A 144,179-nucleotide genomic window follows, 5' to 3' on the forward strand; every position below is an offset into this window, starting at 1 on the left:
ACGTCTCTCTCTCTCTCACACACACACACACACACACACACACACACACACACACACACACACACACACACACACACACACACACACACACACACACACACACACATTGCACTTTACCCCTGCAGTCAGTAAAACCTTATTTGATCAAAATATACTTTATCTCAGTCCATCTTCACATCAATCACAACTTGAATCATTTATCAAGCCCAGATACTTTTTAAATCATTGTATAAACTCCTCCCACTGACGTTCAGAATCACAGACACACCATCTGCAAAACATTCCACAGGTGAAGAAAGCCACACAGAAACCCTGCCGACTGTGCACTTTAACAGCTAAAGCATGAACCTTTCACCAAGTCATCTGCACACGCAGAGCTCCGATTTCACATGTGGAGCAATTCTGCACCTGACCTCAAGTGACCTTCAGTGGTCACTGACCTCAACATCATTAGTCTGTCCATTATTCCACCAACAGTCATCCTGATGATTCCCCCCCACTAAGACTGCATTTCTTCATGAAGTTAGCCCCAGAACAAAATCTATCATTGTAACACGGAAGCTACAAGAAAGACCAGGATCAGAATTTTCATCTGTATTGCACAACGTTTTTTGATTTATTAAAATCCATGAAATCTGAAAGAAAGAAAAAAGAATCGCCCTTTCCATTTTTTTTAACCACAGTGGATTGGGGGGGGGGCATATTGACTAGAGTGCCTTAATTGAGAGCATGGCAACATGAGTCAAAAAAAAAAAAAATGGTCACATGACTCATGGTGCCATCTTGGGTTCAAAATACCGTTTGCTGTTAATGTGTCTACATGTAAATCCAGCTATTTTATTGTTGGGTTGTTGTGCATTTGGATGCACAAATAGCCACAACAAGGGCTTCAAGATGTTCAGATTCCCTTCAGATCCGAACAGAAGAAACATTTAGGAAAATAAAATCAGCTGTGTGGGACAGAAGCGACTTCATCATCAAAGCTTTGAGAAGTAAGTTTATTGTTCAGTCCCATGTAACGTAAAACTCACCTAAACCGTCGTATAAACCAGATATTCACAGTCACCGGACAAAAAAAGTCCCAAAGTTTTTGTGTTGTTTTCCAAGTAATAAACGCCATATATAACGGACTTTGTACAACAGATTTTTCGCTGACATCTGATAAAATGTCCCATCCAATCGCAATGTATTTCCATTAAATCCCACGTATGTGGGACCAGAGTCATTTCCATGATTAAAAGTCCAACGTTTATTTTTTCACACCGTGCTCAGACTCAGAGCCGCAGCCTGGCGTGCACCTGTTAAATCAGACACAAAAGGCTATAATTTGACACTTTTCTGTTTTCACTACTTTGCCATCATAATAGTTTTACAGTGCGCACGCTGATTACAAATGGATCAGAAAAGTCTGCACATTTACAACACGGAGTCAGAAAAAGATGAAATTGTTCAGTTTACCTTTGATTCGGAAGTGATGACTGCAGAAAGAAAAGCTTGTAGAGGGTCAAATTAGTCCAGAATAAACCATAATCAGGAGATGGAGAACTTTAAAACTGTCACGCATGTCATTGTATGACACGGAGTTACAGAGCTGCAGCTGCATAAATCAGGCTTTAAATTAATTAAATAAATCATCATAAATTGTAAATGTGTGTAAATTTGATAGCTTAACTATTTTTATATTTATTTTGTAGTACCTGTACCTGGATGTGTTGCTGTATGTGGTTAAATGATTAAAAAAAAAAAATGTTGAAAACATTAAAGGTTCATTCAGTAGTTCAGCACAGTTGAACCCAAAATGGCGCCATGTTTTGAGTTGACGCCACTCTCTCGATTAAGGCATTCTACTCTGGACAAAGGTGTCCTTCCTTCAATAGCACAAGATATATTTTCTAAACAAAGGAGAAAAAAACAAATTTTTCACTGCAAATAAATTAAGTGGGCAGATGCGGAACCTTGGACTCTTTCCAAACTGTATTTGATTCGCTCATTCAGGTGTCTGTTAGTTCCTGATTGGCTGCACAGCTGAATGAGCTAATCAGCATGTGGCGGAGCGTGGAGAGATGGAGAACCTATTGGTTAGGTGGTACTTGAGGACCGGTATGAGAACCAATTAGTACAAATGAGCACAAGCCAAATCAGGCGGAATGTACAAACAAACAACTCGTGCCATATCTGTGAGGGAATAAGAATTGCAGAGGATAGCCATCCAAATACCCAGACTGCACTCCGACTGATTCGTCCACACTTATGTAGCGGGTGCGTGTGTGGCGGGCACGTGCATAAACCCCGTTCCAGTGTGAACCGATGTCACAGCCCAAATGGTCCCTCCCAAAAATTGGTCCGCCCTGCCTTCACTGCGCATGCGTCATTTGGGACCATTCTAGTATGACGGGGGTATAATGCACCAACACCTACTCCAAGCAGCTCTAATTGTGACCACCTGCTGAGTATTGTGTATATCCCCCTACTGCCAGTAAACCAGCTCTGACCCATAGAGGTATGGACTCCACAAGAGCGCTGAAGGTGTTCTGTGGTATCTGGTGCCAAGAGGTCAACAGCATTGTTTGGCAGCGATAGGGAATGTGAGTGATCACTCAAAAACGTCAGTCACTTTTCTGCTGTCGCTCACAAACCTTCCACCCATTTGACCAAACTCGGATTGACTTGTGATGTTTAAACTATAGTGTGAACCAAACTGTGACCTCTGTGTACTGTTCCACCCCTAATACACGGTACTTCTACGCCTGAAATGAAACGTACCAGTGCGAAGATTACATGGTGAACGTTTCATGCTTTTGTCATAAAATGCACAGTTACTTTGCCTATCTGCTCCACCTTCAATGTCTTTGGTGAAAAATACTTTTTTCATCATTTGAGCTTTCCCCTGGATTACATTTTTAGTACTGACATACCATTTTTCTCTCAACTTTCATTTGATCCCAGGTAAGGTGCCATCTCTGAAGTGTAATACAAAAACAGAGGCAAACAATCATTTGCAATACCCAATACCAGCGTACTGTATTCACAGTTCAAAGCGGCTGTAGACTTTCCTCTCTTTCCGCATGCTCTGGATCTTCTCCAGTATGATCTCACGCTCCTCCGCAGTCTTGAGTTGTCTGCTAAGTGGTGTGATGCCTCTGTCGATCTCCCTCTTGGCTTTCTTGTCAGCTTCATCTTCTTTCTCATCATCAGTGACAGCAGGGACAGACTCTTTGCTGAGCTCATTTCGGCTTTGGCTATTTGCAGAAATTTGCTCTAGAAGTAGTTTGGTATCATCTCTGAGGTTGCTGCTTGAGATGACATTAGCCGTTGATGAGTGATAGCGTGACTGACTTGACTTTTGTTGTTTCAACTGTGATGACTGAGGACATACTTTATCTTCAGTGACCTCTGCTGTGTCCTTTTGACTGACTTGGACATTTGCTTTAGCACTGCTGACACACTCTTTATTTCCTTGACTCACACCATTTTTGGCATCAGCATCTCCAGGTCTTCTCTCACTTGGGTCAAGCAACTCAGACTCTTTGACAGCATCACTCTGAAGCACAGGGGGCTCCGATGGGAAGCTTTCAGAGGTAACAGCTTTGGGTGCACTGTGTGGCAGACTGGACTGTGTCTGGTCTGCTGGGGTACCTAAGGTAGTCTCAGTTGGGACAGACGTACAGTCTGTTGACGTCTCTGTGGGTGATTCACTTAAGTCTGCTTGAGGCATTTGTGGAGGGGAATGTGTATCTGAATCGCCAGGTAAAGGAAACATGTTGGTTTCATCTTTTTTAGCTTTAGGGGATCCATCTGAGCCAGGAGAAGTAGAGCATGATACTGATTCATCAGCAGTGGGAGCACCAGAATCTTTAAGGTTAAGCTCAGGGGGAGTTGTTGCATGTGTTGGTGCATCTTCAGGAGATGCAACTGCCACAGATGGGGAACCACTGGGATGTAAATCAGACTGACTATTTGGACTGAGAACAGGACTACTTGTTGACTGAGAATGCCCAGCAGAAACTGTTGGGGAGAGTGGAGACTTATCTTGGTCAGATCCGGACTTTAAATTTGTCACACCAGTTACACCTGTTAAACATGACTCAGTTGAAGGAGAGCCAAAGTTCTGAGATGCGCTCTCAGCTTCAATTTCTTTTGGTGATGCAGGAGTAACACTGGAAGACACCTGAGATTCTTCTGCTACAGACTTCGAGACAGAGCTGTGTTCTGATTCAGGAGACTCTTTCTCTGAAACACAGCTTGTACCTTCTGTGGGGTCTAAATCTGCTTGTGTGACAGAAGAAGCTGAAGGGTTTTGTGATGTTTTCTCTTGGAAGGATGGAAGAGTTTTGTCTTGTAACGATTCTGATAAAGAAACGTCAACAGATTTTTGTGGCTCTGTTTCCTCTGAATTTGGGAACAATACGACAGAGGTAGTAGGAGATGGGCTGGAATGTTCTGAAATGGTGTGTGAAAGCACAGTCTCTCCTAAAGAAGAAGAACGAAGAGCAGAGTCAGACACTGAGGGGCTTGGACTGGTCTGAGAAGAAGAATCTGGACAGATGCGACCAGAGGAAGAGTTTGGCTCTGATGGGTCAGAACTTTCATCTGATCCTGTGTGAGGAGCACCTGGGTTTGATTCAGATGGCAACAATAACGACCCACAGCTTTGGACATTAGACTTCAATGTGGAAAGTACAGACGGTGGTGGCACTGTTGTGGGAGTGAGTGAAGTAGACATCTCTGAGGCAGAACCGGGTGTTGGAGTTCCACTTTTATCAGCAACTGGTGCCACAGAGTCTATTAGAGAAGGTTCATTAACATGTGTAGCCTCTGTGGTTGTGAGAGGATGATAGGTGGAGGACTCTTTCACTTGTGTAGTAAGATCAGACAGCTGTGGTTCTTCTGGTTGGCTTTGAGGAGATTCTCCATCTTTGAGCCCTCCTGCAGACTCGGGCAGAGATTCTGCTGACTGATTGTCCTTCAGCTCCGTATTCTCCACTTCACTCGGGACTGATGCCTGTTCCTCCTCGTGGATTTTAGTCATACTTGGATCATCTTTGACATGAGTGTCTTGCTTATTTGTCTTGTTGCTGGTGTCAGGTTTTAGTGAGACACATGGTTCTGTGAAGACTATTTTCTGCCCATCTTGTGTGGGAGTGTGATTCTCTAATAAAGCCGTGGATGGTGAGATTGACTCTTTCACAGAGCTCACACTGACTGCTTCTGCTTCAACTACAGGTTCTTCCTTTTGAATGGTGTCATTTTGTAATTCAGATGATGGATTTGCTGCCAAGTTCTCCATTCTCTGCTCAGGTGCAGCTTGAGCAGGTGTTTGTTTTTCTGCCAACTCACTCACATTTTCGTGGGACGGTTTGCTAAGCAGAGCTTTGTATTGTTGTACTGATGAGCTACTTTTGGGCAGTTCGGCTGCAAGAGGCTTAGGTTGAGGCACTGATGGTACAACCTCATCTTCTGTAGAGGCAGATTCTGTTTGCACAGTGGAGGAAGCTGTAGAGTGCTGTGCAGGTTTGTCCCGAGAGGACTGGAGACTTTTGTCTTTGGAAGACTCTAATGGAGAAGGGGTAACAGATTTCAGTGTTTCTGTTTTCTCTGCATTTGGGGATAAAACATTGGACATACAGGTAGAAGAGCTTTCTGGGATGACATGAGAAGCAACCGTCTCCACTGGAGTAGAAAGGAGAGCAGAGTCAGAGTCAGATGCACTCTGTCTGTTCTGAGTAGTAGAACATGGAAGCATTTCACTAACAGTGCTTGTGCTCAATTCAGATGACTGCAAAGAAGAAGTAACATTGGATTCTGTGTGCTGTGACTCAGAACTCTGGATGTTAGAGGTCTCTGCTGTGGGGGTTAGAGGAGCAGGCTTCTCTGAGGTAGAATCAGTGTTTTGGGTTTCAGAGTCTACTGGATGAGGACTGCCTGCAGGTGGATGACAGGGACGTGACTCGACTCCAACAGGATCTGACAGCCTTGTATCTTCTTGTGGTTGCTGTTGAAGAGGTGACCCGTCTGTCCCTACGTTTACAGGTTCAGGCAGAGAGGCTGCTGATTGGCTGTCCTCCAGTTCTGCATTTCCCGGTACAATTTGGACTGTGGCCTGTTCCTCCTCACAGCTTTCAGTACTATTTGCATCATTTATGACATGCCCATCCTGCTTGACTGCTTTATCACCATCATCAGCGCTGACAGCTACAGTTTTTTGTTCATTTTTGACAGTAGTAGTTTTTCCTAATAAATACACAGATTGTGTGATTGGCTTTTTGACAGCAGCATCACTCCCACTCTTTGATGCTTCTTCAGGTGTTGCTTCTCCCTTTTTAGCAGTGCTGTTATTTTCTAAATCAGAATGTGGAATTATTGAAGCTGCAACCTCAGCTGCTTTTCTTTTAGCTGCCAACTCTTTGAAAAACATGAATCTCTGTTGGGTATCACTCAGGTCAAAGGGCGGTGGCTCGCTGAGCAAAGGCTCTGATTGCTGGTGATCAGTTTTGGGGAGCTCCACTGCGGCAGGCTTGTGTCGGGGCATGAAGGGCGAGAACATAACTTGTGTAGTGTCCAAATTTGTTTGCATGGCAGATGAAATTGCAGATTTTCCAGAGGTTTTGTCTCTGGAGGACTCTGATGGAAAAGGGCTGAGAGATTTCTGTGGCTCTATTTTCTCTGAATTTGGGGATAATGCATTGGATGTAGAGGTTGAGCTGGAGTTTTCTGTGCTGACATTAGAAGGAGCAGTCTCGTCTGGATTAGTATAGTGTATAATGCGTGGAGGCTCGTCCACAAGTGGAGCATTTGTAGCAGGATGAGAGGGGCTTGACTTTATTACAACAGGCTCTGACAGCTTAGTTTCTTCTTGTGGTTGGTTTTGTAGAGGTGACCCATCTTTCCTGATGTCGGCAGACTCAGGCAGAGAGCCTCCTGACTGGCTCTCCTCCAGCTCTATATTTCCTGGTACAGATGGGACAGTTGTGTTTGTTTCTGTGATTGGCTTTGTGACAGAAACAACAGCCACATTCTCTGGTGCTCCTTCAGGTACACCTTCTCCCTTTTTAACACTGGAGTTCTTTTGTGAATCTGAATGTGGAATGACTGAAGCTTTCTGTGGGCTATTATCTGCTGCAACCTGAGCTGCTTTTCTTTTGGCTGCCAACTCTTTGAAAAACATGAATCTCTGTTGGGGATCACTCATGTCTACAAAGGGCGGTAGCTCGTTGAGCAAAGGCTTCGATTGCTGTTGATCAGTTTTGGGCAGCTCCACTGTGGCAGGCTTGGACATGAAGGGAGAGACCATAACTTGTGTAGTGCCCAAATTTGTTTGCATGGCAGATGAAATTGCAGATTTTCCAGAGGTTTTGTCTCTGGAGGACTCTGATGGAAAAGAACTTAGAGATTTTTGTGGCTCCATTTTCTCTGAATTTGGGGATAATGCATTGGATGTAGAGGTTGATCTGGAGTTTTCTGAGCTGACATTAGAAGGAGCAGTCTCATCTGGGTTAGTATAGTTTGTAACGTGTGGAGGCTCGTCCACAGGTGGAGCATTTGTAGCAGGACGAGAGGGGCTTGACTTTATTACAACAGGCTCTGACAGCTTAGTTTCTTCTTGTGGTTGGTTTTGTAGAGGTGACTCGTCTTTCCTGATGTCTGCGGACTCAGGCAGAGAGCCTCCTGACTGGCTCTCCTCCAGCTCTACATTTCCTGGTACAGATGGGACAGTTGCATTTTTTTCTGTGACTGGCTTTGTGACAGAAACAGTCACATTCTCTGGTGCTCCTTCAGGTACACCTTCTCCCTTTTTAACACTGGAGTTCTTTTGTGAATCTGAATGTGGAATGACTGAAGCTTTCTGTGGGCTTTTATCTGCTGCAACCTGAGCTGCTTTTCTTTTGGCTGCCAACTCTTTGAAAAATATGAATCTCTGTTGGGGATCATTCATGTCTACAAAGGATGGGTGGCTGAGCAGAGGCTTTGACTGCTGTTGTTCAGTCTCGGGCAGGTCCACTGCAGCAGGCATATGCAGGGACATTAAAGGAGAGAACGCAGCTAGTGTACTATCAAATTTTGTTTGTATGACAGAAGTAGATTCTTCTGACATTTTATTCTGGGAAGACTCTGATGGAGAAGGGTGAAGAGACACCTGTTCCTCAGGAATTATGTTTAATACAAAGGCGCCAGGGGATGACCTGGCATTTTCTGAGCTTAAACGAGAAGATATGGTTTGCTGAGCAGAGGTTGAGGGTGATGGACTGTTCTGAGAACTAGAATCAGGACGGCACTGATCAGAGGAAGAGCTCTGTGCTGATGGATGAGAAGAACTGACTTTCACTCCTGCTTGAGTAATACCTGTGCCAGATTCAGACAGCTGTGGAGCAGCAGAAACATTTGATTCTATCTGCTGTGCATCAGGATTTTGGATGTTAGACTTCTCTGAGGTAGCATTGAGGGGTTTAAGTTCAATCTTTTCAGTTAGTTGCGAGGAAGACTTTGTTGGAGCTGGACCACTGTCAGCCAGAATATGAGAGCTTGTATGTGTATGAGTCTGGACAGACACTTTTACCTTTGTAGTAGAATCTGGCAGCTTTGCTTCTTCTGTTTGGGTGTGAGGAGAAGCGCCGTCGCTGCCCTCTCCTACAGACATAGAACATGACTCTGCTGATTGACTATCCTTTACCTCTGTTTTTTCCAATTTAGATGGGACTACTTGCTTTTCTTCCTTGCAGCTATTATCTGAGACATCTTTGATCTGACTGTCTTGTGGGACATCAGGTCTTACACGTGTTTCTGTGGAGACTGCTTTCTGTCCATCCTCTGGAGCCGTGTATTTTTCAAATAAATCCTTTGATGGTTTGATTGGCTTTTTCTCTGGCAAAGCCACATTCACTACTGTTTCTTCCTGTACCTTTTGAACAATGGTGTTATTTTGTAAATCAGACACTGGATTTGTTGGCGATTTCTGCATTTTCTTTTCAACTGCAGCCTGAGCAGCTTTTCGTTTTGCTGCCAAATCCTTGAAAAACATGAACCTCTTGTCAGGATCGCTCATATCTATGTAGGATGGGTTGCTGGGTATAGTTTTGGGTTGTTGTTCATGTTGATCAGTTTTGGAGAGCTGTACGTCAGAGGGTGAAGACTTTGTTGGCTCTGTATCTGGTGATTTAGATGAAAGAGCTTCTGTGGTTTTCTCTTGGCTTTCTGAAGGATCCTTTGACATTTTTTCCTTTGAGGAATCTTTATCATATAGTTTATTACTTACATCATCTGATTTAGACGTTTCTGTGGCCGTGGTATCGAGACTGGTTGACTTTATATAACGGCTCCATTCAAAAGGTTCTCTTACAAGTCTCTTTTGTCCCAAAACCTGAGAGATAAAAGGTAATTTTGTCTGTTCATCCTCATTTTTGTCATCGTCCTCATCTTGTTGCCCTGGAGCTGTTTTGGATTCTTGATAAACATGCGGATCCAGTTGGGAGCTGAATATTAGAGAGGATCTTAACCTGGAGCTTGTTTGTACTGCTGCATTGTACTTTCTGCGGAATGATTCATCCCTTCGGAGCACAGAGGTTTTTGGTTCCTTTTGTTCTACCTCCTCAGTTTTATCACCTTCTGTTGCTGATGATGAATCTGAAGGAGTTGGTGTTATTTTGGTTTCTGGTACAATGGCAGTACAGTCTTCTGGGATTTTCTTTTCTGGCTCTTGTGTAATGGCTGCAGTGGGTGTAGTGGATCTGATATAACTTGGCAGCTGACTTACTCTCGGCACAAGAGGAACCTTGACCTCTCTGATATCAGGAATTTTAGGAAGTGATAAATCTGTGCCAAATGCCATTTGTTGAATGGTGTTTGAGGGCTCATCAAATGTGTCTACATTAGTTGGTGTCATCCGTAAGTCTTCGTCCTCCCCATTATCAAATGCACTGAGGAACGAGTTAATCCTCCACGTCCTCAGCCCCCGTTTGACTGCTGGGTCCTTACGGTCTGTGTTAGGCTCTTCAAAAAACTGACTGTCAGGCATATGTGAGGATGGTGGAGATGTCTGACAGGCATATATCTGGCCTGCACTTGATCTTCTAGGACGAGCTGAAGTAAAAGGAACACCTAACAATTTCTCTGAGCCCTGGTATACATCAGTAGCAAATGGCACGTAATTAAGCATTTGGTTATAGCTTTCTGGTGGTTCCATTTCTTGTTGGAAGACAGGTTCAGAATACTGATTCGATGAAAGATAGGCATGGCTCCAAAATTTTTCATAACCACCATAATCCACTTCAGATCGCATCTTTTGGTATGGTAGCTGGCCTCTCTGAAACTGCCTTCCCTGTGTCTCAAAGTCTGATATTCCTTGTTCCTGTGGGAAAGGGTAAGGTGAGTGTCTGCCAAGAGATCCTTCAGCAAAACTGTGTCGTTTGAATGCTGGATTTTCCATCATGGGCATCCTGGAAGAGCCCAGATCAAAAGCGGGCTCAATCTGTATTTGTTGGGGTGGAAACCTACTGTACATATCCATAGGACCTTGGTCTACTGATCTGTGCATCACGGCTTGCCTTTTATGCGGCATCACTTTCCATTTCATGTCCATGCGTTCATCAGCAGGAGGTCTTGACCATTCTTCTCGGCCATAGGCATCTATTGGGACAAATTTCCTTGGATCTCTGGACAGCAGATGTGGTTCACTTGAGTATTGCTTATTCAGTGACAACGCAAAATCCTCCATTGGTGCAAACAAATTTTCAGTCAGTGGTTGGGACTGAGCATAAAGAATCCGGAACTCTTCATCAAAAGTAGATACTAGCTGTCCAAGGTAGAGGTGTGCCATGCAACGATGCAACTTCTCAAATGACCACATGAAGCTGGACACAAAACACAACACAATGCAAAAGAATTACATCAGTAATGGGTGGTGCCACTCTAATCCTTGTGACCGTATTCAGTGTGGAAGTATAATGCTGTGCAAGACTTGAAATAATCTCACCTGTAGTTTCCCCCCAGCACAGCCCTGCAGTCTGTCAACAAGAAGCGATCCATCATCCGGCCTTTAATCGATTTTCCAGAGCGGCAGCGATACGTGACGCCGCACACTGTTCTCACACGTAAAAACTGCAAGACAGGAGTCAGATCATCCACTTACACTAAACAGAAGCTGACAAAGTACACAATTCCTGACCATCTTTATGTCCTTATTAACTGCAGTGCAAGCTAGGTGGCAGTATTGTACTGCAGTAGTAACGCATGGATTTATTAAAAAGTACTAAAATGTTGGAATAGTTATCAATTAGACATATTTAAATGTGTCTAAATATTTCTGTGGCAGGTTTGCATGTTCTACCCATGTTTGCAGTACTCCGGCTTCCTTCCACGTCCAAAGACATGGATAAAAAAGCTTTTTATCCTACCATCCCTGGTTCTCAAGACCAGGCACCTAAGTGGCTCTACTCTACTCTTTTCTACTCTCCTATTTTACTCTTCCTTTTTAGATATACCTTTGTATACTGGCATAGTTCCACCTTAGAACTGGAATATACACTCAACAAAAATATAAACGCAACACTTTTGGTTTTGCTCCCATTTTGTATGAGATGAACTCAAAGATCTAAAACGTTTTCCACATACACAATATCACCATTTCCCTCAAATATTGTTCACAAACCAGTCAATCTGTGATAGTGAGCACTTCTCCTTTGCTGAGATAATCCATCCCACCTCACAGGTGTGCCATATCAAGATGCTGATTAGACACCATGATTAGTGCACAGGTGTGCCTTAGACTGCCCACAATAAAAGGCCACTCTGAAAGGTGCAGTTTTATCACACAGCACAATGCCACAGATGTCGCAAGATTTGAGGGAGCGTGCAATTGGCATGCTGACAGCAGGAATGTCAACCAGAGCTGTTGCTCGTGTATTGAATGTTCATTTCTCTACCATAAGCCGTCTCCAAAGGCGATTCAGAGAATTTGGCAGCACATCCAACCAGCCTCACAACCGCAGACCACGTGTAACCACACCAGCCCAGGACCTCCACATCCAGCATGTTCACCTCCAAGATCGTCTGAGACCAGCCACTCGGACAGCTGCTGAAACAATCGGTTTGCATAACCAAAGAATTTCTGAAAAAACTGTCAGAAACTGTCTCAGGGAAGCTCATCTGCATGCTCGTCGTCCTCATCGGGGTCTCGACCTGACTCCAGTTTGTCCTCGTAACTGACTTGAGTGGGCAAATGCTCACATTCGCTGGTGTTTGGCACGTTGGAGAGGTGTTCTCTTCACGGATGAATCCCGGTTCACACTGTTCAGGGCAGATGGCAGACAGCGTGTGTGGCGTTGTGTGGGTGAGCGGTTTTCTGATGTCAATGTTGTGGATCGAGTGGCCCATGGTGGCGGTGGGGTTATGGTATGGGCAGGCGTCTGTTATGGACGAAGAACACAGATGCATTTTATTGATGGCATTTTGAATGCACAGAGATACTGTGACGAGATCCTGAGGCCCATTGTTGTGCCATACATCCAAGAACATCACCTCATGTTGCAGCAGGATAATGCACGGCCCCATGTTGCAAGGATCTGTACACAATTCTTGGAAGCTGAAAATGTCCCAGTTCTTGCATGGTCGGCATACTCACCGGACATGTCACCCATTGAGCATGTTTGGGATGCTCTGGACCGGCGTATACGACAGCGTGTACCAGTTCCTACCAATATCCAGCAACTTCACACAGCCATTGAAGAGGAGTGGACCAACATTCCACAGGCCACAATTGACAACCTGATCAACTCTATGCGAAGGAGATGTGTTGCACTGCATGAGGCAAATGGTGGTCACACCAGATACTGACTGGTATCCCCCCCCCAATAAAACAAAACTGCACCTTTCAGAGTGCCCTTTTATTGTGGACAGTCTAAGGCACACCTGTGCACTAATCATGGTGTCTAATCAGCATCTTGGTATGGCACACCTGTGAGGTGGGATGGATTATCGCAGCAAAGGAGAAGTGCTCACTATCACAGATTTCGACTGGTTTGTGAACAATATTTGAGGGAAATGGTGATATTGTGTTTGTGGAAAAAGTTTTAGATCTTTGAGTTCATCTCATTCAAAATGGGAGCAAAACCAAAAGTGTTGCGTTTATATTTTTGTTGAGTGTAATATATAAGATATACCTTACTGAATTTTCATGCAGATCAGGTGACTGGAAATTTTAAATTGTTCATAGGTGTGAGTATGAATGTGTTTGTCTATATGTGGCCCTGTGATGGACTGGTAGCCTGTCCAGGGGGTCCCACACCTCTCACCCTATGACTGCTGGGATATAGGCTCCAGCTCCCCGTGACCCTTGACTGGAGTAAGTGGGTATAGAAAATGAATGCTTAATATTTCAAATTTTATTTTCTGTTTACTCACTGTACACACACGACTGTGCAAAGGCTTTTAGTCACCTTAGAATTTTGATATCAGTGGTGTTTTCTCTCTCTCTCTCTGTGTGTGTGTGTGTGTGTGTGTGTGTGTGTGTGTGTGTGTGTGTGTGTGTGTGTGTGTGTGTGTGTGTGTGTGGAGATGCACCCAAAACCACTATTAGTAATGGAAAAACAAAAAGAGAGAACAAAATTTGCATCTACTACTACATGGGATCGAACAGTTAAAACATGCAAACTAACGCACAGCCTTGACCCTGACTTTTGAGACACCTACAAAAACATTTATTTCCACCTAACATACCAAGAGATGAATTATTCAATCTGGATCATTTTATACAGATTGGACAATAATCAGGGAAGGTTTCCCCTTTTAAAATTTTAGGTTTGAGCATTTTACTGAAGCTAGAAATCTCCAAAGTTCACCTCTGAAATAGTCAAGTGGCTGATGCTGGCAGAGGGCTGACCCACACTGACCTATTGCTCTTTATTGTCACTATACACAGGGTTCTCCCCAGACAATGGAACAACAGTGCCACGCCGTCATACTGCCATCTAGCACCGCTATAGTGTAGTGTCATCTCACGATGTTTTAGCGGCAGACTTGATGGGAATCTAACAGCACGCAAACCCGCTTTTACGGGAAATTTCACATGAACAACTTCAGCTCTAGTTTATCCTGTTTACATCCAGATGACACAAACCATGACAAAACAAGCCTTACACGAAGCCAGATCTCTGCATTTTTTGTTTCGTCTTGGCGGGGACGCAGTGATCGCCGGGCTGTCTGTGGAGGAGGCACGCCGGCGCCGAGCGTCATGGAGGCAGGTACACAGCTGACTCGATCAACGCTGTCTGCTGTGGGATCGATCAGATCAGAGGCTAAGAACGATGCTGCAGCCTCTGTGACAGTGAACAGGGAGGCTTTTATGAAGAAAACGGCAGAACAGAATTCTAAATTATTCAGGTACTGAGACACACAGATTTTGGTGTTGGACAGCTGTGTGCATTATTCCCATTCTTCTATCTTTTAAATGACACGTCGCACTGAAATCAGAACATTTCTCAGTGTTTCTGACTGCGTTTCTTAGAGGAAACCGTCTCAGCGCGCCCTTGAATGGTGCTAACATTAAAAACGGAACCGCAGATTAATTACAAAGTTTATATACGTGTGCTGTGATGTTATGGTGACTCGTTTTTAAGTGATAACTGTTAATTTTGATGCAGTCAATGTAAAAGGAGCCGCCTTCCACTGTGCAAAAACAGTGCGTGTGCACATTGCATGAGTGCGATGCGCGCTGCTCCATTACAGAACAGTCTCACATTAAGACAGACACTCAAAGTAAAATAAAAATAAACCCTACCAGCTCCACTGAGAAGAAAAAATAAAAACCTGTACAGTCATCCACTTGTGATTTCCAAAGTCCGCTCCACGCATGGATTGCGCGCGATCGCCAGCCGGTTTTGCGGAGCTCCTCAAAGTTCTCTCACGTTAGATAGAAAGTCCATTATTTCCTGAAAATAATGTATTCCAACTTTTTCCCAATGTAAAATAAATCCATCTGCGTGTCCAGCCGATACAAAACAGCATCATAGACCCATTCTGCGCGCACGCTCACGGTGGGACTAAAATAGTGTCTAGCGACACAAACAGCAGCGTCACCACACATTAGAATCCAAAATCCGACAGACTCTGAAAATATTAAGAGTTTTGGGGTGAAGTGTGTCGCCTCCTGTCTCTCTGTAGAGCCTCTGAAAAATCCAACCCTTTACTTTCGAATGAAAGCTCACAAGCTTCGTTATTGGATGAAGCAGTGTTTGTTTCTTCACTGTGTCAGCCCGATGTTTCTGCTTTTCCAAAAATGTTCATCACACACTGAGAAATGCCGACAAATGCAGCGTAAAATGCAGAGTAATAAGACGTTTTCCAGAAATGCACCTGCTGACTCAGGGAGGAACGTTGGACCTTTTGTTTTCCATTTTTTCACAGTATAGAGGGGCGTCAAAATCTGAATCACAAGGACAAGGCGAGATTTTCACACTTTGAAATGAATGCCCGCAGCCTGGTGATATTGTGACTTGGAAATTCAAACTTTTCAAATTGAAAACTATGCAGGGGAAATGTGTAAAAAACTCTGGAATCTCCCACATTTTAAACTGTCTTTCTGTACATTATTTTTTTCTTTCAAACAAATTTATTGCACATTTGTTACATACAGTGTGTCAACAAAACACAAACATTTTAGATTAACCCTCTAGGATCCAAGGGCATTTTTTTGGACAGTTCACCTGCTTGGCATAAATGTTTTATTATTGCTGTTAACAGCTCTCCCTGCATCCCACAATCAAGTTTTATGTCTTTTTTTCAGGACAACCTGGGCTTTCAGCATATATATGTTTTTGTTGTGTTTTATAAGTGTAATAAAGGTTTACAAACAAAAATAGGCATGGAAAAAATAAAGCGAAAAATAATTTTCCACACACATTTATTCAAAACACAGCAAACTATAATAAACAACTGTTTTGACACTTTATAAAGGTAATTTGAGGTCTTGTGTGAAAAACTGAACAACAAAAAGGTTCAAACAATCAACACAAATGCACATTTTGAATAATATATACAAAACGGTCGATGCGTTTTGTTGTCCATTGATATGGTAAACTGCTTTACGCAGAGTTTCTGTATAGGCTCTCAGTTGTCCAGGTGGTTTCCATAGTAGAGAAGCTTGAATCTTCGACTGGACTGGGTTGCTTGACGCGAGGACGTTTCGCTTCAAATCACAGAAGCTTCCTCAGCTAAAATTCTTGCTCTGGTAGTCTGACTTCTGTCTTGACTCTTGCAGAGAAGAATAAACCAGAAGCCAACAAAAGCTGGAGTTTTTTAACCTAACCAGACCCCTCCTACCGAGAGGCCGACTGCTATAGGCTAGTGACTAAATAATAGCTCTAATTAGCACCTATTGTGCTCTAGTTAGCACTCTCCTAATGATGGGATGGAAGCCTCCCCTGATGGCTCCCTTGACGACTCTCCTGATGACGTGAATGACTCATTACCATGAACAAAAGACTGAAACTGCTTAGACCTGAGTACCCCATTGTAAACAGGGGACAAAGCGTGTCTGAGACCCGTCCCCCGGTTAAGGCTGGGTTTCAAATGTTTTACAAAAAACGCTTCCTTGACACCTCTCTCAAACCATTTCTTCTCTCTGGCTAAGATTTTAACTTCCTTGTCCTCAAACGTGTGGTTAGTGTCTTTAAGGTGGAGATGAACTGCAGACTGAGGTCCACTGGCACCCTCTCTGCGGTGCTGGTATAGGCTCTTGTATAAAGGTTGCTTAGTCTCACCTATGTAGTGTTCATTACAGTTTTCCTGACATCTGATATAATACACTACATTGCTCTGTTTGTAACTAGGGATCCTGTCCTTAGGGTGAACTAATTTCTGTCTCAAGGTGTTAACCGGTTTAAAGTAAACTGGGATTTTGTGCTGTCTGAAGATTCTCTGTAGTTTTTCCCCTACTCCTGCTACATAAGGGAGAGACACTCTTCTTCTTGTCTCCGTCTCCTGTCTATCTGGTCTCTTTGTTTTCTGGGACTTCTGCACTTTGTCCAGGGACCATCATGGGTACCCACATACTGTGAGGGCTTTCCGTACAAGTTGTTGTTCTTTAGCCCCTCCCTCTGCAGTTGTGGGCACCTGTAGGGCTCTGTGCTGAAGAGTCCTGATCACCCCGAGCTTGTGTTCAAGGAGGTGGTTTGAGCCAAAGAGCAGATATTGGTCAGTGTGAGTGGGTTTTCTGTAAACCCCTGTCTGGAGCTGCCTGTTCTCTCCAATCGTACCATCACAGTCCAAGAAGGGTAAATGGTTGTTTCTGGCATCCTCACGTGTGAACTTGATATTTGAATCCACTGAATTGATGTGTTCTGTAAAGTCCTCGACCTCCTGTTGCTTGATTTTAACCCATATGTCATCAACATATCTGAACCAGTGACTGGGAGAGATGCCCGTGAATGACGTCAAGGCTGTCTTCTCCACTCGCTCCATGTACAGATTGGCCACAATGGGGGATACCGGAGACCCCATCGCACAACCATGGATCTGCCTGTAGTAATTCCCCCTAAACAGGAAATACGTGGTGTTAAGACAGATCTCCAAGAGTTGGCAGATGTGGTCTGGTGTGAGTTTGGTCCTTTCAGGTAGAAACACATCCTCCAGCAGTCTCTGCCTCACAGCTGAGATGGCCTCAGTGGTGGGGATGCAGGTGAACAACGAAGTCACATCAAATGACACCATAGTTTCATCTGCCTCCAGCTGCAGGTCCTTGATCTTGTTCACAAAATCTTGTGTGTTTTCCACATGGTGGTCTGAGTTACCCACTAGAGGAACCAAAATCCACTTGAGGTGCTTGGCCAAATTGTATGTGATGGAATCTGTGCTACTTACAATAGGCCTGAGTGGCACGTCCTGTTTGTGGATTTTGGGCAGTCCATAGATGCATGGAGTGGTGTCCCCCGGGTACAGTCTGTAGTATGTCTGCCTGTCGATGAGTCCCTCTTTCTCCAGGTTTTGGAGGTAGCTAATGATTTTCTTCTTATAGCCACTTGTGGGGTCTCTCTTCAGACGTTCATATGTACTGGAGTCACTGAGCAAGTTGTTGATCTTGGCCTCATAGTCCGATGTGTTCAGGACCACCGTGCATCTGCCTTTATCTGCTGGCAGGATAAGGATGCTTTGGTCCTTTTGCAGTGCTAACAAAGCTTTCTGTTCTTCTCCTGTGATGTTGGACGGAGGAGGCTTAGCACTGTTAAGCACTGCTGTGACTCTTAGTTGGAGGTCCCCAGCTTCTGACTCTGACAAACAGTTATGTTTAATGGCTGACTCTACTGCAGTGATGTAATCTACTGTCGGTATATGTTTAGGGGTCACTGAGAAATTTAGTCCTTTGGTGAGCACATCCTTTTCTGTCTGTGTAAGAACCCCGTCGGACAGATTCTTTACCCAATTTTCCCTGTTGTCACTAATTTGTCTGGGTGTATCTTTAAAACTACTCCCACTGAAAGTACGCCTTTTCTGCACTAAAAGGTTGTGAAACTTCCTGATTTGCCACTCCTTACTTTTTAAATGCTCAGCCATTTGAGTTTTAACTATGAACTTTGTGATCTTATTATGGGCCTCATCCCCCACTAAGGTTTCTAAACTTTTGTAAAGACTATCAAGATTATTTTGGAGGTCTAATATTTTAAAATGAAGCCTTCCAATTCTAAGACCCAAAATCCTCCTAAGGTAACTGTGCTGGATCTTTTCTGCTGACCTGCTTCTAGTGCCTTTTGCTTCATGCATTTGGTAATAACATTGTTTTGTTTGCATCTTAGGTTAAATCTTAAGTGGTTTCTAAAGTTAGCTATCTTTTTAGCAGTCCTTTCCAGCTTACGTACCAGTGCCAGGGCATCATGCCCACAGTTGGTTGCAATGTTTCTGTGTAGGCTCTCAGTTGTCCAGGTGGTTTCCATAGTAGAGAAGCTTGAATCTTCGACGAGCAAGAATTTTAGCTGAGGAAGCTTCTGTGATTTGAAGCGAAACGTCCTCACGTCAAGCAAGCCAGTCCAGTAGAAGATTCAAGCAATGTGTCTCAAAAATCGAAAATGCACAACAAAACAAATGAGGAACGAATGGGAGGAAACTGGAGCCAACGTCTGTGACCAAACTGTAAGAAACCGCCTAAAAGGACATGGGATTTACATACAGAAAAGCTAAACGAAAGCCTTCATTAACACCTAAACAGAAAAAAAACAAGGTTACAATGGGCTAAGGAAAAGCAATTGTGGACTGTGGATGACTGGATGAAAGTCATATTCAGTGGTGAATCTCGAATCTGCATTGGGCAAGGTGATGATGCTGGAACTTTTGTTTGGTGCCGTTCCAATGAGATTTATAAAGATAACTGCCTGAAGAGAACATGTAAATTTCCACAGTCATTGATGATATGGGGCTGCATGTCAGGTAAAGGCACTGGGGAGATGGCTGTCATTACATCATCAATAAATGCACAAGTTTACGTTGATATTTTGGACACTTTTCTTATCCCATCAATTGAAAGGATGTTTGGGGATGATGAAATCATTTTTCAAGATGATAACGCATCTTGCCATAGAGCAAAAACTGTGAAAACATTCCTTGCAAAAAGACACATAGGGTCAATGTCATGGCCTGCAAATAGTCCGGATCTTAATCCAATTGAAAATCTTTGGTGGAAGTTGAAGAAAATGGTCCATGACAAGGCTCCAACCTGCAAAGCTGATCTGGCAACAGCAATCAGAGAAAGTTGGAGCCAGATTGATGAAGAGTACTGTTTGTCACTCATTAAGTCCATGCCTCAGAGACTGCAAGCTGTTATAAAAGCCAGAGGTGGTGCAACAAAATACTAGTGATGTGTTGGAGCGTTCTTTTGTTTTTCATGATTCTATAATTTTTTCCTCAGAATTGAGTGATTACATATTTTTTTCCCTCTGCTTGGTCTAAAAAAGTAACTGTTACTGACTGCCACAATTTTTTTTCCTGATTTCTTATAGTGTTTCTTAAAGCCAGAAAGTTGCCATTTGAAATGACTTTAGTTTTGTGTCATGTCTGTGATCTGCTTTTTTTCTACAAAATTAAACAACTGAATGAACATCCTCCGAGGCCGGTGATTCCATAATTTTTGCCAGGGGTTGTACTTCACTACTGTACTTAAGTACGTTTTAGGAGACTTTGTACTTTACTTGAGTTTTTTTTAAATTCAGCTTACTTTCACTTTTACTTCACTACATTTCTGACCTTAATTGCATAATTCTACTCCGATACATTTTTTATGCGCCATGCCGTTATTCATTACAAACAAACAAACACACAAAAACAGACATGTCAACCTATACGGATTGTCTGTAAATTATACGGATTTTTCCAAGTTTCAGAGTGATACGGACGTACAAATAAAGTCTTACGGATATTCAGGGTTTGGTCTGCAGCGGGTCTGTGATCAAGCGTTTCTGCAGTGCGACTCCACTTTGAAGAGTGAGTCATTGAAGCAATGCTTCGATCCACAAATTCGTTGGTTCTTTGATTCGCTGCTCTTCAGAAACGGCAAGTCGCTTCTTAACTCCTCTCAAAGCCATTAAAATACTGTGAGTCACTTTTGTGTGGATTAAAGTCACTAACTGGGACTCATCTTGTTGCAGTCAAGAAATGAGAATCATCCTCCGTTCTGTGCGTTTGGAGCCGCACAGCTGCGCAGCTCTGAGACAGAGTCCAGTCGGAATTAATAACTTCAAATTGCTGCTTTAAATAAAATGACACCTCTTTCCAAACGCTGTAATACAGAAAATAAACTACAATCGACTAAAACTTTTTTTTTTCTTCCCAATATGAGACGTGCTGTGTTCTTTATGAATTAAACTGATGCTGACGTGAAGCACAGTCAGCTGTAAGAGCTCAGCTCAGATATATGGAAAGACATTCATGCCAAAAATGTCTGAAAGGAAATGCTTTTGACAAAACTACAGATTTTGTTTATTTATGCCCAGAGATCAAGGATCCACCATGTAGAGTTTATGTCCAAAATTTAAGGATCCGGTGTCCAATTTCATATTTATTTACTTTAAGACTCAATAAAATGTTGTTCAATTTCAATTTAATGGGCTTATAAAGCGCCAAATCACAACAAAAGCCATCTCAAGGCACCTCACATAGAACAGTTTTTTCAATTTTCAATTTATTTTCATTTATATAGCGCCAAATCACAACAGAGTTGCCGCTTCACACAGGTAAGGTCTAATCTTACCAACCCCCAGAGCAACAGTGGTAAAGAAAAACTCCCTCTGAGGAAGAAACCTCAAGCAGACCAGACTCAAAGGGGTGACCCTCTGCTTGGGCCATGCTACAAACATAAATTACAGAAATAATTCACAGAACAATTCACAGATGAATATACAAGAATTGCTGTTGGTGCACAGGACAGGGAGGTCGCCAACACAAACACAACTCCCATCTCTGGATGGAGCTGCACCTTAAACAGAGAAAAAACAGAATCAGGCATCAGAAAGACAAAACTGTATAATTTGACAGCATTAAACAACAAGAAAAACAGAAGAAATACTAAGGTGATCGCCGGCAACTAGCCCGAAACTTCACTAAAAGACCCAGAATTTAGGTAAAGTTGAGGCCGCAGCCCACTCCAATTACTATTAAATGAATTAAAAGAGTAAAAAGCATAAAACAAAACTGTACCAGTATGCTAGCCATATGAAAGGGAAAATAAGTGCGTCTTAAGTCTGGACTTGAAAGTCTCCACAGAATCTGATTGTTTTATTGACACAGGGAGATCATTCCACAGAACAGTTCAACATAAAATAATTAAAATAAACAAATAAAAAAATTAAAATACATAATTAAAAACAGAAGTAAAAGATTAAAACAGATAAAAAATAAATAAAATCTAGTCATAAGAAAGAGAATAAAAATGGGCTTTAAGGCTTGACTTAAAAATGACCACAGACTCCAACTGCCTCACGGTCGCAGGAAGACCGTTCCACAGAGCAGGTACACAATAAGAAAAAGCTCTTTGACCTGCAGACACAGAAAACCTGTAAAGCCTATTTTTAGTACACACATACACACACACACACACACACACACAAAAAAAAAAAAAAAAAAAAAAATCACAAGAGGTATAGATAAGGGAATTGATAAGGAATCCTAACGATAAGCAGAATCGATAATGGTATCTATCGATAAAATCTTATCGATACCCATCCCTAATAAACACAGGGGCGAAGTCGAGGATCATCGACATGCCAGTCTGCAACATCCGCACTGGCGAGGTGATTTTCGATACACTTGAAGTTCTTAGGTATGTTTTATTTTCTTCATTATATTCGATTTATTTTTCATGATTTTATTAATGTATTTCCATTGGTGATACGCAGTTCTTGTTTCTGTAAAAAATAATTAAGTTTGACACATTCAGTTCTATAAAATTCAGCTTGACACATGAATACTAGATCTCTATTGTTTGAAATTCAACTGTAGAGGAAATACTAATGATCCTGACTTTAATGTCATTGTGGCAACTCATATGTGGACAAAAACCCAGTTATGTGATACCGCTATGCAGTTGTGTGTACTGTAATAAAACTGATTTTGGTGTGATTTGGAGGTTATAAGGATTTTGTGTTGATTTTATGGATTTTCTCACTTGGTTATACAGGTGGACCCTCAGTAGACATGTATGCAAAAAAAGTTGTGTTTTCACCCAGAGACACCACTGATTACGAGTGACTGCAACTAAGTCAGGCCTATTTGTCATGAGCAGTGATGCCGGTAACGCGTTATTTAGTAACGCGTTACTCTAATCTGACCACTTTTTTTTAGTAACGAGTAATCTAACGCGTTAATCTTTCCAAATCAGTAATCAGATTAAAGTTACTTCTCCATGTCACTGTGCGTTACTATTATTTTTCATTGTGGGTCGATAACAGCATTAAACTTGGTCCGTGGGCAGGAGGTCGGGGTTCGACTGAACTGCCCACTTTAAGCGAGCTGTGAGCTTTTAATCCGCGGTTTTTTGCAGATGCTCGACTCGTCCTCACCTCTTAAAGTGCGGTGATCAGCACACCTGCACTGAACTTTACAAAGACATTTTTATACTTTTTTTCCTCCTTTATTTAGAATTCTGAGCTGAGCCGCTCCGTATCGTCTCGTTAAAAACAGCTGATCCTCCGCGACGCGTCAACAACTAACACTATTTTCCACTCAAATGCACCTAAACTCTCTTTCTGAGGACCACATGATGTGAAAATGCAATAAAACTTTCTTACCTGTAAATCTGGTCCTGTTTTCTGCATAAATAAATGTTATCCATTCTTTGTGCTCAAACGCCAAAGCAGGGGCGAATCTAGATGGAATGGGGGTGTGGGGCAGGGATGTGCCCCCTCCCCCACAACACCCCTAGATTAAAGGTGCAATTTTGAAGCCGTTTTTTACTACAACTAATATTGCTTAAAATAATAATAATTTCGACAAGTAAAATGTTTAGAGAGAATTTAAATGTTAGAAAAATGTTAGAATTTAATAGTTACCTTTATAAACAATGTAGGCTCGAAATTGCAAGTTTTACTGTTACAGTGCTGTCAACAGTTAAATATGAGGTCAAGAAAGACGTCTTTATTTTACTTTTTATAAAACAAATTTATTTTCATTGAAGTCAAGAAAGGGTGACTATAAAGTGAGTTTTGGCAAAACAGGTATCATTGTCATGTTGAGGTGGCAGAGGGTTGTTGTCGGCAGCTGGGAAAAGTAACTAAAAAAGTAACTAGTAATCTAACTTAGTTACTTTTACAATTGAGTAATCAGTAAAGTAACTAAGTTACTTTTACAATTGAGTAATCAGTAAAGTAACTAAGTTACTTTTTCAAAGTAACTGTGGCAACACTGGTCATGAGGCATGTCCGATAGGCTTTTTTGCAGTTGCGCACTTGGGGGGTGTTTGTCAGGAAAATGATCATTTCTCTACATTGATTACAGACCTGCAGCGGGTCTGTAATCAACTTTTCTGCAACACGGCTTTGCTTTGAACATTAAACCAATCGAAGCAGTGATTCGCAGATCGAAGCAGTGCTTTGATCTACGATTCATGGAGTCATTGTTTTTCCCCACTAAAACCCTGAAGAGCATATGTCTGTGAGTAATATTTAATATTTTTATGTTAAACTGACCTGTTATGGTCTTCTGAAACAGTTGATAGATGTATTTTATAACTTAAAACGGGACCGATGTTAACGCATTAGCATGTCTATGGCGTTTTCAGGCTTGGGGAGTAATGGAATACATGTAACGGCGTTACGTAATTAGGATACAAAAAAAGGTAACTGCATTCCGCTACAGTTACAGAAAAAAAAGACGTATTCAGATTACAGGTATACAAGGTCTGTTAGAAAAGTAACGGACCTTTGTTTTTTTCAAAAACTATATGGATTTGATTCATATGTTTTTACGTCAGCCAAGCTTGAACCTTCGTGCGCATGCGTGAGTTTTTCCACGCCTGTCGGTTGCGTCATTCGCCTGTGGGCAGGCTTTGAGTGAGCACTGCTCCACCCCTCTCATCGTTTCATTGCGAGGAAATGGCAGAATGATTTGGGCTTTTTTTTTCCATCAGAATTTTTTCAGAAACTGTTAGAGACTGGCAGCTGAAAACCATTCGAAAAATTTATCTGGCTTTCGGTGAAAATTTTACGGGCTTCACAGAGAATAAGGAGTGTTACTACAGCTTTAAGGACGGCCCACAATGGCGCACGGCGTGCCGTGCTCCGAGCCGCCATCGAGAGGCAGAAACCACCACATCATTTCTGAACGGATCGCTGTGTGGAGCCGGGACCGTCGTGTGCAATTTCTCTGGTTATCACAAGAACTGGACATCAGCCATTTTCCGGCAGATTTCACTTTTAACAAGAGATTTTGTCATGGAAAGCCGCGCGGAGGCTTCGCGCATCACAACCGATTCGCTGATGAAGCGAGACAAAGGAACACCTCCATTTCGGAGTGTCAGAGGACAAGTTGGGACATGTCTATCTCGGCTTTCAGTGCTTACCAGCCCAGTGAGTATAAGAGAAATTGTGGAGAGCTGGACATGTCCCAACTTGTCCTCTAACACTCCGAAACGGAGGTGTTCTTTGTCTCGCTTCATCAGCGCAAATCCTCCACGCGGCTTTCCATGACAAAATCTTTTGTTAAAAGTGAAATCTGCCGGAAAATGGCTGATGTCCAGTTCTTGTGATAACCAGAGAAATTGCACACGACGGTCCCGGCTCCACAAGCGATCCGTTTAGAAATTATGTGGTCTTTTCTGCCTCTCGATGGCGGCTCGGAGCGGGGCGCGCCGTGTCAGGAAAGTATTAAACATACTTGGACACACACACATTCCCAAATATTAGTGTTGAAAGTTACATGGATCTGCGCTGTTCCAGCTGCCGAGCTGAGGCGTCCTGCTGCAGCTGCTGTTCAGCGCAGCTCCTAAAACCATTACAATACACACACATTATATATATATATATATATATATATATTATATTTTTACTCAATTATCCTTTATTGACCGACTTTCATTCATGAAGTCGGTGGTGTGGGTACACATCTCTATGTGTGGGTGTGATTGTGAGCGGCACAGCGCGGGTCATAATCTCATTTTAAGGTGCAAATTTAAAAAAATCCCAGTCTTGTCCAACAATTTTAATGACTAACGACAAGTATTTTAATGAGACATTGGTCTAGCAGTGGAAAATATCAACTAGACATAAGTGAAGAGTTAATGGTCCATGTCATCGGGCGACACAGGTACGGCAGGAGACATACAGCTGTTTATCATCCAAACATCATGGACAAAGTGACAAGAAGAACCAAAACCACTTACTTATGGAAGGAAATATTGTCTCCCTTGTTCCTCCGTTTGTGGCTTTGCCAGCATGCGCAGCTTTCCGGCATATTCCACCTGTTTCTTGAACTTGTATGCGCATAAATCACTAACTTGCTGGGAATTAAAATGGTGACCACGCCTCCTTACTGACAGTATTTACTTAATGGTTTTCATTATGCTTTTGTTCTTATTTTGAAAGTTCAATAAGTGGACTGATATGTTAAAACATGGTGCGAATTTACTGAACAAGTAGTAGACTTTTTTTTGTTTTGTATATTGTTCTGCAAGCCACTTTTAATTGCAAATTCATCCGCACACACCTGAGTTTTCATTATCCTTCATTTGTTTGGCATTTTTTGTTGAAAATTTAGCAGGTGAACACTGGGTGTGTTTAAAACAATATTGTGGCGCTCTTAATTCATAATGTGAAGTAAAACAGAGCATACCATGTAAAAGAAACAGTTTTATTTTTGCTTAATAAACTATACTATGTAGTCAAGACTATTTATAGTTTCTTTTGTCTGTATTAACATATTTGATATTGGAGTAATCCAGAAGTAATTGAAAGTAATCAAATTACATTACTTTAATATTATGGTACTTGGATTACGTTACTGATTACATTTTTCAACAGGTAACTAGATAACTGTATCGGAATACATTTTTAAAGTAACCCTCCCAACCCTGGGCGTTTTCAATGTTAAAGCTAGCATTAAGCTGTTTGTATCAGCACGTTTGTGTAGATTTGTTTTCTGTATAATTAATGGCTAAATTAATTTTTTTAATTTATTTTATTCATATATTAATAATAATAATAGCAAAAACAATAAGTCTACATAATAGACAATAGTCAATAATAATAGACCAATAATGTTACAATACAATTTTAGAGAAAGAGACAAAAAGAACCTAATGAAACAAAACACAACAGAAAAGATAAAACAATGTAACAATGAAAATAACTATAAATGTTTCGTGTGAACACCTAGTGAGTAGCCTACTCTCGTTTAGGTTTTGAAACCTTGTTTCTGAAGTGTTTTTTGTGTGATGTGCACAATTTTCAGGATTCTGACTAATACTACCAGTCATTTACGAGCCTAAATTTTGTAATATTAAAAAATCAGTCCGTTTTTGATTATTAACATTTACTTGTACTTTTACGAGTACATTTAGTTGTACATTACTTGTCATACTTAAGTACAATAAATACTAGATACTTTAAGACTTTTACTTGAGTAGCATTTCAATCGGTGACTTAAACTTCTACCAAAGTAATTTTTTTAATGGGTATCTGTACTTTTACTTAAGTATGATTTTCTGGTACTTTATACAACACTGGTTTTGGCCTTCAGCCGTCTCAGGTCGAATAGTCGGCCATCACATCTGTATCGAACAGTGATTCCTGCATTGGTTTTGGAGAGTGCAGAAAACAGCATAGTAGCCAACTTGAGGCTGAACAGGGTTGGTGCCAAGACGCATCCTTGCTTCACACCGTTGGACACTGGGAAGGGGTCTGACACAGAGCCATGTTCCACTACATGGGCCATCATGCCATCATGGAAGGATCTGATGATGCTGACGAACTTCGGTGGACATCCAAGCTTGGACAGTATGGACCACAGACCGTGATGACTGACGGTATCAAAAGCCTTCGTCAGGTCAACGAACAGGATGTGTTAAGTATAAGTATAAAATGGTTATAAGAAAGTATAGGTACTAAATATACACACAAGATAAAAGCCTTCAGGACAGTGCAACTGAAAATCTCTATGTACAATATAAAATGAGAAGAAAGGATAATAATATAATAATATATGTATACATATACATATAATACATATATACATACATACATATAATATATGTATGTATGTATATATACACACACACACACACATGTACGTATGGGAATGTTTGCACAGGATATAGAAATATATTGCACTACTTTATGGAAAAGAAATTCCACTTCAGTTGCTTTTGGAGTTGTGCAAACAGTCACACAGACAAACACATTCAGAAGAGCAAATAAATGTTTAGAATATATCGTTATAAATGTAACTCCTCCTTAAGTGGTTGGTGGTTTTCAAGTTTTCTTTTTTCAAAACATCATTTGCCAACGAAAAGTGGTGGTTAATGAATTTGTTAATTTAGGGATTTTGTCACAAATGATTCACTACCACCAATATATACACAAGCAGTCGGGGGGGGGGGGGGGGGGGGGGGTACTGATGTTGTGACTTTGCTTCAAAAGCTAAAGTTTATAATCTGTGCAACTGTTTGGTCACATCCTTGCCCTTTCCTTCAGATATCAATAAAAGTCTGATATTTTCTGGAGTACAAGTCACGCTTTTCTTTTTTTATTTGTATTTTTGAGTTGAAACATTTTGACCATTTTCGATTTTAAACTGTGTTTCAAAGCAACATATGTAAAATATTCTGGTGTGATATAGTGCACAAATACATTAAGGCCAGTTTCCTATTGCTGATTTTTGTCCCTGATTGATCTCCGGATTCCAAATACAAGGTAAGTGGGTCTATCGCCAGATCACTGCTGATTACAAGCAGCAGTGAATGCAGCACTATGTTCTCAGTGTGCATATGCGCTAATGTCTGTGGTATGACAACACGCGACAAGTAAAAATGTATGTGTTAACATGTGAAAATCACCACGTGTCCCACTGAGCCATGCTAATGTCCCACTGCCACGGTGCACAGCAACTGCACACGATTACTTTCCACTCAGGTCAATGAAAACAGAAAACAACCTACATCAGGGGTGTCCAAGCTTTTTTCCACTGAGGGCCACAAACAGAAAAATATATGAAGGGTTGAGCCACTAACTCAAGGTGACATGTGTCTGTATCAGTGGTGGGGACACTTCCGATAATCCGATAACAGATAATTATCGAAGATAATGTTTTCATTATTGGATTATTTTAGTAGATAACTTTAAAAACCATTATCGGACTAATTATCTTCCGATAAATTGTCGTCCGATAACTTTTAGACCGTTAACGTAGTAAACCAAGCTGAACAGCGGCAAGCATTTTTAAAATTTAAAATCAGCAGGCAAAGGAGAACGGGTACAAAAAAAAAAAAAAAAAATCATTTATTTTAACACTATACTGATACGCTGGCAATATCACCCAAGTCATCCATTTTTAACTTATGGTTCAAATTTTAACCAAACTAATTTTGGACAAGTTATTTAAAATTACTGTCATGTCTGAAATTTTATAAAGTGAAAATATCAGATATATGTTTTAGTTTTAAAGTAATGTGCTAATTTTTAAGGTTTTGTGAGCACATGCTGCGCCCAGCAGTGCATTATGGGTAGGATAGGGTAATCTCAGTACGTTCAAGACAGGACAAATGCATTTCAGACACTCTGTTCAGGCTCCACAGACAACAGTATTAAACTCTAGTGCCTAAAACTCTCGTGAATATATTCTCTGGGTTTATAGACGTTATTGTATTTGCATTTGTTAAATTCCATGCATCTTAAAGTAGCAGACACGGATTATTCGCAGTAGCAGTATTCGCCCTAAGTACTAAGCGTCTGGGCACCAGAAGATGGCAGTGTTCTATTTATTTTAACCCCGGTTATATCAGATGGTTGTCAAATCAACTTTTTGGCTTTGCAAATGGCTTTTTTTTTGTAGCTCTTCAGCAGCAGAATACCCTCACGACGGCAGACCAGAATCATATCAAACAGGTTTGATTTTCATTCGACCATACGATTGGCGATCAGGAGGTGGTCGTGAGATGTTAAATGTAGCTTGTTACTCCATGTACACTACATGATGCAGGACGCGCAATTAACCTGAAACTCAGTCCAAAAAATTCTCGAACGAATGAAAAATCATCTGAAAAAGGGCCAAAACTCGCACAGTGTAAAGCCAACATTTATATGTCAAGACAATATTGAGTGCACGTTTTACAACATCATAAAACGTGCGCACGGCACTAATAAAACCTGCGCACATTCTCTCCACATGCAAAACATTTTGCGATGACACTTCCAGGGCTATGTAAAAACGCCTGTTTTTTTACAAATAAAAAATGAAATATTTTACAAAAGCACATTTATCTGTAAACACCAACACACGACACACGTAACATTAATGTGTTGGTTTACATAATGAATGACTGAACCAATCAGTGTTTAGCAGAGGCACTTTTACCCAGAATCCTTTGCGATCTGTCTGTTTGTTACAAAACCTCAGAATTATCAATCAATCAATCAACTTTTTTCTTGTATAGCGCCAAATCACAACAAACAGTTGCCCCAAGGCGCTCCACATTGCAAGGCAAGGCCATACAATAATTATGAAACACAGTCTATGTCTAAAGCAACATAACCAAGGGATGGTCCAGGGTCACCCGATCCAGCCCTAACTATAAGCCTTAGCGAAAAGGAAAGTTTTAAGCCTAATCTTAAAAGTAGAGAGGGTATCTGTCTCCCTGATCTGAATTGGGAGCTGGTTCCACAGGAGAGGAGCCTGAAAGCTGAAGGCTCTGCCTCCCATTCTACTCTTACAAACCCTAGGAACTACAAGTAAGCCCGCAGTCTGAGAGCGAAGCGCTCTAATGGGGTAATATGGTACTATGAGGTCCCTAAGATAAGATGGGACCTGATTATTCAAAACCTTATAAGTAAGAAGAAGAATTTTAAATTCTATTCTAATTCTATTCTAATTAGTGCATTATTCACCATTAAAAGATATATGTTATATTTTAACTTTGTACAAATGACAGAATTGACATTAATGGAGTTATTCTATCAGTATTCACACAAAACCATAAGTCAGCATTACTTTATTTTTCAAGACCTCTGCCTGACCGGAGTGTTGTGATTGGTAGAGAGCTGGCTTTGTGGCTGCTCTCAGGGTGCGTCTGTGCTGTAGCCATGTAGCTTCCAGCAGGGGCAGCATGTTCAAACACAAGTGCTGGCTCATTGTTTGGGTATTTTGTCACTTTTGATGCTTCCAAAAGCAATCGTGGTGTTAAAACTCAAATTCAGCTTGTTAGTAGTTGCAAATGTACCAGAGACAATACTGGAATTTATCGGTTATCTGTAACTTCCGATACATTTTTTTGGGTGGTTTATCGGTTTATCTTATATATACACACACACACACACACACACACAGTGAGGCAAATAACTATTTTATCCATATAGCATATCAAAACATGCTTTGGCTAAATCACTGCACCCTGCTGTGGAGGTGGGTGTTAAAAATGAGGTGACATCTAGATTTACAGAATTTGATACTATTTCACTAGACGCGCTAGCAAAGCTCGTGACGTCTACAAAAAGCACAACCTGCCTATTTGATCCTATACCAACAAAACTGTTTAAGGACTTGTTGCCCATTCTTGGGCCGACTGTGCTGGAAATTGTTAATCTTTCATTAAGCTCTGGTTCTGTGCCTGGGTGTTTTAAATCTGCAGTGATTAAACCACTGCTTAAGAAATCCGGTCTTGACCCTGGTGTATTGAGTAATTACAGGCCGATATCAAATCTGTCATTCTGTTCGAAAATTCTGGAAAAAGTGGTCTCACGGCAGCTTGTAGACCATCTTACTGAGAATGATCTTTTTGAGCCACTTCAGTCTGCTTCACTCCACAGAGACAGCGCTTACCAGAGTGGTGAATGACTTTCTGTGTGCAATGGATTCAGACACCACAATGGTTTTAGTGCTCTTGGATCTTAGTGCTGCGTTTGATACTGTGGATCATCGTGTTTTACTTGATAGGCTGGAAAATTACTTTGTGATTACTGGAAGTGTTCTTGCTTGGTTGATGTCATACTTGTCCAGTCGTTCTTATTGTGTTGTGTTTAATAACACTACTTCTGGCCTTGGTAAAATTAATTTTGGGGTTCCACAGGGGTCTGTGTTAGGCCCCTTGCTTTTCTCACTTTATATAGCGCCACTTGGGCAAATTCTGCGGCATTACGGGATTGCCTTTCATTGTTATGCTGATGATACTCAATTGTACATGCCGATAACTGCTGGCAATCTTGCCCATTTAAAAGCCTTGGAAGATTGCCTTATATCTGTGAGAAGTTGGTTGTCTAGTAATTTCCTACTCTTGAATTCTGATAAGACTGAAATGATGGTTCTTGGTCCAGCCAGACATCGGCATCATTTTGATCAGTTGGCGCTTAATTTTGGTTCGTGTGTTATACATCATACGGATAAAGTGAGGAATCTTGGAGTACTTTTCGATCCTACATTGTCTTTTGGTCCCCACATTAAAGACATTACGAGGACTGCCTTCTTTCATCTGTGAAATGTGGCGAGGATTCGTCCCATCCTGTCTATGGCTGATGCTGAGACTTTGATACATGCATTTATTTCTTCCAGACTGGATTATTGTAATGCTTTATTTTCTGGCCTGCCACAGTCTAGCATTCGAGGACTTCAGTTGGTACAGAATGCTGCTGCCTTGACACAAAGTAGAAGGTTTGGCCACATTACTCCCATTCTGGCATCCCTTCATTGGCTACCGGTTTCTGCCAGATCAGATTTTAAAATTTTATTGTTGGTTTATAAAATTGTTCATGGACTGGCACCTTCCTACCTGGCAGACTTGGTTAAGCCCTACGTACCTGCAAGGCCCTTGCGTTCGCAGGGCGCAGGGCTTCTGTGTGTTCCGAGGATGAACAAAAAGTCTGTGGGGTATAGAGCCTTCTCCTACCGTGGTCCGGCTGTTTGGAACGATCTACCTGCTGTTATTCGGCAGTCTGACACGGTGGAGACTTTTAAATCAAGACTGAAGACCCACTTTTTTAGACTGTCTTATCACTAATTTAATCTGTTTGTGTTTGGTTTGTAATTTCTTTTTATTCTACTGTGTTTTACCTTTTTATTGTGCTTTTCTTACTTTTAATTTTGATTTTAGATTAATTTGTGTTGTTGTGAATTGTGTGAAGCGCCTTGGGGCGACTTTGTCGTGAGTTGGCGCTATATAAATTAATAAATTGATTGAAATTGACTGATTGATCCACTGTCAATTTTGCAAGTTTTCCCTCCTACAAAGAAAAAAGGTTGTGCTGGTTGATCACCTACCAACCAGCAAAAATTCTGTCTCTCACAGACCTGTTAGTTTTTCTTTAAGATGTCCTCCTATTCTGTACACTTTACCTGTATTAACTGCACCTGTTTGAACTTGTTACGTGTATAAAAGACACCTATTCACACACTCAATCAATCACACTCCAACCTGTCCACCATAGCCAAGACCAAAGAGCTGTCTGAGAACACCAGGGACAAAACTGTAGACCTGCACAAGGCTGGGATGGACTACAGGACAACAGGCAAGCAGCTTGGTGAGAAGACGACAACTGTTGGTGTAATTATTAGAAAATGGAAGAAACAAGATGGTGGTCAATCTTCCTCGGTCTGGAGCTCGATGTAAGATCTCACCTCATGGGGTAAGGATGATTCTGAGAAAACCCAGAACTACACGGAAGAACCTTGCCAATGACCTGAAGAGAGCTGGGACCACAGTCACAAAGATTCAAATTTCAAAATTCAAATGTATTAATTTATATAGCACCAATTCACGATGAAATTGTTTCAAGGCGCTTCACACAACATAATAAAAAACTGAATTAAAAATTTAAAACACAATAAAAAGATGACCATAAAATAATACAAGAATAAAAACACATCATAACACTAATGATAAAACAGGGAAAACAAATGAGTGTTTAAACGTGACTTAAAAGTCTCCACAGTATCCGACCGCCGAATGTGTGCCGGGAGATCGTTCCACAGAGCTGGGGGCACGGTAGGAGAAAGCTCTGTGACCGGCAGACTTTTTATTCACTCTGGGAACACACAGAAGTCCTGCACCCTGAGAACGCAGGGCCCGAGCTGGTACATAGGGGCTTACCAGGTCAGCCAGATAGAGAGGTGCAAGTCCATGAACAATTTTATAAACTAATAACAGTACTTTAAAATCAGATCTTGCAGAAACATGAAGCCAGTGCAGGGACACCAAAACGGGCGTAATGTGGTCAAACTTTCTGCTTTGTGTCAAAAGTCTGGCAGCAGCGTTTTGAATCAGTTGAAGACCCCTAACCCTGGACTGCGGTAAGCCAGAAAATAGAGCATTACAATAGTCCAATCTAGAAGAGACAAATGCATGAATCAAAGTCTCAGCATCAGCCATAGACAGGATGGGACGAATCTTCGCAATATTTCGCAAATGGAAGAAAGCAGTCCTCGTAATGTCTCTAATGTGGAGATCAAAGGACAACGTAGGATCATAAATTACTCCAAGGTTCCTCACGTTATCCGTATGACGTATAACACACGAACCTAAGCTAAGTGCTAGCTGATCAAATTGATGCCGATACCTCGCTGGACCAAGAACCATAACTTCAGTCTTATCAGAATTTAAAAGTAGGAAGTTACTAGACATCCAACTTCTTACTGATGCAAGGCAATCTTTCTAAGATTTTATGTGAATGAGATTACCAGCAGTTATTGGCATGTACTTAACTATTAGAGAAAAAATTACTCATAACCATCCCAAAGACGTATCGTTATCTTTGGCTGCTTTCAGTGATGCCAGTATTTGGTTAGACTCTTTCTCTCCGATTGTTCTGTCTGAGTTATTTTCATTAGTTACTTCATCCAAACCATCAACATGTTTATTAGACCCCATTCCTACCAGGCTGCTCAAGGAAGCCCTACCATTATTTAATGCTTCGATCTTAAATATGATCAATCTATCTTTGTTAGTTGGCTATGTACCACAGGCTTTTAAGGTGGCAGTAATTAAACCATTACTTAAAAAGCCATCACTTGACCCAGCTATCTTAGCTAATTATAGGCCAATCTCCAACCTTCCTTTTCTCTCAAAAATTCTTGAAAGGGTAGTTGTAAAACAGCTAACTGATCATCTGCAGAGGAATGGTCTATTTGAAGAGTTTCAGTCAGGTTTTAGAATTCATCATAGTACAGAAACAGCATTAGTGAAGGTTACAAATGATCTTCTTATGGCTTCGGACAGTGGACTCATCTCTGTGCTTGTTCTGTTAGACCTCAGTGCTGCTTTTGATACTGTTGACCATAACATTTTATTACAGAGATTAGAGCATGCCATAGGTATTAAAGGCACTGCGCTGCGGTGGTTTGAATCATATTTGTCTAATAGATTACAATTTGTTCATGTAAATGGGGAATCTTCTTCACAGACTAAAGTTAATTATGGAGTTCCACAAGGTTCTGTGCTAGGACCAATTTTATTCACTTTATACATGCTTCCCTTAGGCAGTATTATTAGACGGTACTGCTTAAATTTTCATTGTTACGCAGATGATACCCAGCTTTATCTATCCATGAAGCCAGAGGACACACACCAATTAGCTAAACTGCAGGATTGTCTTACAGACATAAAGACATGGATGACCTCTAATTTCCTGCTTTTAAACTCAGATAAAACTGAAGTTATTGTACTTGGCCCCACAAATCTTAGAAACATGGTGTCTAACCAGATCCTTACTCTGGATGGCATTACCCTGACCTCTAGTAATACTGTGAGAAATCTTGGAGTCATTTTTGATCAGGATATGTCATTTACGCAATATCTCTAAAATCAGGAAGGTCTTGTCTCAGAGTGATGCTGAAAAACTAATTCATGCATTTATTTCCTCTAGGCTGGACTATTGTAATTCATTATTATCAGGTTGTCCTAAAAGTTCCCTAAAAAGCCTTCAGTTAATTCAAAATGCTGCAGCAAGAGTACTAACGGGGACTAGAAGGAGAGAGCATATCTCACCCATATTGGCCTCTCTTCATTGGCTTCCTGTTAATTCTAGAATAGAATTTAAAATTCTTCTTCTTACTTATAAGGTTTTGAATAATCAGGTCCCATCTTATCTTAGGGACCTCGTAGTACCATATCACCCCAATAGAGCGCTTCGCTCTCAGACTGCAGGCTTACTTGTAGTTCCTAGGGTTTGTAAGAGTAGAATGGGAGGCAGAGCCTTCAGCTTTCAGGCTCCTCTCCTGTGGAACCAGCTCCCAATTCAGATCAGGGAGACAGACACCCTCTCTACTTTTAAGATTAGGCTTAAAACTTTCCTTTTTGCTAAAGCTTATAGTTAGGGCTTAGTTATGCTGCTATAGACGTAGACTGCTGGGGGGTTCCCATGATGCACTGTTTCTTTCTCTTTTTGCTCTGTATGCACCACTCTGCATTTAATCATTAGTGATCGATCTCTGCTCCCCTCCACAGCATGTCTTTTTCCTGGTTCTCTCCCTCAGCCCCAACCAGTCCCAGCAGAAGACTGCCCCTCCCTGAGCCTGGTTCTGCTGGAGGTTTCTTCCTGTTAAAAGGGAGTTTTTCCTTCCCACTGTAGCCACGTGCTTGCTCACAGGGGGCCGTTTTGACCGTTGGGGTTTTACATAATTATTGTATGGCCTTGCCTTACAATATAAAGCGCCTTGGGGCAACTGTTTGTTGTGATTTGGCGCTATATAAAAAATTGATTGATTGATTGATTGATGTACAATTGAGTGTCATCAGCATAGCAATGAAAGGGAATCCCAAAGCACCACAGTATATTCCCAAGGGGTGCTCCATAAAGGGAAAAAAGCAGGGGGCCGAAAACGGATCCCTGCGGAACCCCAAACTTCATGTACCTATGATCAGAGGAGACGCCATTACACAATACACAGTAAGAATGACTGGACAGGTATGACGTCAACCATGCAAGAGCAGTTCCAGTAATCCAAAAGTGATTCTCCAACCTACTGAGTAAAATATGATGATCCACAGTATCAAATGCAGCACTAAGATCCAGCAGCACCAAGACTGTAGTGGTATCTGACTCCACTGCTCGCAAAAGGTCATTCACTACTTTAGTAAGTGCTGTCTCTGTGGAGTGATAGTTTCTAAAAGCAGACTGCAGTGGCTCAAAAACATTATTCTCAGTGAGGTAGTCCACGAGCTGTCGCGAAACCACTTTTTCCAGGATTTTAGAACAAAATGATAGATTTGATATCGGTCTATAATTCTTCAATACACTCGGGTCGAGACTGAATTTCTTAAGATTTATCATTTCCAGCACAGTCGGTCCAAGAATGGGCCACAGGTCCTTAAACAGTTTTGTTGGTATAGGATCAAGTAAACAGGTTGTGCTTTTAGTAGACCTCATGAGCTTCGTCAGCGCGCCTCGCAAGATACCATCAAAATCTGTAAATCTGGGTAACACCTCAGTGGGCGCATCCACCTCCATAGCAGTATGCAATGATTAGACCAAAACCTGCTGAGATATGCTCAACCTAATATCCTCAATTTTCTTCTCGAAATAGTCCAAGAAGTCCTGAGTTGAAAAGGGAGAGTGAATAACAGGTGGCTGTCCATGAATGAGAAATGCTACAGTTTCAAACAAAAACTTTGAGTTATGCTTGTTTTTATTGATCAAATCAGAATAATAGGCACGCTTTGTAGCCAGGAGTGCATGCTTATAATCTAAGACAGCATCACCCCATGCAAGGTGGAACACCTCTAATTTAGAACTACGCCATTTCCGTTCCAAACCTCGAGCCTTCTGCCTAAGGTCACGCAAGTAACCATTGAACCAAGGCGACTGCGCCTTGGGAAGGCGTGGCCTTAAAAGAGGACGCACAACCTTAGCCAGTGTAGCCTTGAGCACTGAATTCAAGCCATCCGCAAGTCTATCCACTGACTGAACATTCTCCAAACCTGAAGACAAAATTTTAGGCAGTCTGGCTTCGAGTTCAGTCATAGTTGAGGGATTAATGCGTCGCCGGAGAGACAGACAAGGCTTTCGGTCCACTAAACGCGGCAACATAAATGCACACCTAATAAATGAGTGGCCAGAGACAAAATGTCCATGTTCGTGACAGCAAGGCCATGTGTGAGAATCGAATCAAGGGTATTTCCACTAATGTGCATTGAATCCTGAATGCACTGCTGGAATCCCAACGCATCCACAAGTTCCATAAATTACTTGCAAAGGGGATCAGAGGGCTTATTTATATGAATGTTAAAGTCACCAATAATCAAAATGTTGTCCGCACTAGCTGACAGGCTAGAGATGAACACACCAAATTCATCTAAGAAATCAGAATATGGGCTAGGAGGCCTATAAACAGTGACAAAATAACATGACTGATTTCCATACTTCTGACCCTGACAATATGTAGCATCATGAGCAGAGCTGAGAGTCAGATGCTCAAACGAATTATATTTATGACCCCCAACAGTCAAGAAGGTAAACCTGGATTTATAAATAAAAGTAACACCCCCGCCTTGCTTTGCACCACGAGACATGTGACCAAATGTGTACCCTGGTGGGCAGGCCTCATTTAGAGGAAGAACAGCTGTGGGTTTGAGCCAGGTTTCACATAACCCAATCATATCCAAGTGACGATCCATAATTAGATCGTTGATCAACAGGGATTTTGAGGACAGTGATCTGATGTTAATGAGACCCAAACTGAAGACTTCTGTCGGTTTGACAGACTGACATCTTTGAATAGGCCTGAGTAGCTTAAAATCCACTCCACGTTTTCCATCCAGCGCCCGGAGAGTGTCAGAAACCGATGTCGTCACATCAGGACTACAAGTCCCAGAAGCTGCAGCGCTCTGATGACGTGGGCGCCGAGCGCCAATGCGCTCAGCTGACCAGATAACCGGCACAGACGACCCAGTCCGATGGAATTCAAACTTTCTCCAGGAGCCTCTGTGGACGCAGCGAGGTCGGCGGAACAAACCAAGCTCTCTGATAGCGAGAATGTCCCGATGGACACTGTTGTTGTTCAGGCTCCGTAGCTCAGCTGCAGAGTAGCTTAGCATCGTGCTAGCCGAGGGAGTGACGTGCGGCGTCATACAGTGCAAAAAGGCACTAAATCAAAAATGGTTAAAAATGCACACTGAAGGACCAAGAACCATGTCAAGTACATACCCAAAGATAAAACAAAAAATAAACACACAAGCCACTAAAAAGTTACAAACGAGAAAACTGGAGAAAAAGATTACATTAGTAACACATGACGCCATCATGGTTGAAAATCCTGCAGGGCAGCAAGGTCCCCCTGCTCACACCAGCACATGTCCAGGACTGTTTGAAGTTCACCAGTGACCATCTGGATGATCCAGCGGAGGCATGGGAGAAGATCATGTAGTCAAATGAGACAAAAATAGAGCTTTTTCGTATCAACTCCACTCATCGTGTTTAGAGGATGAGAACAACCCCAAGAACATCGTCCCAACCATGAAGCATGGGGATGGAAACGTCATTTTTGGGGGTGCTTTTCCCAAAACGTGAAAGATCTGGAGAAGATCTGTATGGAGGAGTGGAACAAAGTCCCTACTGCAGTGTGCAAACTTGGTCAACAACTACAGGAAACGTCTGACCTCTGCAATTACAAACAGAGGTTTCTGTACCAAATATTAAGATCTGTTTTTCTACTGTAGTGGTTTTCAAACTGTGAGGATGCCTCCCCCCCTCCGCTGGGGGGCGTCAGAGTTCTTAAGGGGGGGGGGGGGGGGCACAAGGGATAAGTATCATGAACCAGTTCTTTTCAAGAATCATTAAGAATTGATTCGATCCACTGACATGAATAGCCTTTTTGCTTAACGATTCCCTTATCCGTCCATCAGAGCGGCCGTAGTCACTAACTGGGACTCTTGTCTTGTTGCAGTGAAGAAACAAGAATCGTCCTCCGTTCTGTTCGCACAGCTCTAAACGCTGCGCGGTTCTCTGCGAGTCAAGTTAGAGTCCGGCTGGAATTAATGACTTCAAAGTGAATCACTGTTTAAAATCAAATGGTACCTCTTTCCAAACGCTGTAACACAGACAACAGATTAAAATGTTTTTTCCTTCCAAAATGAGATGTACTGCGTTCTTTATGAATTACATCCTGATGTGCAGCGCAGCCGGCTGAGCGCTCAGAGGTATGGAAAGACATTCATGTCAATGTCTGAAAGGAAATGCTTCTGACAAAAACTACAGATCTTGTTTATTTTTATTTCTGTCCAGATATCAAGGATCCAGTGACCAATTTCATATTTATTTACTTTAAGACTCAATAAAATGTTGTTGACATAGAAAACCTGCAAAGCCTACTTTTAGTACACAGAAAATTCACAGGAGGTATCGATAAGGGAATCAATAAGGAATTGGACTGATAAGCGGAATCGATAATGGGATAGATAGATCAAATCTTATCAATACCCATTCCTGTAAAGTTGAATTAATATTATTTATGTTAAAATGTCTCACTGTCGCCGCCCACCTGGCTGTCGACTGATCACCACCTGGTGGCGCGTTGGATCCGCTGGGAGGGTAGGAAGCTGGTCAGACCTGGCAGGCCCAAACGTATTGTGAGGGTCTGCTGGCGAACGACTGGCGGAACCCTCTGTCAGCGAGGTCTTCAACTCCCACCTCCGGGAGAGCTTCTCCCAGATCCCGGGGGAGGTTGGAGACATGGAGTCCGAGTGGACCATGTTCTCCACCTCCACTGTTGATGCGGCAGCTCGTAGCTGTGGTCGCAAAGTCTCTGGTGCCTCTCACGGCGGCAATCCCCGAACCCGGTGGTGGACACCGGAAGTAAGGGATGACGTCAAGCTGAAGAAGGAGTCCTACTTATCTTTGTTGGTAGGTGGGACACCAGAGGCAGCTGACAGGTACCGGCAGGCCAAGCGTTCCGCAGCCCGTGCGGTCGCAGAGGCAAAAACTCGGGTCTGGGAGGAGTTCGGGGAGGCTATGGAGGAGAACCATCGGTCAGCCTCGAAGAGATTCTGGCAAACCGTCCAACGCCTCAGGAGGCGGAAGCAGCTCTCCACCAGCACTGTTTACGGTGCGGGTGGGGAGCTGTTGACCCTGACTGGGGATGTTGTCGGGCGGTGGAAGGAGTACTTCGAGGATCTCCTCAATCCCATCGTCACATCTTCCGAAGAGGAAGCAGAGACTGGGGACTCAGAGGTGGACTCATCCATTACCCAGGCCGAAGTCACCGAGGTGGTTAGAAAGCTCCTCGGTGGCAAGGCTCCTGGGATGGATGAAATCCGTCCTGAGTACCTTAAGTCTCTGGATGTTCTGGGGCTGTCTTGGCTGACACGCCTCTGCAACATCGCGTGGCGATCGGGGACAGTGCCTCTGGATTGGCAGACCGGGGTGGTGGTCCCTCTGTTTAAGAAGGGGGACCGGAGGGTGTGTTCCAACTATAGAGGAATCACACTCCTCAGCCTCCCCGATAAGGTCTATTCCAGAGTACTGGAGAGGAGAATTCGACCGATGGTCGAACCTCGGATTCAGGAGGAGCAGTGTGGTTTTCGTCCTGGTCGCGGCACACTGGACCAGCTCTACACGCTCCATCGGGTGCTCGAGGGTTCATGGGAGTTTGCCCAACCAGTCCACATGTGTTTTGTGGATCTGGAGAAGGCGTTCGACCGCGTCCCTCGGGGCACCCTGTTGGGAGTGCTCCGGGAGTACGGGGTCTGGGGTCCTTTGTTAAGGGCTATCCGGTCCCTGTACGACTGCAGCAGGAGCTTGATTCGCATTGCCGGTAGTAAGTCAAACCTGTTTCCAGTGCATGTTGGCCTCCGCCAGGGCTGCCCTTTGTCACCGTTTCTGTTAATTATTTTTATGGACAGAATTTCTAGGCGCAGCCAGGGTGTAGAGGGGGTCTGGTTTGGGAACCACAGAATCTCGTCTCTGCTGTTTGCGGACGATGTGGTTCTGTTGGCTTCGTCAAATCAGGACCTTCAGCGTGAACTGGGGCGGTTTGCAGCCGAGTGTGAAGCGTCCGGGATGAAAATCAGCACCTCCAAATCCGAGGCCATGGTTCTCGACCGGAAAAAGGTGCTTTGCCCTCTTCAGGTCGGTGGAGTGTCCTTGCCTCAAGTGGAGGAGTTTCTATGTCTTGTTCACGAGTTAGGGACGGATGAAGCGTGAGAGCGATAGACGGATCGGTGCAGCATCTGCAGTGATGCGGTCGCTGCATCGGACCATCGTGGTGAAGAGAGAGCTGAATAGGGGGGCAAAGCTCTCGATTTACCGATCGATCTACGTTCCGATCCTCACCTATGGTCATGAGATTTGGCTCATGACCGAAAGAACGAGATCGCGAGTACAAGCTGGGCGCTCCCTTAGAGATAGGGTGAGGAGCTCGGTCACTCGGGAGGAGCTCGGAGTCGAGCCGCTGCTCCTCCACGTCGAAAGGAGTCAGTTGAGGTGGCTCGGGCATCTTTTCCGGATGCCCCCTGGACGCCTCGCTGGAGAGGTGTTCCGGGAACGTCCAACTGGGAGGAAGCCCCAGGGAAGACCCAGGACACGCTGGAGGGACTACATCTCTCGGCTGGCTTGGGAACGCCTTGGGGTTCCCCCAGAGGAGCTGGGGGAGGTGTGTGTGGATCGGGAGGTCTGGGCGGCTTTGCTTGAGCTGCTGCCCCTGCGACCCGACTCCGGATAAAGCGGAAGAAAATGGATGAATGGATGGATGGATGTTAAAATGTGTTTGTTATGCCAAAGACATTTAAAAACAGAGATTTTTAAATGTTTTTAAAAAAAAGGCTTAAATAAAATATGACAAAAGATAAAAACATGTTTAAAATGTTTACAAAGGCTGTAAAATGTGTTTAAGATGTGTAAAAGAATAAAAAGAAACACACAAAGATGTTGAAATTGTGTGTATGTGTGTCGGTGGAAGGGGGGTGGTGCAGCTATTCATTTGTTCTTTGAGGGGGGCTTACTCTCCCACACTTTGAAAACCCCTGTTCTTTTGTCTCAAATACTTCTTGCAATAAAATGCTAATTCTTCTGTGTCTTTCGGCTGTTCCCGTTAGGGGTCACCACAGCAGATCAACTGTTTCGATCTTACCCTGTCCTCTGTATCTTCCTCTGTCACACACCCACCTGTATGTCCTCCCTCAGCACATCCATAAACCTCCTCTTTGGCCTCCTTCTTCTCCTCCTGCCTGGTGGCTCCATCCTCAGCATCCTTCTCCCTATATACCCTGGGTCCCTCCTCTGCACATGTCCAAACCATCTCAATCTCGCCTCTCTGACTTTGTCTCCAAACCGTCCCACCTGAGCTGTCCTTCTGATATGTTCATTCCTAATCTTCCATTCTTGTCACTCCCAAAGAGAATCTCAACATCTTCAGCTCTGCCTCCTGTCTTTTTGTTAGTGCCAGCGTCTCCAAACCGTACAATATAGCTGGTCTCACTACTGTCTTGTAAACTCTCTTCTTCACTGTTGCTGATATTCTTCGGTCATAAATCACTCCTGCCACCTTTCTCCACCCACTCCACCCTGCCTGCACTCTCTTCTTCACCTCTCTACCACACTCTCCATTACTTTGAACAGTTGACCCCAAATATTTAAACTCATCTACTTTCACCACTTCTACTCCTTGTAACTGCACTATTCCACTGGGCTCCCTCCCATTCACACACATGGACTCAGTCTTGCTGCTACTGACTTTCATTCCCCTTCTCTCCAAAGCATATCTCCACCTCTCCAGATTAGACTCAACTTGCTCTCTACTCTCACTATATATCACAATGTCATCTGCAAACATCATAGTCCATGGGGACTCCTGTCTGATCTCATCCGTCAACCTGTCCATCACCAATGCAAACAAGAAAGGACTCAGAGCCGATCCTTGGTGTAATCCCACCTCCACCTTGAATGAGTCTGTGATTCCGACTGCGCATCTCACCGCTGTCACACTATCCTTGTACATGTCCTGCACTACCCTAACATACTTCTCTGCCACTCCAGACTTCCTCATACAATACCACAGCTCTTCTCTTGGCACCCTATCATAAGCTTTTTCTAAGTCCACAAACACACAATGCAACTCTTTTTGGCCTTCTCTGTACTTCTCCAACAGTATTCTCAGAGCAAACACTGCATCTGTAGTGCTCTTTCTCGGCAGGAAACCACATTGCTGCTCACAGATCTTCACCTGTTTTCTAAGCCTAGCTTCTACTACTCTTTCCCATAACTTCATGCTGTGGCTGATCAACTTTATGCCTCTTTAGTTAATGCAGCTCTGCACATCACCCTTGTTCTTGAAAATAGGAACCAGCACACTTCGTCTCCACTCCTCAGACATCCTCTCACTTTCCAAGACTTTATTAAACAATCTGGTTAGAAACTCTACTGCCATCTCTCCTAGACATTTCCATGCCTCCACTGGAATGTCATCAGGACCAACTGCCTTTCCACTCGTCATCCTCTTCATAGCAGCCCTCACTTCTTCCTTACTAATCTCTTGTACTTCCTGATTTACTCTTACCACATCATCCAGCCTTTTCTCTCACTCATTTTATTCATCAGTAGGGTTGGGTATCAAGAACCGGTTCCTTTTGGGTATCGTTAAGAAATGATTCGATCCTCCGACATCAATAACCTTTTTACTTAACGATTCCCTTATCGGTCCTTCAGAGTGGCCGTTGTTTTTGGGGATGTTTGTCAGGAAATTTATAATTTCTCTACATTGATTACAGACCCTGCAGTGGGTCTGTAATCAACTTTTCTGCAGCGCGGCTGTGCTTTGAACCTTGAACTAATTGAAGCAGTGATTCGCAGATCATTGATTAATTTTTTTCTTTCGCTTTCCCCCACTAAAACCCTAAAGAGCATATGGCTGTGACTATTATTTACCTGTTTTATGTTAAACTGACCTGTTATGGTCTTCTGAAACAGTTGATAGATGTATTTTATAACTTAAAAACGGGACCGATGCTAACACGTTAGTATGTCTATGGCATTTTCAATGTTAAAGTTAGCATTAAGCAGTTGCAGCTGTCAAGCGTTCAACTAACAATGAACATACATAAATAAATATGTACATACATAAATAAGTGTTTCCTGTGAACACCTAGTGACTCTTACACCTCCACTTTATCCCTGTCTTATTTAAGTTTAATGACAGTTTTTTCTTCGGTCAAACCATATTTTCAATGTGTTAATTTCTTCAGTGATTTCCTCCAGAACTATCTGCCAAACTAGAAAACTGCTGCATCCTAGTAAGAGCAGAATACTACTGGAATGAATTTGAATAAGGAAAGTTGTTTTGTTTTTTCCCCTCACTAAATGGATGCTGCACTCACTGCAGTTTATTGTCTGGAATAGTACCAGATTGCATTTCAGAGCTTCTAGAATTCAAACATTTTCGTGCGGGTGGTGTTGGGGGGGTAATTTTGGGTTTCAGCTTTTTTTGTTTTTCACCACTTTCATCCCTGAATATGTCAATCGTGAGTCACTTTTGTGCGGATTAAAGCTACTAACTGGGACTCCTGTCTTGTTGCGAGAAAGAAACGAGAATCGTCCTCCGTTCTGTTCACACAGCTCCAAACGCTGTGAGGCTCTCTGCTAAGTCAGGTTAGAACGATAGAGTCCAGTTGGAATTAATAACTTCAAAGCGAAACACCATTTTGTTTATTTTTATTTATGTCCAGAGATCAAGGATACAGTGACCAATTTCATATTTATTTACTTTAAGACTCAATGAAATACATAGAAAACCTGTAAAGCCTACTTTTAGTACAAAATTCACAAGATGTATTGATAAGGGAATCGATAAGGAATTGGATCGATAAGCAGAATCGATAATGGCATCGATATTGATAAAATCTTATCAATACCCATCCCTAGTCATCAGCTCCTCAAAATAGTCCCGCCACCTTCTCAGCACACACTCACTTATCAGCACATTACCATGTGCATCTTTTACCACTCTAACCTGCTGCACATCCTTTCCAGCTCTGTCCCTTTGTCTGGTCAAATCGGTACAAGTCCTTTTCTCCTTCCTTACTATTCAACTTCTTGTACAGCTCGCAATATGCCTTTTCCTTCACTTTTGCCACTTGTCTTTTCGCCTTACGCTGCATCAGGCTCCTCTCCTGTGGAACCAGCTCCCAATTCAGATCAGGGAGACAGACACCCTCTCTACTTTTAAGATTAGGCTTAAAACTTTCCTTTTTGCTAAAGCTTATAGTTAGGGCTGGATCAGGTGACCCTGAACCATCCCTTAGTTATGCTGCTATAGACGTAGACTGCTGGGGGGTTCCCATGATGCACTGTTTCTTTCTCTTTTTGCTCTGTATGCACCACTCTGCATTTAATCATTAGTGATCGATCTCTGCTCCCCTCCACAGCATGTCTTTTTCCTGGTTCTCTCCCTCAGCCCCAACCAGTCCCAGCAGAAGACTGCCCCTCCCTGAGCCTGGTTCTGCTGGAGGTTTCTTCCTGTTAAAAGGGAGTTTTTCCTTCCCACTGTAGCCAAGTGCTTGCTCACAGGGGGTCGTTTTGACCGTTGGGGTTTTACATAATTATTGTATGGCCTTGCCTTACAATATAAAGCGCCTTGGGGCAACTGTTTGTTGTGATTTGGCGCTATATAAAAAAATTGATTGATTGAAAATTGATTGATTGATCTCCTTGTACTGCTGTCTACTTTATTCATCTCTCCGACTATCCCAAAACTTTTTTGCCAACCTCTTTCTCCTTATGCTTTCCTGGAGCTCTTCATTCCACCACCAAGTCTCCTTGTCTTCCTTCCACTGTCTAGATGTCATACCCAGTACTGTCCTAGCTGTCTCCCTCACCACATCTGCAGTACTTTTCCAGTTGTCCAAAATTGCTTTCCCTCCAACCAGTGCTTCTCTCACCTGCTTGCTAAATTTCACACAACAGTCTTCCTCCTTCAGCTTGCACCATCTGATCCTTTGTTGAGCTCTCACTCTCTTCTTCTTTACCTCTAAAGTCATCCTACAAACAACCATCCTATGCTGTCTAACGACACTCTCTCCTGCGACCACCTTACAGTCTGATTTCTAGCTTGCATCTCCTATAAAAAATGTGGTCCACCTGTGTGCACCTTCCTCCACTCATATGTTACCCTGTGCTCCTCCCTTTTCTTAAAGTAGGTATTCACCATCCTTTACCATTTCCATCCTTTTTGCAAAATCAACTACCATCTGTCCTTCCCCATTCCTATCCTTGACACCATATCTACCCATTACTTCCTCATCACCTCTGTTCCCTTCACCAACATGCCCACTGAAGTCCGCTCCTATCACCACTCTTTCATGCTTGGGCACACTCTTCACCACCTCATCTAGCACACTCCAGAAATCTTCTTTCTCCTTCATCTCAAAACCTACCTGTGGGGCATATGCACTGGTGATATTCATCATCGCCCCTTCAATTTAGAACTTCACACTCATCACCCTGGCAGACACTCACGTAACCTCCAACACACTTTTAACATACTCTTCCTTTAAAATGACCCCAACACCATTTCTCTTCCTGTCCTCACCATGGTACAACAACTTGTACCCACCGCCGATGCTCCTGCTCTTACTTCCTTTCCACTTGGTCTCTTGCACACACAATATGTCTACCTTTCTCCTCTTCATCATATCAGCCAGCTCTCTCCCTTTACCAGTCATACTACCAACATTCAAAGTCCCCACTCTCATTTCCACCCTTCTAGTTTTCTTCTTCTCACGCTGTTTGTGATAACGTTCTCCTCCTCTTCTTCGTCATCTTCGCTCTGCAGTAGCCCAATTTCCACCGGCACCCTGTTGGGCAACAGCACCGGCGGCAGATGTTGTTAACCCGGGCCGCGACCAATCCAGTATGGAAATTCGATTCTTAGTCTGCATAGTTGGGTTGGCTTGTTTTATGCCGGATGCCCTTCCTGATGCAACCTTCCTCATTTATCCGGGCTTGGGACCGGCACTGTGGCTGAGTTGCAATAAAATGCAAATTATATATATTAAACAAAAAAAAAACTCATACAATGTGATTTTATATACAGTAGTGTTCAGAATAATAGTAGTGCTATGTGACAAAAAAGATTAATCCAGGTTTTGAGTATATTTCTTATTGTTACATGGGAAACAAGGTACCAGTAGATTCTCACAAATCCAACATGACCAAGCATTCATGATATGCACACTCTTAAGGCTATGAAATTGGGCTATTATTAAAAAAAAAAAAAAAAAAAGCAGAAACGGGGGTGTTCACAATAATAGTAGCATCTGCTGTTGACGCTACAAACTCAAAACTATTATGTTAAAACTGCTTTTTTAGCAATCCTATGAATCACTAAACTAGTATTTAGTTGTATAACCACAGTTTTTCATAATTTCTTCACATCTGCAAGGCATTAATTTTGTTGGTTTGGAACCAAGATTTTGCTGGTTTACTAGTGTGCTTGGGGTCATTTTCTTGTTGAAACACCCATTTCAAGAGCATGTCCTCTTCAGCATAAGGCAACATGACCTCTTCAAGTATTCTGACATATCCAAACTGATCCATGATACCTGGTATGCGATATATAGGCCCAACACCATAGTAGGAGAAACATGCCCATATCATGATGCTTGCATCACCATGCTTCACTGTCTTCACTGTGAACTGTGGCTTGAATTCAGAGTTTGGGGGTCGTCTTACAAACTGTCTGCGGCCCTTGGATCCAAAAAGAACAATTTTACTCTCACCAGTCCACAAAATATTCCTCCATTTCTCTTTAGGCCAGCTGATGTGTTCTTTGGCAAATTGTAACCCCTTCTGCATGTCTTTTATTTAACAGAGGGACTTGGCGGGGGATTCTTGCAAATAAATTAGCGTCACACAGGCGTCTTCTAACTGTCACAGCACTTACAGGTAACTCCAGACTGTCTTTGATCATCCTGGAGCTGATCAATGGGTGAGCCTTTGCCATTCTGGTTATTCTTCTATCCATTTTGATAGTTGTTTTCCGTTTTCTTCTACGTGTCTGTTTTTTTTTTGTCCATTTTAAAGCATTGGAGACCATTGTAGATGAACAGCCTATAATTTTTTGGAGCTGCGTATAAGTTTTCCCCTCTCCAATCAACTTTTTAATCAAACTACGCTGTTCTTCTGAACAATGTCTTGAACGTCCCATTTTCCTCAGGCTTTCAAAGAGAAAAGCATGTTCAACAGGTGCTGACTTCATCCTTAAATAGGGGACACCTGATTCACACCTGTTTGTTCCACAAAATTGACGAACTCACTGACTGAATTCCACACTACTATTATTGTGAACACCCCCTTTTCTACTTTTTTTTTTTACTAATAGCCCAGTTTCATAGCCTTAAGAGTGTGCATATCATGAATACTTGGTCTTGTTGGATTTGTGAGAATCTACTGAATCTACTGGTACCTTGTTTCCCATGTAACAAGAAATATACTCAAAACCTGGATTAATGTTTTTAGTTACATAGCACTACTATATATATATATATATATATATATATATATATATAAATAAAACAGCGTACCAGTTATGTGCACCCCTGCTTATTAACATATTGAAAAAAATACTGTTGACCTTGCAGGATAGCTGCCATTTGCTTCACTTTCTGTTCTCACTCAGCACCATCGTAGGTGGTGTAGGTCTGATGTTTGGTTTCATAGTGTCATCATGTATTATATACTTTTTCATCACTGCAACACTTCCCCTTGACATCTATGAAGAAATGTTCATTTTCTCACCGTGTCTGAAATTTTCTGCACTCATTTGCTATCTTGCATTTCTTTGGTTCTGCCATGTTTGGTCGCCCATGGCAAATTCTTCTTCCTCTTTAATGGCGGTTGGCTACTCTTTTACTGGTGCATTACTGCCACCTGTAACAATTTTTTATTTTTTTTCCCCCCCCAATGGAACCAATGGAAGCCATTTCCTGCAAGTGGGCTGTATGTGGTGCTGTAACACTCCCATGAAAAACAGAGAAGACCTGGAACCTGCATAAGCGCTGTTAGAAGCTAATCAATGTAGCGGCAGAAGCTGCAACTTTGCAAAGCAGCTCACTGAGTAAAATAAAGCCTTTTAAGACAAAGAGGATCCATGCTAATCATCTGAAATAGTCTTGTATTTAAAGCGAAACAGTGAGTTCAGTAAATGAGCTGATTCAGTGAATCAGTAGCTATATCTGCAAACCTACATATATATTTGCAGCAGTTATGGCATATTTTTATTCAAAAACAAAATACTAATTTATAAGAGGATTTCTAAATTAGTGTTTTGTTTTTGTATACATTAAGAGTAAAACTAAGCGGCAAGTGAAGTCAGTTTTTTCCTATCAAAAATAAATTTTGTGGATGTCAGTGTCTTTGTATTTATTTCTCACAACAGAGGAAATATGGCCCTCAAAAATTGTTATTAGTTAGAAGACTACCCCATCAAACTGATAAGTATGTGTTATGTCTTCTCCAGACTATAAGCTAGTTGATAACATGACTCATGTGTGTCACATGCACCCGGGGCACAGTGAATCAGTCTAGAAAGTGATTTACTAAGCACCATTATCAAGTGGATGACAAATATTACCTGTTGTAGCTTATACATTTATTTTTCCATGAATTATTTCTATAATTTGTGTATATAAACAGCTGTTTTCACGTTTGAACAGAAGTGATGACAGTTGCATTTATAATAGTTTCTAAAGGACTTATATCACTATATAAGACACTCACACATCACGTAGCTGGTTTGCTCGATTATAGTTTGTATATGCATCAGCATATATTTAATAATTTTGAAGAAATCTTTATAATCATGTGTTTTTTCATTATATACAAAGTTAACCCACTGTGCCCCGGCTTCCCCTATACTACAGTCTGTCGTGCCATTATTAACACAGATTACTCACTATAGCATGTCCCTATTGGGTGTTCAAAGGGCATTTTCATCCACACAACTGCTCCTTACTGGATATCTTCTCTTTTTCAGCCCATTCTCTGTAAACCCTAGAGATGGTTGAGTGTGAAAATCCCAATTGATCAGCAGTTTCTGAAATACTCAGACCAGCCTGTCTAGCACCAACAACCATTCCACCTTCAAAGTCACTTAAATCTCCTGTCTTCTCCATTCTGATGCTTGGTTTGAACTTCAGCAAGTTGTCTTCACCATGTCTGGATGCCTAAATGCATTGGGTTGCTGCCATGTGATTGGCTGATTAGCTATTTGTATTAACAAGCAATTGAACAGGTGTACCTAATAAAGTGGCCGGTAAGTAGAATATCAAAATGATGTTCACAGAATTTACATTGATTCTTTCAGTTCTTCAGCATTTCTCCAACTGTTCCTCAAGGATCACCTATCTTGCTAATCAGCTTGTAGCAGAGCAGGGACAGATGGAAAACCTGCAAGTTATGATGTCCTTGAGGACCAGTTTGAGGACCACTGCAGTGACTGTAACAGATCTAACAGACTCTGTCATGGACAATCTTATGGATCTGTTCTTTTAGTAAATTTTTTTCCCCTCAAAACAGAGTTGCCCAAATTCTCTGCACAGTACTGCAATGACAATAAAATCTGCTGCGCTGTGTGGACACGTAACGTGCATTTAAGTCTTCTGAAATAAAAGACAGACTCACTTGGATGCTCTGTAGATTTACTCGGCAGTTAGACGCCATGTTGAGAAAAAGACGCACATTCTGCTCATCCAGGAGGACATAGACTGCAACGTTCCGCATAGCAGCTTGAAGAATATCCGCAAATATGTCAACATCAGTAAACACGTCCATCACAACAGCAATGACCTGGTAAGAAAGACCGACATGAAAACAAAACTGATGGGTGCATTTTTAAGATCTTAAAGATAATTTGCATAAATGCTGGCTGATTTTTCAGTGGCGTGCTGTTAAACCAAGACAAGCCTGAAGTGACAGGTACCTGCTGAGCATTCTTAATGAGTCGCCGGGCCTGCTCCTTGATACTCGGCATGTCAGGCTCCGGGGGGTTAACCAGGGTGGTAACCTCTGTGGGTCCAATAAACCGATGTAACGGAGGCCAGCCAAGGTCCAGACCCGGGGCATCCAGATCAGAGTGTATGGGCCAGTAGGTATCAGAGGAGCCATCACCCTCAGACTCCAGAAAAGGCTGTTCAGGAAAGTTCTGCTGAGGGAGTTGAATGGAACACTGAATGTACTCAATCTCTGGAGGGGAAAGGAAATCCACAACATCCGCTCTTTGCAGGAACTGATAATATCCTTCCAGCTCCTCCTCAACAAGAGCATCAACAGCCAACCGGTACTCCTCCCGATAGTGTGGATGGAGGTAGTTGGGGTCCAGAGGATTATCCCCAGCTAAGGAACACTGAGAGCGACGAGCCATGTTGTTACCTATGGACAAATTTACATGCATGTCATGAAGGTTTCACCCCCCACCCCCACACACACTTGTTAAAATGTAACCAAACGGGCATCAAATGTGCAAACAACTATAATGTTTCCAGCCCAAACAGTTAAACGTACCAATATCTGCTCTGTAATGCATAAGAATGGAACAATGAACAACTGACTTATTTTATGTACGGCAGGCGCCATTCCAAATCATAGCGTACGGTTACATTCCCAAAACAGAACTGCTTTTGTGTACTACCAGGTCCGTAAATGGGCAGTGATACAGTATCTATATTTTTCCCCTCAGTACACCACCACAATGGAGATGAAATGACACAAACACAACATGACTGAGGAGTAGACTGCTAGTTATGACTCGCCAATCACCCGCCCCAGGGCGGGTTTGGTTTAGAGACTGAAACGAAAACTTCACTGTTACCAACAAAGCCATGACCTCTCACCTAGCCCGAATTACAGACAACTGTTAAGGTGAAACTAAAACTGCCTCAAGAAGAGACAGCTGCTGTTACTTTGACTACTACTTGCAAAAATGAAGAGGTAAAAAGTTCAAAAGACCATAAAAATATGACACCAACCTTTTAGCACATCTGCGATGCGGCACAAAATAGTCTTCCCCCTTAACAACAACTACAACTACGTACTATAGTGAAGCAGATAAGTATGATTTCTGGCCAGAATTGTTCACTTGCTGATGCAAGCATCAGATTTGACATGAATATTCTTCATAAATCAGTGTTTGAGAAAAAAGTGCTGGCCACTTGAAAATCCAATATGTCGGCTAGGTGGGGGTCAATGAAGAATTACACAGGGGTCAAAATCTAAAAATGCTCCAATCATATTGAAAAGTATAACACATTATTTGTCTGATCATAAATATTCCAAAAAGGTATAGTTTGGATTATCTATGTCTGACTGTTATGGAGTTATGGGGTAAAAACAGCAAGAATGGTGATGACGGTCAGTTTCAGTTTGTACAGGGGTCAAATATAAAGTTGCAACAATTTTTGCAAAATGTGATGCAAATTATTGGTTGAGTTAATAGGGTTTTTAAAAAGGAATAGTTTGCACCGTGTGTCATGCTCAGTTGTCACGTTACAGGGTAACATCTGTCACATGTCATAGAATCCAGTGGACGTCGACATTGTTTGACATTTACCTTGCAGACCAAGCATTATACCAATAATTATACCAATAATTTGCACCACGTTTTACCAAAATTGGGGCAACTTTAACTTTTGACCCCTGTACAAACTGAAATTGACCTTTGTCACCATTCTTGCTGTTTTTATCCCATAACTCCAGAACATTCAGTCATAGATCATCCAAACTATACCTTTTTACAATCTTTGTGACCAGACACATAATGTGGTATAGCTTTCAATATGATTAGAGCATTTTTAGATTTTGACCCCTGTGCAATTCTTCACTGACCCCTACCTGACCGCCATATTGGATTTTCAAGTGACCAGCACTTTTTCCTCAATCACTGATTTATGAAGAACATTCATGTCAAATTGTATGCTTGCATCACCAAGTGAAGGATTGTTTCAGTTATCTGCTGCACTACTACTACTGAAGTGCTCAATAGCCTATGTCACTATGTGTGCGCCAAGTTTGGCTCAATTCTGAGGTGCTGTTTGGACAGGAGAGGGACATAAACACACATACAGTTGTCTCACAGTGTTTAGATTTGGAATGGTTAAAAATACTGCACTAAGTTCAGGATTTTTTCCTACACAGTCTGCACCCCACCAACACCTATTTTCTTAAGCCATAAGTAAGTGAACTAACTAGCTAATTAATTATCCAACAGCATTCTACATGTAAGGAATAAATTTTCACTTTTTCAGCCAGTTCTCTTCAGATGAGTCAGGAGATGGACACATGAAGACTTACAAGTCACTGAATAGGTCTTGGAGCTAATTTACAATAGTCATTAAGAAATACAAACTATATAGTAAACAAGTCTAAAGTAGGCACTTCTCAAAAACTGAGTGACTGTGTAAGAAGTAAACTAGTGAGGGTAGCCACCAAGACATCAGTGTCAACTCTAAAGGAATTCCAGACTTCTGTGTCTGTGACTGGAGAAACTGGATGGAGTGCAACTTCTGTCTGTTTCATTACCAGTTATGCAGCTTGAATATTTGGTTTGTCCAATTATTTATGGCCTTTGAAAATGGAGGGAGTGTGTACACAAAAGGCTGTAATTTCTGAATGATAAGTGTGTTATTTTTGTTTAAACCTCTTGAAATAAAGCTAAAGTTTTACACAAGTACACCTTGGGTCTTTCATTTCAGCTTCACTGTGGTGGCCTACAGAGGCAAACACACACACACACACACAAAAATGGTGACAGAGTCCAACGACTTATGAACCCTATTGTAAAAATCAAAATTTCCACTTTTCTGAATGCAACATGAAGGAACATCTGCAAGCATTTGAGTTTGTGATGTAACATGTGGATAGTCTGCACTAACCCACGGCGCCCTGGGCAAACGTTGATAAGCTCACCAATGACAAGTGACACTTTTCTGCAGAAGACCTTTACAAAGTACAGTTCAGTGACTATGACCTTTGACCTTATAACTCCAAAATGAATATGCTTCTTGGGATCCCCATGCCAAACGCACATACCATACTTAGTGACAATTAGACCACTAGGAAAGACGTTGCACTCACATGATTTTTACAACATGCTTCAGTGACCTTTAACCCTACAGCCAATAGGTTACTTGGGCTCACCATACTTAACACATACAGTTGAACCCCGTTCGCGCAAGTTGGGGTCCACAAAATCGGCCCGTGAGTTGTCTGAAACTGTGAGTTAATGAGGCTGACCACTAAAACTTAATATCACTGAGAGTAGTTTAAATGTTCGCGGTCCATAATTTTGGCCCCGATCCGATTCCGAGTCATCTGAATTGCCGATATCGAGTACCGATCCGATACTTTAAAAAACTGAATGAACAATGAACAAATACTAAATATATAATATTTTCATTTTAATCACCTTATTTTATTATTCATCACTTAAACAGTGCACTTCTCCTTGAGGTACCTTGAACAATCAAGTAATACTCTACCAGACTTAAAAAATGTACAAATTTCCATGTTATTTCATTTGTCTAAAAATAAATGTCCAAGGTTCCGTATGTTAAACAAGAAATGATCTAATCTCAAATAACAGGTGGTTTTAATTTATAGATGAAAGGTTTCTAAAGAACCATTTATTGATTTAGCTATTTTAATTGCAAGTGTTCTAAACTTTTTTAAACAGTAATCAGAAATTTTGAGGTAACAAACAACAACAATGAAAAACATTTCCAAGGATTTTTCTTCAGACACGTGGTTTCTGCACTGATCTGTGGTTCAAATCCCCGTCTGACTGGAAAATCACTAAGGGCCCTTGGGCAAGGTCTTTAATCCCCTATTGCTCCCGGTGTGTCGTGAGTGCCTTATATGGCAGCAACCTGACATTAAGGTGAATGTGAGGCATAATTGTAAAGCGCTTTGAGCGTATGATGCAGATAGAAAAGCGCTATATAAATGCAGTCCATTTACCATTTGTACAGATCAGTGGTTTCTGCCACTAGTCTTCCGTGTTTTGGTCCGACGCGTCGTTCCTATTGGACAGCGCGAAGCTACGTCACAGCTCAGAGCGCCGAAAGTTCAAAAGTCAACTTGAAAAGTAAAAGGAAAAAAAAAAAACAACTTACATTTGTGTCCTGACAGTCCTCAGTGTCCCTCTGATGCTTTATCGGTGTTCAACAAGTTCAGAGCAGCGCAGTGAACGTGAATGAAGACGGAAGCTCTTTAAGACGTGCTCCTAATTGTGATGAGTGCGCACGTCGCTCGTGCACACACCATCTCTCGCTCTGTTTTGCAGACAAACGATCACAGGACAATTTGTTTTTTTGTTTTGTTAATCAGATGACAGATCGTCGTCCTGAGGACTTGGTCAGCACCGGGTCCTGCTGCGCACAGAAGGATGACTGAGCAAGAGTTTCGGTGGGAAAGTGTCCATCATCCTCTTGTCATCCATCGAGGCGTCAGGCTGAGCGCGTAAACACACAAACAGCAGTTCTGCGAAAGAAACTTTGCTCGCGTAACTCCCCCCACCTCTGTCCGGGCTACAATTCCATCTCTTCTTCCCAAATTCACGGCGCTACACTTGTTCCCTTTTCTCCTCTGGAATTGGTTTCAGCCGGACGCGTTGAACTGATTGAACTTATGTTTTTTCTTTTGTTCAATTAAAAAAATAAAATAAAATAAAAGATTGCGTTGAACTTTGACTGCGTCAGCCTGCCAACAAGCGGCAATGCGCGCTCCCATCAGAACCGTCGCGTCGCATTCTGGGGATAAAAGAAAAACAACTTTTCCACTTCCCTTTAATTTTACCAAGATTTCATCATAACTTCAATTTAGCAGTCATGACATGAACGTGTGCAAACAGTCTGAATCCTGCAGCAAAGGTTGACTGAACTTTTCCTGTGGCTTAACACACACACACACACACACACACACACACACACACACACACACACACACACACACTTTCTGCTACTTTTAAAAATAATATTTAAAATAACAAGAACCCAGAATCATGTTAAACAGGAAATAATTTCCTGTAAATGCTACAATGTTGCAACTAATCTTTTTTTTTAATTATTAATTGGTAAAGATAATGATTTTTACTCGAGGACAAAATATGGTATTGCAAAGACTTTGCATCCGTCTGTCTGTGCTCAGCGTTAAGTCCAGTCCTATTACTGTCAGGGTCTTCAAATTCACAGGGAATATTCTTATTAGGACACAGACTTTGGACAAGTTCAGAGTTGGCTAACCTTGACCTATGCTAATGGGTCAAAAGGTCACATTCTTTCTACACACTCTATCATTGAGTACGTGTTCATATGGCTGAGGGTACTTTAGCATTGCGTTCTATATTTTAATATATTAACTGACTGATTATTTTTGATTAGTCCATTAACCTTTGGTTACACTCACTCATCTTCAACCGCTTTTCCGGGTTTGAGTCGTGGGGGCAACAGCTCCAGCAGGGGACCCCAGACTTCCCTTTCCCGGACAACACTGACCACCTCTGACTGGGGGATCCTGAGGAGTTCCCAGGCCAGTGTGGAGATATAATCGCTCCACCTAGTCCTGGGTCTTCCCCGGGGTCTCCTCCCAGATGGGCATGCCTGGAACACCTCCCTAAGGAGGCGCCCAGGGAGCATCCTTACCAGATGCCCAAACTACCTCAGCTGGCTCCTTTCAACATGAAGGAGCAGCGACTCTACTCCGAACTCCCCACAGATGACCGAACTTCTCACCCTTCTCTAATGGAGACACCAGCCACCCTCCTGACAAAGCCCATTTTGTACCTGCGATCTAGTTCTTTCGGTCATGACCATAGGTAAGAGTAGGAATGAAGACTGACCAGGAGATCAACAGTACGGCAGAGCGAATGCAACACCATCCCTGCTGCGTCGATTCTCCGGCCAATCTCATGCTCCACTGTCCTCTTGCTCATGAACAAGACCCAGAGGTACTTGAACTCCTTCACTTGGGGCAAGACCGTATTCCCTACCCGGAGTAGGCAATCTATCGGTTTCCTGGTGAGAACCAAGGCCTCAGATTTAGAGGTGCTGATCCTCATCCCAGCCACTTCACACTCGCCTGTGAACCGATCCAGTGAATGTTGGAGGTCACAGGCTGATGAAGCCAACAGGATCACATCATCTGCAAAAAGCAGTGATGGGACCCTGAGCCCACCAAACTGGAAACCCTCCTCCCCCTGACTACGCCTCGATATCCTGTCCGTGAATATCACAAACAGGATTGGTGACAAGGTGCAGCCCTGGCGGAGGCCAACCTCCACCGGAAACGAGTCCGACTTACTGTCGAGCACCTGAACACAGCTCTTGCTTTCCGAGTACAGGGATTGGATGGCCCTGAGAAGAGACCCCTTTACTGCATACTCCCGCAGCACCTCCCACAGTATATCCTGGGGTACCCGATCATACGCCTTCACCAAGTCCACAACACACATGTAGACTGGGTGGGCATACTCCCAGGCACCCTCCAGGATCCTTGTGAGAGTAAAGAGCTGGTCGGTTGTTCCACGACCAGGACGGAACCCGCATTGTTTTTCTTCAATCAGAGGTTTGACTATCAGTCAAACCCTCCTTTCGAGCACCCTGGAGTAGACATTACCAAGGAGGCTGAGTAGTGTGATGCCCCTGTAGTTGGCACACACTCTCTGGTCCCCCTTTTTAAATATGGGGACCACCACCCCAGTTTGCCAGTCCTTAGGCACTGTCCCAGACCTCAACGCAATGTTGAAGAGACGTCTCATCCAAGACAATCCCTCCACACCCAGAGCCTTCAGCATTTCTATAAGGGATCTCATCAACCCCCAGGGCCTTGCCACTGCGGAGTTGTTTGACTACCTCAGTGACTTCCACCAGGAAAATTGATGAAAATCCTCCATCAGCTTCCAGCTCTGCCCCTAATATAGAGGGCGCTCCAGTGTGATGCAGGAGTTCCTCAAAGTGTTTCTTCCAGTGCCAGATTACATCCTCAGTTGAGGTCAACAGAGTCCCATCTTTATGTAGACAGCTTGGATGGTTCCCCGTTTTCCTCTCCTGAGGGTTAGGTTAAATGACCAGTAAAATATAACAATAAATCCTAATAGTATCTTTAATCCTTGCATTTGCAAAATTTTGTCATAAAAAGTATTTATTTTACAACTTTTTCAAAATCACAACAAACTATAAAATTTTAAAAAGCCTCTTTCTGGAACACAGAAGGATAGACAATAAAATCTTAACATATCTCACAGAGCTGCAACTAACAATTATTTTCAGTATCAATCTGTTGATTGCTGTTTTGTCCAAAAAATATCATAAACCTGTGGAAAAAAGTCTGTCAAGTGTTTCTCAAAGCCCAAGATGTCGTCCTCAAATGTCGAGTTCTGTCCACAGCCCAAAACTATTCAGTTTACTGACAGAGTAGCAAAATAAAAGAAAAAAATTCACATTTAAAAAGCTGAACTCAAACAATTTGGACATTATAAAAAGACTAAGACTCAAAATCATTAATCGACCACCAAAAGCACTGGCGAAATTCAATAATCAATTAATTATTGCAGGTCTGAGATTATTTCAAATGTTAAACATGCTCTTAAAATATCTACAAAAATAATAATTCGTAATTCGTCTGTATCTGAAAGACATTTGTTTTATTCCAGTATCCTAAAACTGTTAAAAGTAGTAGCAGTAAATGTCAGGAAGATGACACGCTTGTGTGAGTTTGTTCAATCTACACATGGTCTTTGCTCTTGTGTAACACTGCAATCTAATGTGTACTCAAGCAATGTTTTCTCAAAGAACAATTTGTTAAACTGCTGGAGCCATGTAGAAAAAGTAAATAAATGTGTACTGAGTTTATGACAGCCTGCAGCCTGCCTGCAGACACCGCTGAGTGGAGCCCTGCTGATAAATCACTCGCTCATTCCGCGTAGCTAACGCTACAACAAGTTTCAACAAGTCTCTCCCCCAATATAGGGGGGTTGCCCGACGTAGTAAGTAGAAACAGAGAAAGCGATTGAATCATGACGGTGACAGCAGAAACTGTTGTTGATGAAGACAGCATACCTGACAAAGTTGAACCGGGGAATAGGGAATTATTCAGGGAAATCTTTAAGACAGAGGATTCCGATGGCAATTTCCTGGTTTTGAGTCAGATGACGGCAAACCGGAGTCTACAGAACTCAAACATGTACACTGGACGAATGCCATTTCAGAGCCGAAAAGTCGGCAGTTCAGGTGAGGGGCTCATGGAGAGGAGAGGTGCTGGAGATGAGGACATCAGTTATGGTGGTGGGGACAGAAACACACAGGAGAGGAGGAGATGTGGCCGCCCTCGCTGGAATCCCAAGCTGAATATTGAATAGGAGCATTTAGGGAATAAGATCACTGTTGCATTCTACATTCTCTATTCTACGCATTTATTATGACTTTTATATGGGTATTGCGTCTAAAGGGCCTTTCACATTCAGTGCGACGCTTCAAAGCTTCCCAACGTGTTGTAATGCCAGACCGATGTGTTTCCAACGCGTCGTGACGTCAGACGCGTTGCTTCGGAAGCAGCAAGGGGGCAGAGATTGCGCCACGTCATACTCTGGCTGTTTCCACAACCTGAAAAAGTTCGGCGATCGCCATCTTGAATTTGCAGAACGATTCTCCTGTCACCCTGCTGGGAAAAGCTTTTTTCAGCTACTTTTCGGAGTGACGCCGACTGAGGGAGGACTGACGACTTGGTGGGATATCGATCGAACTGCGACAGCGGGCCGACCCACATGGAAAAGCCGGCCTTCAGGCATCATTCCTGGGCAGAGCGAGGCAGGCAGCTTCTAAATAAAAGGCTCTTTCAACAGCAACCATTTTATTATTTTTTAAAAAGCTGTTTCATTTTATATTTTAACAATAAATGAGCGGATCATTAAAAATGTCCATGAATCAAAGTCCAAAGACATTTGCACAAGTAGAAGCTCTCCACTTATTGTGCTCAAATTCATATTTTAGAAACAACTCTGTCCTGATAACAACATTAAAGGCAATTACATATTTTGATGAAATTACAAGTTTAAATGACTATATAAAAAAAAAATTCACAGAAATCCTACTTTACAATCACACTGCAGACATTGTTAAATTATTTCCTGTTGCATTTATAATAAACATTTGTATTTATTTACAGTGTCTGTTTTTCTGGTTGAAATGAGATATAAATAATCTACCAGACTTAAAAAAAGTTTTCATGTTATTTTATTTGTCTAAAAATAAATGTCCGAGGTTCCTTATGTTAAACAAGAAATTATCTAATCTGAAATAACAGGTGGTTTTAATTTACAGATGAAAGGTTTCTAAAGAACCATTTATTGATTTATTTAGCTATTTTAATTACAAGTGTTCTAAACTTTTTTTTTAACAGTAATCAGAAATTCTGAGGTAAGAAACAACAACAAAACATTTCCAAGGATTTTTCTTCAGAAAACTGCTCTATAAAAGAGCAGTCCTGTGACACGTTTCTGTTTTTGAACAGATGAGTGGTTTCTGCACCGATCCATTTTGTACAGATTACTGGTTTCTGCCACAAGTCTTCCGTGTTTTGGCCCAAAACATCGTTCCTATTGGACAGTGCGAAGCTACGTCACGGCTGAGCATGTCGAAACTTGGATTGGATTGAACTTTGACCGCGTCAGCCTGCCGACAAGTGCAATGCGTGCTCCTGTCAGAAGTGTCGTTTTAGCTCGGCTTTTGAGGCAACCCTTCTGACGCGTCTAAAAAGCAACGCGTCTCATTGAAAATAATGCTTTTTAGACCACTTTTTGACGCTTCTGACGCGTTCAATGTGAAAGGCCCTTTACAGTGGAGAGATTTGGCTGTTTTCATGGCACATGAATTTTCACTTTGTTGTAATGCAGCCTGGCACACAGGCGGCTGGGGGTGCTTAACATGCCGGCATGGGGAAGAGGGCCTACTAGTAAACACAACGGCAGCACTAGGGCTAAGCTCTGTCCCTCAAGAGATTAAAGCTACTGTGTGTAAATTTTGAAGACAGCAGCAGATGCCATTTCCACTCAATATTAACATGCTTTTTAAGCCATTTAAACATCATTTATGACCTACACAGATCATCAAATGACACAAAATTACAAACAAACAATTAAATGTGTCATATTTAACTTTAATATAAATTGGCTCAAACTGTGGCTAAGATTGTGAAGAGCTGCAAAAATGTGCACTCCAGATCAGCTGATCAACCTGTCTTCATACTGGGGAAGTGTTATTCTGGTAAAACAATTTACCAGAAGCCTACAAATGCACCAGTCAGCCTGCTCTGGGAAAGTCTGCTCCCACGGTACAGGGCCAAATTGAAACTAGAAAAGCCAGTGTATAAGGATATACGTATACGGTCAGATGATTGTAAGGAGGAACTGAGAGACTGTCTGGAAGACAAAGACTGTCAGACCTTCTTTGACTCGTGTGATAACCCTCATGACCTGACAGACACCATCTCATCTTATATAATGTTCTGTGAAAGTAACATCATTTGTACAAAAACAGCTAGATTTTTTCCAAATAATAAGTTATGGGTAACCAGTGATTTAAAGGATTAGATAAAAAAAAAACAAAAAAACTTGTTTTTGTTAATGGGAAGACAGAACTCGTTAAAGAGAAGAGATGTGAATTAAGAGCCAAACTGAAAAAAAAGCAAAAATAAAGTACATGGACAAAGTAGAAAAACATTTTTACTCCGATAGTGCTAAAAGAACATAGGGAGGTCTAAATCAAATGATGTGTGTGTGTGTGTGGGGGGGGGGGGGGGGGGGTTACAGCAAAAACATGCATGAAGGTAGTGAACCTGGCCTCCAAGATGTTAAGGAAGCCACAGAAGCAGTTGAGTCGTCTCCACGATGAATTAATCAGAAGTAAAGCTGAGAAGATCCTTAATGACTCCTCCCATCCTCTGTATAGTGAATTTGAGCTTTTACCTTCAGGTTAGGGTTATAGATTACCAAGAGCAAGGAAAAAACCTTCACAAAAAGGTCCTTTGCCCCAGACGCTGTCTTTAATTCTGCTCCCTACCTTTGCTGAGGGCTTTTTTTGTTCTGGAACTGCAGGTTTGTGCTTGGTGTACTTTTATTGGTATGTTTTGGAAAGCATGATGACTGGATAATTACTGCATTTTAAATGCAGTTATAATTTTTGTTATATCATTTTTTTTTTTTTTTGCTAGATTTTTGTCCTATTTCTACTCGCCAATGTTTTATTATGTCCTGTATGTCCTCCTGTCTTGAGACTGTTGAAACCAAAGATGAATTTCCACCCTGTGGACAATAAGTTTTCATAATCGTAATGTTGATGGCGCTACCTCTCGTAGTTGGAACTGTTGCCCCACACACTCTACAGTTTGCTGCCTGTCGTCGGGCAGCTTAACGCCGAACCAAGTCCAAATAATGGATGTTGCACTGGACTTTTTCACCAGCTCCTCCATTTGGCTTTCAGCCATGTTTAATCACAGTGATGCGTTGCAGCTGGTTGCAGCTCATGGCTCCAACGTCCGCAGGTTGGAGAAACTGAAGCTTTTTGAACCACCGAAACAATATGAAGCAACTGTGTTGAAATGGTTCAGTGCTTCGTAGCATTTGATACAATTAAATATGGCGACATCTGGCCAATCTTCAACGCAGCACTTGCATGGAACAATAAAGGGCAAGATGTCATGAAACAGCGAGGCACTGTTATGCATGTTAAATAATAAAGGTTCTACGTGCATCTTGAAACTTTTGACTGTTTTTTCTTTTAAAGACATTAATAATATACTTGTGTTATAATGTGATTGTGCATCATAAAATACTGTATGTAATGGATATAAACTGCGAAATGCTTGTACAACTAGGGATTGTTATGACCATAGTTGTACAAAACGGGGGGGATTTGGGGGCTTCAGAGGTTTTTAGTTAAAAACAAGATCATTTCAGTGGTGTTCGGTTTGAGTCTGTTCCTCTTCTCTCCAGTTTAAGAGATGACCCTGTCACATGGCACAGAGGTTGGTGGCATATGAAGACGGATTTTGTCCAGCTTGTAAACACTTGGATAAACAGCGGTTTAGCAGTCTGGCTTTCCTTAGGGTCTATGTAACCTGTTCTGAAGTAGTTCTATTAATATATCGTTATCGCAAGAAGCTGCAATGTATATTACAATATGGATATGGATTTTAGGCCGTATCCCTCATTCGTAGGCAGGTGTGGGGTTTGAACCGGTGTCGCCAACCAAACTCCCCCCACCCCTGCCCCCAAAAAACTCTGTCCGGCCTGCCTTCACTGCGCATGCGTCATTAGCTGCGGTTCACTGATTCACCTCGTTTCTACTTCAAACTGCACTCCAGTCATCATCTATCTCAGTAACAGATATCTGAAGCTTTTGAACAACAATCATTTCCACATAACTTTAGTAGTATCCATTTGATCACTTTGGGTGAAGAGACACTTTCTGCTGCTGAGCTCCGAAATGACACATGCACAGTGGAGGCAGGGCAGACGGAGTTTTATGTGGGACCGTTAGGTCTGTGACACCGGGAACCTTCCGCCCTGAAACCAAAGACACTAACCTCTTGGCCAAAATGTTTTGAACAAGGCAGCAAATGTGATCCATCCAATTTTAATATGTTTTTAACATTATTCATGGCCTATGTATAACATCAAACAACATGAAGTGCAGTGCATCCGGAAAGTATTCATAAATTCCAGATCGGTATCGGGTTCCGATACAGACGTAATTCACGTATCGGAAAATACCGATCCAACCTGTGACATTTTCTGATACCGGAGAAGAGCCACTGTGAATGCTCTCGACTGCTGTTGTTTGATCTCTGCTCGTTTACTGCCAAGCGGGAGGAAAGAGCTCTCTTGTGCAGTGTTCTAGCTGTGGTTAGCTGCAAATTTCTGCCCAGCTCTCAGGTTCAAACTGTCTGTTCATCGAGCACAGCTTTTCTGAAAAATCCATTGTTGCTAAAAATGTGAGCTAAAAAGTAAGCTGCTTCACTGTTGCGAGGCTGTCAAATGCCAGTTCAGCGTGCAGCTGAGGAGGAGCTGAACAGAGATTCTGTCCACTGAAAGGAAAAAAGTCTCCTTTAAAATCCTGCACGTGAGCGTTGGTGACGATACATTTATTTTACAGTTGAAAGGCTTCGTGTTTCCAAAAAGTTCAAAGTTTGAGCAGCACGAAAACAGCGAGAGAGAAACAAAGAGAAAGAGCGAGAGATGGAGGGAGAGAGAAAGCGAGAGTGAGCAAATGAGAGAGAGAAGGAGAGAGACAGACAGGCAGAGAGAGGGAGACAGACAGAGTGCTCTGTCTTTTCTCTTTAAGTCTATGAAAAATAAAAGTACTTGATTCTTTCACAAAAACATCAAATCTAGGCTTTTATCTTAGATGCACCTTCTGGCAAATTGTAGCTGAACTTTCAGGTCTTCTTTTTAAGAAAATCCTCATATAAAATCAACAATAATGAAAATAACATCAAAGCAAGCAGAGCTCTGGTATCAGATCAGAAAAGTATCGGTATCGGCAGATATCCAAATTCGGGTATCAGGATCTGGTCAGAAAAATTGTGGATCGGTGGATTCCGAGTTACAGCCTTATTCCACTACGGAGTAAATGATTTTTTTCCCCTCAAAATTCTACTCACGACACCCCATAATGCCAACATGAAAAAGTTTTTTTTTGCAAATTTATCAAAAATAAAAAAAACTAAGAAATCACATGTACATTAGTATTCACAGTCTTTGTTCAATACTTTGTTGATGCACCTTTGGCAGCAATTCCAGCCTCAAGTCTTCTTGAATATGATGCCACAACCTTGGTGCACCTATCTTTGGACAGTTTTGTCCATTCCTGTTTGCAGCACCTCTCAAGCTCCATCAGGATGGACAGGGAGTGTCGGTGCACAGACATTTTGAGATCTCTCCAGAGATGCTCAGTTGAATTCAGGTCAGATTCAGGTCTGAGAGTCCCTCAGGTGCCTTTTGTCAAACTCCAGGTGGGCTGCCATGTACCTTTTACTTAGGAGTGGCTTCCTTCTGGCCACTCTACCATACAGGCCTGATTGTTGGATTGCTGCAGAGATGGTTGTCCTTCTGGAAGGTTCTCCTCTCTCCATAGAGGAATGCTGGAGGTCTGACAGAGTGACCATCAAGTTCTTGGTCACCTCCCTGACTCAGGCCCTTCTCCTCCGATCACTCAGTTCAGATGGGCGGCCAGCTCTAGGAAGAGTCTTTGTCGATCCACACTTCTACCATTTACAGATGATGGAGGCCACTGTGCTCTTTTGGACCTTCAAAGCAGCAGAAATGTTTCTGTCCCCTTCCACAGATTTGTGCCTCGACACAATCCTGTCTCTGAGGCCTACAGACAATTCCTTTGACTTCATGCTTGGTTTGTGCTCTGACATACACTATCAACTGTGGGACCTTACATGCAGACAGGGGTGTGCCAGCTGTAGAAACATCTCAAGGATGATCAGTGGAAACAGGATGCAGCTGAGCTCAATTTTGAGCTTGATGGCAAAAGCTGTGAATACTTATGTACAAGTGATTTCTTAGTTTGTTCGTTTTTTTTTTTTTGAATTTTACAAAATTATTAAAATAAAAAAAACGCTTTCACATTGTCATTATGGGGTATTGTGTGTAGACATTTGAGGAAAAAGTGAATTTCATGCATTTTGGAATAAGGCTGTAACATAACAAAATGTAGAAAAAGTGAAGCACTGAATACTTTCTGGATCCACTATACGAGGTCTATTAGAAAAGTATTCGACCTTATTATTTTTTTCAAAAACCATATGGATTTGAATCACGTGTGATTACATCAGACATGCTTGAACCCTCGTGGCCATGCGAGAGTTTTTTCACGCCTGTCGGTTACGTCATTCGCCTGTGGGCAGTCTTTGAGTGAGGAGTGGCCCACCCTCTCGTCGATTTTTTCATTGTTTAGGAATGGCTCAGAGACTGCTACTTTGTTTGATCAAAATTTTTTCAAAACTGTAAGGCACAACTGAGTGGACACCATTCGATAAATTCAGGTGGTTTTCGGTAAAAATTTTAACGGCTGATGAGAGATTTTGGTCTGGTAGTGTCGCTTTAAGGACGGTCCACGGTGCCTGACGGCGAGCTGCGCTTCGAGGCGGCAGCATCTCACCGTTTCAAGTTGAAAACTTCCACATTTCAGGCTCTGTTGACCCAGTAAGTCGTCAGAGAACAGAGAACTTTCAGAAGAAGTCGGCATGAGGAGTTTATTCGGACATTCCATTGTTAACGGACATTTTGTAATGAAAGAACATGCGGGCAGAGTCACATGTCGGGCCGGACCCGACCGCGGGGGGTCGCGACAGGAAAAACACCTCCGTTGGAAACCTTAACGGGCAAGTTGGAACATGCCCAAGCTGTTAAACAATTTCTCAGTTACTCACTTGTTGAAAGCCATCAAAAGCTGCCTGAATTTTACAAATGGTTTTCAACACGGAGGTGTTTTTCCTGTCGTGGCGCACACAGATTCGCCGAGTCGTTTCCGTGACGACTCGGCGAATTTGCACGCACGTCTTTCATTAAAAAATGTCCTTAAACAGTGGAATGTCCGCATAAAGTCCTCATGCCGGCCTCTTCTGAATCTTCTCTGTTCTCTCACGACGTCCTGGGTGAATTAAGCCTTAAATTAGGATGTTTTCAGGTCGAAACAGGCCGACGACGGCGCCTGGAATCGCTGCGTGACGTCCCGCTCCGTCGGAAGTCCTTACACCGACAGAAACACCCGATAATCTCTCATCAGCCGTTAAATTTTTCACCGAAAACCAGCTGAATTTCTCGAATAGTGTCCACTCGGATATTCCTCACAGGTCCAGAAAAAATTTTGATAAAGCAACGCGCGCCGTCTCGAGCAGCGTGTGAAACAAAGGAATTCAGCCGAGAGGGCGGGACCACATCTCACTCAAGGCCTACCCAGAGGGAAATGACGTCACCGACATGCGTGAAAAAACTCACGCATGCGCACGAGGGTTCAAGCATGATTGGTGTAATCGCACGTCATTCAAATCCATATAGTTAAAAAAAAAAGTGTCGGTTTTTTATCTAATATACCTCGTATAACACAAAAATGAATGAAATACAAAGTTTGCATCATATTTAACTTTAAATTAAACTGGTTCAACTTATGCATCTAACAGTAAATTAAAAGTTACAATACATAAATTACAAATCACTAATTATTTATTTTATTTTGCTTCAGTTTAACAAATTTCCAGCCAATTCTAATCGTGCACAAAGAATAACTAGAGCCAACGCCTGTTTCCATTTCTAAAAGACCAGGGGCCTCATGTGAAAAGCATGCATATGCACAAATATGTGGCATTCATATGGACTGAAGTGATTTTGAATTAAAAATTGATTTTGAATCAAATCGTGACCCCCGTGACTCGAAATCGAATCATGAGATACACCCCGAATCCATAGCATGAAGTGGTTGCATGTAGGGATGGGTATGGAGAACCGGTTCCTTTCGGGTATCGTTAAGAAATGATTCGATCCACCGACATCAAGAACCTTTTTACTTAACGATTCCCTTATCGGTCCTTCAGAGTGGCCGTTGTTTTGGGGGGTGTTTGTCAGAAAAATTATAATTTCTTTACATTGATTACAGACCCTGCAAGCAGGTCTGTAATCAACTTTTCTGCAGCGCGGCTTTGCTTTGAACCTTGAACCAATCGAAGCAGTGATTCGCAGATCGAACCAGTGCTTCAATCATTGCTTCGTTGATTAATTTTTTTCTTTCGCTTTCCCCCAGTAAAACCCTAAAGAGCATATGGCTGTGACTATTATTTACCTTTTTTATGTTAAAGCGACCTGTTATGGTCTTCTGAAACAGTTAATAGATGTATTTTACAACTTAAAAACGGGACCGATGCTAACACGTTAGCATGTCTATGGCATTTTCAATGTTAAAGTTAGCATTAAGCAGTTGCAGCTGTCAAGCATTTGTTGTCGAAAAAAGAGTAAAATGTATTACAAATTGTAACATTTTTTCAATTTATTTTTGTTAATATATTAATAATAATAATAATAATAATAATAATAACTAATCTAATGATTATATACAATTTTAGAGAAAGAGACAAAAAGAACCTGAATAAAAACATAAAAACACAACAGAAAATATAAAACCAACTAACAATGAACATACATAAATAAATGTTTCCTGTGAACACCTAGTGACTCTTACACCTCCATTTCATCCCTGTTTAAGTTTAATGACAGTTTGTTTTTGTCAAACCATATTTTCAATGTGTTAATTTCTTCAGTGATTTCCTCCAGAACTTTCTGCCAAGTTAGAAAATTGCTGCATCCTAGTAAGAGCAGAATACTAGAATGAATTTGAATAAGGTTTTTTTTTTTTCTTTTTTCCCCTCACTAAATGGATGTTGCTCTCACTGCAGTTTATCGTCTGGAATAGTCCCAGATTGCATTTCAGAGCTTCTAGAATTCAAACATTTTCGTGCAGGTGGTGTTGGGGGGTAATTTTGGGTTTCAGCTTTTTTTTGTTTTTCCACCACTTTCATCCCTGAATATGTGAAATCCTGAGTCACTTTTGTGCGGATTAAAGTTACTAACTGGGCTCCCTCCTGTCTTGTTGCAAGAAAGAAACGAGAATCGTCCTCCGTTCTGTTCACACAGCTCCAAACGCTTCAAAGCGAAACACCGTTTTGTTTATTTATGTCCAGAGATCAAGGATACAGTGACCAATTTCATATTTATTTACTTTAAGACAATGAAATACATAGAAAACCTGTAAAGCCTACTTTTAGTACAAAATTCACAAGAGGTATTGATAAGGGAATCGATAAGGAATCGGATCGATAAGCAGAATCGATAATGGCATCAATAGATAAAATCTTATTAATACCCATCCCTAGTTGCATGAGTGGGAATCAAACCCAGCTCCTTTTCCACTGATCTGCCTGCACGACATTCACAATAAATTTTGTAAAAAAAAAACAAAAACAAAAACAAAAAAACATTTTACCAGACAGATTTCTAATGAGAACTGGGTTTGTTTTTGTTTTGCTTTTTATTTAAAAATCAAGCAAAAAAAAAAAAAAAAAAAAAAAAAATGTTGCAGGGTGCTGTCATGTAATTTGGGAGTATGCACAGCACTCTCATTCATGCATAGTGTGCACAATTGCAACGCACCCACAATTATCTAATTCCAGGTAGTGTCTTGGTTGGATGATCATTGAGGTATAAAATATTAACTTCATCCTCTGAAATGTGAACATTTTCAAAACTTTGTTCTTCCTCCTTACACACTAATTTTAAGACTACGCCATCATCAGTATTTTACTATAATGTTTTTTAATCATGAGACTGTGACTGTCAAAGAATTTTGTCACAACAGCTTGGCTTCCCTGCGGCCCAAAGTCCATGTTTGGCATTATACAAATAAGAGGAAAAATAAAGCAATAATATTAATTTTTAGTAAGATATTAACATTGCTTTTGCTGTTCTCCCAAAACATCCACTGTGTGACTCACAGGTCATAGAATGCTGATGCACCAATACCACACATAATCACATCCATGATCCATCACGCCACAGACCTGTTACAGGTCCTGGACAGCAACCACCAGGGTGACAACTGCTCAACTCCCACTTCTTAAAAGTAGCCATCTATCTGCCATTGCCAGATGAAGCTTGGGTGTCCTCTTGAGCTTTCCCAGACATGGGGGTCATCAATACTGAGGGATAGACATGGGCCAGATAATCCCCCTGAAGAGGACCTGGACCATGATGAAATTCCAACAACTTCTAAAAGTGAGTGAAACCCTTGCACACATGCAGAAGTGGCTAAACGCAGTCTCAGAAGTTGGACCAGGACAGAAGTACTGTTGAAGTTTCCAGACCACCAGGGCACTAAAGCTACAACAATTAGTCACTACTAAATTTCTAATCAACAAAACAAGCCAACCCAACTATGCAGACTCAGAATCGAATTCCCGTACCGGATCGGTCGCGGCCCGGGTTAACAACGTCCGCCACTGGTGCTATTGCCCAACAGGGTGCCGGTGGAAATTGGGCTACTGCTGGGCGAAGACGACGAAGAAGAGGAGGAAAATGTTGCCACGAACAGCGGGAGAAGAAGAAAACTAGAAGGGTGGAAATGAGAGTGGGGACTTTGAATGTTGGTAGTATGACTGGTAAAGGGAGAGAGCTGGCTGATATGATGAAGAGGAGAAAGGTAGACATATTGTGTGTGCAAGAGACCAAGTGGAAGGGGAGTAAGAGCAGGAGCATCGGCGGTGGGTACAAGTTGTTGTACCAGGGTGAGGACAGGAAGAGAAATGGTGTTGGGGTCATTTTAAAGGAAGAGCATGTTAAAAGTGTGTTGGAGGTTAAGCGAGTGTCTGACAGGGTGATGAGTGTAAAGTTGGAAATTGAAGGGGTGATGATGAATATCATCAGTGCATATGCCCCACAGGTAGGTTGTGAGATGAAGGAGAAAGATTTCTGGAGTGTGTTAGATGAGGTGGTGGAGAGTGTGCCCAAGCATGAAAGAGTGGTGATAGGAGCAGACTTCAATGGGCATGTTGGTGAAGGGAACAGAGGTGATGAGGAAGTAATGGGTAGATATGGTATCAAGGATAGGAATGGGGAAGGACAGATGGTAGTTGATTTTGAAAAAAGGATGGAAATGGCTGTGGTGAATACCTACATTAAGAAAAGGGAGGAGCACAGGGTAACATATAAGAGTGGAGGAAGGTGCACACAGGTGGACTACATTCTTTATAGGAGATGCAAGCTAAAAGAAATCACAGACTGTAAGGTGGTAGCAGTAGAGTGTCACTAGACAGCATAGGATGGTTCTTTGTAGGATGACTTTAGAGGTAAAGAAGAAGAAGAGAGTGAGAGCTCAACAAAGGATCAGATGGTGGAAGCTGAAGGAGGAAGACTGTTGTGTGAAATTTAGCGAGCAGGTGAGAGAAGCACTAGTTGGAGGGGAAGCAATTTTGGACAACTGGAAAAGTACTGCAGATGTGGTGAGGGAGACAGCTAGAGCAGTACTGGGTATGACATCTGGACAGTGGAAGGAAGACAAGGAGACTTGGTGGTGGAATGAAGAGGTCCAGGAAAGCATAAGGAGAAAGAGGTTGGCGAAAAAGTTTTGGGATAGTCGGAGAGATGAAGAAAGCAGACAGGAGTACAAGGAGATGCGGCGGAAGGCGAGAAGAGAAGTGGCAAAAGCAAAGGAAAAGGCATATTGCGAGCTGTACAAGAAGTTGAATAGTAAGGAAGGAGAAAAGGACTTGTACCGATTGGCCAGACAAAGGGACAGAGCTGGAAAGGATGTGCAGCAGGTTAGGGTGGTAAAAGATGCACATGGTAATGTGCTGACAAGTGAGGAGTGTGTGCTGAGAAGGTGGAGGGAATATTTTGAAGAGTTGATGAATAAAGAAAATGAGTGAGAGAAAAGGCTGGATGATGTGGTGAGAGTAAATCAGGAAGTAAAAGAGATTAGCAAGGAAGAAGTGAGGGCTGCTATGAAGAGGATGAAGAGTGGAAAGGCAGTTGGTCCAGATGACATTCCAATGGAGGCATGGAAATGTCTAGGAGAGATGGCAGTAGAGTTTCTAACCAGATTGTTTAATAAAATCTTGGAAAGTGAGAGGATGCCTGAGGAGTGGAGACGAAGTGTGCTGGCTCCTATTTTCAAGAACAAGGGTGATGTGCAGAGCTGCAGTAACTACAGAGGCATAAAGCTGATCAGCCACAGCATGAAGTTATGGGAAAGAGTAGTAGAAGCTAGGCTTAGAAAACAGGTGAAGATCTGTGAGCAGCAATATGGTTTCATGCCGAGAAAGAGCACTACAGATGCAATGTTTGCTCTGAGATTACTGTTGGAAAAGTACAGAGAAGGACAGAAAGAGTTACATTGTGTGTTTGTGGACTTAGAAAAAGCTTATGATAGGGTGCCAAGAGAAGAGTTGTGGCATTGTATGAGGACGTCTGGAGTGGCAGAAAAGTATGTTAGGGTAGTGCAGGACATGTACAAGAATAGTGTGACAGCGGTGAGATGCGCAGTCGGAATGACAGACTCATTCAAGGTGGAGGTGGGATTACACCAAGGATCAGCTCTGAGTCCTTTCTTGTTTGCAGTGGTGATGGACAGGTTGACAGATGAGATCAGACAGGAGTCCCCATGGACTATGATGTTTGCAGATGACATTGTGATCTGTAGTGAGAGTAGAGAGCAAGTTGAGTCTAGTCTGGAGAAGTAGAGATATGCTTTGGAGAGAAGGGGAATGAAAGTCAGTAGAAGCAAGACTGAGTACATGTGTGTGAATGAGAGGGAGCCCAGTGGAATAGTGCAGTTACAAGGAGTAGAAGTGGTGAAAGTAGATGAGTTTAAATATTTGGGGTCAACTGTTCAAAGTCAATCAATCAATCAACTTTTTTCTTATATAGCGCCAAATCACAACAAACAGTTGCCCCAAGGCGCTCCATATTGCAAGGCAAGGCCATACAATAACCATGAAAGTAATGGAGAGTGTGGTAGAGAGGTGAAGAAGAGAGTGCAGGCAGGGTGGAGTGGGTGGAGAAAGGTGGCAGGAGTGATTTATGACCGAAGAATATCAGCAAGAGTGAAGGAGAAAGTTTACAAGACAGTAGTGAGACCAGCTATGTTGTATGGTTTAGAGACAGTGGCACTAACAAAAAGACAGGAGGCAGAGCTGGAGGTGGCAGAGCTGAAGATGTTGAGATTCTCTTTGGGAGTGACAAGAATGGACAAGATTAGGAATGAACATATCAGAGGGACAGCTCAGGTGGGACGGTTTGGAGACAAAGTCAGAGAGGCGAGATTGAGATGGTTTGGACATGTGCAGAGGAGGGACCCAGGGTATATAGGGAGAAGGATGCTGAGGATGGAGCCACCAGGCAGGAGGAGAAGAGGGAGACCAAAGAGGAGGTTCATGGATGTGCTGAGAGAGGACATGCAGGTGGTTGGTGTGACAGAGGAAGATACAGAGGACAGGGTGAGATGGAAACGATTGATCTGCTGTGGCGACCCCTAACGGGAACAGCCGAAAGACAAAGAAGAAATTTATAACCAACAATTTTCATCATTTAGTATGGCTTTTGCCTTATAATATAAAGCGCCTTGGGGCAACTGTTTGTTGTGATTTGGCGCTATATAAATAAAATTGATTTGATCATTGATGAAGCACTAAGTGTAAAAAAAATCCAAAGTCCTTGATTTCAGCATCTTAAATATGAATATTTTTGAGGTGTCATTACTAGTTTCCTTCCTCCTCTCTGACATTAATCATTATTATCTTTGGGTTGTGGACAAAAGAAGACAAATGACGACATACTGGGCTTTCAGAAACACTGTCAACATTTTTTCCACATTCTGTGGACCAAAACAAGTAATCGATTAAAAAAGAAAATAATCAATGGATTAATAAAACATGAAAGTAGTTGCAGCCTTAAAGGGCACAGCAGCCTCCCAGAAACACAAAACCTTCCTTATTTTGTCCACCTTCTGATACTGAATGTAACAGATCCACCGTCCGAGTGGAAGAGACCAAAGTCAGCAGGACAGAAGTGTTTCATCAGACAGGGCAAAGGTGATGACTGAAGACCTCAGTATGGATTTACAGTCAGACTCTGAGGAGACAAGTGGACCCAAACCATATCAGACAGCGTCAGTGTGGGGGGTCAAACAATCAGGATTCCCTTTCAAATCTGTCTGTGGAGGGGCACTGGGCGTGGCTCCTCCCTCCGGCCAAAAAAAAAAAAAAAAGAAAAACAGGAAAAAGTTCGTAAAACCCATGTGAAAATAGAAAGAAAACACAATAAAAAAAAGAAGAAAAGAAATCGAGAACGTCAAACTTACTGTTAGACCAGAACTCCACCGTTTGATAAGTAAATAAAAGTTTGTTTAAGCGCCGAAAGAGTTTGTTGTTTTGACAACCAGGCCGAGCTGTCCGGATACAACAGGAGTTTTTAAACAGTAAAATTACTCACAAAAGTCACTAAATGCATGTTTTAGGCACAAATCTTCTGTTCTGTAACACGACATAAAGTATCTTAACTCACCGTCGCTGAAAGTTTATCGACGGTCTCGCTCTCGGTTAAACTTTAATCCTGTCATCATGTGTCTCTTCTTCTTCTTCGTGGTTTTCCTGAACAAACGCGTCGAGCTTCCAACTCAGATCAGACGTATTGTGTTGCTTTTCCACCAGCAGCCTGTTAAACCTGTTGGCTGTCATGCTTGAAACATGTTGGCGAGAGTTTGACTCCGAGCAGCAGCACAGAGACCCGTCGACAAATCTGATGGCTCCGCCTCACAGCTACGCACTCCTACTACCAACACAGACTGATTGATTCCCGTGGCTACTAAAGATTAGCTTTATGTGCAACCAACACACGCTGATTCCCGTGGCTACTAAAGATTAGCTTTATGTGCAACCAACACACGCTGATTCCCGTGGCTACTAAAGATTAGCTTTATGTGCAACCAACACAGACTGATCCCCGTGGCTACTAAAGATTAGCTTTATGTGCAACCAACACAGACTGATCCCCGTGGCTACTAAAGATTAGCTTTATGTGCAACCAACACACACTGATTCCCGTGGCTACTAAAGATTAGCTTTATGTGCTACCAACACAGGCTGATCCCCGTGGCTACTGACGATTAGCTTTAAATGCTACCAACACGCACTGATTCCCGTGGCTACTGACGATTAGCTTTATGTGCAACCAACACAGGCTGATCCCCGTGGCTACTAAAGATTAGCTTTATGTGCTACCAACACAGACTGATCCCCGTGGCTACTAACGATTAGCTTTATGTGCTACCAACACAGGCTGATCCCCGTGGCTACTAACGATTAGCTTTATGTGCAACCAACACAGGCTGATCCCCGTGGCTACTGACGATTAGCTTTATGTGCAACCAACACAGGCTGATCCCCGTGGCTACTAAAGATTAGCTTTATGTGCTACCAACACAGACTGATCCCCGTGGCTACTAACGATTAGCTTTATGTGCAACCAACACAGGCTGATCCCCGTGGCTACTAAAGATTAGCTTTATGTGCTACCAACACACACTGATTCCCGTGGCTACTAAAGATTAGCTTTATGTGCTACCAACACAGACTGATCCCCGTGGCTACTAACGATTAGCTTTATGTGCAGCCAACACACACTGATTCCCGTGGCTACTAAAGATTAGCTTTATGTGCAACAACACAGGCTGATCCCCGTGGCTACTAAAGATTAGCTTTATGTGCAACCAACACAGACTGATCCCCGTGGCTACTAAAGATTAGCTTTATGTGCAGCCAACACACACTGATTCCCGTGGCTACTAAAGATTAGCTTTATGTGCAACAACACAGGCTGATCCCCGTGGCTACTAACGATTAGCTTTATGTGCAACCAACACGCACTGATTCCCGTGGCTACTGACGATTAGCTTTATGTGCAACCAACACAGGCTGATCCCCGTGGCTACTAAAGATTAGCTTTATGTGCTACCAACACAGACTGATCCCCGTGGCTACTAACGATTAGCTTTATGTGCAACCAACACAGGCTGATCCCCGTGGCTACTAAAGATTAGCTTTATGTGCTACCAACACACACTGATTCCCGTGGCTACTAAAGATTAGCTTTATGTGCTACCAACACAGACTGATCCCCGTGGCTACTAACGATTAGCTTTATGTGCTACCAACACAGGCTGATCCCCGTGGCTACTAACGATTAGCTTTATGTGCAACCAACACAGGCTGATCCCCGTGGCTACTGACGATTAGCTTTATGTGCAACCAACACAGGCTGATCCCCGTGGCTACTAAAGATTAGCTTTATGTGCTACCAACACAGACTGATCCCCGTGGCTACTAACGATTAGCTTTATGTGCAACCAACACAGGCTGATCCCCGTGGCTACTAAAGATTAGCTTTATGTGCTACCAACACACACTGATTCCCGTGGCTACTAAAGATTAGCTTTATGTGCTACCAACACAGACTGATCCCTGTGGCTACTAACGATTAGCTTTATGTGCAGCCAACACACACTGATTCCCGTGGCTACTAAAGATTAGCTTTATGTGCAACAACACAGGCTGATCCCCGTGGCTACTAAAGATTAGCTTTATGTGCAACCAACACAGACTGATCCCGTGGCTACTAAAGATTAGCTTTATGTGCAGCCAACACACACTGATTCCCGTGGCTACTAAAGATTAGCTTTATGTGCAACAACACAGACTGATCCCCGTGGCTACTAACGATTAGCTTTATGTGCAACCAACACGCACTGATTCCCGTGGCTACTAAAGATTAGCTTTATGTGCTACCAACACAGGCTGATCCCCGTGGCTACTGACGATTAGCTTTATGTGCAACCAACACAGGCTGATCCCCGTGGCTACTAAAGATTAGCTTTATGTGCTACCAACACAGACTGATCCCCGTGGCTACTAACGATTAGCTTTATGTGCTACCAACACAGGCTGATCCCCGTGGCTACTAACGATTAGCTTTATGTGCAACCAACACAGGCTGATCCCCGTGGCTACTGACGATTAGCTTTATGTGCAACCAACACAGGCTGATCCCCGTGGCTACTAAAGATTAGCTTTATGTGCTACCAACACAGACTGATCCCCGTGGCTACTAACGATTAGCTTTATGTGCAACCAACACAGGCTGATCCCCGTGGCTACTAAAGATTAGCTTTATGTGCTACCAACACACACTGATTCCCGTGGCTACTAAAGATTAGCTTTATGTGCTACCAACACAGACTGATCCCCGTGGCTACTAACGATTAGCTTTATGTGCAGCCAACACACACTGATTCCCGTGGCTACTAAAGATTAGCTTTATGTGCAACAACACAGGCTGATCCCCGTGGCTACTAAAGATTAGCTTTATGTGCAACCAACACAGACTGATCCCCGTGGCTACTAAAGATTAGCTTTATGTGCAGCCAACACACACTGATTCCCGTGGCTACTAAAGATTAGCTTTATGTGCAACAACACAGGCTGATCCCCGTGGCTACTAACGATTAGCTTTATGTGCAACCAACACGCACTGATTCCCGTGGCTACTGACGATTAGCTTTATGTGCAACCAACACAGGCTGATCCCCGTGGCTACTAAAGATTAGCTTTATGTGCTACCAACACAGACTGATCCCCGTGGCTACTAACGATTAGCTTTATGTGCAACCAACACAGGCTGATCCCCGTGGCTACTAAAGATTAGCTTTATGTGCTACCAACACACACTGATTCCCGTGGCTACTAAAGATTAGCTTTATGTGCTACCAACACAGACTGATCCCCGTGGCTACTAACGATTAGCTTTATGTGCTACCAACACAGGCTGATCCCCGTGGCTACTAACGATTAGCTTTATGTGCAACCAACACAGGCTGATCCCCGTGGCTACTGACGATTAGCTTTATGTGCAACCAACACAGGCTGATCCCCGTGGCTACTAAAGATTAGCTTTATGTGCTACCAACACAGACTGATCCCCGTGGCTACTAACGATTAGCTTTATGTGCAACCAACACAGGCTGATCCCCGTGGCTACTAAAGATTAGCTTTATGTGCTACCAACACACACTGATTCCCGTGGCTACTAAAGATTAGCTTCATGTGCTACCAACACAGACTGATCCCTGTGGCTACTAACGATTAGCTTTATGTGCAGCCAACACACACTGATTCCCGTGGCTACTAAAGATTAGCTTTATGTGCAACAACACAGGCTGATCCCCGTGGCTACTAAAGATTAGCTTTATGTGCAACCAACACAGACTGATCCCCGTGGCTACTAAAGATTAGCTTTATGTGCAGCCAACACACACTGATTCCCGTGGCTACTAAAGATTAGCTTTATGTGCAACAACACAGACTGATCCCCGTGGCTACTAACGATTAGCTTTATGTGCAACCAACACGCACTGATTCCCGTGGCTACTGACGATTAGCTTTATGTGCAACCAACACAGGCTGATCCCCGTGGCTACTAAAGATTAGCTTTATGTGCTACCAACACAGACTGATCCCCGTGGCTACTAACGATTAGCTTTATGTGCAACCAACACAGGCTGATCCCCGTGGCTACTAAAGATTAGCTTTATGTGCTACCAACACACACTGATTCCCGTGGCTACTAAAGATTAGCTTTATGTGCTACCAACACAGACTGATCCCCGTGGCTACTAACGATTAGCTTTATGTGCAGCCAACACACACTGATTCCCGTGGCTACTAAAGATTAGCTTTATGTGCAACAACACAGGCTGATCCCCGTGGCTACTAAAGATTAGCTTTATGTGCAACCAACACAGGCTGATCCCCGTGGCTACTAAAGATTAGCTTTATGTGCAACCAACACAGGCTGATCCCCGTGGCTACTAAAGATTAGCTTTATGTGCAACCAACACAGGCTGATCCCCGTGGCTACTAACGATTAGCTTTAAATGCTACCAACACACACTGATTCCTGTGGCTACTGACGATTAGCTTTATGTGCAACCAACACAGGCTGATCCCCGTGGCTGCTAAAGATTAGCTTTATGTGCTACCACCACAGACTGATCCCCGTGGCTATTAAAGATTAGCTTTATGTGCAACCAACACAGGCTGATCCCCGTGGCTACTAAAGATTAGCTTTATGTGCTACCAACACAGACTGATCCCCGTGGCTACTAACGATTAGCTTTATGTGCAACCAACACACACTGATTCCCGTGGCTACTGACGATTAGCTTTATGTACTACCAACACAGACTGATCCCTGTGGCTACTGAAGATTAGCTTTAGGTGCTACCAACACAGGCTGATCCCCGTGGCTACTAAAGATTAGCTTTATGTGCAACCAACACAGACTGATCCCCATGGCTACTAAAGATTAGCTTTATGTACTACCAACACAGACTGAGCCCTGTGGCTACTAACGATTAGCTTTATGTGCAACCAACACAGGCTGATCCCCGTGGCTACTAAAGATTAGCTTTATGTGCAACCAACACAGACTGATCCCCGTGGCTACTAACGATTAGCTTTAAATGCTACCAACACACACTGATTCCCGTGGCTACTGACGATTAGCTTTATGTACTACCAACACAGACTGATCCCTGTGGCTACTAAAGATTAGCTTTATGTGCAACCAACACAGACTGATCCCCGTGGCTACTAAAGATTAGCTTTATGTACTACCAACACAGACTGAGCCCTGTGGCTACTAACGATTAGCTTTATGTGCTACCAACACACACTGATTCCCGTGGCTACTGACAATTAGCTTTATGTACTACCAACACAGACTGATCCCCGTGGCTACTAAAGATTAGCTTTATGTGCAACCAACACAGACTGATCCCCATGGCTACTAAAGATTAGCTTTATGTGCAACAACACAGGCTGATCCCCGTGGCTACTAAAGATTAGCTTTATGTGCAACAACACAGGCTGATCCCCGTGGCTACTAAAGATTAGCTTTATGTGCAACCAACACAGACTGAGCCCCGTGGCTACTAACGATTAGCTTTAAATGCTACCAACACAGACTGATCCCCGTGGCTACTGACAATTAGCTTTACGTGCTACCAACACAGACTGATCCTCGTGGCTACTAACGATTAGCTTTATGTGCTACCAACACACACTGATCCCCGTGGCTACTAACGATTAGCTTTATGTGCTACCAACACAGACTGATCCTCGTGGCTACTGACAATTAGCTTTATGTGCTACCAACACAGACTGAGCCCCGTGGCTACTGACGATTAGCTTTATGTGCTACCAACACAGAGCCCCGTGGCTACTGACAATTAGCTTTATGTGCTACCAACACAGAGCCCCGTGGCTACCAATGATTAGCTTTATGTGCTACCAACACAGAGCCCCGTGGCTACTAAAGATTAACTTTATGTGCAACCAACACAGACTGATCCCCATGGCTACCAAAGATTAGCTTTATGTGCAACCAACACAGACTGATCCCCGTGGCTACTGACGATTAGCTTTAAATGCTACCAACACACACTGATCCCCGTGGCTACTGACGATTAGCTTTATGTGCTACCAACACAGACAGATCCCCGTGGCTACTGACGATTAGCTTTATGTGCTACCAACACAGACTGATCCCGTGGCTACTGACAATTAGCTTTATGTGCTACCAACACAGACTGAGCCCCGTGGCTACTAACGATTAGCTTTATGTGCTACCAACACAGACTGAGCCCCGTGGCTACTAACGATTAGCTTTATGTGCTACCAACACAGAGCCCCGTGGCTACTGACAATTAGCTTTATGTGCTACCAACACAGAGCCCCGTGGCTACCAATGATTAGCTTTATGTGCTACCAACACAGAGCCCCGTGGCTACTAAAGATTAACTTTATGTGCAACCAACACAGACTGATCCCCATGGCTACCAAAGATTAGCTTTATGTGCAACCAACACAGACTGATCCCCGTGGCTACTGACGATTAGCTTTAAATGCTACCAACACACACTGATCCCTGTGGCTACTGACGATTAGCTTTATGTGCTACCAACACAGACTGAGCCCCGTGGCTACTAACGATTAGCTTTAAATGCTACCAACACACACTGATCCCTGTGGCTACTGACGATTAGCTTTATGTGCTACCAACACAGAGCCCCGTGGCTACTAACGATTAGCTTTATGTGCTACCAACACAGAGCCCCGTTGCAACCAAAGATTAGCTTTATGTGCTACCAGCACATAGCCCGGTGGCTACCAAAGATTAGCTCTCTCTCTCTATATATATATATATAAGAAAAACACATCACAGTGATGAAAAATACATTTCAGTCAAACATCTGCTTGATGCATTTTGATTTGGTTGATTATTTATTTCTCTTGAATTTACAGTGTTTCCTCTTACGTTAAAGTTGTTGAATACATTTAAAATAATTTGTTCATTGTATGCTGTATACATCTTATAATGACGAAAACTGATTTTTACAGCATGAAACACACACTGTTTTAATGTAAAGACAGCCTACATCAAACAGAAGTTTGACTAACGTACTCAAAGACGGTGAGTCTGGACTTTAACCCTGTGAATTCTGTGGAATTGTGAGGCGTGTTCTTTCAGTGTTGTCTTTATTTCATGCTGTTTCCTGTAGATTACAATCAAGATCTTGATCGGATAGGACAGGCTGTGATCACACAGGACACGTCAGAACTATGACAAGACACGGATGTTTGTCGTTGGCCTTCAGGTAAAGGCCAACGACAAGGTGACATAATCACTGATTAGTGTGTCATTACATTTCCTGTAGATTACACACACTGAAATGATTTCTTGCCCAGTGTGAGCTGAAACATTGTTTGTTTTAGTTAGTTGGTTGTGATTTAGTTAATTAACAATTTTCATATATTTTTGCTCTGTATGCACCACTCTGCATTTAATCATTAGTGATTGATCTCTGCTCTCTTCCACAGCATGTCTTTTTCCTGGTTCTCTCCCTCAGCCCTAACCAGTCCCAGCAGAAGACTGCCCCTCCCTGAGCCTGGTTCTGCTGGAGGTTTCTTCCTGTTAAAAGGGAGTTTTTCCTTCCTACTGTCGCCAAGTGCTTGCTCACAGGGGGTCGTTTTGACAGTTGGGGTTTTTCTGTAATTATTGTATGGCTTTTGCCTTACAATATGAAGCGCCTTGGGGCAACTGTTTGTTGTGATTTGGCGCTATATAAATAAAATTGATTTGATTTGAATTGATTTGATATATAACTGAAATAGTTTATCAAGTAAATTTGCCATTGGGGGTTTGTTTTTGATTTTAAAGTGTTGGATGGACAAAACAAGAGATGTGATGAAGTTACCCGGGTGTAAGTCCTATAGAGGTTCTGAGGCTCTTTGGTGCCAGTGGCTTTTTCTGACATTCCACAGCAGTAAGTACCATAATGGCCTTTATTGTCATTGTGCATTCATACAAGAAAATTTGTCCTTTGCATTTAACCCAGACTAATTACAGGATGGATGGATGGATGAATCATTAATTGCTGTGTGTTATGTGCCGATGCGGGTTGAGGAGCGGACCTGCGTCTGACTGAACCCAGCGCTAAATAACCAGAAAGCGGTTCCAGAAAAAACAAAACAATTTTATTTTCCCCCTTTTGTGCAATACTCTGTGTACAAACATAAAAGTGCGTTTATCTGGCGGAGTGAAGGACGGCGCGCTCTCCAGCGCCCAAAGGGATTGAAGCCCGGCGCTTCTGGACTCACATTCACCGCCAAACACCCCCCAGGTGGACACGACAAACCGATTCTGTGAAGGATAGAAAAGGTGAGGTAAGTCAGCAGCTATAACTAATATCCTTCAAAGGCACACACTATCAGCAACACATTCAGGTCTGAATTTAAGCTTTATGTAAATGAGCAGCTTCTCACAACAGGTGGAGGATCATCAGTCCGCACGCCACGGCCGTGAGAAGCAAGCTGCACAACTCTTATCAATAGTCACATATACTGCGTAACAAAATACCAAATTACTGTTAACACTTATTCAGACAATTAATCACCTCTGATGTGTGCTGACAGCATGTGTCCCTCACCTGTCCTCCTTCACAGGCACGATGTGTCAAACCCAGGTGCGGTCCTCAGCGTCTCACAAACGAACATCACAAGGTCGAGTTCCCGGCAATTCTGCTTGAATCACACATGGCTTAAATGCAGAACGCCATCTCATTATCTGCTTCAGCTGAAAGTCTTTAAGGTTGCACGTGAGCACCATCCACAGGTGCTGCACATCACGTTGATGAGGGTGAAGGACTCTTCTGCCAGCACCTTCTCCACAGACAATAAATCAGTTTGCACACCACCTGGAGAGCAAAGAAAAGAAAAGAACACCCAAATGTCCAGCCAAACCCCCCCAACACACAACACTGTGCTATATAACACTGCTTGTAACTACTTGTATCTTTGTAACTGTTAGAATGGCCTAAGCAGTGGGTCACCCCTCTGAGCCTGGTCTGCTTGAGGTTTCTTCCTCATTATCACCAGAAGGAGTTTTTTCTTTACCACTCCGTGGGGTTGGTCAGGTTAGATTTTACTCGTGTGAAGCACCTTGGGGCAGCTTTGATGTGATTTGGCGCTATATAAATAAAATTAATCAAATTGGTTTATTGTGAGTTTTAAATATATATTTAATATATATTTTCTGTTTTTAAATACTAGCCACAGAGAAACATGGTGCACGGGCAGGATGACGGTCAGAAGCTGAAGCTTTAATGAAGGTGGAGTCACACGGCTTTAACAGAGCAGGACAGATGGTTCTGACAGCAGCATCAAAGCTTAGCAAGAAAAATTTATTTTGTCAACATGTTGCCAACATTCATTCTTTTGTTTCATTTCATTATATTTGTTGACGACCATATGAGGCGTAAAATGCTTTATTTCCTGACTCGGCTCCTTTTATCCAGACTCAGCTCAGCATTTAAAGAAGTGCAGGTGAAAACATGAAGAACGATTTCAAGTTGTGAATTTGTTGCATAAACATTAAAGTCTGGAAGGAGGAAGAGAAACTGAATGTGGCAGCTTTGCTCCTCTCCAAGACCCAAAATAGCCTCGTCAGAATGGAACAGAAATGAACAAAGTGATGCAACATATCTCCTGAAAAGACGTTTTGACGACAGCCGTGGTTCTCCTCTGGGCGCCACCCAAAGCACACAGAGGAGCAGCTGGAATCCTCATGTTATTGTTCGACATAGTTGCTGCACGACATACCACAGGGGTGGATGTCTCTTTATGTCTGTGCTCTTTAGAAACGGGAGCATTCAGTTTGATGACTTTGCAGCTTTGATTATGAAACACGGCCTCGACCAAACTCACTATCAGTGCCAAAACTCCTGCAGCACTGTTTGCTTCAAACACACACTGTGTGTCTGATAGGAGCGTGAAGCTGAAAACAAAGTGAATGTTACTGGTAAAGGTGAACAAAGACATATTATTCTGTGTGTATGCAGCAGATTAGATTAACAATCTGATAGGAATATCTTGGACAACTTCCTCTGCAAACTCAGTGGATTCACAGTACAGTGTGAGGATGAGCGGAAGATTTTCTTTCACCAAAACAGATCAGATCTCGGCTTGCATCTCAGATGTACCTTCTGGCAATTTGTAGCTAAACTTTCAGGTCTTCTTTAAAAGAAAATCCTCCTCTGTACCACTTCATCATGAAGCTCTATAACTGGAGATACAAAATGCAAAGCCAGGTTTGGCTCAGTTCTGAGGTGCTGTTTGGACAGGAGAGGGACATGAACACACATACAGCTGTCTCATAGTGTATAAAATACTGCAATAAGTTCAGCAATTGCAGACATTTTTCTACACAGTCTGCACCCCCATCAACCCCCATTTTCTTAAGTATCTGAACTAACTAACTAACTAACTAACTAAGTAACTAACCGCATTCTACATATAAGGAATAAATGTTGACTTTTACAACCCGTTCTCTTCAGATGAGTCATTAGGAAATAAAAACTGTATAGTAAACTGATCTAAAGTAGGCACTTCTCAAAAACTGAGTGACTGTGTAAGAACTAAACTAGTGAGGGTAGCCACCAAGACATCAGTGTTGACTCTAAAGGAGTTACAGACCTCTGTGTCTGTGACTAGAGAAACTGGATGTAGTGCAACTTTTGTCTGTTGCATTACCAGTTATGCAGCTTGTAGTATTAAGTTTGTCCAAATATTTCTGGCCTTTGAAAATGTATGAGTGTGTAGGGGTGTGTACACAAAAGGCTGTCATTTCTGAATGAACAGTGTGTTATTTTTGTTTAAATTAAAATCCTTGAATTAAAGCTAAAAGTTTACATGACGAGTACACCTTGAGTCTTTCATTTCAGCTTCACTGTGGTCGTCTACAGAGGCTAAAAGACAAAAAAAAAAATCTCTGAGAAATGACCACAAAATCAAAGAATTCTACCAGTGTATGTAATCTTTTGAGCACAACTGTATAATCTACACCAAATTTGGTGTATGGGCATATTTAAAGTATGTTATAATGAATGAATGAATGAATGAATTTTATTTATTCAGCACACAGATGAACAATAAAAGCCTGAGTGTGGGATTTGTTTCTATGACATGAATAAACAGCTAAACATTATCTTATAATGCACGGTGATAAAAAGCACTCACCCTCAGCAGGAACATAGTGTCTGTCCAATCTGCTATCACAGATGAGATTTTTGTCCCTATTGTGATAGACTGAGTGCCAAATCAACAAAAATAAACCTCTCCTCCCAGTTGCCTGAAAAGATGCTGCATTGATGCCACACTGTCTTCCTGAAAAGTTCAGGGATAATCAACTTAAAAGTGCTCAGAATGTTTGTTGGGTAGCCCAACTCCTGATCCCACTGAGCTTCCTGCTCTCCAAAATGTGCCACATGACCAGAATTGCATAGCTGACATTCCCTCAGTATTCAACTCGGTAAGTGAGTCTCCCTAAGTAGCTGCTTGTTTGATACAAAGTAAATGGACTGCATTCATATAGCGCTTTTCCATCTGCATCAGACGCTCAAAGTGCTTTACAATTATGCCTCACATTCACCCCGATGCCAGGGTGCTGCCATACAAGGTGCTCACTACACACCGGGAGCAATAGGGGATTAAAGGCCTTGCCCAAGGGCCCTTAGTGATTTTCCAGTCAGGCTGGGATTTGAACCCATGATCTTCTGGACTCAAGCCCAACACCTTAACCAGTAGACCATCACCTCCCCCAGTCAATCTGACGGGACCCAAGTCTCCTCTAAAGAGACCTCGAACCAAAAACATCCAGTTGTGGCGGTCACTGGTTGATGTATGTTGTGCTGTTAAACAATAGCTCAAAAAGAAAGTGGAAACGTGTCATTGCTTCACGTGCACATTACACCCTGATGTTGTAACGTGCACACTACACTATCACATATACGAGGGTAGGCTGAAAAGTTCTAAGGCTCCCCATGAAGGAGTAATGCATTAACTGCATTATATAGTGAGCCTTAGAACTTTTCAGCCTACCCTTGTAGATCATAAAGGAGATCATGTACTGTCGAGTGTGCACAAACAAACAAATAAACAAAGTCAGATGTGTCGGTGACTCCGTCCTGGACCGATGCTGACTCGACATAAACCCTCACTCACACGTCTTGTCGCCTTCTGATCTGTGATCTTATGAATCCCACCATATTCCTGGACAGTATCTGACCAAGAAACACTGCATGATCCAGGATCAAGTGTGCAGCTTTTTATACAAAAGTTCACTCTTAAGCCAGGATGTTTGCTCAGGTGGCGAAGGCAAGGAGTCTGGCAGATCATTGTGCTGCTCATTTGATCCTGTGCCAGAACCGTTCCACGACTGCCAACCAGCCAACCAGCCAACACAATAGACGCAGCCAGTCCTGAAAGGTCACGAGCAGCATTCAGAAATAAATCAGCTGGGAACTCAACCTCACGCGGTGGCAACCTGCCTTGGTGATAAAGTTTCTAATTTAGCATTATGTTGAGCGTCTTTGAAGCTGAACACCCGCTAGGAGAAGCCTGACATCATGAAACGCAAATATTTCCATTAAGCGTTCAGTGGTTCCAGATGTTTCTACCCCTCAAACGCTGGCCGAGTGGAAACGCCGCCTATTGTTTCTTTGCATCAGAGTCCTTATCAGTGGCAGATGTCCTGGCGGGATGTGATGTCTATCCTGAGATGTGTGTTCCTGATCCACTCAGGAAACGACACAATTAGGCAAGAAAAAACAAAAACAACACAAACCCACAGTGTCAAGTGACGCTTTAATGCAGATCATCAGGTTTATGACGTAAATTGCGGGGGTATGGTTATGGTTATGTTTAGTGTTAAAAGTAGTGACCACATCATGAAAAGTAATACATTTTGTTATGGTATCACAAAATAACAAGAGCAAACCAAGATTGCTGATGTCTGCTAATCTGGATCTGGATCACCTCTAAAATTCAGTGGAGTCTTCCATGTCTTCATATCTATCCGTGGTGCAAATTTGGTGAGGAGTTTTGATGTAATCCTGCTAAAAGACAGATAGACAAATACACGCGATGATTTTATTACGTCTTTGGCAGACGTAATAAAACATAAAGTAAGACTGAGCTGCCTATTACACCAAGTTTGGTGACAATCTAGAAATTAGGAAATGAGTTCTTGTGCTCACAGTATTTTTATTTATTTTTTACAAAGTACGCTCCAATGACCTTGACCTTTGACCCTCAAATATCAGGCTCGGTGTTGACAACTGGCTGGACTCAAATGCAGAACACAAACTGACCGATCTGTCGGCTTAACTCTTTTACTGGGTTGGTTAGCAGGGGTCAGTACACAGTAAGGCAGTCAGACAAGAGCAGAAGTACAACAATCATCAGGCGAGAGACGTGGTCGAGAAAAACTAGCAAGTGGTCAAAAACACAATGAGGCAAAACGAAGCAAGGCAATGGTACAAGAGAAGGCTGGAAAGAAGGCTCAAGGCACATCGATCTGGCGAAGGACCAGAGCAAAAAGAGAGTCTTAAATACACCCAAGTGATGAGCAGCAAATCAAGGACAGGTGTGAGGGGAGGCAACTAGAACAGGGGTGTGGTCAGACAAAGGGAAACGCCTACCACCAAGAGAAAGACAAAGAGAATCCAAGCAGAAAGCAACAGGCAAAGAACCGACAACATCCAAAAATAAGACAAAATGTACAATAAAACAGAGCACAAACCCAAAACCTGACATCAAATCAACAGGCTTCTTGGGGTCACTATGTATAATGAATATATGACTGATGGTGACAATCAGGGCAGTAAAACTGAATGTATCTCCTTTACAAGTGAAATGTGACATGACTGACTGAGTGAGTGATTGACTGACTGACTGAAGGACTGACTAAGTGAGTGAGTAACTGATTGAGGGACTGAGTGAAGGGCTGACTGACTGAAGGACTGACTGAGTGAGTGATTGACTGACTGACTGAGTGAGTGAAGGACTGACTGACTGACTGACTGACTGACTGACTGACTGAGTGAGTGAGTGAGTGACTGACGGACTGACTGAGTGAGTGAGTGAGTGACTGACGGACTGACTGAGTGAGTGACTGACTGAATGAGCGACTGAGTGAAGGACTGACTGAGTGAGTGATTGACTGAGTAAGTGACTGACTGACTGACTGAAGGACTGAGGAAGTGAGTGAGTGATTGACTGAGCGACTGAGTGAAGGACTGACTGAGTGAGTGATTGACTGACTGAGTGATGGACTGACTGAGTGAGTGAAGGACTGATTGACTGAGTAAGTGAGTGACTGATTGAGTGACTGACTGACTGACTGAGTGAGTGACTGACGGACTGACTAAGTGAGTGAGTGAGTGACTGACTGACTGAGCGACTGAGTGAAGGAATGACTGAGTGAGTGATTGACTGAGTAAGTGACTGACTGACTGACTGACTGACTGACTGACTGAAGGACTGAGTAAGTGAGTGAGTGATTGACTGAGCGTCTGAGTGAAGGACTGACTGACTGAGTGAAGGACTGATTGATTGAGTGAGTGACTGATTGAGTGACTGACTGACTTAGTGAGTGATTGACTGACTGAGTGATTGAGTGATTGACTGACTGAGTGAAGGACTGATTGAGTGATTGACTGACTAATTGAGTGAAGGACTGACTGACTGAGTGATTGACTGACTGACTGATGGACTGACTGAGTGAGTGAAGGGCTGATTGAGTGATGGACTGACTGAGTGAGTGAAGGGCTGACTGAGTGATTGACTGACTGACTGACTGAGTGAAGGACTGATTGAGTGATTGACTGAATGAGTGAGTGAAGGGCTGATTGAGTGATTGACTGACTGACTGAGTGAAGGACTGATTGAGTGATTGACTGACTAATTGAGTGAAGGACTGATTGACTGATTAACTGACTAATTGAGTGAAGGACTGATTGAGTGACTGACTGACTGAGTGAAGGGCTGATTGAGTGATTGACTGACTGAGTGAAGGACTGATTGACTGACTAATTGAGTGATTGACTGACTGACTGATGGACTGACTGAGTGAGTGAAGGACTGATTGAGTGATTGACTGACTAAGTGAGTGAAGGACTGATTGACTGACACCTGGCACATTGTGACTTTGAGCCCACAGGCTGCTCTGCTGGAAGGAGAAGCTTGGAGCTGTTTTATCTCATCTTTACTATCAGCCTGTATTTATATGAGGTCATTCTGGTCCAAGAGTCTCCATAGAGTCTGTGTAAATTTGCTCTTTCGACCGATGAAGCTGCAGACAGCAGGGTGGCTCCTAAATGACTGTGTGTCTGCCTCCCAGCCTGCTCAAAGTGGCTTTCTGCTTTTCTCCTGGAATGTTTTTTTTTTTTGGTCTCAATTTTTTCCTAAAATGGTAACTATGAAAATCAGATCACACACATACCAAAGGTCTGCAGCTGCTATTCCTGGACTGTCGTCTCAGTCCGTGTGTAATAAATACATTCTGTGTTTTAGTTACTGTGGCGGTATTTATGACAGCACGCTCGTGTCTCGTTGCACTGCACGGGCGTGTCTGTTTCCTGTTACTGAGTGTCTTACAGGTGCATTCAGGCAAGAGCGCTCATCCTCGTGCACAACACATTTACACAGGCGCACACATGCGCTCTACCATCTTGTCAAATAAGAGTTGATTTTACACTGTGATATAGTTGATATAGTGATACGATAGAATACATTTAACTCTCTTTGGACTGTGACCAAATTTTATCCCAGCAGAGTAAATTTTGATCTGCAACATTTACTGTGTATAGACAGTCAAATCAGATACAAATGCTCACCTGTCAGAGCAGCGTGCACGACGTGCGCCACTGCCCTGGGACGGCCTCTGAGGTTTTCCCCATCGCCCGGTTGTGAGTGGGTTTGTTTCCACACTGACACGTCCCTGTTGGTTCTGCTGGCTGATCTCACCTTTGTGTTATAGTCCACGGACCAAGGTGACTAAACAACGACAACCCCAGTCTCAGTGCACCAGAGTCCTCCTACAAATGTATGATAGCCACCCCGAGGTGGCGGCTGTAGCCAGGTAGGGGTCAATGAAGGACCACACAGGGGTCAAATGTATAAAATGCTCCTGTCATGTGAGAAAACTATACCGCAATGTTCGTCTGATCTTAAAGCTTCCCAAAAGGTACAGTTTGTAATGTCTACAGCTGAAGGTTACGGAGTTCAAATCAAATCAAATCAATTTTATTTATATAGCGCCAAATCACAACAAACAGTTGCCCCAAGGCGCTTTATATTGTAAGGCAAAAGCCATACAATAATTACGGAAAAACCCCAACGGTCAAAACGACCCCCTGTGAGCAAGCACTTGCCGACAGTGGGAAGGAAAAACTCCCTTTTAACAGGAAGAAACCTCCAGCAGAACCAGGCTCAGGGAGGGGCAGTGTCCTGCTGGTACTGGTTGGGGCTGAGGGAGAGAACCAGGAAAAAGACATGCTGTGGAGGGGAACAGAGATCAATCACTAATGATTAAATGCAGAGTGGTGCATACAGAGCAAAAAGAGAAAGAAACACTCAGTGCATCATGGGAACCCCCCAGCAGAGTTACGGGATATAATCAGAAACAATGGCGATAAAGGCCAATGTCAGTTTGTACAGGGGGCAAAAGTCCAATTTTGTTAAAAAGTGATACGTGGATTTAAAGATAGGAGTAGTTTTCATCACGTGTCACTGTTTAGTTATCTCTGTACTTTAGCTTCCCATTCAACTGAAAATTTTGACTGGTAGTTTTCAAATATGTCATCATAGAATCTAATGAACGGTGACCTTGTTTGCTTGTTACTTTGCAGACCAAACATTTAAAACAGTCAAAACTAGCCCTTTTTTATCCTATTAGTTTAGTTACTTTGTATAATCTTATACCAAAACAGGAGCAACTTTCATTTCTGACCCCTGTTCACTCTGAAATCTGTCTTTGTCACAACTGTTGGTGTTTTTATCCCATAACCTCGTAACTTTTTGCTATAAATAGTCCAAACTACACTTTTTTATAATCCTTATTATCAGACAAAAGCAGGGGTGGTGGCCAAGTGGTTAGTGAGCTCGGTTTCAGTGCAGAAGGTTCCCGGTTCAAACGCCTGCCATATTTCTCCACGTAATGTGGAGTTGCGTGTCAGGAAGAGCATCTGGTGTAAAACGTGCCAAATCAACATGCGGATCCACCTTGGATATGCTGTGGTGACAACAAGGGAGCGGCCAAAGGGGCTTACGATTATGAGACAAATAATAGGGTATTTCAGTAAGATTGCAGCTGGGTTTTTTGTTGTTGTTTGTTTTTAAATGTTGACCCTTGTGTGTCTTTTGACTCTTCTACCTTATATGGTACAGATTAGGACATGGATTTTAAAGGCCATGCCGCATGTTATTTAACATGCCATTTGTGGTGTCCTTAAGAAAGGAACCAGCAGGGGGCCCCAGGCCCATAAAAATCTGGATCCGCCCCTGGACCGAAGACAGTGTTGGTGTGAGCATGAGCGAGATGAACAGGTGTACAGCTACTCTTTATCTTGTAATAAAGTTGTGTTAATTTAAAGCGCCTTGGGGCAACTGTTTGTTGTGATTTGGCGCTATATAAAAAAAAAGTTGATTGATTGATTGATTGATTAATTTCCACAACATAGTCTCAACTTCTGAGGATTCACACACTTCTGGATGCACAACATCATTCAACAACACAACATTGGAGTGTTCCTGATTGTAAGTCTGTCTGCACACGTGGTCACAGTCAGTGGTCGCTGATGTACTTTATTCCTAAATAAACCTCTTGCTCAGCGAGTCAGCAGGTGCATTTCTGGAAAACGTTGTACTGGCCATTTTTTGTCATTTGTTGCCGGGTGACGTCAGTCCAAGCAAATGCAAAAACAACATAACAGCGAATAGACAGAGTGAAACAAACACTGCAACATCAGATCATGAAACAGCTGACCGTTCATATGAAAGTGACGCCTCAGCTTTCAGTCAGATCAGCAGATGCTTGGAAAAAGTCGGGAATATTTTATTTGCAGGAGCTTTAGGATTTTATACCAGCTTGCGGATCTGCATGAGCATCGCATGCGCACCACCGGGTTCAGTGCTCCGTACACAGAGGAGACGGCGCACTTCACCCCCAACTCTTTAAAAAATGTTTTTACCGTGACTGCATCAAAATGAACACAGTTATTACTTTAAAAACAAATCATCATGACATATCAGGCTTATCTATACTTCGCCATTAATCCACGGCTCCGCTCTCAACATTAGCAGCAGTTTGTCTGTATCCCATTCAACGGCACACCGGGATGTTTGCTCAGAGTGACATGTACACTGGTGTACTGGTGTACATGTACTTGGTGTATTGCTTACGGACGGTTCACAGAAGGTACGTCATCACATGGCCTCTAACAGACAAAATCTGAGTTGATGTGAATTCTGTGCAGCGTGTCCTTTATTCTAATCTAATTACATTTGCTCTGCAAATCTGACTGGTTAATCGTGTGAGATTTCTGACCATAAAATATCGTGTTAATAGTGACAAAATATTCAGCCGTTTCACATTTTATGTATTACTCCGCACCCTGACCGCGTTGCTACGCAGATGTCAATAATGGTGCTGAGAGCGAGAGGAACTAGTGCAGTGACGACGATGCCGAAGTGGGGGATTTAATCTATTGTAATTTGTGGACTATACAGCGCACCTGAAAATTAGTCGCACCCACCAATTTTAAAAAGAAAAAAGAAACTGTACATAAATAGGTCACACCTGTCTATAAGCCGAAATTGAAATTGAAGTTATTAATTCCGACTGGACTCTATCGTTCTAACTTGACTTGTCAGAGAGCCGCGCAGCGTTTGGAGCTGTGTGAACAGAACGGAGGACGATTCTCGTTTCTTTCTTGCAACAAGACAGGAGTCCCAGTTAGTAACTTTAATCTGCACAAAAGTGACTCACAATTTCACATATTCAGGGATGAAAGCGGTGAAAAACAAAAAAAGCTGAAACCCAAAATTACCCCCCAACACCACCTGCACGAAAATGTTTGAATTCTAGAAGCTCTGAAATGCAATCTGGGACTATTCCAGACGATAAACTGCAGTGAGTGCAGCATCCATTTAGTGAGAAAAAAACCCAACTTTCCTTATTCAAATTCATTCCAGTAGTATTCTGCTCTTACTAGGATGCAGCAGTTTTCTAGTTTGGCAGAAAGTTCTGGAGGAAATCACTGAAGAAATTAACAAACTGAAAATATGGTTTGACCAAAACAAACTGTCATTAAACTTAAATAAGACAGGGATGAAATGGAGGTGTAAGAGTCACTCGGTGTTCACAGGAAACATTTATTTATTTCTGTATGTATTTATTTATTTCTGTATTTATTTATTTATTTATTTATTTATGTTCATTGTTAGTTGCTTTTATATTTTCTGTTGTGTTTCTATTCAGGTTCTTTTTGTCTCTTTCTCTAAAATTGTATATAATAATCATTAGATTATTAATATATAAACAAAAATAAATTTAAGAAATATTACAATTTGAAAACTGCACCCGAACGTGATGACAGCTGGAACTGCTTCATGCTAACTTTAACATTGAAAATGCCATAGACATGCTAACGCGTTAGCATCGCTCTCGTTTTTAAGTTATAAGATACATCTATCAACTGTTTCAGAAGACCATAACAGGTCAGTTTAACATAGAAAAGGTAAATAATACTCACGGACGTATGCTCTTTAGGGTTTTAGCGGGGGAAAATTAAGCGAAAGAAAGAAAGAATAAACAAAGCAATAGACTGAAGCATTGCTTCAATCTGCAAACCACTGCTTTGATTGTTTCAAGGTTCAAAGCAAAGCTGCGCTGCAGAAAAGTTGATTACGGACCCGTAATCAATGTAGAGAAATTATCATTTTCCTGACAAACACCCCCCAAAACAACGGCCACTCTGAAGGACTGATAACAGAATCGTTAAGCACAAAGCTTATTGATGTCGGTGGATCGAATCATTTCTTAACGATACCCGAAGGAACCAGTTCTCGATACCCATCCCTAATATTTACACAGAAAGATGTTAGATTTTTTTTTAACTCTTAATTAAAGATGTATCCCAAATGCTTTTGTTCCCTGAAGTGTTTCACATAAATATTGATGTGCACGTCATCCAGCGCACGCCCATGGTGTCTCTGCTCCACATGGAGAACTGAGTAATTTTAACTTTTTCTTGAAATTTCATCGCCTGCAGCCAGGATCGGATGGAGTTTATAAATGAGACATTAATGAGGCGTTGTGACTTTTTTGACTTGTTGCACCAAAACAGAGAACCGGTGTGGACGGGTGGGGGGAGAAGACTCCACTAACTGATCTGACGGAGCAACTCTCATCCAAAGTGCTGGAGAGGGACTTTTCTTCACTAAAACAAACAGGTAAGACCATATATTTACACTCACTCACTCACTCATCTTCAACCGCTTAGTCCAACTAGGGGTCGCGGGGAGCTGGAGCCTGTCCCAGCAGTCATAGAGCGAGAGGTGGGATACACCCAAGACAGGACGCCAGTCTGTCACAGGGCCACAAACAAACACAGACACACACACACCTACGGACAATTTAAGGATTCCAATCCACCTAACCCACATGTCTTTGGATCTGGGAGGAAACCGGAGCACCTGGAGGAAACCCACGCAAACACGGGGAGAACGTGCAAACTCCACACAGAAAGGCCACAGGCAGGAATTGAACCCATGACCTTCTCGCTGTGAGGCAACAGTGCTAACCACTAAGCCACCGTGCTGCCCCATATATTTACAATGTGTGTGAATTTACACCGCATGAGGAGCACAGCTTTCAGGAAATCAACTGACAGCATCAACTAACGTATGTTGACTTGTGAAAAAGCCTGTAAAAATCCATAAATTAGCTGCATCATTGTAAATGCAGTTGACGAGATGGAGAAATCTGTGGGTCTGTTCACAGAATTTCCATTTTGGCATGAAGACGCTGTTGCTACGGTAATCCTTGCCAACCGAATTACTTACAGAAAAATAAACTGTGCAAACGATGGAAATGCATTAGACTGGGAAGAATCCCCCTTGTGTCTGATGATTTGCGGACGTTAATGCTGGATTACGGTTGAAAATTGAGTTTTACGGGCAACACGTTTTACGACCGTAATCCAGCATTAACGCCCACAAATCATCAGACACAAGGGGGTTATTTACTGAATGTTTGCTCTTTGCTCCGCTCACAGCGTAGTATAGCCGTCAGAGGGGCCAGATGTTGGTGACTAGTCAAAGGCAGGGTTCTAGTTTGTGAATGTGTTAATTCATCGTCCTCTGTACTGGGTCTCGATCCAACACTCACGGGCTGTGCATCTGCCGCGCTTCCTTTTTCCGTGTTGTACTCGTCCTTCTCTGATTCTTCTTCCTCTGACTCTGTCAGTGCAGCAGAAAGCCTTGGACACAGTCACAACAGAAGATACGCACAAGCACCACTTCAACAACATCCATTCTGCAGTACTAAGCAAATATACATTTATATGTTGCACCGTGCAAATGTTTTAGGCACTCTAGAATGTTTATCAGTGTGGTTTGTAGTTTCCTTCATAATTGGGTCAACAGTAAAAATTAATTTATAACGTCGAAGCAAAAATATACAGTGACATTTTTAATTCTCTGTTTCAGTAAATGAGAATTCATTAACTTCTAAGCTTCATTAAAAACAAAAACTTAATTTCTTTGCATGTTTACTGCCTGATACATGAGAACACAAAGTCAGTCACTGAAGATCACTCAGCGATCAAACGGTTGGGTTTTTATAAGCGCCGCTGTAGTACGTCGACCTTCAGGGCCACCGTACAAATGACTGTAAAAACATGATTAAATAGAGACAAATTAAATTATAAATTTCAGTAGAAAACATCAAACAAACAAAGTGATCAAACAGTTTTCTTATTTATCTTTACTAATAAATATTAGACATTTAGCAGCTTTCCGTGTTTCCAGACAGAGTCAACGTGTCTAAACGTAACATGTTTACACCTGATATCTGTTATTTGTTTGAGGGAGATATGTTTTCTATCCGTCCGTCTGTCCGTCCATGACAGCTGCTGAAGGTCAGCACACACTGGGGCGGTTACGGGTGGAGCCAACCCTGGTTAGGGGCGGAGCCGACCCTGGACAGGCCACCGGTGTGTTTCTGTGAACCAGTCAGAGTCTGTCCTCCTCTTGTGGAATTAAATGCCCTGAAGCAACTCATTGAACATCTGATGGCTCCTGGGTCAAAGGTGAAACACCCAAAATCAGTGTGTTAATGTGACTGTAAGTTACTTTAACTGAAAAACAATAGAAAATGGATTACACACCTTTTTCGTGGAGATCAACAACAACAACAAGAACAACAATAATAATTTACATCGGTTAAATAAAAAAACACTAATATATGACTGTAAAGAATTCATACTGTCATGGTCTGCCCTGGCCCTTTGCCCTTTTTTAACCTTGTTAAAAAACCCATCCATTTATTCCCCCAGGTGGCGCACTGCAGAACCGAGGAACACCTGTAACTCATCATCTCCTCGCACCTGAAGCTTATGAGCAGCTCATCAGGAGCAGGCTGCTTAAATCCCAGTTTTAAGCTCAGTCTTTGCCAGATTCTTGGTGGTTTTCCATGACTATGCCATGAAGCCAGATTCTTGCATCACATCCTGCATGAGATTCCATGACCTTGACCTCATTTTTCCTGCCGCTTCCATGCGCTCAGATGAAGGAGCTTTCCACAGCTCATTTCAAGGTAACCTGGCCAACTCTAATTTCCGTTGGAGTGTGTTGTTTTTCCTGGTGTTCCCAGACACCCTCTTGCGAGGATCCCATGCTGCATCTACTCCTGGCTTCACGACTATCTGCACCAGGTCACTTTGGAACTCTCCGGCTCTCTGCTACAGAGCGCGTAGCTCTGCCATGCTCCAATTAAGTTCCTCATGTTCTGTGGGATTCCACTCTCACGCACTCCTGCCAGTGACTGTGCATGTTTAAGAACTATTTCCAAGAACTGGCTCCAAGAACTAGTACCAAGAACTGTTTTCTAAGAACTCTATGAACTCTGATATTGCACCACTAAGAACTTTCCAAGCCATTTCTAAATTCAGGTCCCGCTTAATTGGAACTGCGTCACAAGACATGCAGCACTTGAAGATAACTCATGCACTGTGAACGATTCCTGAACAGGAAACCCTACGTATTTCCAAAGATGTGAAGCTTATTCCCAGAACTGTTTTGAGCCTTCTGTGAACTGTCAGTTGTTAAAGGCTTCAGTGTTACGAGTGCAGTCACTCTCCTCTCCTCTGTTCTTGTTATTATTGTATGGCTTTTGCCTTATAATATAAAGCGCCTTGGGGCAACTGTTTGTTGTGATTTGGCGCTATATAAATAAAATTGATTTGATTTGATTTGTTCTCCCAGTTCCTGTCCTTGGCTCTGGGCGCCCACCTGGCCGCAGGATTCCAGTTTGTTCTCAGACTCCCAAGTCTGTCCGTGTGTGCACTACAGCGTCCAGATGTTCCACCGCTACAAGCGGGCCCTGTTTTGGCTCAGCAGGCCATCAAACCAGCGCAGCATTGTTCATAAGTTTATTGTAGATAAATCTTTTTGTTCACAACCTGTTCTGTTCCTTGCTCCCAGCGTTTAAGTCCATCACCAAGTACCGGTTTGGTTCCATCGGGACCTCTAACCATAACACATACATAATAATCACGGGTAACTTCATCTGCAGCAATTAAACATTGGTCCCAGTGTGTGAGTCACCATTTGTGTTTGGGAGGAAATCATTTAAGATGAAAATGTTTATTGCGTCTCTTGGTAAATGGACTGCAATTATTGCACTTTACCATCTGCAACAGACGCTCAAAGCGCTTTACACATCAGTGCCTCACATTCACCCCAATGTGAGGTACTGATGTGCAAGACGCACACTACACACCAGGAGCAACTAGGAGATGAAGGACCTTGCCCAAGGGCCCTTAGTGATTTTTCCAGTCAGGCTGGGATTTGAATCGTGGATCCTCTGGTCTCAAGACCAACACTTAACCACTAGACCATCACCTCCTCTCTTCATATCACTGTATACAAGTGAAATTATAAATATGTATTAGTACATATTACTGCATCTTATATATTGTTGTACACCTGTAAAAATATGACCAACTGACTATCCATCCATCCATCTTCCACCGCTTAGTCCAATTAAGGGTTGCGGGGGACTGGAGCCTATCCCAGCAGATTCCAGTCCACCTAACCTGCATGTCTTTGGATGTGGGAGGAAACCGGAGCACCCGGAGGAAACCCACGCAAACACAGGGAGAACATGCAAACGCCACACGGGAAATGAACCCACGACCTTCTCGCTGTGAGGCAACAGTGCTAACCACTAAGCCACCATGCTGCCCACCAACTGACTAATTATTTAATTTTATTAAAATGTCACAACATAATGCAGATCACATCTGTATGACCTGACTTTTTATTCAGTGCTCATTTGTAATTTTTTTTTTTTTTTAAGATTTTTGTAAATTTGTAGTAGTGATCTAAAATATGTCCAGATGTTGCTGTTACTGTAATTCTTTTACCACAGAATCACTCAGGACACGGAGAACGTGAACTTTCATATCATCTTCTTAACTCATCCAAATGACAGTAAACAGGTGCAGTTTGACACGAGTAGAAGTCCAGCCTGCGAGCAGACAGTGGATCCACCACTCCACGGAACCATCCGGATCTTGGATTTGGATTTACTTATTTATTTTAATGTTTGTCCATTTTGCTCGTAAGCAGTAACATTATGTTCTCTGACCGCTGAAGCACCTTCAAAAAAACAAAGAAAAAAAAAGAGAAAGACGTAATATTTGTTTTTACTCCCTGAAGAACGCTGCTGGAGGCAAAGGTCAGGAGGTCAGGCCTGAAACAAGTTGTTTCACATTTGTGCGACATAACAGAAGCCCGATCCTGTTGATCATTGGAGCAGCCTTCGAGGCTTCATTGGGGTCCACAGCCACAGGGCAAGAGATTCTGTTCATGCAGTTCCGGAGTAATTGGACCTCCTTCAGTCAGGCTAACTTTGCACCCCTGGAGGACCCTGATGGAGTGGCCCCTCAACTGAAGGACGAGCTTGTCACAAGGACTATCAGGAGTTTCTCCACCTGGTACTGGTCCTCCTTGGTGCAAGAGGGCCACAGGTTCCGCCAGCCGGAAGCAATCCACAGAGCCAGATGGATGGCCAAGGTCATCTATGCTATAAAGATCTTCCTCTTCCGTGGCCAGTTCCGCCTGACAAAGTCTGAGGAGTCCGGGATCCCAGAGCTGGCCCTCTACTCAGTTGTGGTGTACATGAGGCCATGGTTCATGGCATCTTCTGCTGTGGAGGCACCCCTAAATGACTGGAGACTGATGAAGACACCGACCAAGTACCCACATAAGAAAGTCTCTGAGGCTACCAAAAAGAAACTGGCAGGACATCTTTGGTACTTGTCCGAGGACCTGGTGGTCATGATCCTCTTCCACCCAAGAGTCTCAGCAGGGAAGAAACAAGAGATCATCAAGGTGCTGGAAAACACTGCCCCAGCACAGCCCCTGAAACGACCACATATCCCTGATGTCCTCTTTGACAAGAAGGATGGGCTGGAACAACTCACAACAAGGAACTCCAAGGCCCTGTTCCAGATTCTTCAACTGCCGCAGGGGTTCCTGCTCCGTGACCCCTCTGTATAGGAGACCGACGAGGAGCACCAGGCTGCAGCCCGACACCTGGCCACACTCTCTGTTGTGAACGGCCAAGCTGAGAGAGCTGTCGCACTGGCTCAGGACCTCAATAAGAAGCTGACGATTGGTAAGGAACAGTACCAGTTCCTCCTCAGAGTCATCGACGACCATCGAAAGAGGTTCCTGACACCAATGAAAAAGGAGCTCGAAAAGGAGCATACTTTGGGCTTAGACCTGCTGAGAAGAGGAAATTACTGCTCTGTTTTCACAAAAAGTGTGATTAACATGTTCTATAACTATAACGCTGGTGAGCATAAAGTCCAGTGGCACCTCTAAATATTCTCTGTTTTCAAAATCCTTTTTTGTGCAGTGTTTTTATAGTCAACTGAACCATTTCAGAGGGTGAGAGAATAACATTTCCTAGTATATATGGATGAGTCTTAGACTACGGGCACTTATTATGTCCTTTGATCATATTGTATGAAAAACTGAAAAAAGGGGAAATTTCACACTTTTATAGTTATCTTTACAATGAAAGTGTGCTAAGAAATTTGTTCTAGTAGTCTATGATGACTTTTTCACTTTTTTTCAGCATCATTATATGCAAATATTGCCGTTTTGTGCTTGTCCCAGACCCAGACCTTTGATCTTCAATGATAAAAATGAATGGTAAAGAAACGTTTTTTCTAATGTTTTAAAATATCTCTGAATAAAATATCAGTAAAATAATCAAAACATAATTGGGGTATTCAATGTCATATAACTGTTGTGATTTTTTTTAAACAAAATGTAGTTGTCCCATACTATTGCCGTAATTTCCACCACAACACTGTAATGTCCCTAAACAGTTTGTATGAAAGATTGTTTGGGTAGTTTCTATGGAGATAAACAGTGACATCAGAGCACATGTATATAGCACCAAATTACAACAAACAGTTGCCCCAAGGCGCTTTATATTGTAAGGCAATGGTGTGGTGGAAATTACATTTACAAGGCCAATAGTGCCCGTAGTTAAAGAATCACCCATATACAGTTTTAGTTTTGAAAAGACATGATGATGATGATGTAAACAGACACAGTAACAGATGGACGGTCAGACAGACTCCACAGAATACAACAACAATCTGTTCAGATTGGGGGAAATCCAACCTTCTCCTGCCTGTTTAGGCCTGTATGTGCCCACATGAGGAGAATCCTGCCGACACCAGTCCAGCCGCACCCTGCTACTGAAGAAAAACTCTCAAGTTCATCATTAAATAAAGTATTTTACAGCCATAACGTGTTCCTGTTCCTGTTGACCCGTAATTGTTACCTGGACACAGATTTAACATTTATATTACATATAGGACAAGGGTGGCCAAGTTCGGTCCTCAGGAGCCACCTTCCTGACACTCTCTCCCTGCTCCAACACACCTGAATCCAGTGAAAGACTCGTTAGCAGACTTTTAATGAGCCTTTCATTGGATTCTGGTGTGTTGGAGCAGGGAGAGAGAGTCAGGAAGGTGGCTCCCGAGGGCCGAACTTGGCCACCCCTGATATAGGACATGTATGGTAACTGTCAGAATCTGACAGCAGCTTGTAGCTAATCACCACAGACAGCATGAAACGGATCTTTTAACTAGCACTAATGAAATACACTTACCCATAACCTCCAGCTGACTAAAGGGTGATTCTTTAACTACGGGCACTATTGGCCTTGTACACTCAACAAAAATATAAATGCAACACTTTTGGTTTTGCTCCCATTTTGTATGAGATGAACTCAAAGATCTAAAACTTTTTCCACATACACAATATCACCATTTCCCTCAAATATTGTTCACAAACCAGTCTAAATCTGTGATAGTGAACACTTCTCCTTTGCTGAGATAATCCATCCCACCTCACAGGTGTGCCATATCAAGATGCTGATTAGACACCATGATTAGTGCACAGGTGTGCCTTAGACTGCCCACAATAAAAGGCCACTCTGAAAGGTGCAGTTTTATCACACAGCACAATGCCACAGATGTCGCAAGATTTGAGGGAGCGTGCAATTGGCATGCTGACAGCAGGAATGTCAACCAGAGCTGTTGCTCGTGTATTGAATGTTCATTTCTCTACCATAAGCCGTCTCCAAAGGCATTTCAGAGAATTTGGCAGTACATCCAACCAGCCTCACAACCGCAGACCACGTGTAACCACACCAGCCCAGGACCTCCACATCCAGCATGTTCACCCACAAGATCATCTGAGACCAGCCACTCGGACAGCTGCTGAAACAATCGGTTTGCATAACCAAAGAATTTCTGCACAAACTGTCAGAAACCGTCTCAGGGAAGCTCATCTGCATGCTCGTCGTTCTCATCGGGGTCTCGACCTGACTCCAGTTCGTCATCGTAACCGACTTGAGTGGGCAAATGCTCACATTCGCTGGCGTTTGGCACGTTGGAGAGGTGTTCTCTTCACGGATGAATCCCGGTTCACACTGTCCAGGGCAGATGGCAGACAGCATGTGTGGCGTCGTGTGGGTGAGCGGTTTTCTGATGTCAATGTTGTGGATCGAGTGGCCCATGGTGGCGGTGGGGTTATGGTATGGGCAGGCGTCTGTTATGGACGAAGAACACAGGTGCATTTTATTGATGGCATTTTGAATGCACAGAGATACCGTGACGAGATCCTGGGGCCCATTGTTGTGCCATACATCCAAGAACATCACCACATGTTGCAGCAGGATAATGCACGGCCCCATGTTGCAAAGATCTCTACACAATTCTTGGAAGCTGAAAATGTCCCAGTTCTTGCATGGCCGGCATACTCACCAGACCTGTCACCCATTGAGCATGTTTGGGATGCTCTGGACCGGCGTATACGACAGCGTGTACCAGTTCCTGCTAATATCCAGCAACTTCGCACAGCCATTGAAGAGGAGTGGACCAACATTCCACAGGCCACAATTGACAACCTGATCAACTCTATGCGAAGGAGATGTGTTGCACTGCATGAGGCAAATGGTGGTCACACCAGATACTGACTGGTATCCCCCCCCAATAAAACAAAACTGCACCTTTCAGAGTGGCCTTTTATTGTGGGCAGTCTAAGGCACACCTGTGCACTAATCATGGTGTCTAATCAGCATCTTGGTATGGCACACCTGTGAGGTGGGATGGATTATCTCAGCAAAGGAGAAGTGCTCACTATCACAGATTTAGACTGGTTTGTGAACAATATTTGAGGGAAATGGTGATATTGTGTATGTGGAAAAAGTTTTAGATCTTTGAGTTCATCTCATATAAAATGGGAGCAAAACCAAATGTGTTGCATTTATATTTTTGTTGAGTGTAAATGTAATTTCCACCACACCATTGCCTTACAATATAAAGCGCCTTGGGGCAACTGTTTGTTGTGATTTGGCGCTATATACATGTGCTCTGATGTCACTGTTTACCTCCATAGAAACTACCCAAACAATCTCTAACAAGCTCTAATCTCTTGCTTGCCTCTACTGGCGGTTGGCTCTCACTGCGGTATTGTATCACTTCCTGTTCCGGAGCACAGTGGTGTTTTGCTGTATCTGTTAGCTGTTTACTCTGCGCAGTTAGATTGATCTAGTTAACTAGATAACGATTTGTTTCACAGTGTAATCTTCATGTGCCTTAACTAAAGCACTCCCTCTGCTGAATCACCTCTAAATTATTTACACATTATTCACTTTGTGTGTTTTTAGGAATCCGCTAGCTTAGCGCAGCTACTAGCTCTTAGCCGATTTAGCATGGCGGCTTCTCCTGTCTCTCCTGCACTTTTCTGCTCTGGGTGTGAAATGTTTAGTTATTCCTCGGCCTCCTTTAGCAGTAATGGTACTTGTAATAAGTGTAGCTTATTCGTAGCTTTGGAGACCAGGCTGGGCGAATTGGAGACTCGGCTCCGCACCGTGGAAAATTCTACAGCTAGCCAGGCCCCTGTAGTCGGTGCGGACCAAGGTAGCTTAGCCGCCATTAGTTCCCTTCCAGCAGATCCCGAACAGCCGGGAAAGCAGGCCGACTGGGTGACTGTGAGGAGGAAGCGTAGCCCTAAACAGAAGCCCCATGTACACCACCAACCCGTTCACATTTCTAACCGTTTTTCCCCACTCGGCGACACACCCACCGAGGATCAAATTCTGGTTATTGGCGACTCTGTTTTGAGAAATGTGAAGTTAGCGACACCAGCAACCATAGTCAATTGTCTTCCGGGGGCCAGAGCAGGCGACATTGAAGGAAATTTGAAACTGCTGGCTAAGGCTAAGCGTAAATTTGCTAAGATTGTAATTCACGTTGGCAGTAATGACACCCGGTTACGCCAATCGGAGGTCACTAAAATTAACATTGAATCGGTGTGTAACTTTGCAAAAACAATGTCGGACTCTGTAGTTTCCTCTGGGCCCCTCCCCAATCGGACCGGGAGTGACATGTTTAGCCGCATGTTCTCCTTGAATTGCTGGCTGTCTGAGTGGTGTCCAAAAAATGAGGTGGGCTTCATAGATAATTGGCAAAGCTTCTGGGGAAAACCTGGTCTTGTTAGGAGAGACGGCATCCATCCCACTTTAGATGGAGCAGCTCTCATTTCTAGAAATCTGGCCAATTTTCTTAAATCCTCCAAACCGTGTCTATCCAGGGTTGGGACCAGGAAGCAGAGTTGTAGTCTTACACACCTCTCTGCAGCTTCTCTCCCCCTGCCATCCCCTCATTACCCCATCCCCGTAGAGACGGTGTCTGCTCCCAGACCACCAATAACCAGCAAAAATCTATTTAAGCATAAAAATTCAAAAGAAAAAATAATATAGCACCTTCAACTGCACCACAGACTAAAACAGTTAAATGTGGTCTATTAAACATTAGGTCTCTCTCTTCTAAGTCCCTGTTAGTAAATGATATAATAATTGATCAACATATTGATTTATTCTGCCTTACAGAAACCTGGTTACAGCAGGATGAATATGTTAGTTTAAATGAGTCAACACCCCCGAGTCACACTAACTGTCAGAATGCTCGTAGCACGGGCCGAGGCGGAGGATTAGCAGCAATCTTCCATTCCAGCTTATTAATTAATCAAAAACCCAGACAGAGCTTTAATTCATTTGAAAGCTTGACTCTTAGTCTCGTTCATCCAAATTGGAAGTCCCAAAAACCAGTTTTATTTGTTGTTATCTATCGTCCACCTGGTCGTTACTGTGAGTTTCTCTGTGAATTTTCAGACCTTTTGTCTGACTTAGTGCTTAGCTCAGATAAGATAATTATAGTAGGCGATTTTAATATCCACACAGATGCTGAGAATGACAGCCTCAACACTGCATTTAATCTATTATTAGACTCTATTGGCTTTGCTCAAAAAGTAAATGAGTCCACCCACCACTTTAATCATATCTTAGATCTTGTTCTGATTTATGGTATGGAAACTGAAGACTTAACAGTATTCCCTGAAAATTCCCTTCTGTCTGATCATTTCTTAATAACATTTACATTTACTCTGATGGACTACCCAGCAGTGGGGAATAAGTTTCATTACACTAGAAGTCTTTCAGAAAGTGCTGTAACTAGGTTTAAGGATATGATTCCTTCTTTATGTTCTCTAATCAATCAATCAATCAATCAATCAATCAATCAATCAATCAATCAATTTTATTTATATAGCGCCAAATCACAACAAACAGTTGCCCCAAGGCGCTTTATATTGTAAGGCAAGGCCATACAATAATTACGTAAAAACCCCAATGGTCAAAACGACCCCCTGTGAGCAAGCACTTGGTGACAGTGGAAAGGAAAAACTCCCTTTTAACAGGAAGAAACCTTCAGCAGAACCAGGCTCAGGGAGGGGCAGTCTTCTGCTGGGACTGGTTGGGGCTGAGGGAGAGAACCAGGAAAAAGACATGCTGTGGAGGGGAGCAGAGATCAATCACTAATGATTAAATGCAGAGTTGCCATATACCAACACAGGGCAGAGTAGCTACCTAAACTCTGTAAGTGAGATAGAGTATCTCGTCAATAGTTTTACATCCTCATTGAAGACAACTTTGGATGCTGTAGCTCCTCTGAAAAAGAGAGCTTTAAATCAGAAGTGCCTGACTCTGTGGTATAACTCACAAACTCGCAGCTTAAAGCAGATAACCCGTAAGTTGGAGAGGAAATGGCGTCTCACTAATTTAGAAGATCTTCACTTAGCCTGGAAAAAGAGTCTGTTGCTCTATAAAAAAAAGCCCTCCGTAAAGCTAGGACATCTTTCTACTCATCACTAATTGAAGAAAATAAGAACAACCCCAGGTTTCTTTTCAGCACTGTAGCCAGGTTGACAAAGAGTCAGAGCTCTATTGAGCCGAGTATTCCTTTAACTTTAACTAGTAATGACTTCATGACTTTCTTTGCTAATAAAATTTTAACTATTAGAGAAAAAATTACTCATAATCATCCCAAAGACGTATCGTTATCTTTGGCTGCTTTCAGTGATGCCGGTATTTGGTTAGACTCTTTCTCTCCGATTGTTCTGTCTGAGTTATTTTCATTAGTTACTTCCTCCAAACCATTAACATGCTTATTAGACTCCATTCCTACCAGGCTGCTCAAGGAAGCCCTACCATTAATTAATGCTTCGATCTTAAATATGATCAATCTATCTTTATTAGTTGGCTATGTACCACATGTTTTTAAGGTGGCAGTAATTAAACCATTACTTAAAAAGCCATCACTTGACCCAGCTATCTTAGCTAATTATAGGCCAATCTCCAACCTTCCTTTTCTCTCAAAAATTCTTGAAAGGGTAGTTGTAAAACAGCTAACTGATCATCTGCAGAGGAATGGTCTATTTGAAGAGTTTCAGTCAGGTTTTAGAATTCATCATAGTACAGAAACAGCATTAGTGAAGGTTACAAATGATCTTCTTATGGCCTCAGACAGTGGACTCATCTCTGTGCTTGTTCTGTTAGACCTCAGTGCTGCTTTTGATACTGTTGACCATAAAATTTTATTACAGAGATTAGAGCATGCCATAGGTATTAAAGGCACTGCGCTGCAGTGGTTTGAATCATATTTATCTAATAGATTACAATTTGTTCATGTAAATGGGGAATCTTCTTCACAGACTAAGGTTAATTATGGTTAATTATTAATTATTCACTTTATACATGCTTCCCTTAGGCAGTATTATTAGACGGCATTGCTTAAATTTTCATTGTTACGCAGATGATACCCAGCTTTATCTATCCATGAAGCCAGAGGACACACACCAATTAGCTAAACTGCAGGATTGTCTTACAGACATAAAGACATGGATGACCTCTAATTTCCTGCTTTTAAACTCAGATAAAACTGAAGTTATTGTACTTGGCCCCACAAATCTTAGAAACATGGTGTCTAACCAGATCCTTACTCTGGATGGCATTACCCTGACCTCTAGTAATACTGTGAGAAATCTTGGAGTCATTTTTGATCAGGATATGTCATTCAATGCGCATATTAAACAAATATGTAAGACTGCTTTTTTGCATTTACGCAATATCTCTAAATTTAGAAAGGTCTTGTCTCAGAGTGATGCTGAAAAACTAATTCATGCATTTATTTCCTCTAGGCTGGACTATTGTAATTCATTATTATCAGGTTGTCCTAAAAGTTCCCTGAAAAGCCTTCAGTTAATTCAAAATGCTGCAGCTAGAGTACTGACAGGGACTAGAAGGAGAGAGCATATCTCACCCATATTGGCCTCTCTTCATTGGCTTCCTGTTAATTCTAGAACAGAATTTAAAATTCTTCTTCTTACTTATAAGGTTTTGAATAATCAGGTCCCATCTTATCTTAGGGACCTCATAGTACCATATCACCCCAATAGAGCGCTTCGCTCTCAGACTGCAGGCTTACTTGTAGTTCCTAGGGTTTGTAAGAGTAGAATGGGAGGCAGAGCCTTCAGCTTTCAGGCTCCTCTCCTGTGGAACCAGCTCCCAATTCAGGACAGGGAGACAGACACCCTCTCTACTTTTAAGATTAGGCTTAAAACTTTCCTTTTTGCTAAAGCTTATAGTTAGGGCTGGATCAGGTGACCCTGAACCATCCCTTAGTTATGCTGCTATAGACGTAGACTGCTGGGGGGTTCCCATGATGCACTGAGTGTTTCTTTCTCTTTTTGCTCTGTATGCACCACTCTGCATTTAATCATTAGTGATCGATCTCTGCTCCCCTCCACAGCATATCTTTTTCCTGGTTCTCTCCCTCAGCCCCAACCAGTCCCAGCAGAAGACTGCCCCTCCCTGAGCCTGGTTCTGCTGGAGGTTTCTTCCTGTTAAAAGGGAGTTTTTCCTTCCCACTGTCGCCAAGTGCTTGCTCACAGGGGGTCGTTTTGACCGTTGAGGTTTTTCCGTAATTATTGTATGGCCTTGCCTTACAATATAAAGCGCCTTGGGGCAACTGTTTGTTGTGATTTGGTGCTATATAAATAAAATTGATTGATTGATTGATCTTGCATACAAAGTGTTTAAAGGGACATTACAGTGTTGTGGTGGAAATTACGGCAATAGTGTGGGACAACTACATTTTGTTTAAAAAAATCACAACAGTTGCATGCCATTGAATACCCCAATTATGTTTTGATTATTTTACTGATATTTTATTCAAAGATATTTTAAAACATTAGAAAAAATGTTTCTTTACCATTCATTTTTATCATTGAAGATCAAAAGTCTGGGTGTGGGACAAGCACAAAACGGCAATATTTGCATATAATGATGCTGAAAAAAGATGAAAAAGTCATCATAGACTACTAGAGCAAATTTCTTAAAACACTTTCATTGTTAAGATAACTATAAAAGTGTGAAATTTCCCCTTTTTTCTGTTTTTCATACAATATGATCAAAGGACATAATAAGTGCCTGTAGTCTAAGAATCACCCTAAAACGAAGCCTACCTGGAAACAGAAAAGTTGCAGTCCTTGAATGGCCACTTGAGACCGGCTCCAAAAAAGGAGCACATTTCCGTAGACTCTCATGGTAAAATGTCAACCCCCCCCAAAAAAATAAAGGATTTGGTCTCTATAGTTACTTTCCTTCTCCATGGCAATTGCACTTTTTAACAACTCCTTAGTTTAAGATGTTTTAAGCCATAACATTTTGCATAATTGGGGTCCGGGTCGCTCTGACCCAGACAGCAAATAGATCCGGGCCGGATGTAGTCCAACATCTGGTACCAATCCTGAAAACAGATCCGGTCCAGACAGTTTTTGCACCCTGGCAAAGATCCGGCACGTCTCTGCTTTACAGTTCTGGAACAGATCTGGACCAGATCTGAACTGGATCCGCAAAAGACCAACCGTTTACAGACCATATCTGGCACGGATCTGGGGCAGATGTGGACTGCATCACAACAGCATGGCAGGAACACGTTTTACAGGGGTAAGTTCCATGGATCTGAGGAAACTGATTTGTATCTATAACACACACAGATCAGTGTCAGGGGACTTATAAAACTTAATTGTCGTAAAGAAACAAACCGCTTTGCAATAAGCATTTAAAAAAGCCTCAGTGACGATCATGATTACAGAGTACAGAGTTTATAACCGCTAATGGATAGTTTCTGCCGAGTGCAGATAAAATTGCTTATCGTTATGCCCCATGTTCCTGCCATGGTGCTGTGATGCGGACCACATCTGTCCCAGATCTGTGCCAGATATGGTCTGTAAACGGTTGGTGTTTTGCAGATCCAGTTCAGATCTGGTCCAGATCTGTTCCACAACTGTAAAGCGGAGCCGTGCCGGATCTGGGCCAGGGTGCAAAAACTGTCTGGACCGGATCTGTTTTCAGGATTGGTACCAGATGTTGGACTACATCCGGCCCGGATGTATTTGCTGTCTGGGGAGTGAGGGGTCGTGTGTGCTGTGAGCTGACTCCAGACTGCCACAGTCGCCGAGGCCGTGATCATTGGATGTGGTCTGACTGTGTCTGTCCTTTCTGAGCATTTTATGAGAAATATCTGTAATAGTATGGCACATTGTGCATGTTAATTCTCCTTATGGATCACGTAAGATGTCTGTGCTACAGTATTTCTGTCTTATGAAATGATCATGGTCATTATTTAATTTGTAAGTTAGCACCATTAGCAGCATGTTAGCAGGTACTGTAGCTCAGCTGATTAACTCCACACCCTTCTGCCTGCTATGTGGGAGTTGTAGAATGTGATGTGAGTCAAACAGAGAAAAACAGCGAACCAGCCAGTTGAAGTGAATGACCAGATTATTCCAATCAGACACTCTGGAAGTATAAATGAAATTGGTTCATTTATCTTTTTCTTCCAAAATACGAACCTAAAAGTGAAAGTGTACTGATGCCACATTTGTGAATCACCGTCCCAGGATGAGATCAGACTGTGTCCAAGTTTAGATGCCACCAACTGTTAACAGAAGTTGACATTTTATAGAAATTAGTTTATAATTTCTCAGATGAGATGGCTGCAGAACAGCGACACTGCATACAATGATTTCAAATCTGTACAGCGTGAGGCTTGATGAGATGCTGTTATTTCTGCAAAACACACAAAAACTTAAAATGGGCAAAATATTGAAGGCGATCTGGCTCAATGCATCGCAAAAAACAAAAACACACACACACACACAAAAAAACACAACGTGTTGCACATTAAATTAAATCCCAATGCAAGTGAGGAGAGATGTAATCAAATTCATAAATGTTTAATGTCCTGCACTCAGGCAGAAGACCCCCTTTTACATAGAACATGAAACTCGAGTGACACAGTCTGTGGTGATGAGATGAAATGTTGGCGATTTATGGAAACAAATACACACTACTGTGCAGTCGTACCGTGTATTCTGTGTGCAGTTCTGCATATGTACCGTACGGGTCAATAGAAGTACATGTATTTTGACACCCCTAGTACATAAAGATAGCAATTATCATTGTACTGAAGTCTCCTTTAAATGATTTATTATGCTGACATTCCCCTTCAATATGTAGCTTGATTGTGATTCCTCATGTGTAAGTTGCTTTGGATAAAAAGCATCGGCTAAATGAATGCAATATAATGTCATGCAAAACAGTCCCATAACTAATTCAGTAATTAAATCCAGCCCCTTTACACAAAGCACACAAATTTGCACTCAGATTACAAACACTGAATATGAAAGTGGAGTTAGACCCGCCTCCAAATGTAGTTGTGTTATGCTCCATAGACTGAGCCATATATTGGCAAGATAGGGCCCTGGGTGTTTTACCCACTTTCATATTTGTTGTGTTGTTTGGTTCTGACCTGAAAAGACACATTTTGTGCCTGAAGTGTAAAAAGGATCAGGGTCTAAATAATCTCACTGTTCAGTACAGCGAGTGACACATTAGATGATTGACAGGACCATTCATGAAATACAGCTGGGATTCAGCATCCACATATGGATCCTGTTCATCTGGAACCGCACCAGAAAACACATTTGGTAACCAACCCAAGGCCAAAATATGGCCATCAGTTATTGTCCGTCCATCTGTCTGTCTGTGCTCAGCATAAGTCCAGTTCTATTACTGCCACAGGGAACATTGGACAAGTTCAAAGATGGTGAACCTTGACCTATTTTAAGAGGTCAAAAGGTGTCACATTCTGTTTCCTATGCCCATACGACTAAGGGTATTTCAGCATTGCATTATATTTTTAAATTAATTTTAAAGCTCCTTCTCATTGGTTTGTATCATGATATACACATTTATACTTTTTCATTATTACACAAATGACATTTTGACCTGAGAACGAGGGATCAATTTTCAGTCATCAGACTGACAAACTCTGCACCAGCTATTATTTTATTTTCTTTTACCAGCAGTCTTGTATTTCTTCTCTTGCTCGGGGCGTTCGATTGCTGCTCTGACAGCTGTCTGTGTGCCAGCAGCTGATTCAGGTTCAGCAGCATTGAGCTCTGCCCGGTCACGACATCCAAACAGCGACACTCCCCGGACGCCTTTCTCACAGCATTTTATTCCACTGAGGTCACGATGCTTCGGGCCAAACTTTAGCAACCTAGCAACGAAATCTCTGCTTGCACTGCCACAATCACACAGTTACACAAGTACAACAACCTTCTGCCAAACGTGCCCGGAAACAGAGCCGGACGCCTCTACACACACTGCACATCAACCCCCCCCCCCAAAAAAACAAAGAAAGGCTCCGCCTCTTCTCATATCAAAGCACATGTCAGGATCATAGTGGTGACAACTGTGATGGCACGATGAACCGAAACTATCCTCTGGGGCACGAGGCCAACCCCCCCCATGAGTGTGAGTTGTGAGAACAGCCGTCAGGTCAACATGTTCTGTGGTGTCAGAAAACACAACAGTACTGTCAATCCTCTGCTCCTGATGCAGCTTTTCCTGCCTTTGCAGTCTGTGGAATCAGACACACAAACCCGCTTCAGGTAGTTTTCACTGGAATCTTGTGGATATTTGCAAAAGCACATTTTTTGTAAAGTCCATACAGTGACAAAAAAAACAAAACAAACAAACAAAAAAAAAAACTACAGATTGGAATTACATCGGCCATCGGGTACTGTGAAGACCTGGCGTCCATCCATCCGTCTGTCTGTGTTCAGTACAAGTCCAGTCCTGTTACTGCCAGCGTCTTCAAATTCACAGGGAACATTCTTGGGACACAGACCTTGGACATGTTCAAAGATGGCTGAACTTGACATATTTTGAGAGGTTAAAAAGTCACATTCTGTTTGAATCTGTTCTGCTTTGTTTTTGAGTGGCGGGGATGACAGCCAATCAGAGTTGAGCTGCATTGTGACGTCACAGGCTGGTCTCTTTAAAACCGCTTTACTTTGTGTTTATATGTGTTAGGTTGTAATTCCCAATTTTTCCAGGGTTAACAGGGAGCACACTCAGGAGACTCAGAAACTGATCGGAAACGGACTTCAGTTTTAGATGTTGTATTAAATAGATGCCTTCACTGAACACTTCATCTCTACTTCAGCTTGCAAGCTGACCACACACACACCACACACACCCTGCCTCTTCTGCCTGCACTCCAGCCCGGCCTCCAGGCAGGTGGGCCATTCCCTTCAGCGTCGATCAGTAAAGTTATGTATGGTTGAAAGATGTTGCATTTTGACTTATCTGCGGTGAGTGCTCGAGTTGTATTAAACGGTAAAAGTAAAACTGTGTTCTGTCTGTGTAGCGTGGTAAGCAGAAGGACAGTATGTGTCATGGCATATGGGTTGCCACAGAGCCACGTCACTTCCGGTGAAGTGGCCAATCCGAAGAGAGAATTTGTACCTCCGCGACTGGCCTCCCGATGAAAACCACCTTGGGCTGCAGTGATTGTCTATTGAAATCAGATGGTTTTTGTTTTGTCTCTAACTTGCTTCTAACAGCCAGCTGACAGCTCTCACTGCCTGAAATGATGAGATTTATACACCAGGCTGACCTGAAATGAACCATTGTACATTGACTTTACTGACGAGTCTGACCCCTTTGAAAAGCGACCAAATTACATGTATTTTTATTGAGGTTAGCAATGTTTTCATTGGCCAAAAATGACCACCAGAGGGCGCTTGGTGTAAAGTCTGCAGCAACCCATAATATAAAGTTATTATTATCACTATCATTACTTGTATTAGGAGATATGAAGTTATTAGTATTATATGACGTTAGCACAAAGTTGCAAAGTAAAAAATTAGCCATGAGACATGCGTTCAAATCCTCTTTACCTTGGAGTACTGCTACTATATAGTGCAGCAGAGAAGAGAATCTATACAGAGGAATCCTTCAAATGGTGATGCAAGCACCAAATAAGGCACAAATACACATTATGAAAAAGCAGTGTCCACCTGACTATTCAATAGGTGGCCAGGTAGGGGTTAATTGAAGAATTGCACAGGGGTCAAGATTTAAAAATGCTCCAATCATATTAAAAACTATACCACATTATTTGTCTGATCATAAAGATTTCAAAAAGGTATAGTTTGGACAATCTATGGCTGAATTCTGTGGCGTTATACGGTAAAAAATGGCAGCAATGGTGAGACTGGTCAATTTCAGTTTGTACAGGGGTTGTATAAAAGTTAAAGTTGCTCCAATTTTGACAAAAAGTGATGCAAATTATTGTTTGTGTAAATAGAGTTGTAAAAAGGAATAGTTTGCACCATATGTCATGTTTCGTTATCATATTACAGGGTAACATATGTGCCATAGACTCCAATGGATGTGGACGTTGTTTGACTTTTACTGTGGACACCAAGCATTCAATTAATCCTATTAGCTCAACCACATTGACATCATTTGAGTATTGACACCTTTATTTGTGATTCTTAGACTATGGGCACTTATTATGTCCTTTGATCATATTGTATGAAAAACAGAAAAAAGGGGAAATTTCACACGTTTATAGTTATCTTTACAATGAAAGTGTGTTAAGAAATTTGTTCTCGTAGTCTATGATGACTTTTTCACCTTTTTTCAGCATCATTATATGCAAATATTGCCTTTTTGTGCTTGTCCCACACCCAGACTTTTGATCTTCAATGATAAAAATGAATGGTAAAGAAATGTTTTTTCTAATGTTTTAAAATATCTCTGAATAAAATATCAGTAAAATAATCAAAACATAATTGGGGTATTCAATGTCATACAACTGTTGTGATTTTTTTTTTAAACAAAATGTAGTTGTCCCACACTATTGCCGTAATTTCCACCACAACACTGTAATGTCCCTTTAAACAGTTTGTATGAAAGATTGTTTGGGTAGTTTCTATGGAGATAAACAGTGACATCAGAGCACATGTATATAGCGCCAAATTACAACAAACAGTTGCCCCAAGGCGCTTTATATTGTAAGGCAATGATGTGGTGGAAATTACATTTACAAGGCCAATAGTGCCCGTAGTTAAAGAATCACCCTTGTGTGGAATATATCCTCTTTGTCATATATGTATTAGTATCCTTTTGTAACCTGATAACACATTTTGCAGCATTAGCATGCACGCTAACTTCAGCTAACTTAAAGCCAGCAAATGCACAGAGGCTGATTTACAAATACTCCTTGATTTGCATAACTTCCGCTTTTGTCAAAAGCTCATGCACGCACGCACGCACGCACACCCCGCAGACACTGTTAAAACATAAATATTGTTTTTGATTGACTGATCAATAGAGGGGCTTCATTGAACATGTACAAATTGTATGTAAGACAACACGATCTTAATAATTAATTAAACAACTGCAAATTATAAAGCTCACAAACCTCATATGGCCAAGGGTATTTTAGCATTGCGTTATATTTTTTGTTCAATCAGGTGTCAGGTATATTAGAATTTCTAAAATAATGCCCTGTAGTGAAAAATAAAATCTACCACATGACATGAATGAAATTAAAATATAAAAGCCAACATGACAGGTCAGCACCTTTTACAATAACGCAAGTAAATCATCACTTTTACAGCCATTTGTCTTCAGACAAGTCAGAGGATGAATACATGAACATTTTCAAGTCACTGAATAGGTCTTGGACTTCTTGACTTGAAAGTTCCCAAGAAGGGTGGCTGCGGGGCTGCAGACATACCCAACTTGAAAGTTCAGCTGCAGTTTGCCAGAAGGCACACGGGACATGCAAACTTAGATTTGATCCGTTTTGTTGTATGAACATCTTCTTCTGCTTCACTCCACCATGAAGCTGTGAATGGTGATTTAAAATGCAAAACGTGCACTACGCACAATTTATCCACTGGCAGCCACAGAAGCCTATAATGTCTTCAGTGTCATTGAGGTGTCTTGGTGGCTTTCCTCACCAGTCTCCTTCTTGCAGTTTTTTTTTTAAATCTGATGTCACTCCAACACAGTGGCTTAGTGGTTAGCACTATTGCCTCACAGCAAGAAGGTCATGGGTTCGATTTCCACCTGTGGCCTTGTGTGGAGTTTGTATGTTCTCCCCGTGTTTGTGTGGGTTCCATCTAAAGACACACAGATCAGGTGGTTTGAGAACTTTATCACAAAAATTGTCCGTAGGTGTGATTTTGTTTGTCTATATGTGTCTATATGACCCTTAATTGGCATAAGCGGTTGAAGATGAGTGAGTGAGTGTACAATAGCTAATCTGAAAATGGATGATTCCATTTTTCTGGAATCCAAAACTGTCTTGTGTAGTCACCCATAGCCAAGAATCCAAGATGGCTACCCACACCAGGAGGATCTGACAACCAAAGCCTGACTGGCCGTGGCATGGAAGCAGGAATGGGAGTCGGCAGGACATACACGTCTACACCATTATGTCCCGGATCCTGGAGATAGCGTCGTAGGAGAAGACCTACCTTGCTGGCAGTGGACCCTCCTAACTGCCTACGCACAGGGGTCGGCTGCTTCAAGGCGTCCATAAAACAGTGGGGTCTAACAGACAGCGCAGTGTGTGAGTGCGGGGAGGCTGAGCAGAGTGCCAACCACATTATCACCTCCTGTCTCCTGCACAGACCACCTTCAGAGGAGGGCCTTTTCTGAGTGGGACCTGAGACGAGGGCGTGGCTACATGACACAATGCTGGACATATGATGACCATACACAAGTGGAAAGCAATCCCATTCCTTGGAAACTTCTTCCTGTGAGGCAACAGTGCCTGGCATCAAAACAGACACATGAAAAGGCATATTGAATATATTCTACAGAAATAATTTTATTTGGGCAAGTACATAAATAAAATGAAATAAAAATTGTTCTTTCACCAACCCTACCTACTCACCTTTTTCAAATCTGTTTCCACCAACCAAAATCAGGTTTTTTTAAAAAAGTAATAATAATAAAATAATAAGGACAAAAATGTGTTCAATAGAACAATAGCTACAAATAAAATTTGGATTTTGCATTACAGTCAGAATGGATGCAAGAAACGTGGTGCAAAAACATAACCTTGATAAGTTTTGCACAAGCAATCATATATTTCTATTTTGTTTCAGTTTTTTAAATTTTTAAATTTTGTATATTCTCGTGGTATCACATCATTTATTATGTATTAGATCAATATGAATAATAATACTAAATGACACTTTTATTTTTCTGGAGTCATAAATTTCAGTGGGCCAAACTTGGGGCCTAGCTGCTGTGGATATTAAAAAGCTGTACCAAGTTTCTTTTACATTTTAATAGTTTAATTTAAACAGAACAGTAAACATTTTATATATATTTTTTATTTTATTTTGGTGTTATATCTAGTCTTCTTGTGCTATTACAAAATGGATTAGAGTGGATCATTCCTGGCATAATGTAATAAACCAAAATAATAAAATAGTGGGTTTCAGCCTTGTCTACTCAATTCTTTCATTTGGTTCTAGTTTACTGGTACTTACATATTTTATTCAGTGACTTGTATTCAGTGTTTTTACACAACTGTTTGTTGTTGCATGAAAAAAATAGATCTCAAATACCGATCCAAAAAAAAAAAGTCTGCCAGCGCGGGGAAATGAACATGCCACGCCCCCAAGGTTTTCGTCTTGCGCGGTTCCAACAAAGAGTGTTTGTGGTGTGAAAGATAATTCACGGACGCCTCGAAACCATAGATCGTATCCTCGAAACATAAACAGCAATCTTCTTCAACAGCTATTTCGTACGAAAATAAAAATGTGTGCTTGTTATATTACGTTAATTAGAGTTTGTGTAACCAAATAAACCACCGTAACTTTCCCAGTAAAATCTTTTAAACAAGAGGCATGTTGAAGGTTCAGTATATTTTGCCAGAGTGAGAGCTCTTTCTTCTCCCGCTATCTTTTGCCCGAGTCCAGGCAGCACTAAATAAATGCATCTTTGTAGCAACATTATTATGTTTGGGTGTCGTTAAATTAAATTAAGCCAGAGAAGAACGAACATGGCAGGCGTTATCCGGAGACTCGACGAGACTGTTGTTAACCGGATTGCTGCAGGAGAAGTTATCCAGCGTCCCGCTAACGCTGTCAAAGAAATGCTGGAAAACTGGTGAGGCGCTGCTAGCTAACTGACTGGAGGGAGCTAATGCGTCAAATGTCAGTATTTATCTAGCTGTAGTTACCAAAGCGTGTAGAAAATTACAGTAAAAGCTGCAGGTACTTGCAGCCTTTGTGTAGTAAAATGAAAGCCACATTAAAATTGTTGCAACTTTCGTAAGGATTCCAGAGCGGTGTTGCCAGATTTCCATCCAGAAACAAGCGATCACAGCTGAGAAATCTTACAAAAAAGATTCAGGCTTCTCTATTACACAAAAAAGACAGCCAGTAGTTTCGACACATTCTCTGATTCAGCTGAATGGAACAGTGTGTCCAAAAAGTGCAATCTGCAAGTCTAGATATGTATAAGGGACTGTTTCTTGTCTGGTAGTAAACAGATTTGTTCATACTGATAAATGTGTCATTGTGTAAATTGTGAATATTTATCAGCTGAATTACTGTTTGTTTTAAAATGTCACAGTTTAGATGCAAAGTCCACCAACATCCAGGTGACGGTGAAGGACGGCGGTCTGAAGCTCCTCCAGATTCAGGACAATGGCACAGGCATCCGGGTGAGTGCCGGGGTGTTCAAATCCTCTTTACCTTGGAGTACTGCTACTATATAGTGCAGCAGAGAAGATAATCTATACAGAGGAATCCTTCAAATGGTGATGCAAGCACCAAATAAGGCACAAATACACATTATGAAAAAGCAGTGTCCACCTGACTATTCAATAGGTGGCCAGGTAGGGGTTAATTGAAGAATTGCACAGGGGTCAAGATTTAAAAATGCTCCAATCATATTAAAAACTATACCACATTATTTGTCTGATCATAAAGATTTCAAAAAGGTATAGTTTGGACAATCTATGGCTGAATTCTGTGGCGTTATACGGTAAAAAATGGCAGCAATGGTGAGACTGGTCAATTTCAGTTTGTACAGGGGTTGTATAAAAGTTAAAGTTGCTCCAATTTTGACAAAAAGTGATGCAAATTATTGTTTGTGTAAATAGAGTTGTAAAAAGGAATAGTTTGCACCATATGTCATGTTTCGTTATCATATTACAGGGTAACATATGTGCCATAGACTCCAATGGATGTGGACGTTGTTTGACTTTTACTGTGGACACCAAGCATTCAATTAATCCTATTAGCTCAACCACATTGACATCATTTGAGTATTGACACCTTTATGGGTGATTCTTAGACTACGGGCACTTATTATGTCCTTTGATCATATTGTATGAAAAACAGAAAAAAGGGGAAATTTCACACGTTTATAGTTATCTTTACAATGAAAGTGTGTTAAGAAATTTGTTCTCGTAGTCTATGATGACTTTTTCACCTTTTTTCAGCATCATTATATGCAAATATTGCCTTTTTGTGCTTGTCCCACACCCAGACTTTTGATCTTCAATGATAAAAATGAATGGTAAAGAAATGTTTTTTCTAATGTTTTAAAATATCTCTGAATAAAATATCAGTAAAATAATCAAAACATAATTGGGGTATTCAATGTCATACAACTGTTGTGATTTTTTTAAACAAAATGTAGTTGTCCCACACTATTGCCGCAATTTCCACCACAACACTGTAATGTCCCTTTAAACAGTTTGTATGAAAGATTGTTTGGGTAGTTTCTATGGAGATAAACAGTGACATCAGAACACATGTATATAGCACCAAATCACAACAAACAGTTGCCCCAAGGCGCTTTATATTGTAAGGCAATGGTGTGGTGGAAATTACATTTACAAGGCCAATAGTGCCCATAGTTAAAGAATCACCCTTATATGGCTTTGATGGAGGTTGATGAATAGATTGTGGACCTGCTGCTTCTGATAAGAGATCTTACTGATTGGGCAAGTCTGAATGAAAGCTTGTAATCTGAGTTGTACTGGTCAAACTAGAACTACGCCAAGTTTGTTTTACAAGTGAGAGCATCTTACTGATTAAATGTCAATGGAGTTATTAAAAACAGGCCACAGTGTTACTTTGTGCTCAGCAGAAAAACATTTCTTTCAAGCCTGGTTCTCTTGCATGCAATAGACTTTTACCTACATAAGGTCGTACTGTACAGCATGCATGCCTGCACACATAAGCAAACAATTGTCAATAAAGGCCCTCGTCCCCCATCACGAAAATTTCATTCCTCCAGGGTGTTTATCAACATAAATACAATAAATGTATACACTGTGATGGTATCTGCACAAGTCACCACCAGAAGATCATTCTCCATGGTGTGATATGTTCTAAATGGTGACTGTAGTGTCTCAAAGAAGTTATCAGCAAGATGAGCCACAAGCTGCTGTGAAACTACTTTTTCAAGAATTTTTGAGGAGAAAGGTAGATTCAGTACTGGTCTAAAATTAGACAGAACTTGGATCTAGGTTGGGTTTCTTCAGAATAGGTTTAATCACAGCAGTTTCAAAACCTGCAGAATCAGTTCTGACAGTGACAGGTTAGTAAGGGCCCCTTCACACATAACACGATTGAAGTCGACTAACGCACAAAGGAGGAATTGCATGCCAGTCGTAAAAAAATCGGAGCTGCCTCCAACGCCTTGTACACCTGTCGCTACAACTATTCACACACACAAGCGGCAGGTAGACAGAGTGTGCCCTGTGAGAGCCCATTTGATCCCTCTTGCGGCAGGGGTCGGCCAAATTCCAGGTGACACACACAAATATCTAATACTGCTCGCGGAGCACTTCTGAAATGTGTGGCCATTTGCACTGTTAGCATGAAAATAGTGAGCAGACGATCAATTTAGAACTGGATGTGAAATTTGTCTAAGTGCCCCCACGAGTGTGGCGTTGCCAAGTACACATGTGGCGTGCCAGAGTGTTGCCCCGCCCAACACGTGGTGTGTGTGCTCCCCCCGTAGGCTCATCTGATCACAGAATGACACCTTGGTCTGTGTGCTGAACGGACTGGAGAGGCACACATTGACAGGCTGTCCCAGCTGAAACGGACCGTCAGTTCATGTGGACACGCAGCAGGTGATCTGAATGTCACGTCTGTCTGTTGGGACGGACACGCGTGCAGGCCCGGACCGACATGCGTGTCCCGTGAGCGGAACACCGCAGGTGACAAGCCAACAGTGTGACAAATACTCCACTTTCAGTCACGTATCCGCAAAAATACGTCATAACAAACCCCATTTGGTCAGTTATTACGGTGCTTTTTTCGCCATGATTAAAGATGACAAAAACCTCTTCTATACATCGTCTTTTAGGCTTTGCATGCTCCCATTATAAGATGGCAATTGTAGCGCAATGGTAAAGTTTTCTTCTGTTAATCAGAGCTTTTGTAAATTGCAGGTTTGAATCCCACGAGTGGCATTTATTTTTTATTTAACCACAGGGTTCTGTATTGCATCCCCTTTTTATTTATTATTTATATCAACCCAGTGATTTTCACTAATTCTACACCAATATCTACGCTATCAGTGTCCAGTGATTGCAGTAATTATTAATATACCTGGCTGGACATAAGACATAATGACAGCGCACTGCGTCATTCATGTCATTTCATGACTGTACGTCTGTGACCATGGGTCATCTACAGAGGAACAGACGGTGGCCCTTTAGACAAGGTTCTGTTGATGCTCTGTGGGATATCATCAACAGGAAGATGAGACACACCAGACCCAATGATGCAAGCTGAAGGCTGCTATCAAACCAACCTGGGCGTCTGTGACACCTAAACAGGGCCACAGGCTGATTGCCTCTGTGCCGCGCAACTCTGATGCAGTCGCTGAGAACTGAATGCAAATTTGGCAAGAACCTTGTAGCTCAGGGATCATGATGGTGTCCTCTCCACTGTGGTGGTGTTCAGTGTGGCTGCAATGGCGACAACCTTTTTTTTTTCCCCTCTGTGGCACCTTTGCACCAAGAAAATCGCCCGGGTCATGTGTCACACCCAGATCACATACCCGCGCTGCCGTGGCCAGATCCACAAGCACACAGACACCTCTCTCTCGGCTTGAGCTGGAATGTGTTTTTACGCGTGTGTAGGATGAGCCAGATTTGGAAAAACGGGGCTGAAATGCTCTCTGGCAAGAAACCAATCCAGCTTAAATCCAGCTCCAGCAGGATTCCAAACCCCAGTCTGAATGTGGTACCCTATACGCCCTTTCAGTTTCAATTTATTTTCATTTATATAGCGCCACAGAGTTCACAACAGAGTTGCCTCAAGGTGCTTCACACAAGTAAGGTCCAACCTTACTAACCACCAGAGCAGCAGTGGTAAGGAAAAACTCCCTCTGAGGAAGAAACCTCAAGCAGACCAGACTCAAAGGGGGCCATGCTACAGAGATAAGGGTGATTCTTTGACTACGGGCACTTAGTCCTTTGATCATATTGTATGAAAAACAGAAAAAAGGGGAAATTTCACACTTTTATAGTTATATTTACAATGAAAGTGTGTTAAGAAATTTGTTCTTGTAGTCTATGATGACTTTTTCATCTTTTTTCAGCATCATTATATGCAAATATTGCCTTTTTGTGCTTGTCCCACACCCAGACTTTTGATCTTCAGTGATAAAAATGAATGGTAATGAAACGTTTTTTTCTAATGTTTTAAAATATCAATAAAATATCAGTCAACTTTTTTCTTATATAGCGCCAAATCACAACAAACAGTTGTTGTGATTTTTTTTTAAACAAAATGTAGTTGTCCCACACTATTGCCGTAATTTCCACCACAACACTGTAATGTCCCTTTAAACAGTTTGTATGAAAGATTGGGTAGTTTCTATGGAGATAAACAGTGACATCAGAGCACATGTATATAGCGACAAATCACAACAGTTGCCCCAAGGCGCTTTATATTGTAAGGCAATGGTGTGGTGGAAATTACATTTACAAGGCCAATAGTGCCCGTAGTTAAAAAATCACCCATAAATTACAGAACAATTCACAAAACGAACATACAGGAAATGCTCTTTAAAGCTAAATCCAGATTTACAGATTAAAGCAACACCTCCACCTTGTTTAGTACACCTGAGTAAACTATAAGGTGTTAAAGCCAGTCACAGCAGTGACCGAGCCTTCTTAAATATTAGTTGTAGATGAGATTTATTTTGTAACTATTATTTTAAAAAGAACTCTATGTGGAGCTAAAGTAGGCATGACGATTAACTCTGATATTGTTTGTTAAAATGTGCAGTCTGAGAAACAGATTGAAGGTTTTTAGTTGGGGTGTATTTAAAGTTTAGAACGGTTTTCCGCGTGCCTTCTCACTCGATGGTGCCCTCTGGGTGAAGAAGCTGTTGGTGTGATTTTTACGTGTCCTTTGTGTCACTGACGCAGAGAGAAGACATGGAGATCGTTTGTGAACGTTTTACCACCAGCAAGCTTCAGACCTTTGAGGACCTCACGGCAATTTCAACCTACGGCTTCAGAGGGGAGGTGAGCGGAGTCGGAACAACGATAACACACACTCTGTGTTACTAACCTTCACTCCTGCTGCTGTCTGTGTGCTTCAGGCGCTTGCTAGCATAAGTCACGTTGCTCATGTGACGATAACGACGAAGACCGCTGAAGCCAAGTGTGCTTACAGGTACGGTTACATGGTGCACGTTTTGTATGAGGATGGCGGTTCTCCAGCTGATGTCTTATTGTCTTGTTGTGTAGAGCTAGCTACAGCGACGGGAAACTCAAAGGGCCTCCGAAACCCTGCGCGGGAAACCAGGGGACACAGATCCTGGTGAGTTTGTTGTGGAAGGTGGCAGAGCAGATGATGTGCAGACGTACTGAGAAACGTGTGTCCGGTGTGCAGGTGGAGGATCTGTTCTATAACGTGTCCACCAGGAGGAAAGCTCTGAAGAGCCCCAGTGACGAATACTCCAGGATTGTAGATGTTGTCAGCAGGTGTCTCCACCGCCTTTGTCATTATGATGAATTATTCCTACTTGCTTCATGACGATCAGTTTTTACCTGTTGCCTTTTTTTGTAGGTACGCCATCCACAATTCAGGGAAGAGTTTTTCTGTTAAGAAGGTGAGACGTGTTTTATTCTGAATTTAATTCTAAAGCTGCACAAATTCACTTCTTGTTGAAATCTAGTTATTAGATCAGTTACAAAATAAGAGCTGATTTTATTGGCAGTGTAGTTATTTATTTTGGAGGGATTCTATGAGTTCCATCTGTGAGCTCTTACAGACAATATGGGGGAGGAAGCGCGTGCACAAGGTTCAAAGTTCATGGTGCATTTAATGGAAACTGGGAACTCGGACGTGACAACTGACAACTATGAAAGGAGCAGTGGTTAATGTGCCAAGTCGTTAATGTGCTTGGTTTCAGTGCAGAAGGGCTGCGGTTCAAACCCCACCCTGCGCCATTTCTCCATGTAATGTGGAGTTGCGTCAGAAAGGGCATCTGGTGTAAAACTTGTGCCAAATCAACATGCAGACCCACCTTGGAGCTGCTGTGGCGACCCTGAGTGAAAACAAGGGAGCAGCCAAATGGACTTACTTACATTAGCCTCCCTAAAGGTCTGCAGAAAAACATCAGTCCTCCATCCAGGACGTATACCGGTCCACGACCAGGAAGCAAGCTGGTAACATCTCTGCAGAACCCTCACACCCTGGACACACACTGTTTATACTCTCCCCCTTTCATCACACTGATGAACAACTTAACCCACCAAAAAATTCACTAATTCATCGACCTCATGTACAACTTGTGAGAGAATTGGGCCACTTCCTGTGGAAGCCCCATATAAATATACTTCAACAATAAAAGATTAAATGCCAATAATAAAAATACACTAAAACAAAGCACAAAAATCCCAAATTAAAGAGCTGATTTAAAGATAATCAGATGTACTTATGTTAGTGTTTCCAAAGCTGTGGTCCAGCAGTCGGTGCTCGTCTGTCAAATCACATCCACCACCCTGTCCATCGCCCATGTATCTGTCCATCTTGCTCAGTTTTGAGAATTTAGAAGTCCTTGTGGTACACGCCACAGGCTGAGGGCCGCTATTTTCTTCTCCATCCGTCTCCATCTGAACATTCTGTTTGTCCAAACTACATCAAATAACATCCAGTATGTCGTCCATCGCATGTTTGTTAATTTTTGGAATTTAAAAGCCCTTATGTTGAACCTATAGGGCCAGTAAGCTTTTTAAGATTTAAATCATAGAAATTATTTTCACTGGCACCACTATAATTTTATTTATTAGCATTTAAATAGGGGATTTGTAATATGACATTACCATTATAATCAAAATTTGTGTTGTCTAGAAAAATTAAAAGTTTCCCTGGAGGCTAAAATATAAAAGAACAGACGACCTTAAGCTACTTAGGCAGCGATGGTTGAGACTGACAGTGACATTGTTGATCACATGGGGCTTCCCCAGACTTATGCAAAGCATTATGGGAGCACACGGTGGCAGCCAATCAGAGTAGAGAGGGACAGTGACGTGTGCTGGCTCATCTCTCTGTGGCTCCTCCTCCAGCATTGTGGAAAACGCATCATTTATGTGTAAATCTAAGATGTTTCTCATATTATGTAAAAGCAAGTGAGAAATAAACACTTCTTTAATAGAAAAAGCCTGTTTTTGTAACCTGATAACACATCTGGAGTGATTTACAAGATATTCCACAGACATCGTCACACATCACATCAACGCAACTTCCAGTGTTTTTAAAAGCTAAAGCATGAGTGCGCGTGCGTCCTGCAGATACCGTTAAAGAAGAAGAAAATAATGGTTATGTAAGTCCCCCCGAGATAAATATGTTCTCGATTTAAAATGAGCTGTAATTTTAAAAGACATTTAAAAAATAAACTAATTTCTTGGCTTTCAGGAGAAACTCAGTTTTGTCAGTTAAGTGAAATTTGGGTGGCCCTCTAGCTTTAAGTAACAGTACATTCTGTGACGTGCACATGTGCTGCTTCTGCTCTCCTGTCCATTGTGAAACTCTCCCAGGGAAATGCTGTGTTAAAACTTGACCTCCACATAGATAAAAATGGTGGGACTTATACTCCGGTGGGACTTACACCCGTGGAGACGGCTGCAGATCTCTTCTTCTGCTTAAAGCCTGTTCTTGTTGTCTGTGTTCTTTCTCTCGGCAGCAAGGAGAGACCGTGGCAGATGTGAGAACTTTGCCCAGTGCGTCCGTGGTGGATAACATTCGAGCTGTTTTTGGCAGTGCCGTCAGCAGGTTTTTAACTCTGGATGGACTTGCAGTTGTGTGACGCATTGTCACGCTCTCGCTGACTGTGCGACTCGTTCTCAGGGAGCTGATTGAAGTTGGCTGTGACGACCAGAAGCTGGCCTACAAGATGAACGGTTACATCTCCAATGCAAACTATTCAGTCAAGAAATGCATCCTGATTCTCTTCATCAACCGTAAGGCTCACACCGCCGCTCACTGCGTATCCTGATCCAAACTCTTTACTAACGAAGTCTGATGTCTCAGATCGTCTGGTGGAGTCGAGCGCGCTGAAAAAAGCTGTTGAGACGGTGTACGCCGCTTACCTCCCCAAGAACACACACCCCTTCCTTTACTTCAGGTACCTGCACGTGCGTTTGTCTGTATGGTGCACGGCTAAGCTCACGTCCTCACGCCAGGTCTCTCTGCCGCAGCTTAGAAATCGCCGCTCATAACGTGGATGTGAACGTCCATCCCACAAAACACGAGGTGCACTTCCTGCACGAAGACAGCGTGATCGAGAGCCTTCAGAAGCACATTGAGAGCAAACTGCTGGGCTCCAACTCCTCACGCACTTACTTCAGTCAGGTATGAAGGTGACAACCCACTGCCTGGTACTGTACTGATTTTAGGCTTTTTAGATGTCGTTACCAATACAGAGCTTCATAAACGCTTGGATGTTATGCACGAATGAGCTCAAAGTGTAAAGTTTTAATTTGTAGTATTTATATCCAGACCCAGTAAAACGAGTCGGCGTCACAGCAGGTTCTACATGTGGCCTTCCCTACATGTTCATGAAGAAGTAAGTCGTGTATCTGCTTGTTTGTGGTGGAGCTCATCTCCAGATTCCACAGCATGAAGTCATACCTCCCTGTGGATGGGACACCAGTCCAACACAGGTTACATCTCCAGCTGAGGCCGCTACTCATTTTGACAACTGGATTGACTGAGACCGTGTTGATCAAGTGTCTTGTCCAAGGACACAGAAAAGTCACACAAGTGCAGGAATCAAACCCAGTTCTGTATATTGGCCGGTCAGCTCCTTTTTAATGGACGCTGAGTCATTAACATAATCATGTATTGTAGCTTTTTCTGACGTTGTTATACAGTAGTGTTCAGAATAATAGTAGCATCTGCTGTTGACACTACAAACTCAAAACTATTATGTTCAAACTGCTTTTTTATCAATCCTGTGAATCACTAAACTAGTATTTAGTTGTATAACCACAGTTTTTCATGATTTCTTCACATCTGTGAGGCATTTTGTTGGTTTGGAACCAAGATTTTGCTGGTTTACTAGTGTGCTTGGGGTCTGTGTCTTGCTGAAACACCCATTTCAAGGGCATGTCCTCTTCAGCATAAGGCAACATGACCTCTTTAAGTATTTTGACATATCCAAACTGATCCATGATACCTGGTATGTGATATATAGGCCCAACACCATAGTAGGAGAAACATGCCCATATCATGATGCTTGCACCACCATGCTTCACTGTCTTCACTGTGAACTGTGGCTTGAATTCAGAGTTTGGGGGTCATCTCACAAACTGTCTGCGGCCCTTGGACCCAAAAAGAACAATTTTACTCTCATCAGTCCACAAAATATTCCTCCAGTTCTCTTTAAGCCAGTTGATGTGTTCTTTGGCAAATTGTAACCTCTTCTGCACACGTCTTTTATTTAACAGAGGGACTTTGCGGGGGATTCTTGCAAATAAATTAGCTTCACACAGGCGTCTTCTAACTGTCACAGCACTTACAGGTAACTCCAGACTGTCTTTGATCATCCTGGAGCTGATCAATGGGTGAGCCTTTGCCATTCTGGTTATTCTTCTATCCATTTTGATGGTTGTTTTCCGTTTTCTTCCATGCATCTCTGTTTTTTTTGTTCATTTTAAAGCATTGGAGATCATTGTAGATGAACAGCCTATAATTTTTTGCACCTGCGTATAAGTTTTCCCCTCTCCAATCAACTTTTTAATCAAACTACGCTGTTCTTCTGAACAATGTCTTGAACGTCCCATTTTCCTCAGGCTTTCAAAGAGAAAAGCATGTTCAACAGGTGCTGGCTTCATCCTTAAATAGGGGACACCTGATTCACACCTGTTTGTTCCACAAAATTGACAAACTCACTGACTGAATGCCACGCTACTATTATTGTGAACACCCCCTTTTCTACTTTTTTTTTTACTAATAGCCCAATTTCATAGCCTTAAGAGTGTGCATATCATGAATGCTTGGTCTTGTTGGATTTGTGAGAATCTACTGAATCTACTGGTACCTTGTTTCCCATGTAACAATAAGAAATATACTCAAAACCTGGATTAATCTTTTTAGTCACAGAGCACTACTATTATTCTGAACACCACTGTATGCTCTTTGCAGTCTTTAACGTGTAGAAATCATCAGGTGGTGGGTTTTAATCCTGAGGATTACTACGAGGTGAGATTTGTGGGTTAATGAGGCCGGTTACGACTAAAACCGCCATTTCCAGGGACGTGAACATTAACTTTGATTGTGGACAAAATGACGTATTTAAGGACGTCATCCGTCGCTTTGAGAAACACTTTGACGAGTCACAGACAGATTACTGGACTCATGAAAATAATGGCTAGTTGCAGCCAAACTTGTTCTGTGATTTAGTTTATTGATGGTTTGATTCGATGGCTGTGACGACTCTTTGGATGTCACATGGACAGGGTCACATGACCTGATTGTGCTAATATTGTAGTGTGAAGGATGTTATTGGGTGGTTTGAGTTTATGTATAAAGACTGTGTGTGTGTGTGTGTGTGTGTGTGTGTGTGTGTGTGTGTGTGTGTGTGTGTGTGTGTGTGTGTGTGTGTTACTGTTCTGTGTTCAGACGTTGTTACCAGGACCGTCGGTCTCAGGAGGCTCTGAGGTGAAGTCCTCCAGATCCACAGCAGAGTCCGCTGAACGGGTCTACGCTCATCAGATGGTCAGAACCGACTGTCGGGCTCAGAAGCTGGACGCTTTCCTCCAGCCAAAAGAGAAGCCGCCCCCTGGTCCAGAACCCCCTGGTACCAGTGACACGGAGACTGCGACCAAACCTGTCCACTGTGAGGACGTAGAGCTGGACGATTCAGAGCTTTTGGACGCTTTGACTGAGCAGGAGGCGAAAGACGAAGAAAGTGTCGAGGCCCCCGACATTCAGAGGTGATAAGCTCATGTGTGCCCCCTTGTGGTCAGTCAGAGGATTGATTTAGTTACATGTGAGATATGACACAAGCAGACGAATGTGTCGTGTCTGTCCAGACAGACACGACACCTCGTCCCAGCGCTCACAGGTCTCACCGTGGGGTTTACCTGGAACAGTCTCACAGCAGGACACTTTATCTGGAAGAGGGAAGTCGCGACTGCTGCTAAGTGCGGCTCCTGGACGCTACACGCTAGCTGTGAGACGCTAATTTTATAGTTCATCGTTTTTTAAAGGATGTCTTTGAATTTGGAGCTCTCAGATGACACAAAGCCAAAGAACAACCATCAGTTTCTGACAAAACTCAGAAGTGAAACTCAGCCCAGACGTTTAACCTGCAGGGAATTTTCCTGATTCACCAAATGTGACGTATCATCGGTCACAGACACATTTTAAAACAGAGTTTTAGACGCAGTGCCAAACCCGTTCAGAGATTTAGTTTGTTTGCTGGTGCGATCATCAAACCTGTCAACTGATTTCTGTGAAACTTGACAAAATATTGCCAAATATTGAAATTTGAATATGATCAAGTTGCGGATCAAAGAGTGACGTCTCACAGTCTTTAATGTTCCAGGATCCTTTATTCATGTATGACTGAGTTATACATGAACGCACTTTGATTAAAAATGGGAGGGTGTGTGTGTATGAACACATGCACAGTTTGATTTGTTGGCCTGAGTAGAGGGTGCTGTCGGTGGTCTTCCAGCCAACATAACTTCATTTTGGGGGTTGGTGGCAGGATGGGCGCATCAGTCACCATCCATGAGAGTCTTCTGTTGGAGGGAGGGGCGTGTCAGTAAGGCGATGAGGGGAAAGCCATTTGGAGCCTAATCTCTAGAAAAGAGGAAACTACAGGAGCGCACCAACGGCTTCATAGCTGGACAGTAGAGACTCATTTGGTGCTGAGTTCATCCTCCACCATAGAGTTCAATATAGTGAAGCTAGAACGCGCACTCCCTATTCTGCCAATATAACGCTGCCGTGCCTACAGGGGACATGGCCGACATTACTAAAGAGGGCAAAACGGACACAAAGTACCCGGATGGGCAATACAGCGTGTGTGTTGGTGAATGTGAAAGCCAGAAAGAAAATAAAAAGAACATAAAAATAAAAACCCCAGACACGTCTTTTTGCCCTCTTTGGTAATGACGGCGCATTGCTCCCTGACGGCACATGGCCAGGTGTGAGTCCGCCCTCTAGCGGCACCCAGGTCCAAACCTGAGGTGGTCAGGCAGGTGGATGATGCTGTGGCTGACGTACCTGACGGTAGATGTGGAGGTGTTTGTTAGAGGAATCTGTGACCAGGTTACCAGCCACGCCGGGCCTGCTTACCTAGGAACCAGAACACCACGTTCCTGCAGACATCATTGCGTTGCAGTTGTGGTGGGCAGTGGTTTGGTCCAGTACTGTCCCGTTGGGTTGGCTGATCCTCCAGCCTGGATGACGACTGCCTCCAGAATCAGGACTCTGGTGGCTGATCTGCCCGTCAATTGTGGACTATTAGTTATCCACCACAGCTGATGAAACAGCTGACTGTGTGACAGCTCCAGGGAACTGGGGTGTTGGAGCTGAACTGCTTGGAGCAGGTGAGGATGCAGTTCTCCCGGCATTGCAGCCTGGAGTGCAATTCTTTGTTTCAAACTGGGTCCGGTATCCTGCCTGTGGACTGGAAGAGAGGATCTACCATCACTCTCCAGGCAGGAAAAGTGGGTTGTCTGCTGTGAAGGAACTGCTTTCTGTCCCAAGAATGGTACTTGCAGATAGAGATACGGCTGCAACAAACGATTATTTCGATCATCGCTGAATCTGATGGGGTTTCGACACGATTAATCGGATTAGCAGGGAATTTTTTAAAAATGTGCCAGGGAAACAATTTTTCTCTCCTTCCATCACTTTATTTAACAACAGAACATTTGAAAACTTAAAATACTTGAAAATCAACAAATCATCAAATATCCCCTGGCTGTTGAAATATAAAATAATAAAGAATCAAACAGTTTATAATAAAGAACAAAAATAATTATTTCAAATGACATTGCTTTATCAAAGTGCTGAGTTGTCATAAAACAACATTGAAACATATAAATGTTATAAAATATATAGTGAAAAAAGAGGTATTTTTGTTGCTGCAAATGAGCAATTAGCATAACCAGTTAACCATAAAACCTAAATCAAAAACTGTAGCCTGACTCATTATATGTGCAACATTCTCTGTATAACTTGTAAACTATGTGGTCATTTCACAATGACACACGTGACTCAAGTCTCTTTCTCTAAAATTGTATTGTAGCATTATTAGTTATTATTACTATTATTATTGTTGCTATTATTAATATCAATAAAAATAAATTAAAAAATATAATAATTTGTAATACATTTGACTCTTACAACAACAAACGCTGAGCCATTAATTATTATACAGAAAAATGCACAAACATGCTGAAATGCCAGCAGCTTAATGCTAACTTTAACATTGAAAACATCATAGACATGCTAAGTGTTAGCATCGGCGTTAGCATAAAATGCATCTATCAACTGTTTCAGAAGACCATAACAGGTCAGTTTAACATAAAAAAGGTAAATATTCCTCAGACATTTGCTCTTTAGGGTTTTAGTGGAGAAAAATGAAGATAAAGCGAAATAAAACAAATGAAACCAAGGAAGCAGCAGCTCGAAGCACTCCTTCACTGGTTCAAGATTCAAAGCAAAGCTCGGTTGATTATATGGAAGAAATGAAACATTTGTGGTAAAACAAAGTTATTTAGCAACTAATCGACGACTAAATTAGTTGACAACTATTTTAATAATCGATTTTAATCGATTAACTCAGTTGTTTCAGCTCTACTTGCAGACGTCTTGCTCGTGGGTTCTAGCATTTATCAGGAATGTGGGATAACTGGCTTACTGTAGGTGACTTCGCTCTGATCTTTGCAGGATCAGTAGAGGTCCTCAGTCAGCACAGAAGCTGAAAGAGGAGTCAGAGTGTCTGGTTTCAAATGTCCTGGATCAAGACAAAGAACCAGGCTTTCAGTAACTTCCTGGACTTGGTCATCACAAGTCTGGTTGTGGACCTCGTAACTTTCCGTGTAGGCTCTCAGTTGTCCAGGTGGTTTCCATAGTAGAGAAGCTTGAATCTTCGACTGGACTGGGTTGCTTGACGCGAGGACGTTTCGCTTCAAATCGCAGAAGCTTCCTCAGCTAAAATTCTTGCTCTGGTGGTCTGACTTCTGTCTTGACTCTTGTAGAGAAGAATGAAGAACCTCGTAACTTGTAAACAAAAAACAAAACAAAAAAAAAAAACTTCACTTACCTGGACACTGACGTTCTTGGTCTGTGAGATCAAAAGACGCCTCAGAAATGCAATAATTTTCCATGCTGATAGTCCTGAGGTAGTGGGTCAGAAGTGTTTGAACAGCCCAGTACATTTGCAGGAGAACTAAGGTCCTGGTCTTGAGGGTCCTTGCTGATGTTTCTCTGATCATGTCGTTGTGAGACTTTCATCCTAACCAGTGACGCAACGTGATGACGGGATGTTTTTGGGATCCTTGATTATTGCTGGAACGATGCTCTTTCTTAGGGAGACTCTGAGAAGTGCTGCTTGGACTGTGGAGGAACATGAACTTCTGGCCATGTGGTGTGTTTATCGGTGCACGATCCGGCACACAGGTGCCTCGGTGTTTAGGACCCCAGCAAATGGAAAAAGTCGAGGGGATGCCCGCCCCCGCTCACCTCTGGACAACAGCAGCATTATTACGTTTAGTGAAGATGACCTTCAGTCTGCGATGTGTGCGTTTGACTTTGTCTACAAGCAGATGGGGCTCATCATCGCACTGAGACGCAACACCTACACGACTGCTAGCTTTGACTCTGCAACAACGCCACCAGCTGTCGAGTCTTTAGAAACTGGGAGCTGAACACTAAGACCAGGATCCTCGTGTGGAAGACAGCTGGCTTGTTTGCTCTCTTAGACCAGAAACCTGAACCACATACAGGAGACACGCGAGCCACCTGGGAGGCCTTCATCAGTGTTGCCTTCAAACATCTTGAAGCCACGTCCAGCAGCATGGAGGTGTTCCTCATCATGAGTCATCTTCAGTGGGAGGCAGCTGAGTTCCTCAAGAGCTGTTTTAATTTAAAGGTAGAAAATTGATTGAGAAGTGCGATAAGAACATCTTAAAGCAACGTTCAAGAGCAGCAGCGTTAACAGATGAGAAACAGTCACCCAAGAGAGGACAACCTGGAGATCCCACATTCATCAAGGAGTCCAGAAGCAAACAAGGGGGACAAAAACATGAAACCTCCTGCTCCTCCTGTCCGTAGCACACTGGGCCGTCCAGACTGCAGCACCGTACTCTGGAATTCAAATATTTGGGGACTCTTTGGATTTTACACCTTTTATGTTTTTAATGTCAAATAATAATAAAAATAATAATAAAAAGAATTCAGGGTTTTCTATATCAAAATTTCTAAAATTATACCATCATTTTAAAAGTTTTTATACATTTTAGTGTAACAACGACCGTGTTCTCTGGAGTGTAAGTCACATGTTTGGTGTTTTAAATTGTTTAGAGGCCCTGCGACTCGTACTCCAGTGTGATAAACCGAACAAAAATAGTTAATCATAGTCATAACAACTATATTGGCTTTCCCTGAAATCAATGCATGAAACAAAATACACTCCAAAGAATAAATGCCAATAGTAACAGTTCACTACAACGATGCACAAAATCTCTAATTAGGAAGCCGATTAATTTTTTTTTATAAACTCGTCTGCCAGCAGTCCATCAAACTGCATCAGGTGACATCCAACGTGTTATTTGTGTATCTTGCTTATTTTTGGAATTTAAAAGTAATTTTTAAAAGTAACAGCACACACTTTGGTGTGGACATGTGCTGTTGAGTTCCTGTTCATTGTTCACGTCTCCACCCGTTGACTTTTTTTTATTTTTTTTTATCGTTTGCTGTTTTTGAATGTTGACTCGTCAGCTCGTTGTGAAGCTCTGCCCCCAAGTGGCACAACTGAGTAGCTGCGTGTTTTGTCGTGAAGGCGATAACGCCGTCTTTGTGGGCTTCTTCTGATGTGGCAGGAAGCGTCCGAGGACAGAGAGGGAGCAGGAGGAGGAGCTGACGGCTGCAGCCACGCCCAAGAGGCGAGTCATCAAACTGACCAGCGTTAAAGAGCTGAGAGCTGAAATCGCCGACGACACTCACAAAGGTGAGAAAATCAAATGTGTCTCAGCACCAGGTGAACGTGTGATGCTGCATCCAGACACCTTCAGACCTGAGGAACGGTTGTTTTGTGTCTTTCCTTCTTGGAGGCCTTCAGGAGATGCTGCAGAACCACTCATTTGTGGGCTGCGTGAACCCCCAGTGGACTTTGATCCAGCATCACACCAAACTCTACCTGCTCAACACATCCAGGCTCAGGTGAGCAGCTCTCAGCCACAGCGTGCACCTCATCACGTGCACACCCACTCAAACCCGCTCTCTCTTCCAGCCAGGAGCTCTTCTACCAGATCCTGATCTATGACTTTGGGAACGTCAGTGTGCTGCGGTTGTCTGTAAGTACCGTGCCTCAGCTCAGCCCATGCGGCCGCCGGCTTCGAGCTTCATGTTTGTTTTGTGCTTGAAGACGCCGGCTCCGGTTTACGAGTTGGCCATGTTGGCGCTGGAGTCTGAGGAGAGCGGCTGGACAGAAGAGGACGGACCCAAAGAGGGCCTGGCTCAGTACATAGTGGACTTCCTGAAGAAGAAGGCTGAGATGCTGGAGGACTATTTCTCCCTGGAGATAGACCAGGTCAGTGAAACGTGTGTCTGCTTCAACAACGCTGGATGAAACTTAATGCTTCGAAAAAGCAGCTTTGTCTTTGGGGAGTGAGGAGGATCCATTGTTTTTTTTTTTTTGTGGTCCTTCTTACTGTATGAGGTGTCCTGTTTGGACCTTCAGCCATGACTCTGTGGTGTGCTTCTCTATATAATCTGGCTCGTGTGGTTACTTTAAAGAGGGCGTCGCCCCGTGCAGTGACAGTTGGCTAACTCATCAAGTCGGGGATCACCAGTAGCCTCGAAGTACAGTGGGGCCCTTGTTTGCCGCGTGGCTACTACAGTACCCATGAAGACCCAACAGGAACCGTGAACACGAGACAACGGGGCTCTGTTGGAACAAGAAGTCCTCTGCGGTGGATCAGGTGGAGGAGGTGATGGCTGTGAAGGTGGATGAAGGCTGCGGAAGGTCCTCAGACCCCGATCGTCTGCGATTTCCCAGCCATCAGACCATTATGTTTATTGGGTCCCATAAAGGGTGAAAGTCTGTCTGTACTTCACTTTTGAGCAGGATTACTTCATTTGTACTGCCCTGATTAATTATTATACTAAATGACCACTTTAACGTGCGCACTGTCATCTAACAGGAAAGGAACGCTTGGAATACTGTATACGTACCTCACACGCCGTGACCTCACACGCCGTGACCCCACCAAGCCTGAGTTTGGGTTCAAAATGTTTAGGTCACTGGAGCATACTTTATAAAATAAATACATTTGTGAGCTGACTAACTTCTTTTTACTTTCCAGTTGTCACCAAACTTGGTGTGTGTGTGTTCAGTATATTGATCCCAAGAAGCCTGTTGATTTTGGGGTCAGAGGTCAAAATGACAACTGTAATTTGCAGAAGTCTCCTGCAGAAAAGTGTCAGTGGTCGCAAACTCATTGAGGTTTGCGCAGGGCGCCATGCGTTAGAGCAGACTGAGTGCTGGTTCTTATAAATGCACCTGTAACATTTTCCCAGTACTGCGTTTGTCAGGTGGCACAGTAGCTTAGTGGTTTGCACTGTTTCCTCACAGCGAGAAGGTCGTGAGAGCACTTCCCACCTGGTTCTGTCTGTACTCCTGTGGGCTTCTTCCCACCTCCAGAACCGCAGGTTGGCCTCAGATGAAATGAACTGCTGTCTCATCCAGTGTGGAACCACAGACTGTGGAGTCGGGGGTTTGAGCCCCGGCACCGACTGTAGCTGTAGCAGCACGACATGACAGGTTTTGTGTGTAACAGGAGGGGAATGTAACGGGGCTGCCGCTGCTGCTGGATAAGTACACGCCCATCATGGAGGGGCTGCCGATGTTCATCCTGCGTCTGGCCACCGAGGTAGCAGAGCTCTGTGTGTGTGTGTGTGTGTGTGCACACAAGGTGGATGTGAACATTGTTGCTGCTTGTCCAGGTGAACTGGGACGGTGAGAAGGAGTGTTTCAGGGACTTCAGCAGGGAGTGCAGCAGCTTCTACTCCATCAGGAAGCAGTACGTCCTGGAGGCGGAGCCAGGAGCAGAGCAGGTGAGGAGGAGCACACACGCGCACACACACGGTGAGTAAACTGTGTGTATTCACTAGCTGATGTTTGTGGTTTCAGGACGAGCCGGACTCTTGGCGGTGGAAAGTCGAGCACCTCCTCTTTAAGGCTTTCAGGTCACTCCTCAGTCCCCCGAAACGCTTCAGTGAGGACGGCACCGTGCTGCAGGTTGCCAACTTACCCGACCTCTACAAAGTGTTTGAGCGATGCTGATCGTCTGAGAACTCAGTCTGCTCTACAGAAGGTTCTTTTAGTGATGCATCAAACGCCGCAGCACCTCCAGCTTTGTGACATCATTTTCTGACCCTTTGTCCAAAATTCTTCTTGGAAAACTCCAGGTGCCACAGCTGGACCCCAGACAGAGGGCGGAGTCAGACTGCTGACATCACAGTACTTGGACCGCCTCCATGTAAAAACTGATAAAATGTGTTAATAAAGAGACCTTTGAAATATGAAGCTGTACAGCTTTTGACACGAATCCTTCATAGGACTGACCTTTGACCGCTAATTTTTCAACTGTCTGATCAGCCATTTACTGGACTGTGTGCAGTTTAGGGACATTGTTATACTGATGGAGACCATGACACGACACACATGACTCAGCAGTTTTGCAAACATTTTACAAGCGAGTTCCCCCCTCCCCAAAACCCCATGTTCCCACCAGAACACTCAGATAAATGATCTTTATGCTCAGAAAATATCAAGTTCCACTCTTAACCTTTGGGAGTCAGTGTCGTGACATCACCGACATTTTTCTGGTTCTAGAATATCTTCCTGATCAACAGATTCATCTGCTCACAAAATGTTAAAGTTCATTATTAATACATCTTTGAAATAAATAAGAAAAGAACCTTCTGCATCAAATTTTCTTTCTGCCAAACATTCATTACTCTGGATCTCGGTTCCAGATCACCTCCAAAATCCAATCACTTACTTCTCTCAGTAATATCGTCATTAAAATCAGTTCTTATCCTGCTCACAAATAAATCCTGTTGAAAATAGTATAGTGACGTGCAGGTCGACACTCTGCAGCATCACTGCCTCCTTGGCACAGGAAACGTATTGATAAAAGCAGAAAACACCAGAAGTTGTTTCAGAAAATAGTGACATTACGTCCGCCAAGGACGTAATACAAATAATCATTCAATTTGTCTGTCAGTCTGTTAGGTGGATTATGTCAGAACTGCAGGGATTTGTGCCACAGCGATATTTGGGCACAGAAAACTCCACTGGATCCTGGAGGTGATCTGGATCCGGAGTGGTGGATGCCAGAAATCTCTGATTGCTCATTTTTAAATTTATTGAAGCAGAATTTCAGGAGTTTGCAGAATTCAGTGTTTTATCTGTAGTTATTAAAGGAAAAGCAGTTAAAATGTGGTTATCTGAGAAACTTTCAGTACAAAACCCCGACTGAACACTTGTGCACAGTAGTGTTCAGAATAATAGTAGTGCTATGTGACTAAAAAGATTAATCCAGGTTTTGAGTATATTTCTTATTGTTACATGGGAAACAAGGTACCAGTAGATTCAGTAGATTCTCACAAATCCAACAAGACCAAGCATTCATGATATGCACACTCTTAAGGCTATGAAATTGGGCTATTAGTAAAAAAAAAAGTAGAAAAGGGGGTGTTTACAATAATACACTCAACAAAAATATAAACGCAACACTTTTGGTTTTGTTCTCATTTTGTATGAGATGAACTCAAAGATCTAAAACTTTTTCCACATACACAATATCACCATTTCCCTCAAATATTGTTCACAAACCAGTCTAAATCTGTGATAGTGAGCACTTCTCCTTTGCTGAGATAATCCATCCCACCTCACAGGTGTGCCATACCAAGATGCTGATTAGACACCATGATTAGTGCACAAGTGTGCCTTAGACTGCCCACAATAAAAGGCCACTCTGAAAGGTGCAGTTTTATCACACAGCACAATGCCACAGATGTCGCAAGATTTGATGGAGCGTGCAATTGGCATGCTGACAGCAGGAATGTCAACCAGAGCTGTTGCTCATGTATTGAATGTTCATTTCTCTACCATAAGCCGTCTCCAAAGGCGTTTCAGAGAATTTGGCAGTACATCCAACCAGCCTCACAACCGCAGACCACGTGTAACCACACCAGCCCAGGACCTCCACATCCAGCATGTTCACCTCCAAGATCGTCTGAGACCAGCCACTCGGACAGCTGCTGAAACAATCGGTTTGCATAACCAAAGAATTTCTGCACAAACTGTCAGAAACAGTCTCAGGGAATCTCATCTGCATGCTCGTCGTCCTCATCGGGGTCTCGACCTGACTCCAGTTCGTTGTCGTAACCGACTTGAGTGGGCAAATGCTCACATTCACTGGTGTTTGGCACATTGGAGAGGTGTTCTCTTCACAGATGAATCCCGGTTCACACTGTTCAGGGCAGATGGCAGACAGCATGTGTGGCGGCGTGTGGGTGAGCGGTTTTCTGATGTCAATGTTGTGGATCGAGTGGACCATGGTGGCGGTGGGGTTATGGTATGGGCAGGCGTCTGTTATGGACGAAGAACACAGGTGCATTTTATTGATGGCATTTTGAATACACAGAGATACCGTGACGAGATCCTGAGGCCCATTGTTGTGCCATACATCCAAGAACATCACCTCATGTTGCAGCAGGATAATGCACGGCCCCATGTTGCAAGGATCTGCACACAATTCTTGGAAGCTGAAAATGTCCCAGTTCTTGCATGGCCGGCATACTCACCGGACATGTCACCCATTGAGCATATTTGGGATGCTCTGGACCGGCGTATACGACAGCGTGTACCAGTTCCTGCCAATATCCAGCAACTTTGCACAGCCGTTGAAGAGGAGTGGACCAACATTCCACAGGCCACAATTGACAACCTGATCAACTCTATGCGAAGGAGATGTGTTGCACTGCATGAGGCAAATGGTGGTCACACCAGATACTGACTGGTATCCCCCCCAATAAAACAAAACTGCACCTTTCAGAGTGGCCTTTTATTGTGGGCAGTCTAAGGCACACCTGTGCACTAATCATGGTGTCTAATCAGCATCTTGATATGGCACACCTGTGAGGTGGGATGGATTATCTCAGCAAAGGAGAAGTGCTCACTATCACAGATTTAGACTGGTTTGTGAACAATATTTGAGGGAAATGGTGATATTGTGTATGTGGAAAAAGTTTTAGATCTTTGAGTTCATCTCATACAAAATGGGAGCAAAACCAAAAGTGTTGCATTTATATTTTTGTTGAGTGTAGTAGTGTGGCATTCAGTCAGTGAGTTCATCAATTTTGTGGAACAAACAGGTGTGAATCAGGTGTCCCCTATTTAAGGATGAAGCCAGCACCTGTTGAACATGCTTTTCTCTTTGAAAGCCTGAGGAAAATGGGATGTTCAAGACATTGTTCAGAAGAACAGTGTACTTTGATTAAAAAGTTGATTGGAGAGGGGAAAACTTATACGCAGCTGCAAAAAATTATAGGCTGTTCATCTACAATGATCTCCAATGCTTTAAAATGGACAAAAAAAAAAAAAAAAAGACGTGGAAGAAAACGGAAAACAACCATCAAAATGGATAGAAGAATAACCAGAATGGCAAAGGCTCACCCATTGATCAGCTCCAGGATGATCAAAGACAGTCTGGAGTTACCTGTAAGTGCTGTGACAGTTAGAAGACGCCTGTGTGAAGCTAATTTATTTGCAAGAATCCCCTGCAAAGTCCCTCTGTTAAACAAAAGACGTGCAGAAGAGGTTACAATTTGCCAAAGAACACATCAACTGGCCTAAAGAGAACTGGAGGAATATTTTGTGGACTGATGAGAGTAAAATTGTTCTTTTTGGGTCCAAGGGCCGCAGACAGTCTGTGAGACGACCCACAAACTCTGAATTCAAGCCACAGTTCACAGTGAAGACAGTGAAGCATGGTGATGCAAGCATCATGATATGGGCATGTTTCTCCTACTATGGTGTTGGACCTATATATCGCATACCAGGTGTCATGGATCAGTTTGGATATGTCAAAATACTTGAAGAGGTCATGTTGCCTTATGCTGAAGAGGACATGCCCTTGAAATGGGTGTTTCAACAAGACAGTGACCCCAAGCACACTAGCAAACCAGCAAAATCTTGGTTCCAAACCAACAAAATTAATGCCTCGCAGATGTGAAGAAATCATGAAAAACTGGTTATACAACTAAATACTAGTTTAGTGATTCACAGGATTGCTAAAAAAGCAGTTTGAACATAATAGTTTTGAGTTTGTAGCGTCAACAGCAGATGCTACTATTATTGTGAACACCCCCTTTTCTACTTTTTTTTTTTTTTACTAATAGCCCAATTTCATAGCCTTAAGAGTGTGCATATCATGAATGCTTGGTCTTGTTGGATTTGTGAGAATCTACTGAATCTACTGGTACCTTGTTTCCCATGTAACAATAAGAAATATACTCAAAACCTGGATTAATCTTTTTAGTCACATAGCAGTACTATTATTCTGAACACTACTGTAAACTCATCTGCATCATTTAATTTTAAAATAAACCAGGTGCACTATGGGTAATCTGAAGTAACTTCCTTCAACACTGATGTTTTCTGAAAAGCACTCAGATTTTTTTAAAGTATCACTTTGCTATAATAAATAAATCACAGCAGCATGACGGAGAGGTGGAGCGAAGAACGACATCACGTGCGCAGTACTGTAAATTACATTTATTTTCCAGAAATCTTAAATATTTGAAAACTATGAAACCTCAGCAGACACAGTACTTTGTGTTTACAATTCCACAGAACGGCTGTACAAGTGTGTGTACCTGTTAAAAGGAGGAGAGCTGGGGCTCCTGGCGTGAGAAGGCACCGTGTGAGGGATTCTGGGAAGGTGCAGGACCGAGCAACCGTGAGGGTCGAATATTTTAAAAGCATCATTATACTCATCCATGCAACTTAAAAAAACAAACAAAACAAAGTACAGCCAAGCACCCGGTCAGAGCAAAACAAATCTCACGGTAACGTGTAAATCTGATTTTCTTCCTCTGATGTACCTCCCAGAAACTTTGCTAACGCTCTCAGTCCGCTCGCAGTGGTAGAGCAGAGTTTCGCCCGTGCTACAAGTTTTTAAGTGTTTTTGGTTAGCTACACATCTTATTACAGCGGAAAGTGGAAATGTGCTTCAGAGGCGACACAGCAGTCGGGGGCACGAGGTGAGACTTTGAGGGCATCCGTGGCGCCGCTGCGCCTCACTGCTGCGCCAGCAGGGCGTTCCTGTTGGCCTTCATCTTTTCGAGGCGCTTCACGAGGTGGTTGTTGGTCATCTCCATCTCCTCGATCTTATCCAGTGCCGTGCGCAGCTGTGAGGTGAAAGGGGAGCAGTTAATTCAGCCCACAGGGCAAAGGAAGTCACCTGTCAATCATTTCACTCTGTTCTTTTGAGTGACATGAAGTGACAGCTGACTATAAAACAGGTTTTATTTGTGGAGCGCAGTGATGAACAGAGCAAAAGATTCCAACTGCAGCACAGAAACAATATTCACATCGTATAAATGTGCTGAGTGACACAGATGGACGAGACGTTTGTGTCGACAAAGAAGTGATTTACCCACAGTGAACCCGATTCAGTCCTTCAGAACAAAAAACTGTTTGAGTCATCCCTTCAGTTTCTACTGGCCACCGCTTCATTCTTTAATCTTATTAGTGCAGCAGATAACAGAATATTTACAGAGGAATCCTTCAAATGGTGAAACAAGCACCAAATACTCCCCAGACATGACCTTTTAGACAACAAACACACAAAAAAAAACTGATTAGCCACTTGAATTTTCAACAGGCAGCTGGGTAGGGGTCAACTGAAGAATTACACAGGGGTCAAAATTTAAAAATGCTCCAATCAAATTAAAAACTACACATTATTTGAACATAAAAATTCCAAAAAGAAAAAAAAATATAGTTTGGACAATCTGACTGAATGTTCTGGAGTTATGGGGTAAAAACAAGTAGAATGGTGACAAAAGTCAATTTCAGTTTGTACAGGGGTCAAAGTTAAAGTTGCTCAAATTTCAGTAAAAAAATTATGCAAATTTTTGTTTGGGTTAATGGGGTTCTAATAAGGAATAGTTTGCACCATGTGTCATGCTCAGTTATCATGCTACAGGGTTAGATATGTCATAGAATCCAATGGACGTTGACCTTGTTTGACCTTTACTTTGGAGACCAAACATTCAACATAGTCAAAACTATTCCATTTATTAATCCTATTAACCAGTTGTCCCCTCTGGGTCAGATAAGAGTTACTTCCTCAAGTGGAGGAATTCATGCATCCTGGGATCTTGTTCACGAGTGGGGATAAGTTTGAGCATGAGATCGACAGACTGACTGATCAACAGTACAGCTGTGGTCAAGAAAGGACTGAGTCAGAAATTAAGACTCAATTTACACTCCTACAATCACCTATGGGCATAAAATGGGGGGCAATGACTGGACAGAGTGAGAAGCTCGACCATCCAGGAGACACTCTTAGTACAGCCACTGCTGCTTTGCATTGAAAGGAACCGGCTGAGGTGGTCTCATCAATGGGTGAGGATGCCCCATGGTCGTCTCAGTCACGTGTTCATGCTATTTACTGCGGAAACTGGCCTTTTCTGGATTAATTTGTCCCTCAACGAGCTCCACTTCTTTATACAATCATCAACCTCCAAACCAATGTTACAGTCCGTGTAATTTCCCTCCATGAATAGCAGGTCATTTGAGCGTCTTTGTAGTTTTCGACTATGTGTTGTGAAGTTGGTCATATTTCTTTTGTGCCAAATGTATCTGATCCATGATCACTGCATAAACGTCTAAAATATGATGGGAGAGGAAGGAGTGAAATCAGAAAAGTGACCAATCACAGCCCTTGTCCTTTCGACTGGGCTACGGAGAGGGTTCGCAGCCCCGCAGAGGGCTCTGATCTAAAGCGGTTGTCTTTGGTTCGTCACACCCAGGGATATGTGTGAAATGTAACACCATATAACAGTGCAGGCAGCAAGCAGCATGTTGTTAATAATCATTGGTCTTGAATTACGCCCGGCCTCGTTTAC

At 42.5% G+C, this 144,179-nt stretch overlaps 3 protein-coding genes across 30 annotated transcripts in view; 1 reads left to right on the forward strand and 2 right to left on the reverse strand.

Moving 5' to 3' along the window:
- Positions 1-440: 440 nt before the first annotated feature.
- Positions 441-75,002, reverse strand: LOC117522843 (mucin-17-like). Of its 8 annotated transcripts, none has more exons than XM_034184246.1 (6): positions 74,743-75,002; positions 51,562-52,010; positions 51,264-51,428; positions 10,967-11,091; positions 3,541-10,844; positions 441-455 (listed from the first exon to the last, which is right to left on the reverse strand). In XM_034184246.1, the coding sequence occupies exons 2-6, from the start codon at positions 52,000-52,002 to the stop codon at positions 451-453; spliced, it is 8,040 nt and encodes a 2,679-aa protein (XP_034040137.1). In that variant the 5' UTR covers positions 52,003-52,010; positions 74,743-75,002; the 3' UTR covers positions 441-450. The 8 variants fall into 8 exon arrangements, with proteins under 8 accessions (XP_034040137.1, XP_034040133.1, XP_034040135.1 ...); XM_034184242.1 differs by lacking the exon at positions 441-455 and having other exon boundaries at positions 2,089-4,084; positions 4,127-10,844; positions 74,743-75,001; XM_034184244.1 differs by lacking the exon at positions 441-455 and having other exon boundaries at positions 2,089-8,669; positions 8,769-10,844; positions 74,743-75,000.
- Positions 75,003-118,169: 43,167 nt separating this feature from the next.
- On the forward strand, positions 118,170-137,793 carry mlh1 (mutL homolog 1, colon cancer, nonpolyposis type 2 (E. coli)). The gene is made up of 19 exons (XM_034185639.1): positions 118,170-118,404; positions 118,873-118,963; positions 123,707-123,805; positions 123,883-123,956; positions 124,031-124,103; positions 124,176-124,267; positions 124,353-124,395; positions 126,472-126,560; positions 126,636-126,748; positions 126,819-126,912; positions 126,986-127,139; positions 129,411-129,724; positions 134,852-134,979; positions 135,083-135,191; positions 135,262-135,325; positions 135,397-135,561; positions 136,811-136,903; positions 136,977-137,087; positions 137,164-137,793. Exons 1-19 carry the CDS (start codon positions 118,298-118,300, stop codon positions 137,314-137,316), a joined length of 2,166 nt encoding a protein of 721 aa, XP_034041530.1. The 5' UTR covers positions 118,170-118,297; the 3' UTR covers positions 137,317-137,793.
- Positions 137,794-141,806: 4,013 nt separating this feature from the next.
- lrrfip2 (leucine rich repeat (in FLII) interacting protein 2) overlaps positions 141,807-144,179 on the reverse strand; it is a 122,232-nt gene continuing 119,859 nt past the window's right edge. For all 21 annotated transcript variants that reach the window (XM_034185621.1, XM_034185636.1, XM_034185617.1 and 18 more), the window contains one exon: positions 141,807-142,454. In XM_034185621.1, the coding sequence (XP_034041512.1) occupies positions 142,344-142,454 (111 nt within the window). In that variant the 3' untranslated portion in view covers positions 141,807-142,343. The remainder of the gene's footprint in view (positions 142,455-144,179) is intronic.

Source organism: Thalassophryne amazonica, chromosome 13 (assembly GCF_902500255.1).
Source record: "Thalassophryne amazonica chromosome 13, fThaAma1.1, whole genome shotgun sequence".
NCBI lineage: Eukaryota > Metazoa > Chordata > Actinopteri > Batrachoidiformes > Batrachoididae > Thalassophryne > Thalassophryne amazonica.

Excerpts from the sequence above, each read along its gene's own strand:
- mlh1 (XM_034185639.1), top strand. The coding sequence starts at position 118,298 with ATGGCAGGCGTTATCCGGAGACTCGACGAGACTGTTGTTAACCGGATT. Across the intron at positions 134,980-135,082 it reads CGCCGACGACACTCACAAAG|GCCTTCAGGAGATGCTGCAG; the intron begins GTGAGAAAATCA and ends TCCTTCTTGGAG. Across the intron at positions 135,192-135,261 it reads CTCAACACATCCAGGCTCAG|CCAGGAGCTCTTCTACCAGA; the intron begins GTGAGCAGCTCT and ends TCTCTCTTCCAG.
- LOC117522843 (XM_034184240.1), bottom strand. The coding sequence starts at position 52,002 with ATGGCTCGTCGCTCTCAGTGTTCCTTAGCTGGGGATAATCCTCTGGAC. Across the intron at positions 11,092-51,263 it reads TAAATCTACAGAGCATCCAA|TTTTTACGTGTGAGAACAGT; the intron begins GTGAGTCTGTCT and ends CCTGTCTTGCAG. Across the intron at positions 10,845-10,966 it reads GTGCTGGGGGGAAACTACAG|CTTCATGTGGTCATTTGAGA; the intron begins GTGAGATTATTT and ends TTTTGTGTCCAG.